The following is a 116480-nucleotide window of genomic DNA, read 5'->3' as shown; positions in this document are numbered from 1 at the left end:
CTTAGATTGTTTTGCATGACTTTTTTTCATATTTAGGTTTGTTCCTTCTAGAATTATTTCTCAAGCCATCACAAAGTTTATTAAGTATCAATTTATGAAGCCTTGTCTAACACGGTGAACAATACCTCTAGAAGAGATGAATCCTTTCTGGCAACGTGTTAAGGTAACATGTCATCAAACTTATTCTTTTTTCCTTATTGTGTATGTTAATAGTCAAATGTAATTTCATTCCAATGCTATTATACTTTAAATACCATGCATTGTGTTGTCAAGATGATTTGTACTTGACTGATTGTTACAAATGAAGGTTTAGTATAAACCTGAGTATGATGCTCAAATTCAAAAGAAAAAAAAAACATCACACCAAAGCATTTATGTCATAGGCTCTTTGAGATGTTTAAAGATGCTAGGATTGTAGGAGAATTCCCTTATGGGGTTGGAGAGGATGTAGGAAATAATTTGTTAGCACATTAGAATTCTTCTCTCTATTGTAGTAAATGTGCGAACCTAAAAAAACCAGAGCTTTTGAAAAAGGTGAAATCCTACACATGGGTGGTTCCATTACCATTCATGAGGATGTCATTTGTATTGTATAAACCTTAATACCTTTTGTTTTCATATTATGAACTTTTTTTTTTTAATTTATGTGTGTGTGTGTATATATATATAATCCCATATTTTGTTAAAGACACATGAGTAGGGACAATCTTATTTGTTGATGGGTATTTCAACAAACTCATCTTCGCAAGGGATTTGACCAGTTTGTTGATGAAAGATCTTGGAGGACAAATGTAAGCAAACACTTTACTATTATTTACCTTTAAACTTAAAATTGTATTATATTTAACTAATTTCTCATTCTTTTATTAATAGGAAGAATTTGAAACTAGACTTTCATAGGCTAGATTTGAGCAAGGGTCATGTCCTGATGCATTAGAAGAGCGTAACCATGATGATGCTGCACATGATGAGATCATTAGGGTTTAGTGCTGGTTTGAGGTCATTAGTGAGAAAAATAAAGGAAGACTATATAAGACAGGACAACTTGCTATAAAATACACTAGTGGAAGAGGTAGCCTCAAGCAATAACTATCTTCTTCTAGTTGCAATGCAGAGAAGTTACCTATCTCAGACAACAACTAGAAGCATGTGATCATGCTTATGAAAATTTAAGTCACCAACTTCAATCCTTTCAAAACCTAGTTATGAATACCTGCCTCTTGATGCCTAGACGCGTCTTCAAGAACATCAGTCCAGCCTAACCTCGTACGAACAACAACCTACCCTTGTCCAACCTACCCTAGTCCAAAGCCATAATCCTAGCAATAAGAATAAGACCCTCAACAAGAAGATAATAACTATGATGATTATGTAGATTATTAGGAATTTTTTTTTACGTACTTATTAAACGTTTTCTATTATGTGTGGATACATTATTTATCGAGATATTATTACTTCAATAACTTATTTTATACTTTGGTATAGTGATATAGTATTGTAAACAAATGATGTTTGAATTGGCATGTATTTTATGTCTCTGTTTATGTAGAAATATTAGCAAGTAGGTCTGGATGTAGAGAATATAGTTAATTGCACTTTTATTGCATGTTTGTTTGAGTGTGGAGAACATAACTCACTACTCTGGAAACATGCATCACATTTACCAATGGAAACATGTGTCTATAATGTTCAGTAAATTTATCAACAAAAAAGTTCTTCGATAATTATGGATAACATACTCCTCAATAAAACATATTTAGTGACCGAAATGAGATCGTCAGTAATTATTGAAGATTTTCAACTGCATTAATATCGACAAATTTTTGCCTATCAAAGTTTTGTTGAAAATGTAAAATCAAAAATTGAGTTGTGTATAGATTGTTTTGTGCTCGAATTTATTTTATTCTCTAATCTCACAATTTCATGTCGATATTATAACTTTTTGATTGAGAATACATTTATTTTGCTTAAAATCCAGAATACTTTTTGGTTGAGATCTTAGTTTGATAATAAGTTGAAAGTTAGATTTACTGATATTTTCATATAGTTCCTAATATTCTATCTCAATTAGGATATTCGATATAAATTACTTGATTGAGTTGACTAATTTGATCTTATATATTTACATGATGGTGTGCAATTTACACGCATCTAAATTTATAGATTCATATTTATATTATCTTATTTTCGTAACAAAGTATGTTCATTTTACTTTTTAATTTTAAGTCTTTTGAAAAACTCTACTTAATTTTGGTTCATATAATTTTTATCTTTAATTTGTGCTATTTCCTTATACTTCCATAATATTCTTTTCATTTTAAATTAGTTACTTTAAAAATTGTTAAAATAAAAAGACAAATGTTACGCACTTCACAAAAACAAATCAAATATTTTAAATTATATATAGAAACAAAAACATTATTATATTTCAATAATGAAAGCATATTTGTGTACTTATTGGATAAAAAAAATAGTGAAAACTGAAAGAACTTAGAGGCTCATGCACATCACCAATAAGTCATAACACACCATTGGTGGGTCCTTTGTCTTGTGTTGTAACTTGATGTCTTGTAATCACATCAACCATGTTTTTTTGTGCTTCCTAGTCACTTCACTTTCACACATTTATTTAGTCCTCTATCTCACTCACTTCACTTCTTCAATCACCTTTCTTCCATTCCTTATATTTCCTTAATATTCTCTAATTACTTTTTGCTACATTATTTAAATACTTCTATAGTCATATATTTTATTTCCAAGAATTATTTAATAAATAATTGTTCAAAATAAAAGAGAAACACATTGTTCAAAATAAAAGAGAAACACATGATCAATGAAAACATGTACGTACCTACATGTGCAATAATTGGTCCAGTTTGAGTATTATTTCTGCAAACTGATTTAGTCAAAGTTCCTGCAAATTCTATTATCAGAAGTGAAAATCTTTTTATCATTATTATTTAGGGTTTAATGAGTTGATGCCTTTTTCATCTTTTTGACCTTTGGATACAATTCAAGTTTTGGGAATAGGAGATATATGTAAGTTTTTCCTCAAAGTTGAATGTGACAAGTTTTATCATAAACTTCAAGTGATACTTTTTTGATTGGCCATCTTTTAATAATTTCAAATTATGCCTTCGATTAATTAACAAATAAAAAAAGAAGTTAAACAAAGTTTACATATTTTAATATGAAAGCTATTTATGTAATAAATAACTATAGTATTTTAGTTTGTACATCTCACAAAAGAAATATTTACTTTAATATAATTAAAAGTTATAATAAATTAACATTTTTAATTACATAGATTATAATAATAAAAATAATAACAATAATAATACTTAATTATGTTTTAAGTCTATATGATAGATTTGAGAACTTTTGATTAAGTTTTTACTAAATTTTTATGTCTTATTAAGTGTAAATTTAAAATTTCAATTGAATATCTAAGTTCATCTTTCAATTATCTGAGTGATGTAACCCTTAAGTGACTAATGTGATTATTATCTTGTCATTTTACCTTATTGAGTTGTCGCCATATGTAATTTTATTATTTTCTAGTAGTTTTATAGTTTTATAATTGTATAGAATTAAGGAATTAAGGAATTATAGAATTATAGAATTATAGAATTATAGAATTACAAAATTACAAAATTACAAAATTATAAAATAAAAATTTATAAAATTATATAATTAAATAATTTAAAGCCACAAAACTATACAATAATAAAATAATAAAATTACATGTGGTGACAACTCAATAAGGTGTGATATGACAAGATAATAACATGTTTGTCACATAACATGTACGTTAGTAAAATAACAAAAAATAATTAATATATTCAATTAAAAATTTTAAATCTATTAAGTACTCAATTGACCATAAATTTTTGAAAGATTTAAAACATAATTAAGCCTAATAATACATCCACAAAAACACAACCATATTCAAATATGTAAATTATATGTAAAATTTGTCATAAATAATTTTAAATTATAGTTTAAAAGGTTGGATCAAACGCTTACCACTAGGTCAAAAGCTATCACTATTAGTTAGAGCCTAAGTCTTTCTACTTAAGAGCATAACAACCTAAGTGTCAGAATTCGATTGTAACTCGACCCACGACCTTTGTCACAAGACAATTAATGTCACCTACAATATAAAATCAATTTTAACTATTCATATTTTATATAAAAAGTATTAGGCCAATTAAAAATTTAGATAAAATATGGTATAAACTAGGAAAAAAAGTGAACTAATTTAATAAGAATTATTGTAAATAAGATATACACGTACAATTATATATAAATCTCATCACACTATTAACTTAAAACACATAACAAATTAATTTAATTACTTTCAACAAATACCACAGGAGAAACAATATTTTTCGACGAATATTAATCGACAAATTATTTTTCGTCGGTAAATTCGTTGTTAAACAAATGTGTGTACTATTTTAAAAATATATGTCTATAATGTTGTTGGTAAAGCACTTGTGATATTACCGATGGATTATTCCGTCAGTAAGTCCTAAAATTGATTAATAGAAAAGGGTTTCGAATTAGATCGTCACATCTAAGTCAAAAGTTATCAGAGCGCAACTCTTTCTACTTAAGAGCATAACAACTCAAGTGTCAGAATTCGATTTTAACTCGACCCACGACCTTATTGAGATAAGTAATCAATTTCTTTTTCCTAAACAAAATTATGATTGATTGTAAAATAGTTGTTAATTCATTAAATAGTATTCTTAGTACCATTAAATAGTCGTGTATTTAATGTTTCTAAACCTTGTGTGATGCAACAAATGCATCACTCAATTAATTTTAATTTCTATCTCTTTGTTTTCTTTGTTTGTGACTTCTAATATATTGATTTTACTTCTTGGTTTATTGGTACTAAGAATACTATTTAATGAGTTAACAACTTTTTTACAATCAATCATAATTTTGTTTAGGAAAAAGAAATTGATTAGTTATCTCAATTATTTGAGTAATTAACTCTCTCTTTATTTTCATTGTCTGTGACTTCTCATATACTGATTTTACTTATTGGTTCTTGTTTTATTCTTGAACATTGGTTCACTAGTTCAATTTGACACATTAGTCAATACTCATTAGTTTATTCTCATCACTCCTATCTTCATGTGCCTCAATCTTTATTTCAAGTGGTAGAAGGAGTTAATTAACATTTCTTTCTTTTAAGTGTGTCATATCATGTATAAGGTTAAAAGCCAAAATTTAGTTGTTTCCATCTAAAGGAGTTTTTCAAAACTAAAGATAATGAATGTTTATTTAAGTTCAACCATATTTCAACAAATATTAAATGGATTGACCTTATTATTTGTTGGAAAAAATATTAAATGAAATTAATTAGGACAATTTAATAGATAATTTTGGATCACAAAAAATTAAAAAAAAGTTTAAATGAAATTATGATACATTTTAACATAAATTGTTTTATTAGTAGATAAAATTGCTCATTCTTATAAATTTGTTTTAGACATTCCAAATCCTTGAACTAACCCTGGTTCAGTTCTTATATTTAAGAAATGCATTCATTTTCATCCGTTAATGTTATGTTTGCTTGGGCAGATTTGAATAATCATCCAATTTGAAGCGATGCATTTTGAATGTAATTCGTGTTCGATTGTGGTAAAACACAATGGTTTGAGACGATGGATTTGCAAAATCAGATAGAAATCCCATCTCCTCGCTGGTGAACCGATATGGGTGAATAAAGCTGCATTTTATCGATTTACCCCCTTAGTCATCTCCTTTTTTACTTTCATTCACGTGCTTACCATTAAATAAGGCATTGAATATGAAATGAACCAACATAAAATTCTAAGACTCGGGAGACTTTTAATAATAATTTTAATTTTTAAAAATATAGTAATTAATAATATATAAAATTATTATTATTATTACTATTAATATATGTGTATGATAATTATTAATAATAATGTATATAATTATGTAGAATAATTACAATTTTGTTAAATTTTAATATTTTTAACTTATCCGATAATCATTTCATTTTATTTCTATCATTGAGGGCATTTTGGTATCTTCAAATTCTATCTATTAAAAAAAATTATAATCTATCACATCATTTAAATCACTTATCAACATTTATAAAATTCATCTCCAAATCCATTCATTTTACTCTCTAAATCTTCTTAATAAAAACACATATCCATCTACTTAAATCTATACAAATTCCTCTTCATACACTTCCTCTGTAAGGCCCCCATTTTATTTCTGTCCTAGAGTTAGTGGGTTGCCCTTGTAAGTGGGCCTAAGGTCGGCCCAACGTATAAAGTCCTTAGGTATGCCCTAATTCCACACTCACTCTCACTCTTGCAGAAACTCAGCAGCCGTCACCTTCCCCTTCCACACTAGAGCTCTGCTAGGGTTCCTCCCCAAGTCTCTCGAGCTAGCTCCGAATCAGTTTCCACTCCACGTAAGTACCCCCTCTGGATCATCGGAGTTCCTTTTTTGCTTCCCCTTGTATTTTCGCAGTGAGGGTTTAGTACTAATCTGCCCTTGTTCCGTATACCTTCCGTTTTCAGCTCCTTAGTGCGTTCTAGAGTTGTTGTGCTCCTTGGTTACGCGTCGAACGTCCTGTACGAACCCATTTCTAGGTACGGAAAGTTAAGGTTCCAGTTTTCGATGTTGTTTTCGTTGTTCTTGAGTTAGTTACTGATTTTATGAATGAATGCTTCGATTTGATGTATGAGGATGCCTTGTATGCTTGGTTGGTTCGAAAAACATGGTTGTTGCAGGTGAACTAGTGGCGAGACCTGTTAATCTCGCCCAAGCGAGCCAGTCTCGCCTAGGCGAGACAATCAGGGATTCGCCCAAACTCCTTTTACGCGAGAGGTCGCCCAGGCGACCCGCTCAAATTTTGAGCGAGCGAACATCTCGCCCAGGCGAGAGGGGTCTTGCCTAAGCGAGATCCCACGTTGTTCTTTTGATGATTTTATCGAGCCCTCGCCTAGGCGAAGGGGGCTCGCCTGAGCGAGCACGTCTCGCCTAAGTGAGACCCTTCAGCCTGAGCGAGGGGCTGGGCGAGGCAGTCCGTTGTTTGGGGTGTTTGTCTATTCTTGGATGACTGATATTGGTTTGAGTATGAATTGTATGATGGGAAATATGTGTATAATGGAGTATTAAGCATGCTTGGCAAGAAACATGAATTGTAGATGACGAGTCTGATATGAAAGTTGGCATGTGTATTACGTGAGTTGGTTATTATTAAAGTGACATGAAAACGAGATGAGTTGAGATCCTATGAGCATGAATGGTGCGTGACGAGTTGAAATGGGTGAGCCTGGAACACGAAAGGCTTTGGCTTTTAAGGTCGATACGATTAAGGTATATCTATGCATGGTAAACATTCTTGGGCTGTGTGATTTTGGTTTATCTGTGTCAGTGAATAATTCCTTGGGGTCTCTAGGTGAGACATTCAGGGTCGCGCTTCAGTGGTCGGGACGTAATTCCATGGCCCCTGTTAGTGGGTGTCCATGGTGGTGCCCCATCTGTATAACTAGGTAAGGATTCAAGGTAAGGTTGCATCCTGACACTCTGAGGAGCCAGTTAGTCTCACCTAGAGCGGACTGACTCCTGTGGTGAGAGTAGCAGGAGGCCTGAAATCCATTAAGGGCTAACCTTGTGGTGAGGGAAATTTGATTCATCATAACACTTGTATTACATAGCTCAGGATCGAGCAGCTCGGGGTTGAGCAGAGGTATCCACCACAAGTGCAAGCATCCGCTGAATCTGACCAAGTTATACGTATCCGGATGAGTCGAGTCGAGTCGTAGTGTATTGAATGAAGAGTCATAACATGTTTGGTTGTTATATGGATATGAGATGATGAAAATATATTTGACTGTATGATGAATATGTTGTTGGCTCTAGCTTACCCGTTTCGTTGCATGGTTGTGTTGTATGTGGCTGTTCTTCCTTGCGATGATCATCAACCTAGTTGATGGGAGTAGATGGGCGAGGTTCTCGTGGTCAACAAGGGAATGGCGATTCCGCTACTTAGCCATCTGGGCTGGATCTTATACTTCTTTCCTTCATGCTTTCTTTAGGGCTATGGCCCCTGTATTCGTGGTTATTAGATTGTAAACTTTTAGTTAGACAATTATCCTGCTTTTGTTGGCATCGTGGTGTGCCTAGTTCTGTAGGGGTGATGTTGAGAACTCTAGGACTGCGTTGTTATACTATCTTATGTGTGGCGTTTCCTTTAATTGCGTTTATAAATTAAATGGGACGTTACATCCTCAAATCTATATTATCAAGAGAACACAGTCTAAATATTTTTTGAAAAGACAAATAACAAATCAAATTCGATAGAGTCCACACATTTTTCTCGTCTCAATGTCTTAAAAGTTCAATTTTATTTGTTGATTTTATCACGCCAAAAAACAATTAAGACCATTAAACAAAAAATATTACGTCCATCCATACATTTCTTAAATACGAGAACTTATCATAATCAAAGCTTAGAAAAAAAAATAATCCAAATTAATATTATGGATTTATACATCATATATGATAACTAAAGATTTGACAATTGTACAATTGTCACATACCACATTGAATCAAAGTAAACGGCAACACCAATAAATTTGATCTGCACGTCAACATTATAAGAAAAACTCAGCCTCTATACTTCTAATTAAGTTCCACTGTTACATTTAAAAAAAAAAAAAAACTGTGTGGTGTACAGAAAACAATAACAACCCTAATGAAACACTAAACAGAAACTTGTATTATATTTAAAAGTGTGACACATGAGTAAGTATTGGAAAAGGGTGAAAGACAGCACACTGCAATGTGGAGAGGGAAAACAATCTCGTACTAGACAGAAAAACGAGGACACGAAGGAGGAGCAAGAGGAGCCCTGTACGAGGTGAAAGAAAGTGTAACTTTTTTAGAAGAAGCACAGTATAAGTCACACATTTCATGGTGTCATTTTCTTTGAAGAGAAACAGGAAATTAAGTGAAATGGTAGAGGTGACAACTGAGACAGAATAAGAGGGTCTACAAATGTAGCATTAAATAGATAGAAAGAAAGAAAGAAAGAGATTGAATTGAATTGAAATGAGACAGATAAGATAGGATGTTTGTCCCACGTGGTGCCGTAGGAAGATGGTGTGGCACGTGGCTTCTTTCAGTGGCGGTTGGAAGAAGCTCTTACTCATGTTGTCTGTCTGTCTGTCTGTCACCTACTGTCTTCTTCACTCTTCTCACCATTTTTGTGTTGTGTTGTGCACTGTGTTTGCTTCACGCAAGACCTCTTCTTCTCTCTCTTTCTCTCTTTCTTTCTTTCTCTACTACTATACTACTATGTTCCCTCGCTTCTTAACTTTCCTTGCTTGCGTGGCTTTAAAGTTTCAATCTTTCAACCAAATTCAGCCCCCCACATAACCTTAAACAAAATGCTTCTCATCAACCATAAGAGACCATAAACATTCATATAATATTTCAAAAGGAAGGAGTTGTGTGAAGAAGAAAGTGAAAGAGAAATTACCAATTATATGTATGTGTGTGTGTGAATGTAAAAAAAGTAAAAGTTGATCTTTTTTTCGATTAATTCTTTTTCAGAAAGCTTCACTGTATTCTTTCCATTTTTTTTTTATATTATCCTTTGATGAAATTGGAGTTCTATTATGTATTTTATAATGTAACTTTTTTATTATGAGTGGAACTTAAACTTTAATGTTAGTAAATATTTTCAAACACTTTTCTTTTATTTAAAGATTGTGTACAAGCTAAGTAGGATTATTTCGTGCCATGGAATTCTTTTTCTGAATGTTTAGTGTATCATTGGAAACAATCTCACTTCTTGTTGATTCGCAGATATTCAACTGTTCTAGTACTTTTTATTATTAACTAAACCATATTAATGACTTCAAATTTTGTAATTTTGTTAAATTTAAATAAACAAAAAATATTGCTTAAATATATTTGTAATCCTAATTGTTGAAGTTTTTTTTCTAAAATTTTGATATATTTTAATTTTTTAACTTTAAAAGTTAAATAGATACGGTCCTCTTAATTCAATAACATTAAAAAAAATTTCTCGTATATAATAGAGGATATTTCAGACTAAAATTGAATCAGAATCTATTAATAAGGATAAATCGTTCAAATACTGTCTAAAATAATTTTAATACATTAAAAAAAATATCAGAATTGAATTAGAATGAGTATATCTATTTATTTTTAAAATTTAAAAATCAAATTACATTAAAATTTCATAGTAAACTAATTTGAATTTGATGAAACCGAAAAATCATTAAAATAGTATTAGAGGAATGTTTTCCTCAACACTCTTCATGGAAGAGTAATATTATAGAATACTTAAAGAAATTGCGTCTTCCATTGATATATCTTTCTCCCGTTTCATTAATTAAAATATAATCTGTGATAGTTGACACTGAAATTTCATAGGATTACTGAAATCAAAGTTTTGGTAGAAGCCAAACTAAAACTGAAGCACCAAGCTTAGTCCATCTCAAGTGAGTGACCCACCACCAAAAGCATTCACTCATTATTCTCTCCACATCAAATCAAAATCAAGTTAGCAAGTAACATATACAAACCCCTCATCTGCATCCCACACCTCATTATATATATCTCTTTCTCGTGCCCCACAAAAGTTTTTGGTTCAACCCTGAGCAAGGAAAAGATTAGGCCAAAATCATAGATTTTTGAGAGAGTGAGAGAGAGAGAAAAAGAAGGAATGGATTATGGAGGAAAGATTGGTGGAAGTGAAAGAGGTGGGCCTTGTGGTGCCTGCAAGTTTCTGAGGAGAAAGTGTGTGAAGGGTTGCATATTTGCACCATACTTTGACTCAGACCAAGGAACTGCACATTTTGCTGCAGTGCACAAGGTGTTTGGTGCAAGCAATGCCTCTAAGTTACTCATGAGAATCCCAGCACACAAACGTCTTGATGCTGTTGTTACTCTTTGCTATGAGGCTTTGGCTAGGGCTAGAGACCCTGTTTATGGTTGTGTTGGTCACCTCTTTGCTCTTCAACAACAGGTTCATCTCTCTATTAATTAATTCCCTCATTTCCTTCTTCTTCTTCATCACAATATGTAAAAATCCAACAAGGCTTTTAAACTTTTATGTTTATGCATCTTTCTTTGCTGGTTTTGGTTTTCTGCATTTCTGAGTAAAACCAGATAATGCATTTTTGTCATGAGCTACTTCAAAACAAGATTACACATGTGAAGTACTTAAAAACACCAACACCAGAGTAATAATATTAATTCTCTTCATTATTGTTATTACTTTTCTTTTTGTTTCTGAACCATGAATCAGTGATGCAACCGAATGTGTTGGAATAAGTACTTATGCTTGTTCTTGAATGCTTATGTTTTAGATGAATCATTGACCACTACAATAGGCTTGATTATTGTAGTTTAATATTGCTAGTGATGATGCTAACATGCGCCTGGGTGTGAACCGGTCCCATGCTTGTACTTTGCAGTGTAGTCTCTTGACAAGCATCACTGTTGTGTATTCCTCGTAGGTCAAGATCTTACCATTTAGGATATTATTATAGTTTGTACATTGTACTGTTTGCTTGGACACGTTTGTTAGCTTTTGGACTATTTTTCCATGGAAGCCATACACTACTTAATTAGGACGCCCCCTATAAGTGTAGCTAGGTTTTGTGATTTCAAGGTCCCTATAGATATATCCATAATCAGTATATATATTATCACTAGCTACTACTAATCAATACTTAAATACCATCTTATTACTATGGTAGTGATAATAGTGAACAAAACCTACCCAAAAGGTCAACATTTAGCAGAAAAACTTGGGCACCTGAAATCCATGTTCAAAATTAGGTTTTCAATGAACAAAACTTTGTGAAATTCATGGAAATTTTTAATATTTTAGTATAGTATTTTATTTTTTGGTGGTGGTAGCCGCCAACTGGGTGTAGCTGACTATGGAGGCTTGTTTTTGTTGTTGCTTGCCGGAGCCACCAAGCAACAAAATTAGCAGCTCGAGAAATATTCTAATATTTTCAGTCTTGACTTTCAAACTTTGCTACAGATAATGTTCACAGTGTATTAAAACTAAGTGATTAAAAATAATGAAGGTGTTTCTTCTTCACGTGAATATATTGCAGTGTAGTTCCTTAATATTATCAGTTTGTGAGGAAATTTCAGTCTATTGCAGTATTGTTTAACTATGAATAGTATCTGATTTTGTACTTGAAATTTGGTGGTGTTAATACATTTTATAATGTAAATGATCACTGAATTGCAGGACACTGTCTCGTGTATAAAAGTTTTAAAAATTCACACGCTTGTATTCATTGTATATTATATTCAGCACGCTAATCAACTCAGTTATACCATATACCATAAACTGAACTATTAATTATAGTCCAAACAATGAGTTGTTGTATCTACAGTTTTTCTACAGTTTATTTTTTATGTTCCATTTGACAAATTGTGTTTTTGATTTGTATGGTTTATTTATTAAAATACTTATAAGATATAGCGCAGAAAGACTCTATCAGTTCCCAATGTTTTTGTTTGACAATTCTATGCCATACTAAGGTTATTGTTTATTATTGATGTTCTTAGTAGATAAAGTTGCATAGTCTTATGCGTGATACAATAGCAACAACCATTTTCCTTGTATTGGAGAATGCATCAAGTATTATCTAAATTCTAAGATGCAATAATTGACTAGTAGAATCTCTCTACATGTTCATCAATGATACCTGTGATTAACAACAGCAAAAGTAGAAAGATAACACTTGCACGTAGTACACTATATATATATACAATGTTTTTGTTCCAATTTCGTGGTCATTATTGGGCAGAAACACACCAATTGATTCCTCGACTTTAATTAGGTAGAATTCCATTTTCTCTGTGATTAGTTACCAAATAACAATTAAGTAATCCCCTTCTAGATTCTGCAGAGAGAAAGCAAAAGCAGTTCTGGATAAGATTGATCTTGTCCTTTGCTGCAATTAAACAAGCATTCAAGATAAAATATTGAAGCTTAAGTTTATCTTTTGACACTGAATGAGAATATTCTTCACATGCATGCATAATTTGGAGTATGATAAATTGTATTAAAATGCCGGCACATGATTGAGGTAAGTGGTCATAATCTTTATCTCTTTCACTCTGACATTCTCTTGTCTGTTCTATGATCTGGTAAAAGTACTTTTTATCAGTTAATGAGTTAGTGATATCTTTCTCAGTCAAATTGTTCTGTTAATAACTTAATGCAATTTGATGTCTTTTTTGTTTTATCTGTCAGTCATTATTAGGTGAAATTGAACTCAACCTTTTTTACCATTTCTTTCGAATGTTTCGGTAAAATTGAACTCACAATTCAAATCCTTCAAACCAACCTGTAACTGATGAACCTCTTTCACCATCTCTTCCAACAAGTAACTGATGTGTAGAGTAATTGTTTAACTACACAATGATTAACTAGGTGTTGATTTTTAAATTGTGCAGGTGATGAACTTGCAGGCTGAGTTAACCTATGTTCAAGCCCGTTTGGCAACAATGCAGCGCATGCCAATGGCAGTAGCTCCTCTTCCACAGCCTCAAAGTTCATCACCACAAACTCTTCCTTGCTCAGATCATTTGGCATCAAATGCTGACATGCAAAGTGTGCCTATTATGCAGTATGATCCTTTTCTTCCACATTCAGCATCGTTAGAGTTAAGCAGCATCCTTTTCAATCAATCAGATCAACAACTGGAGGATAGGGAACTCCAAACTTTGGCTCGAGAATTTGTCACCAAATACTTGCCCGGAGTAAGATTCCAGCAATCTAACTCTCCCTAAGCATAACCTTGCTTACCATTTTCTTGTCTTTTGCTTTTGCTAATCATGTCTAATCAAGTCATAACTCTACTTCCTGAGTTTGTTGATAACTGTAGTACTTGGAACACTACTTGAAGAATCATGTACCAACCAATGGCTATCTCTTTCTTTGGCTAAGAAATTTTCCAAGTTCTTTTGATGGAAATTAACATCATAAAACTTTTAACTGGTTATTCATAGATTCTGAAACATCTATATGTTAAAAAGTTCAAAGATAAGCTTTCATGGCAGTATGTTTCGTTTAGAATTCGAGAACAAGAGACATCCTTAAGTAACATCCATGTCTTGAACATGAGAACGTTCTATGATAGATATAGTCTCGTCGTTTGATTAGCAGAAATTTAAGATTTTTGAAATCAAGTGTAACAACACTGAATAAATAATGTTTTTTAATAGAGAATTGTGATAAGATTGCGTCAAAAATCATATATTGATGACCTTTATATTATTATTATTATTATTGCAATTATCATCATTGGATGATAATCATTACCTTACGAAGAAAGCATGGGCACCAAGTTCTACTACGTTCACAAGAATCAACAAAGCTGATTCTGTAAGAACATTTCCATCAACGACATGATTACAAATAGTAAAAATTAAAACTTGCACTGATAAGAATCCACCCTATTGGAAATTACTCAGGGTCTGTTGCACTGATAAGGAGAGACATCAACCACAGACCAAACAAATAACAATAAACAAAACAAGAATGAATAGTATATTCAAAGAACAACCCACGTGACAAGTGAACCTCAAATACTCCACTCCACCCATTCTGCTGAACTGTTCCATGAAATGATACTGAAGCAACAGTACTCAAAAGTTTCATGCAACTTTCTGATCATGTCCGCTGTTTATTAAACTCAATGCATCACAAACTTGGAAAGAATTAGTGCACTACGTCCAAGTAAACGAGAAGAGAAAAAGAAAATTCAGCTTGATGAAATCTCCAAATAACAATGCCAAAACATCACCATGATTTAACAGTTGAAACTCAGTTTTTTTTTTTTTTTCAGAATACGTCAATCACTACGAAAGAGATAACCTATGTCAAAATGACTAGAAGAATCCTTTCTATGTACCATGTGTATTATTTTTCAACAGAAGTGTATCATCTAAAATAGTGTATCAATCATTATTTGCATTCGAACCATTGTAACACATACACATGTTAACATAAGAATAACCAATGTCACATTTGATCCTCTGCACAAGACTAAGTGATGTGGATCACTAATAAGGATTATCATATCTCTTTTATCTTGAACTTTAGTTAATTGGGTTCTTTATATTTTCCCATCTGCATAAGACATGCACATAAGAATCCCTAATTTCAGATCTATTACTATTTTTTATTAGGACAATTGTGACCTGATTATATTAATTAGGATAATTACTACACATCATCCCACTAATCAAGGATCTCTTCATTTCTTTATTTTATCAATTGGGATAGTTGTTAAGTATGATCCTATTAATTATGAATATCTTTGTAAGCCTTTGAAAATGCAGATCTGATGGAAATATTATTAATGAGAAATTACTTTTAGAAAAACTTCTTAAAAGGGACTCTGTCAAAGATGAGCCTGCTTCTCACATCTTCACGCCTTTACAATTTTCAGTAATAAACATACACATAAGAACAAAAGACAAGAAAGCTCTGAACAGTGACAGAAAAACAACAGAATAGCCAAGGGTCAGAGATGAACGATTTCACAATCCCAATAAAACAAAGCAAAGAGAAAAAAACCAGTTTTGGTCCCAGGTCTAATGTTCCTACATTCATGTCAAAGTCACGGACCTTCATGACAAAGAAGGATGGGTGAATTTGCCAAATCAAAGCATGTCAGTATCTGCATGTTTCCCAGCTTTCAAAGGGTGGAACTGAAGCTTTTTACATCTTTTGAGATGTTCAAATATATTACATGGTTCACAGCACATGCATCAACCCATATACAGTCTCTTGCATAATTCTCAATAAAATAAATGAAAACAATATATTCTTACACACAACAACAAAGCATTATCCCATTGGGTATATATTTTTCTATACTGATCTAAAATTCCAAATCTTTTTTTTTTTGTCATTGTAAAATAACAAACTTATATTAACACCTCAAAACTATGAAGTCTATTGTTGCTAGACATTAGAAACGCAGCCATTATGATCCAGCAGTTGTTAGTTGTAGAATATTCCAGAGCACAAGTTAGTATAAAACTGATATCACATCAAAATTCTTTGATTATTGACTCAATGTGACGAAACCTCTGAGCATAACTATGTTACAAATAATGAAGATTGTGATTGAATTTCATAAATGTTAAAAAACATGTATAAAAACAATACATACTTCCATGCTATCTGAGATTCCAAATTCCGTTCTCTGTCTATGTAAAAATTGTATTAACACCTTGAAGCTATGAAAAGTCTGGTGTTGCTTGACTTTAGACAGCATATGGTGTTATGTTCTACAGTTCAAAGTTAAAGAATATTCCCAACCCCAACTAGGCACACTCTTGTCAGATCAGATTAGAGTAAAATTCTTTGATTCTCGTCTAAACCTAATGAAATATTAGAACATAATTACTATTATAAAGATTGAGAAAATTGAAAAATGAATGACGAAGCCACAAATGAAGAACATGATCAAATTTCACACAGATTACAAGTATGCAAGAGAGTGTACCATCATAGAGATTCAAGACTTCAAAATGGACCATGTCAAGCACAGTAATGAATGAAACACAATGAGAAACAAGAAATGGATTCTAGGTGTGCTATCATCCGAAAACAGCAAGCCTGCTAACCATATATGGAAGCATACCTAATTTCAGGGTACAATGATCTTCTTGGTCCTTACTCCTTACAGTGGTTCATGTCTGGTATATTTCTCCAGATCAGTAGCCTTCAGAGAGCCAATGGGAACTTATGAATGACAAATGTAAGATAATAATTAGGCACTTAAAATAGGTCACTAAACAGAAACGAAAAAATAAAGGACATATTCATCTAACCTATATGTATGCTACAAAACATCCATGAGCAGCATGCAGTTACAACTTACAGGAAATTTAATATGCACAAATACCAATTAATACAGAACAATAATCTAAGATATTGATCACAGGAATTGTAAATACAGTACAAAGAACCCTGATAGCCTTAAACTGTTTCCACAAGACTTGCAATTTATAGCCAGAAGTGACAAGGAAAGATCCTATTTTAAGAGTATATATAAAGAGAAAAGTTCTGGTCAAAGTCTCTAGGAGGATCCTAACTGGAGCATTCAGACTTTGACCAGAACAAGAACTGCTTAAAAAAATATATTAGTGCCAGCCCAAGAACTCATTAGTTGATATAAAACATGTTCATCCATATCTTCATGAAGATTCAATTGCATTGGACTTCCAACAAGGTACACAAAACAATGATAACATTTAAATGCAGAATAGGTTCAACAATGCAATCAAATTTTAGTACACATCTCTGAGATTCTTCACTGAACTTATATAACAATGTTGCGAATCTAATTACATTTAGAAATAGATCTTCAGGCAGGATGGTGCAATGTATAACAATACCAAAATCTCTGAAACATTTATTCAACAAGTAGACCAACTCCTACACATTAACAGTTGAAAATTGGGTCACCCACCATTAAGCATAGATTATGGTTAATGTCTTGAATGCCTCCAGACAAGGACAAAGCAAAGATCTGTTCGAAAAAATATCAGTTGAATAAAAATTATATTTGTGGTAAAGTTCCATCTAACTAGATTATGGTACTCCTTTCACCCAACTAGAGAATATGATATCTGCCTCTTATATTGTTTAATTTATTAGCCAATCCTGTATTAAAGCTACATATATTCTGGCCTTTGTCACAAAAACAACCATGGTATATGATATGGATGGGGGCTACAAGAATCGATAAACATCATAGTTTTGAAGTTATAGAGAGGGGAAAAACTGGGTACCTGAAAGCATTTGTTATGGCACCAAAAACCTTCATTCTTCAATCCAAAAAGCTTCACTCTTCAATTCAATACTAAGGAGATTGTCACGGCATGTGCCAAGAAGAAATAAACAACTAGGCTGAGCTACAGATGATGTATTGGGTTGTCTCACCCCTATGGCATAAAGTCAATAGTCTTCAAATTGAACCAGAAGCTAAATGAACTTTTGCATATAAGAAATGAGAAAATATATAAAGCAAATGGCCAGAGAGTACAAAGCATACAAGTCATAGAGAAAATTTGACGCACACACAATAGTCCAATATGAAAATAAATCACCAGTAGTTCCTCATAGTACATACAAATATCTCTCTAAATACTAAAGCAGATCACTCAAAACACTGATGTGCATTATAAGGACCAAGATTAAACAAGGAAAAGCCGAAGTCCATGAGCAAGGTTAACAGATATAGTCATACTCATAACGAAGTTATGTGCAAGAAGCATACTGGTTACACTTTACAGAACCACAAGCAATAATAATAAATAATAAATACACCTAAAAGGCATGATGTGAGCGGCTCCAATCTTCTGTATACATAAATGTACAATCCCTCTTCTTCTATTTGTTGGAAGGGGTAAATAGCCATTAGCCAGGACAACAGAATGTGATCTCTAAGTTAGAGTAGATTAACTTGAATGTTCATGACACTATAAAATCTCTCCATGACGGAATCCACTATCTCCACAATCAGCACCAGTATCCAAAGCACAAGGAGAATCATACCATTTAGAATTGTCCTGGTAGAAACTATCAACCTGAATACAGCCAAGACCTACTACATCCGACACTATCCCCTCATCATGTCTGATCATTCTGATGGGCTTGGATAGTTTACTATCCTCCTCACAATCAAGAATGCTCTTCTCATCAAAGTCACTGCACTTCAACCACTTCTCAGGCTTACAACTGTCACTCATCAGATCCTTCTCACTCCTGCACTCTGTCCTCATCTGATCCCCCCATGAAACAACCTCCCCCAGTGTCCGACCAAAACTGTCCTCATCATCCTCAATCAGCTCCGTGTCCTTGCCATCACCATAAATCCTCTCATGATGGTTACTCCAGTTAGCAAGATCATTATCCCCAACCAACACATCATCAACCTTATCTGTGATCAACTCGGCTGGCTTCAACCCCACCTCCCCTATGCTCCTAACCTTATTCAAAACCTCGTACAATTCCCTGGAAACCGACCCCAACATGTCCCTCGGCATCTTTGCAACCTTCCCCTCCAACATCCCCACCTCATTCCTCAACTCCTGCACCTGTTGCAGCACCGAAAACTGCAAATCCCCACCATCCTCCTTCCCCAACAACCCAAACCCCCCCTCCCCATCCATTTCCTCACTCACCCCATACACATTCTCCTGATCCATCAAATACCCACCACCCTTATGCCCAACAACCCTATGCATAATCCTGGCATTCCCATCCAAAGGCCCAGGCTCATGTCCAGAATGCACAGCATAAAGCTTAAAAACCGCCACCCCCTCTTCCTGATACACAAAACTCTTATCCTTCTCATTGTAATTGGCAATAGGAACAATAGCCCTAATCCTAAACCCACATCCACACCTCTTGGAAGCGTAAGGCTCCCTCTTCAAAACCTTAGATTTCTTAGCAGCAGGTTCACCAGCCCGATGGCAAGCATAGTCCTTTACCTCAGCCATGAAAGGCTTATACCTAATATACTTCTGTCTTATGCAAAGCACGACCTTATGCTTAGCCGCAAGCTGCTGGAGCCGTGAGGGCACTTCCCTAGCGGGAACGTCGAAGCTCTCGGTGTACTCGAAGCGACGGCGCTTACCGCGAGAGGCGGAGGGCTCGGCAGAGCCCTCCGCCGCGCAGCAGGCGGGGCAGGCGGCGACGCAGACGCGGATGAAGCTCTCGGGGATGCCGTAGAACTTGGCCCCGACGGTCCAGTGGTGCTTGATGCGTTCGAGGGTGTCCTTGAGGTTGAGGTGGTTGAGGTCGGTGTCGGCGTGGTGGGACATGACGATTTGCTGCCATTGGTCGACGTGGGGGACGAACTGGTGAGGGTTGTTTTTGAAGCAGAGGAAGTGGGAGTTGGTGGAGGGGTCGTGGTGGGTGGTGAGCTTGTCCTGGATGCGTTTCCAGGCCGTGAGGTAGGCCGTGTCCTCGTTCCGGTCCTTCCAGACGGTGCGCCAGGAGGCGAGGACGTTGCGCGGGGTGGCGGCGCGGATGTCGGAGGGGGAGGGGAGGCGGCGGAGGAGGAGAGAGCGGAGCATGAGGGCGTGGGAGGATGGGGTGAAGGTGTAGAACTGAGAGGAGATGTGAGGGTCGGGGGAGATGAAGAGGGGTTTGGAGGGCGGAGAAGGGGAGGAGTGGGAGGAGGAGGGCGAGGAGGGGAAGAGGAGTGAGAACGACGACGACGAAGGGTCCGTGAGTGGCGGCGGCGGTGGAGACAGATCCGAAGGATGTGGGAGGAAGAGGTCGTCTTCTTCCTCTCGCTTGTTGGAATTCATGGAACGAAACTCTGAATCCAAAGAACCAAGACGAAGAGAATGGGGAAAGTGAACAGTGACTTTATCTTTCTCTCTCTTCTCTCTGCTTCTCTTGCTGAGGTTTTGTGCTGTGTTGTGTTGAGTTGTGTTTGATGTGTCTGACATGTGTGTCTGTTTGGTTTGGGTTTGGGTTTGGATTTGGGTCTGGGTTTGATGAAGGCTCGTTTTTTGTTTTTTTCTTCTTGGTGTTTTCTCCTTTTAACCTTTACCTCACTGTACCAAAGGAATAAAAAATAATAATAAAAAAAAGGAGGAGGTTTAATTCTTAATTTATTCCTAATTTTATTCGAATTTAAAAATAAAACTCTTCCGTTTTTTAAATTTAGTTTTTTAGATTTTTAAAAACATCAAATTTAGTCTTTTAACTTCTTAAAGACAGTCAATTTGATTATTTTGGCTGGTATAGCTATTTTTCTTTTCCATCCACCAGGATCTTAGGTTTATTCTTTTTAAATAACTATTCATGGTCCCAAATTTGATATTTTTAAAAAATTAAAGAATTAAATTGAAAAAACTAATGAAAGAAGTGAAGAAGGAAATTTTCTTTATAAATTGTACATGTGAAAACTTGAAAATGAAAGTGAAAATTGGATGTTAAAACAACATCCTAACAAGGAAGAGATTTTGTGTTCATGGTTTTTACTCTGATAATGGTAACTTTTACACTGTGATAAATGTTTGTATGATGGATATTTTATGTAATTTGTTACTTGTAATTTAACTGGATCATGTAATTATAAATTGAAGAGATTAAATTCAAGCTAAAAAAAGTAAGATAAAGAATAAAAATGTATTTTAACTTTGGTGATATTTTTTTGTACAAGTTTTATCTAGGGAATTCATATCATTTGCATGAACCTAATACTTTTTGGCATGATGATGATGAGAGTATATATAACAACATACAACTTTTATGAGTAAGGATGAGTTGGAAAAAGTTGTTAATTTCATGAAGTTGTATAAAGCTTCAAGGTCTTTTAGTTTTTAGGTAATTTTCTCTAAATAACTATGACATTTTTTTATTGTAATTATATTGATCATGCATTATTTGAACTTAGCTTTTCTTTATTGTATATAATTTGAGGATCATGTGTCCAATATCTACTTAAATGATTGAGATTCTTCGTCACATTATGACTTTGTTATTTGCATCCACAAAACTTTATTAAGAAATAATGTTGAATGTAGCAGAAGCTAGACTCTAACTAAATGTTGAAGTATCTGAAAATGGGTCATATTTTTTTTATCTTCTATTTTGTGAATGATGTCTCCATCTTCATAGAGGCTAAATGTTTTTTTTTGTTTTTGTTTAGGCTTTTAGTCAACATCTTCAATATTTCTCTATGACTTTTTGTTTAAAGAGAAAGTTTTGAAAATCTAAAGCCTTTTTCTTAGTGATATTGCTAGACGTAAAATAGATATGCATTTTGTTCATGCTTTAAATTGATTTATACTTGAATCGCTTTAAAAATTATCATCATGCTTTATTTTATATTTTTTTTATCGTATTTTTCCTTAGTGGTTTAAAATAAATTAAAAAAATATTATGTTTTACTTTAAGTTTTTGTCACGTCATCATGCTTCTTTTTATGATTTAAAATCAAGTTTGAGTTGCATGCCATAGATGTTAATATTTTTTTCAATTATTGAATTTTGTTGGAGTATTTTTATACAAAGAAAATGTATGTAGAATGAATTCTTTGGCTAGAAAAATAAAAATAGTAAAAGCAAACAATTTTTTTTCATTGTCACACTCGAAACACCTATGTCTCAAATCAAGTTTAACCATTAAAAATATATATTTTATTACATTAGCAATTTCATATTTTTGTGTGAGCAAAAGTGTATAAGTATAATGACTATAATTATCTTTGAAGGTCAGGAAGAAAATTTTGTGGTCATAGGCTTACTGTTTTGGATGTAGGGGTCAAACATCTACTTTCGACACTCAAATTACCTTTGAGTCTTTTTATCCAGGGTTCCTTAATCATGGCCCAATTGCTTTTTAAACTTGATTAATGACTTATTTTACTTTAATTAACTTTCTTCAACTTACTAGTTCAGTTTTGGTTTGGCCGCCCGACCGGCAGGCCGTGCGACTTGTGTAACATCCCTAAGGAATATTACTGATTTTAAATAATTAAAACTCGAAATAAAACCAAAACCGCATTTAATATAGACTATTTCCCAAAACACGGAAAATTTAAAACTTTAATATGTATAGTCATAAAATCAGGAGTCCATAATTCATAAAACTAAAAATAAAAGTCGATAGCTCCCATCAGGGTTACATAATATTCACAAAGCTATATATATATATATATATATATATATATATATATATATATATATATATATAAAATATCCCCTGCTAGCCCTCATTTTGAGTCTAAGCATCTCCTGGCCCACCTGTCACATCATATGTTCCCGAATAACAAGTTATCCGATCATCGCCACACACACACAGAAAGGGTGAGCTATGCACAATATATATAAACCAAACATGAATATAAATATGTTTCCCAACCCAAAATAACATAATTAAAATTCTCATACTTTCCAAATCACCTAACCATGACCTCATAGTCCTTCATGAGTCATATGCATGAAGTAAGTCTTGGGACTTCCTGTGCTCCCATGAAACTAACTCATTCGTGGTCCAACCCTATGAGCCTATCTCGCTCATAGTCCTACCCTACAAACTCCTCGCCTGTAGTAAAAGCATCCAAGCCTCATAACTTGGACCCTGGCACGCACGCAATCACCATACTATGGACTCCTCGCCCAACAGTAGCCGCCGGGAACATCACAGTTCCTTGCCCATCGTGCGCCCGACACATGCAATCACCATACTAAGGACTCCTCGCCCATTAGTAGCTGACGGAAACTCAACCAGTTCCATGCCCATCATGTGTCCAACCACCAAGCACATCCCAGACCCCTATTGGACTTAGTCCTTCAAGCCCAAACACCACACCACATGCATACACATCCTATGCCTAGGATAAAACAACCAAAACACACTCACTGGCACATAACAACATAGTAACTCGCATAAACTCGATTAAGCCAAGGACGTTCGCCCAAGCTAAGCCTTCCGCCTCGCTTAGGCTAGCTCAACTCACCTAAGCGAGCTTAAAACAGTGACCACACCACGTTATCTCGCTTAAGCGAGAGCCTTTCGCCTAGGCGAGATCATCTCTCGCCCAAACACCCATTTCAAACTCGTCTGGGCTAAAATGCAAACAAAGCATCACACATGACCACGACATCTCGCTTAGGCGAGGCCGTCTCGCCTGAGCGAGACCCTGGTTCGCTCAAAACCCACAAAACCCTCGCCTAGACGAGAAGTCGCGCTCAACACGTGCAACTTCGTCACTATCTCGCTTAGGTGAACCTCACTCGCCTGAGCGAGTGTCTATGTCGCTCAAACCCAATTATGTTCGCCTGAGCGAGAACCTCGAGTAGGGTGAGAATATGAGTCCCTACATGTCTCGCCTAGGCGAGTCCCGCCCGCCCGAGCGAGAATTGCAGGTTCTGAAACTGTTTTACGCCATAAGCACTGCACCAGAGAACCCAAATACGCTACCAAAACACACCAATTCAGTTTCACCACCTTACACTCATAGAACAGCAAAGTACAAACACCATAAAGACTCTCACTCCCACTTTTCATACCATAAGAGTATACACAACACGAAATAGCCATCATAAGCATCAATTCACATGAAATTTCCAATAAAATAGTATCCAATTACCCCACCCCGAATTCACCCCACAATCAACTCGAATTCTCTGTCAATAGATCATTAATCTCATACAATCAGACCAAAGACTTAACAACAAGGGTTCAGCTCCTCTAACCTGAAACTTCGAATGAAATTGGGAAGAAAATTTGATTTCCTTGGTTTGCAATGACGTGCCACAGACTCCCTCTCAGTTCAGCCCTTTACACACCCAAAACCTCACCTCTCAGCCTCAATTTCGCGCTTCTCTCTATAGCAGTTCAACAGAAATGCCAAAACCCTTCCCTTTACCTAAATTTTGGCTTTTATAGGTGCCTTTAAGATGGGTTTTAAAAATAAAACGGGATTGGCTTTTGTGTGGGCTTAATGGCTATTCAAGTCCCTTAGTGGGTGATTTTTCAGCACCTAATGGTTACCTTCTGCTAGGTTTTCTTTACCCCTTCACATTCATACCACAACTAATAGTTAGCAAAAATAAAGCTTATTCTATGCACATCAAGGTTTGAACCTGTGACCTTCCACTTACAAGAACAAAGCATAACCACCATGCCAAATCACATTTGGTGATACCCTCCAATCTAAAACAGTTTACATTATCAATTCCCTACTCATACACATAATTTAAATTAATAATAAGACAACAATACATAATTGGCATACATAAGACTCGAACCCAAGTCCTCTCACACAATCAAAGTACTCTCAACCACATGAACTAGCATTTTTCCACGTCTCACCAACCAACAATTAGTGCCATAAAGGCTCTTTCTACTCGCATTTATTAATTAATTAATTATTTAATTAATGAATTTTCCCGGGTCTTACAACTTGTCGACTGACCTCATAAATGAGGGTCTCCACAGAAGCGGAGACAAAGTTCAACTGGAACTGAACACGGGGGGCGTTCAGTCCGGCAGACCGACGAGTAGTCGATTTAGCGAGAGCTGAGACTTCATTCGGAGGATGCGGGGGCATTTGGTTGCGAGCTCCCTTTAAAGTACTCCAGAGAGATTGACATATCAACGTCCAAAGAAAAGGTTCGCATGTAGCGGGCAGCCTACGGTCGCTTGTCCTTGGTCCGCCTGACCGATGGTCCGATGTCCATACAGTACACAAGCCCCCCAAGCCTTGAGCGATGTCAGAGAAAAAGCGAAAAACGTTAAGTAGGGTGTCCGACCGAGGAACAATGAAACGATGGGACTCTTTAACGGTTATGATGCTTCGTAGATCGTGTCTGTCAGAGGGGAGGTGAAACATCTCGTTGCTTGAGTTGTTGATCGTCTTGTGATTGCGTGGATCTGGTGCTGCCACGTGGCGCTTACATTTTCTATAAATAGCCATGTGTGGTCGAACCTTACAGCCCCACAGCAAAATCTGTCAGATGTTGGCCCTTTATGGACCCGCGCGGTTCGTATTTCAAGCCAAACTCAAATAACTCCACCGATCAGGCTATCATTCTTCCGGCCAAGTCATGTTTCCTAAGGATTTTGGTGATAGGATGATCGGTGCGGACCATTACTTGGTGGCTTTGAAAATATTGTCACAATCGTCGGGCGACAGTGAGCAACGCCAACACTATCTTCTCCACCAATTGGTACCTTGTTTATGAGTCCTACAGAACTCAGCTGATGAAATACACTGGTCGTTGTTCCAGATTTTCCTGTACCAAAGTCGCGCTGATAGTTTCCTTCGAGACCGATAGGTATAGTTACAGGGGGAGCTCGTCGACCGGTCGACACATGATAGGTGGGCTGGCGATTATGGCCTTGACTTCTTGAAAGGCATTCTCGCACTGATCGTCCCATTTATCAGTAGTCTGCTTTTTCATCATCTTGAGGATTGGTTTGATCCTCTTTATCAATCGCAGCAAAAAGCGGACTAAAGATGTCAGTCGACTGACCAGCCACTGCACCTCTTTGAGATTCTTTGGGCTTCTCATCTCCACGATGGTCGTACACTTATCGAAGTTTGCTTCTATCCCTCGGGTGGTCAACATAAACCCGAGGAATTTACCCATCGATACGTCGAACACGCACTTCTCCGTATTCAACCGCATATTGTACTTCCGCACCTAATGGAAGATCTCCTTGAGGTCACGGGCATGTTCGTCTGCCGTCTGCAATTTTATCACCATGTCATCAACGTAGACCTACATGCTTCGGCCGATCTGGTCTCAGAAGATATGGTCCATAAGGCGCTGATAGGTGGCTCATGCGTTCTTCAGACCGAAAGGCATTACTTTGTAGCAGTAGTTGGCCTGATTGATGATGAATGTCGTCTTAGATATGTCGGGGTCGTACATCGAGATTTGGATGTACCCGGAGTAGGCATCCAAAAAACTTAGAAAATTGTGCCCAGAGGCTCCATCGACGAGTCGATCGATGCTCGGCAGCGGATAGGCATCCTTTGGGCAGGCCTTGTTGAGATCAGTGAAGTTCGTGCGCATTCTCCATTTTCCACTTGACTTCTTTACCATCACCACATTAGTCAGCCAGGTGGTGTACTTGATCTCCCGAACGAATCCGGCTTCTAGCAGCTTCTTAACTTCTTCCTCGACTACTTGCTTCAGTTCTTCACACATCTTCCACTTCTTTTGTGCGATCGATCGGGCTTCCTTGAAGGTGGCCAGCTTGTGAGACATGACATTAGGATGGATGCCAGGCATGTCGGCGGACGTCCAGGCGAAGAGGTCCTTGTTCTGGTCGATGACTTTGGCTAAGAGTGCCTCCTCCTTTAGAGTTAGCTGTCTTCCCAACTTGATGACTTGTGTTGGCTGTCGACCAATCGGTAGCTCCTTGGTCTCACCTTCGAGCTACATCTGATCCTCTGTGTTGGTTCGAGGATCAAGGTCGATTATTGCGACCTCCGATCGATGTTGTTTCCTCGGACGACGGTAGGGAACCACCTTCAGCCCGGTCGCATAACACTGCCTAGCGATCTGCTGGTCAGCATGCATGGTGCAAATCGTTCCCTTGTCAAATGAGAATTTCATCGCTAGGTGGAAGGTGGAGACGATCGCTTCAAAGGCGTTCAGGCAGGGCCTTCCTAGCAAAACATTGTAAGAGGTGTTAGCTTCGACCAAAATGTATCAAACTCTTACCTCCCGACCGTCTCGCCTTAAGCCGATCCTGATGCGAAGGTCTAGATAACCTCGGGTGTCCACCTGTTCACTTGAGAAACTGACGATCTGCTCGTTGTAGGGGACGATAAGATCCTCAGACAAATTCATTCTTTGGAACGTCTTTCAGTATAGAATGTTGACGGAGCTTCCTTAGTCGATCAGGACTTTGTCAATCCCATACTCCGCCACCTCGATGGAGATTACCATCGGATCGTCATGATTTGGGTCGGGCACTTTGAAGTCGTCGTCGGTGAAGGTGATAGGCGACATGGATCGCACTTTCTTCTCTACCAGGTGCACCGACTTGAGCTCCCAAACGTGCCTTTTTCGGGTGGAGGATCTTGATCCTCCATCGACAAATCCTTTGGAAATGGTGTTGATGTAGCCTCCTAAAGGCTTGTCCCTACTCTTGCTTCGGCTTCGGCTTTTGTGGTGTCTTCTGGACGATTCCTCTCTTTTCCTCTTTGACTCCCTCCTCGGTCAGTCGTTTCACTTGAACTGGGAGCGAGCACGAACCGGACTCCTTTTTCTTTCTAGGCTATGAGCAGGGTGATCCTGCTTGATGTACTTCTTCAACTGCCCTTGTCGAATGAGTTCCTCGATTTTGTCCCTAAGGGTGTGGCTGATCATTCATTGATGGTCAACTTGCTTGGCCTTGGGGTGTTCCTCTCCACCGCTGCATCCTCCTTCTCCCTCTTCTTTACCTGGAAGTCTTGCATATCTTCCATCTGTATGAATTGTGTTGCACGTTCCCTCAATTCTTCCATCGTCTTCGGCCTTTTGCGGCTTATCTTATCCGCAAAGACACCCGATTGTAGGCCGTATGAGAAATGGTGTCGGGCGATCTCATCACTGAGATCCTTGATCTTGAATGAAATTCGGTTGTACCGATCTAAGTAGCTTCTTAAGGATTCGCCATCCACCTGGCGAATGTTGACTAAGGCATCCACTGTGAGAATGGTCGGTCGGAGAGGTGCGAACTGCGTGCTAAATCTGGCCTTCAGCGTGGCGAAGCAATCTATGGTGTTGGCTAGCAGCTCGAAAAACCACTCGAGCGCTTCCCCCGTTAGGAAGACGAGAAAACACAACACCAGATCTGGTCGCTCACAGCATGGAACATCATCTGGTGCGTGAAAAATCACATATGATTATCAGGGTTCGTCGTGCCATCATACTTGTCAAAAGTTGGCACCTTCCACCGGCTGGGTAGTGGGGTCTCTAAAATAAACTGGGTGAAGAGGAAACTTCTCTACATGCACCACCAGGCGGGACGGGTGCCCGGCCCTGCTAGCTCCCGAGCTTTCAACCACCGTGTGAAGGGAAAGCCCCTTAGACGTCAGGTTTCTCTCAACCCGCTGTGGTTGTGATTGTTCCCCTTCCGTCGAGTAAGGTCGACTTGCCAGCTGGTTTGCTTCCGCTCTGGGTTGTGCTCTGCTGGTCTGACCAGGGTTCGGCATGGTCGGCATTGAGGGGATGGGATCATCTTTTTGCCTAAGAACGGTGTTTTCTTCCTGCAGGACATGTATATGTGCTTTGTAGTTCCTCTACATATCGTTCATCCTTTGTTGTAGAGCTCTGGTCATCTCTCTAGTGTCAACCTGATCGTCAGCCATTCCTCCTCCGTATGCGTTGCTTGTCCGGTTTCTTGTGGTCACCATAAGGGTATAAGGTCTATAGATGACTGCTCGACCCCACGGTGGGCGCCAAAATGTTTCGGGTGTAGGGGCCAACCACCTACTTTGAACACTCAAATTACCCTTGTGTCTTTTTATCCAATGTTCTCCTTAGTTAGCCTGTTCGACTCTTTCTCTTGTTCAATGTCTTTTTCTCCTTCCGCTCGTTTGATCGGACGATTGGGGTACCTGTCTAAAAGGCTCTAATGCTTAAGTTAGTTCAAATCCGACCGGTGGTAGCAATAAATGCTGTAATAAATGCGAGTTAAAAGTTCTTACCAATTTACCTTAGGCCTCTATTTATAGTTTTTGGTGTGGGGTTGTGATTAGGGTTCCTTAATCATGGCCCAATTGCTTTTTAAACTTGATTACTAACTTACTTTACTTTAATTAACTTTCAGCTTACTGGTTCAGTTTCGGTTTGGCTGCCTGGCGGGTCGTGCGACCTGTCGGCTGGCCTCATAGATGAGGGTCTCCACAGGAACGGAGATAAAGTTCAACTGAAACTGAACACGGGGTCGTTCAGTCCGGCTGACCGACAAGTAGCCAATTTAGCATGTTCAGAGTTGAGACTTTATTTGAAGAATGCGGGGGCATTTGGTCGCGAGCTCCCTTTAAACTACTCCAAAGGGATTGACACATCAACGTCCCAAGAAAAGGTCCGCCTGTAGCGGGCAGCCTACAACCGCTTGTCCTTGGTCCGCCTGACCGATGGTTCAATGGCCATACAATACACTTACCATAAGACTCTTAAGTGTCACAATGTAATATATCAAATCATGATTAGGACGATTGGAGGATAATTTTCTAAACTTACTTAGAGGACAATGACAATTGAAAGTAGAAAAATTATGTAGAATATTAAAAGAAGTGTCATTGCACAAAATAGCCTAAAGACTTTATTAAAGACATGTCCTAATGTAAACTATCAAACACAAGCATTCTTATAAGAATCGATGTTCTGAAAAACAATATTTATACTGATTTTGCATGAAATAGAATTACAATTACTTTGTAAAAAAACTTGAAAGACCCCATGTGTACAATCATTCAACAAGTTTACTATCTACAATTTTCTTGAAGTGAATCATCTCTTGGATAAAAAAATCTTGTGTTTAAGAAATGTTATTGACAATCACTATGGGTTAGTAAAGCACCAACAGACAACAAAATGAAATTAAATTGAGGTACATAAAAACATTATAAAGCATCAATGCAAGAGAGAGTTAAACAACACCAATAGCTATTATAGGAATAATAAATTGATTAGGTAACACAAAGGTTTTACTAGTGATATATCCATAAGATTGAAAACATGATATGGAACTAACAACTTCAGTATTGACAAATAAATTAGTGATTCATCTTCCTTCAAACAAAGGATCGGTAAAGTAGACCTAATTATACTACTAGAGTAGTTGATCATCAAACGTTAGAGTTTTCATCCATGACATTCATGATAGAACAAAAAATTATTGAAATAAATATAAAAAAACACTTTTAATACCATATTAAGAAAGAGAAAAATAAAATAATGTATTAAATCAAAATGTATTTCATTTGCATAAAAAAAATTATGAATAATAGGAATCATCCTAATAAGTCAAACAAAAAAGGAAAATAAAAAAAAATTATAATATATATATATATAATACTATAATATCTAATCATGTTTTATTATAATAAAAGGTATACATTATACTTGTTAAAAATGTGTATTTATATGACAATCACTTTAAAACTTATATTGAAAGTCATTTATAATTAATAGAAAAATAAAAAAGTGTATAGGAAATAAGAATAAGTGAAAGGCGTCAAGGAGGTGTTAGGGTTTGTTGATTTTTCTCTTCAATTTGCTACCTTTCGCTCTCCGCATTTTAGAATTCCTCCATTCTTCTATTTCTAAAACTCAATATCCTCTCACAAGTGGAGATGCATGGTGCTGATTTGAAGAAACTTTGGTGTCGCTTCTGATGACGTATAATTGTTCATGAAGGTGGTTGGAATCCTGTGTGGTAGGATTTAATCGTGTGGGGTTGGTTGTGGTGGTTCTTGGTAGGTTGCTCCCTAGTGTAGGTATGACCTCGTACTTAGGTTCTCACATTCCTTGGGGTTTTTAAAGGATTAGGGACCTTTGCCCTCATCTAAATCATCTCTAAATATGTGGGCACAAAAGGTACTTTTGCATAAGTTTTTAATAATGTGCATGATATTCCTTTATTACAATTACCTTCTCATTATATAAAAGGATACATGGTTTTTATGTAGATATCTAAGGAATTTTTTCTTGCTGGTCTGGAGGATTGTAAGAATCATTTGTATATAAGTGTTCTATTGACAAAAGGGAATAATCCCCTCACACACTTGCAACTTTGTAAGAACTTGTTGTGACTTGGAAGCATTTGGGTCAATAGAAGAGGATTCCTCTTGGTAAAGGGTTTTATGAATTCGTTTTCTCTTCACTAAAGGATATAAAAAGGGTTTTGGCTTGTTGTGGCTCCATCTTATGTCTCCTATTTCACTCGATCGAACTTTCATTGAGGTATGCACCGTATGATATAAGGCTTGATAGATTTTTTTTGTTGTAATTCTCCTTACCTTGAGAATTGGTCTTCTTGTCGTGTTAATGTTTTGCATCAAAATTGTTCGAATCATCATCCCTTGCTCCTTTCTCTTTCTCGTTCAATTGGGATTTCCAAGCCATCCTCTTTTCAATTTGTGGAGATGTGGATGTCTCATCTAAATTCTCTCTCCTTAATTTATAGCTCTTAGAGTGCTCCTACTTCTGGTTATCCTATGTCGATTTTGCAAAGGAAATTTTAACGACATAAAGTTGTTTTAAAAGACTAGAATAAAAATGTTTTTGGAAATACACATAAGCTATTGGTGGAATCAAGGCCTCCTTTCTTATATTCAACAATGTCTCCCTTTGATTTGGATGCTTTGCTAATTCATTTGGCATAAATTAAAGATGATTTAAATTTTTCTCTAGATTGTGAAGCTATTTATTGGAAGGAAAAAAGGCTAAGATGAAATGGTTTAAAGATGGGGAAAAGAATGTTGCATTTTCTCATGTTGTGATTCGCAAGAAGCATAATGCATGGGGTATTTTTAATTTGCATCATGATGATTAAGTTATTTCTGATTTAACAATGATTGAGGATTTTTTTTTTTGTCTATTTATACCAATTTATATGTTGTTATAGTTGATCATGATGTTTCTTTCACCGATATGTAGAATTTTATTGCTTCTTATTGCTTCTCTAGTGATTGATAATAAAAATATGTTTTTGATTAAATGCCATGATCTATATGGGGTAAAGCATGCAGTTTTTTCTCTTAATGGTGATAGTGCTTTTGGTCCATATGGCTTTGGCAAATTTCTTTTATCACTTTTTGGGTATTGTTGGTGTTGATGTCCAACAATTCTTTTGATAAGGTTGGATCCTCCTTGGTGTGAATTTGAACATTGTTTCTCTTATTCTTAGTTGGCGATGCAGAACATATAATTGATTTTCGTCCTATAACAATAATTAATTATCATTTCAAAATATTTACAAAAAATTTAGGTTATAGGCTTGACGTGATTGCTAGTAGGATTGTTTAACTTAATCAAATTGGTTTCATTAAAGGGAAAAGTGTTAAATATTGTATTTATATTACTTCTGAAATTATAACTTTTCTTTTTGAAAATATCAAGGGCGATAATGTAGTCATCAAGATTCATATAACCAAATTTTTGATACCATTAATATGCATTTCTTAATTCAAGTCTTGTGATTGCTTTGGATTTCATGAAATTTTTTTTACGTGGACTATTCATATATTGCAATTTGCTCATGTTTCTATCCGAGTTAATAGTGGTTTTGTTTGCTATTTCACTTGTGGTTGAGGGTTAAGATAAGGATATTCACTCTCATTTTCCTTTTTGTTTTGACGATGAGATTTTGGCTAGGGGCATTTCATATCTTATTTCTAAGAAATTTATGCTTCCCATAATTAGTTATAGGAGACGTAATTTGTTTTTCATATTTTGCCCAGACTAAAGTCTTAATCTTCGCATTTTCAAGTTGAAAATGGTAAAAAATGAAAACAAAGAATATAAAACAAAATTTATAATATTAAAAAGAAAGAGTTTGTTTTAATATAAATATGTAATTTAAACTTTTGAAATGAACTATTAGGTACATTGTTTTAATTTATTTAGTTACTAATATAATTATTTAAAACCTTATTCCAATAATTTCTATGTCCATATGATTAATGGTGGCTTTTTTATTAAATAATATCATTTTAATTGTTACATACTAAAAATATGAAAAATATTCAACAATAAAAATACTTATATTATAATTTAATATAAAAATGATAAAAGTTTTTTTTGTCCATAATTTTTTGTAAGAAAAAAATATTACATGACGATTTTTTACATGACACTATAAACAATTTGGGTTATCGATAAATTTATAATATTTTTTAAATAATAATATTTTATAAATAAAAGTAAAATATTTCTTTAATTTAATTTTATTAAATTACCTAGTGATTTGATATTATAAAATGATAGAATTAAAATTAAAAAAATAGTGTAGAAAAAAGTGAATACTTTAAATATAAGTTATTTGCATTTAGTGTGTTTTAGTATCTGTCTTTAATATTTGTTATTAGACTTGTTTAATCTAATAACAATATAAAATATGAGATATATTCCTTGATTTATCTAATGACAATATAAATACACTAGTACTATATTTTAAGATAATTAGTTTGTTAGATTTTCCTTTCCGAATCTTATTAAAGTCATACTAACAATTTAAAATTGAAAATAGTAAAACATAAATTCAATAAATATAAAACAAATTTATAATATTAAAAAATGTGTATTTTATTATAAATATAAATTTTAAACCTTTGAAATAAATAATTAATACAACCTTTTAATTTATTTTGTTATAAATATAATTATTTAAAACTTTATATATATATATATATATATATATATATATATATATATATAATACATGTTCATTTTGTATTAAATAATATTATTTTAATTATTACATAATAAAAATATGAGGTATATTCAACAATAAAATTATTTATATAATAATTTGATATAGAAATTATAAGTATAATTTTCTATTGACAATTGTTTTACGATAAAACTATTACACGACAATTCTTTTATATGATAGTGTAAATAATTTTTATCATTAATAAATATATATTATTTTTTTAAATAATATTATTTTAAGACATTAAAGTAAAATTTATTTTTCTAAGTTTAATTTATTAAATGAGCAAGTAATCATAAATCATAAAAGGATAAAATAAAAAATAATATAAAAATATTAATACTTTAAATACAAGTTATTTTTAATAATTTAATAAATGATCAAGTAATTAAAATTTATAAGAAAATAAAATTAAGAATGGAAAATAGTATAAAAAAATAAATTAACAATTTGAATATAAGGTATTATTTAATATATATATATATATATATATATATATATATATATATATATATAGTAAGCATTTGTTTAAGTCCACACTCATTTAAGTTTGCAAGCCGCCTAAATTAGAATTTAAAAAATGAAAATTCTTGGATCAATAATTTTATGATTTTATTTTTAAAAAAATCACGTTAAGTTTATTTGACAACTATTTTTAATTTACTCACATGCGGTTGATGATTGACCATTGTGTAAGATGCAAAGAAGGGTGAAGAATACACCCTTAGCTTGATTTATCTGATCTGATAATAAATAAGGAAAATTTTTCAACTCACTCATATGAATAAAATAAAATAACAAGTTCATCTTGTAACATATCTCTTATCTCTCATATTTTCACAATCCCTAGAAATTCCAACACATATAATATTTGATATTGTAATTATATGACCTATAATATTTCATATTGTAATATGATTCATAAAACTTCATAAGTTTGCATCCCAATAAAGTCCGCATCAAACTCCCAATATCAAAATGCGGACTTAAGCGAATATTTAATATATATATATATATATATATATATATATTAAAAATATATTGGAAAAAAACTTTTAATTATGGTTTAAGTTTATCTAAGGACACACAATAAAAGATATTTCCATTTTTAGTGCAAATTAGTTTAAAATAAAACACAAGGATAAAAGAGTGAAATAATTTTATGCATATCTGACAGCAAAATAAATATAAATAGAAAAGCAACATAACAATGTTAAATGACTAAAAATTTAATTTTTTGGACATTTGCCAACAAAATATGTGAGAGCTTAGAAAATTGTATTTTTGGAGGTACAATGATTTAAAATAGTGAGTCTCTATTCTTAAAAGATCCTTATTACTTAAAAACACTCTATCTTTCTAGAAACTCTTCTCTAAGAGATCTCTCCCTTCCCTCTAGGCTTGTTCACAATATGTTCGTCCTTTTGAAGATCGGAGACCGTAGGATTGTTCTTTGTGGCAAGTTCATCAAGAAGAGCAACCAATCAATTTCTTCTTTGGGGTAACTTAGTTTTCAACCCCTTTCCTCGTCTTCTTTGTTTCATATGGTTTGCATGCGGGCTTTTCCTGCTCGCATGCGTTCTTGTGTTGCTTTTCTTGAATGTCTATAGATCAATGTCTTTGTTGGCATGGTCAAATCATTTTTTATGTTGTCTCTAGGTGTAGAAAGGGGGTACCTTACGAGTTATGAGGCATTTTGGCTATTTAAATTCTTTGAGTCATTTTGCCAAGGTAAGGGAAACTAATCTTTTTTGTAGTGTTTTTTCCTATTTGATGAATGCATGTTTAATATTGACTTCATGTTGGGAATGAACTTTAGTTATTTTCTATGAAATTGATTTGTGGTGAGCATGGATGATTTGACTTGTATGGTTTGAATGTTTGATTCATGAAAAATTGTTGGTTTGGACTTGGTTTTTGCCTAATTGGAAGAGTTTATAATATGAGCAATTGAGCAAATTGGCATGAGTTTCCATGTTTAAAATTGTTTTGAACCAATGCATTGAGAAAGGAGTACCAATTTGATCAATTAAATAGGTCCAAGTTCCCTCAAAATCACAAAATACAATTGTTGATATCTGATACAACCCTGAGCGATAGCAATGGCATTGAGCACCAACTTCATTGTAGAGGTCTGGGAGCGATTTTAGCTCCAGACTACTGAATGTCGTATTTTACAAACGCTTTGGCGCTAAGTAGCAGTAGAGCACCATTGAGCGCCATCTTCATACTACAAGTCTAGAGCATTTTAGCTCCGGGACGTTGAGCGTCAGAAAGAGCCATTAAGCACTATAAAGTGTTGTTGAGTGAAACCTTTTTATAAGAAGAATCACATTAAGTGCTAGAATTGTCATTGACCACCACTCTTTGCAAGAGGTTTGGTGTTAAGCGCCAATTTGTATGTTGATTATGTTTTCTTCCTTGGTTGTTTGAGATAGATTTATAATGGACCTTATGTATGTTTATGATTGTGATTTTGTTTAATTGAGGTGAAAATGTTGTTGTGAGCATGTATAATGATAATGGTGTTTAAGAAATTTCAAGGAGAAATTCTTTTTGGTGGTAATAGTGTATGCATTTATGTATATCCTGATACTCTAATAATCATTCACACTCTAACATAGTAGAATAAGTTATGTGGTCACAGTTGTAGGAGGTCCTAGTCAATGGCCATGTTTGATCCTAGGTGAGAAGGGGATTAACTTTGAGAGTGGTAGAGTGATAACCCCTTTGTTTATGGCTCTACAAAGCATAGAGACTACTACAAGTGTACGCCTTTAGTGAATTCCAATGTTAAGGACATGTATCCGGATAATTGAATTTATTATCAATTGTTTGTGTGCATATATTTGATTTATTGTATTTTATCCATGCTTAGCTTATATTTGATATGATTTAATTGTCTTAGGATAATTCTTTTTACACTAGCTTACTTTGTTGTTTCTTTTTGTGTTTTGTTTGCCTCTTTTGCGATGATCACTTCATGGTGTGAGCAGATGAGGAGATAGGTGAGGACACTCTCCTTGTAGAGAGTGTTGATGTTGTAAAGTAGCTTTCCTTGGCTAATGGCTTTTGTATAGGAGTGGTTTCTTTTGAAAAACTCTTTGATATCTTTAGTCTGGTCTGTATATATTATATTAGTATAGATATTGTCTTGAATAATTGTTTGTTAGCTATCTCGCATGCATTATAATCTTATAATGTTCTATTTAATTGTTTTATACTATTAGATGAGATGTTACCAAATAAACATAGATAAAGTAAATATTCTAGTATCTTCTTTTACTATATTATAATAGCTTTTTATTATCAATAAATATATATTATTTTTTAAATAATATTATTTTCAAAAATAAAGTACAATAATTTTTCCTAAATTTTATTTTATTTTATTAAATGATCAAGTAATTAGAGATAATAAAAGGATAAAATTAAAAATGAAAAAAATAGTATAGAAAAAACAATTAATACTTTAAATATAAGTTATTTTTATCTAATTTATTTTGTTATAGTCATGTTACACTCATCTAATCAAAATACTAATAATTATATTTATAAACTCATCTAATGACAATAAAAATAGATTAGTAAGTAATATATTTTAAGAGAATTTCTTTGTTAACTTTTACTTTTATATTCCGTCTCATTAAAGTAACAAGCGATGAAAATAGTAAAAAATTAAAGATATAAAATAAATTTTATAATATTAAGAGATATGATTTTTTTCGTAATAAATATATATTTTAGAGCTTTAAAACGAGACATTAAGTATAATGTTTTAATTTATTTTGTTATAAATATAATTATTTAAATTTTTATACAAAGTTCTATGTGTGTATGATTCATACTATTTTTTTATTAAATAATATCAATTAATTTTTACATAATAAAGATATGAACAACAATAAGATTATTTATATGATAATTCAATATAAAAATGATAAATATTTTTTTATTGACAATTTTTGTTAAGATAAAATTATTACATGAATATTTTTTATGTGATAATGTAAATAATTTCTATCATTTAATAAATATATATTATTTTTTAAAATAATAGTATTTTAAGGCGTAAAATTAAAATGTATTTTAAAATTTTATTTTATTAAATGATCAAATAATTAGAAATCATAAAAAAATAAAATTGAAAATAAGAAAAAATGTATAAAAAAAATTAATAGTTAAGTATAAGTTATTCTTTAATAATTTATTAAATGAACAAGTAATTAAAAATTACATAAGAATAAAATTAAGAATGAAAAAATATTGGAGAAAAAAAGAATTAACATTTTAAATAGAAGTCATTCTTTAATAATAAATATACTAAAAATACATTAGAAAAAAAACTTTTAATGATGCTTAAAATATAGGTTAGAATATATATTTCGTTCCAATCTTCTTTGAGTTTTGTCAATTTAGTCCTAGTATTTTTTTTTTGTCCAATTAAGTTCTAATTTTTGATAATTTTGTTTATTTTGGTCATTTTTTGCAATTGTCATTTAAACAATTAACAATAATGAACGGTAACCGTCATGTTTCACTTAGTGATTTTTTTAGTTTTTTTTTTTAACTTTTTAATTATTTTTTACTTTTGAAAGAATTTGCATGTGTAAATCAAAGAATTTGTCACTAGGGATGTCAAAAAAATTAGTATTCGCGATCCGCAGATAAACCCCGCAACAGGTAGAAAATAAATATTAAAAATGGATACTCGTTACCCGCAGGTACAAGTATTTTTGATACCCGCATGTTAATGGGCGGGTACGGGTATCATAGTATTCGTACCCGCTAAACTTTAATTCACAACAATACCCTCATATAATATATATATATATATATATATATATATATATATATATATATATATATTAGTAAAAAAACATTCTGACCTAATTTTTTTTAAGTTGTACATCTTGTCTTGTCTTCTATCTTCATTCTTCCAGCTTCAATTATTGGTACGTTGTCCTCTTCAAGGTACACCCCTTTGACATTCTTCTCTTTTCTTTCTTTGAAATTGGGCATATACATCAAATCTTATATAGAAAATGACGTTTATGGTATGCTTGTTGTCAAATGATGGAATCAAAATAAGAATACTTGGCACGTGATAGTTGAGGTTTATTATTTGTTTATTTTTCAGGAATCAATAAGAGAAAGTGGGATTTTTTTTATCAAAGCACTAATTAAAGAATTTTTATTGTGTTGAACGTCATTTTATATTTACTTTTTAATTATTTGGACTTATATGAACTTGAGTTTATTTAATCTTTATTTAAAATTTATGACAGTGATGTATTTTATTTGAATTTCAAATTAAATATTTATTTTTTAAAATAATTTTGTAAATACTCGCGGGTACCTGTGGATACCCGCGAATATGAAAAAAATAGACAGGTACCTACATAATGGATACCCAATGGATATGGGTACGGGTACAGGGTAGATATTTATCCAGCAGGTAGGGTACGGGAGAGCTATTACCCGTATCCTACCCGCCCCGTTGACATCCCTACCTGTCATGTGTCTCTTGTTGAATTTAGTCCCAATTTTTTTTAAATGGAGCAATTTTGTCCTTCATTTTTTATTTTATTTTCGTTGTAATTTTAAATTGATCGTAAGTCTAAACCAAAATATTTAATAAAAATGTGAATTTTAATAAAAACATCATTATAACATTTATATAAAATTTAAATTTGGTCTCAATTTGGTAAGGGACAAAATTGCTCAATTTTAAAAACAATTGAGACTAAATTGTACAAAATTAATGAATGTAGCGACCAAATTCAATATAAAATATGGACTATGACACGTGACACACGTTGTTGAACTAACACATGGACATTTTTTTTTTCAATTTTTTTTAAATAAAATAAAAAAACATAAAAATTGTGCAGTGATACGTGACTGTCCCTAATCATTACCGTTAATTATTTAAAAGAAGTTAACAAACAATGACCAAATTGAACAAAATTTAACAAAAATTGGGACCTGATTGAAAAAAAAATATTAAGATTAGATTGACAAAACTGAACAAAATAGGGACCAAATATATATTTTAACCTAAAATATATTTAAGGACACACATTAAAACATATTTTTTTATTTTTAGCGCATAACTTGAAAATAAAACAAATGGTTAAAAGAGAAAAATAATTTCTATACACATGTGACAATAAAAATAATTATTATGTCAAACTGACTAAAAATCTAATTTTTGATAAATTTATAAAATAAAATAAACATAGATAATAAAATAAATTTATTAGTATTTTTTTATTATATTATAATAGATAATATGTCTGAGTTTAATTATGATTCTTTGACATTAAATTTTAATGAGATATCGAGTTTTCTTTTTACATTGTTCATCTTTCTGGAAAGAAAAAAAAAACATATCTCTATTATAATTTTATTTTGAGCATATCTTATAGTTACATTTTTTTTTATTTGATATAAACATGGACAAGTATTAATCTTTGACATCATTTACCTCTATATGCTTAAGAAAGAAAGTCTTCTCCATTTGTGTAACAACATCAACATATGAACCTAAATCTATGATTATATTGTTTTTAAATCCAAAAATCATAAGCATTTTAAAACATAAGAATCACAATGGAAACCCTACAAGAAGTGATGTGGTACAAAGTGAAAGAAAGACAATTTTGACTTCTCTTTTTGACAAAGAGTTGTCCCTTGATTTAGTAAATTGAAACTTCTCATAGTTTTATGTTGTCCACCTCATTTATTGTGTGGTGTCCCATTTCAAAAATAAAATGGATAACAAATATTTTTATTTTTATTATGCCCCTTATATTTTAACAAATCATACCATGTTTAGAGACACACAAAAACAAAGAAAGAAAAAATAATTAATGAACAAAATAACATAATGTAAAAAAAAATAAAAAATGTCCTTTATCTAGCTCCCTATGAAGCATATATGATCCTATTTTATATAATATCTTTAATGTAGGCCCATTACTGTGCTAAAATGTTCTGTTTCTAGACAGACCAGAATGCAGATGCACTTATGCACCAAAAACATATATCATATAAAGAGTAACTTGGGCTCACAACAATACCTTTTTCTGTCAAGATACTTCTTATGATGAAACTTCTTGCACATTAATGTTTCTATTTTTTTTTTTTACATAGTTAAAAGATGTTATTCTTGTTTTAATAAAAACATGGTTTAACATAAAAGTGTTTTTCATTAATGTTTAACCATATTATTAGTTTCTAACTGCTTTGTTAGTTACTAATCTCAGTTGATGAACTGAACTTCATTAAACATTTTTAAAGGAGTATCTTCCTATTATTATATTTTTTTTAATTAACAATAATCAAATGTAAAGAACCAAATAAAAAATAATTTCGATTAACATCAATCCTATTAAATTTAAATTAAAGAGACACTATTACGTGATGTGGAGTTAACATTAACATCATTTTTTTGAGTTGCATTACTAAAAAAAACTCTTATTAGTGACTAATTTTAGAGATAAAAAATAATTAGTCATTATAGTGATCAATTTTAAAGATAAAAAATAATTAGTCATTATAATGACCAATTTATATATCAATATATAGATTAAAAATTATTGATAATTAAAATATTTTTTAAATTAGTCTTTAAATTGGTCATTATAGTGAATTGATCTCTAAATTAGTTACTAATATTATCTACCAAAGTTTTAACTACCAATAAAATTAGTTTCTAAATTTGTTCTAGTAGTGATTAATTTAGATACAAATTTAGAGATCATTTCTTTTTGTAGCTAAAACCTAGCTAGCTAATATTACTAATCAGAGACCAATTTATAAATTATTTAAATTATCAATAATTTTAATTTATAAATCGATATATAAATTAGTCCCTAATGATTAATTATTTTTTTTATTAAAATTAGTTTCTAATAATAAGAGATTTAACTATGAAGCTCCGTATGGAGAATTAATCTCTTAATGGACAAAAAGAAAAACTCAAATCTAAAAAAAGGTTTAAAGTCTTCTTTTTTATTCAAATTTAAGTATTATAAATTTGTTGATTTTGATAATATTAGTTATCTTAAACACAAACTAAAACTAACTTTTTTTTTAATTATACTAAATTAAACTAAAACGAATTATTAGCTTAAAATTAATTATACTAAAATGAATTTCACCAAATCTAAACTATAAAAAGAACACTAAATTAACCTATTTCCTATTTGTTCCACAGTAACAGGAACACCTTCCTAGAACACATGAACCAAAGACTATGACAGTTCTTGCTGTGGAGCACTGCTTCACAACAATAATACATTATGAAAGATGAAAGTGAAGTGAAGAAGATGACAGAAATGAAAATAGTGAAACTGAAATTTTGGTTTATTTTTTTAGAAACCCTAGTTGGTAATTTATTGAGTGCATTTTGCATTGGTTGGCACTTGTTCAACTAAAATCATACACATTGCTATGTGGAAATGGATGTGACATATGATATTAATAATTTGGGTGTGATGAAAATAGCACACATGAATGCATGAATGAGATTCTTGTCTTTGTTCATATATATATATATATATATATATATATATATATATATATATATATATATATATATATATATATATTTATTTGTTTAGTTTATTAATTATTGATAGCTATAATCTGAACTAAGCTTTCCCCTCTTAAGTTTTATAAATTTTATTTCATGTTGCTATCTTTAATTTCCAACCATTTTGATTGTGACAGCTTGGTTCATCTTGGTAGTATTGTTGTGGTTGAATTTACCTTTGTATAAATGATTCTATCAAACCAACACCAACCACATTTGACTTAAAATAAAATAAAATTATTTTCTCCTTTTGTTTTGTCAAATACATTGTATTGTTTAAGGATTTTGTTTATAAACTCAGATACTTGAGAAAAATTTAGTTTCTGTAAAAGAAGTGTATTTTGATTTCGTTTTTTAAAAATTTAAAAGCAATTATTATTTTATTTCTAATAAAATAGCACGTTTTGGTTTTGATACATGTATTCTTTTTTTCTTTTTTTCACTTTAACATATGAAATCAATACATTTGGTTCCAAAAGTTTGTTTACAATAAATACATTATATTTAGTTTGAAGATTTAGAACTGTTTTTTAAGAATATCAAATACTATCTTTATATAATTTATAAGTTAGTGCTATCTAGGATAGATATCTAACATTTCGCTAATTATATAAATTTTTAATTAATATAAATGAATGAAGAAATAAAAATATAAATTTAACTTATTTTTCTAAAAACTAAGATCAAAATTTAATAATTTTTTCATGAATTAAGCACATATTTAAATCTTATTTCTAAAATATTGAAAGGGTTTTATAGGATTGGATGAGCGACATCTGGAACCAATGACATTAATTGTCGTGTTGTTTCGTTGTCGTGAAAGCATTGGTTTTCATATAGCAGAAAATGTTTTTATATTCTATAATTTAATATTTAATATTTTATAATTCATACTTTTATTTTCTATAATTTTTAATTTTATAATGTCATAATTGTAAAATTTTATTTTTTAATTTTTTTAATTTTTAGTTTTATAAATTTATTTATAGAATATAAAAATATTAATTATAAAATTAGATAATTAAAAAATTATGAAATTAAAATTATAAAATTATATTTTATATTTAATTATTTAATTATATTTTAATTATTTCATTTTATATATTTGTTACCTTTTAATTTTATAATTTTCATTTTTTTTAAATATTTTTTATTAAATATAGTAAACTTTTCAAGAAAATTCTCGTAATATAAATATAAGGACATCAACTTAACCGAAAGATTTTAAAATTTGGAAGACCACAAAAATAATTGAATAAGAACTCAATTTAAAAATTTCAAATTTATCATAAAATATAATTAAGTTGTATTATTATTAATAATATTATTATTATTTTATTATTATTATCATTATTATTTTACAATAAATATTTAATTTACAGAACATGATTAATAGTGAAACTTGTTTCTTACTGCTCTAGAAATGTGCAATATGTGCCTCTCTTATACACACGGGTTAACATCTTAAACTCAATCTACAAATTAGAGTAATGGAAGAAATTAAGAAAATAAAAACCAAATGGGTATGTTTTTTTTAGTTAATTAAAATGCATCAATTTTAAAAAATTATTTAATAAGTTGAGTTTGAAAGTATGATTTTAAGATAAGTTGTATTTGGATACATAGTTTAGGTTTTATTTTTAGTTAGGCTTAATTACCATTTTAGTCCTCTAATTTGTTGGTTTGGTTCATTTTGGTCCTTTTATTATTTTTTTATTCAATTTGATTATCTAATTCTTTAAAAAAAAAGTTCAATTTGGTCTCTGCCGTTAGGTTGACGTTAACACAGTCTACGTACATGTCACATGTCATTTTATGGTTATGACACGTGTCAATTTGAGATTTTTTATTTAAAAAAACAAAAATTGCCACGTGGCAGGTCACGATTGTGCCACGTGTCAAGCTAACATTGGTTGTTTTCAATTTAGTACCTCTATTTGAACTTTTGATTCAATTTAGTCTCCCAATTTTTTAAAATGATTCAATTTTGTCCTCTCCAATTTGAGACCAAATTAATAATTAAGCTTAATTACAATTTATATATTAATGTTAAAATAATTTTTTATTATTTATACATCAAATTACTCTATAAATACTCATCAAATCACTCCATAAATACTCATGTTATTTTATTTCTTACATTTTTCCCTTGTAATTTTTTACACTTAAAATTTGTACAAATGTAAAAAAAATAATTTGAATAGTTAGATGGTGTAATTTGATCTATAAATATAATAAAAATTATTTTAACATGTATATATAAGTTGTAATTAAAATTAATTACTATTTTGGTCTCAAATTAGGAAGGACAAAATTGAATCATTTTAAAAATTTGGGGACTAAATTGAATCAAAATTGTATATAAAGGGACTAAATTGAAAACAACCAATGTTAGTTTGACACGTGGCGCAATCGTGACCTGCCACATGACACTTTTTTTAATTAAAATAATTAAAATTTTAAAAATTTAATAAGTTGACATGTGGCACAACCATGACGTGACACGTGGCAGTTTAATTTTAAAAAATAATAAAAAAATTTTAAAAAAATTGAAATTTTCACAAAATGACACATGACATGTACTGAGACGGTGTTAACATTAAAGTTATGCTTATCGTAAAGTATTGTGTTTAAAATAAAGGTAATAAAGTATTATAATAATAAAATACTAAAGTACACATGGAAACTTTATAAATGAATTTCATTACTTTTAAACATTCTATTTCTCTAACAACTTTTTCTATATAGCCTTCTTCCTTCTCTATACAAAGTCTAATTGTGTCGTATATGTTTGAAGATCGGAGACCGCTCGTGTGATCCTCGCGAAAAGATTTTCAAGGCTGATCGATCAATTTCTCTATTTGAGTAAGTTTATTTTCATGTCTTCTTTTTGTTAATTTATGTTCTTCCTTGCATATGTTTCTCTTTGAGGTTGATGTATCATTGTAGTCTCCTTTTTGCTTCTCTATTGATCAATGATCATGAGAATATGATTTGATCGTTTATGTGATATTTCTATGTGTAGATAGAGTACCTTATGGCTTGAGAGAGCTTTTAGCATTTTAGAGTTGGTTGAGCTAGCCTTAAACTTGTGTTTAATTAAGTGTTCATGAATTCTGCATTTTCTAGGGTTGATAAAGTTTGAATTTGTATGATTTTGGTTTAAGTGGAAGTGTAATTCTTGTGGTATGTTGTGGATTAATTTGGTGTAATTCAGAAACATAGTATTTGAGTTATTGATCAAATTGGTACCAACTCTATGATTCAAAAACGGTTTTAAACCAATGCCTAAAGGAAAAGTACATGTAAGACTCATGAAAATTAATTTATTAAATAATTAATTAATTAATTAATACGGTTTGTGGGAGCCTTTATGGCATTTAATATTGATTGTTATGTTGTGTGTTATTTAATTATTATTATTATTTTTAATAATTATGCTTGTGTTGAGTGGTAATATAATTATAGAATTATAAGAGTCATTATGAAATATGATTTGGTTAAATGGTTTTGTAATTGAGTTGGCATTGGTAAGGTTATGGGTTCAAACCTTGGTAGAATTAATTTAACTTTCCTTTTGCCAAAATTTTCTTTGGCATGAATGTGAAAGGGCATAGAAACCCTAGCTGACTCAAGAGCAACCAAGAGGGCTGGAAAATCACAAATAATGAATGACAATTAAGCCTTGTTAATGACTATTTTCGTTTTTGGAGTCATTAAGCAAAATTAAGGCTTGTTAATTAGTCAATTAAAGGGAAAAGACAAGGTTGAAGGATACCATTGTACTGCACTTTGGGGAGAGAGAATTTAGAGTGGAATTGTGTGGTGGACTAACGCATAGGAGCTGAATTGTGAGAGAAAGCCAAAGGGAGGCCATTGGTGATCAAGGGAACAATCATATTTTCAATTGTTAAGCAAAGGAATCTATGTTAGGGGAGCTGAACCACGTTCTATTTAAATTTTTACGCATATTTGTATGTATTATAACCCGTACATGTATGATCCCCTTTCGCTTACATTGAAATTCGAGTTTTTGGAAATTTTCCAGACACCGCCTAACGAACGATGAACTGCCGCCAGGCGACTCATTCGTTTTTGTGTGGTTTTCTGGGTTCCTACGAGGAACCGTCTGACGGCAAGCAATGGGCCGCCATGCGACACATCCCTATTACACCCAATTTCTTGGTATTATCATGAACTGCGTGGCGATGATGAATAACCGCCAAGCGACGCGAGAGTAATGGCTCGATTGTTGTGGTTTTGAGGGTTCTAGGAGAATGGCAAACGGAAATAGAGAAGGTTTCAATTGTGCATTGGTCATTGGACTCTATAAATTGGGAAATTATACTTCTATTAGAGTCAATTCGAGGAAATTGCTATGATCACTCTATTAGGGTTCGAAAATTTGGGAATAGTGATACCATGAGAATAATGGGTGGTTCAATTGCATTGGAAATTGTTGATCAATGTGATTAGGTTATGAAATATTTTGAATGTGAATGAATTCGTGTGGAAATTGATAAAGATTGCAAGGAAGGGAGAATTGTGAAAGGTTGGGTTCACGGGTGTTGGGGAAAAATATGGAAATTCTCAGATTGTATGCACCGCCTGGCGGTAGAGAAGAGGATTCTACGTGGCTGTGGGGTGCAGTTTGGGGTTTGGAAGGGTCATTGAGGTTAATTGCGATGTATGTGAAAGTAGAAAGGAATTAGGTGGTTATGGCGTTAAGTGGATGGAGTGGTGTATGACATGAAGGCAAATGTGTTACTCCATGAATGTTGAATAAAATTGGATGTCGTGACACTGGATTTCAGATTGACCAAACCATTGTAAGATTTGACAAGCAGGTAGATTGTGATTAAGAAGGTGATATAAACTGAAGTGTCTTAGCTAGAAGTGTGGAGTAAATATGAGTAACTTATAATGGTTATAATTGTTGAAGATTTTAGAGGACAAGTACCATGTGGAAATATTAATAGAGTATAAGTCTATAGAGTAACAATAGCAAAATATGAGTTTGGGCAGCTTGAACTTAAGTAAGACTAAGAAATGTAAGTCTTGAATTTATGAACCTAAAGTGGCATAGGTACTGGGGTGACGAGATAAAATTTAGAATTGATGTAGTTCACTTAGGGAAGTTCAATGTGAGCTTGATCACCAGTTTAAGTGTGCGATCTGACCTGGGTGACTAGAAAACAAGTATTTTGCAACTATTGGTATATCGCTTGGCAGGGAGCTATACTCCGCCAAGCGATACCGTCAAAACAAAGAGGATTGGGAACTCGTGGCGCCTGGCGGCAGGGACGGTTCCGCCAGGCGATAGATGCAAAGTCAGATTGTGCAGAGGCGCTTGGTGCCTAGCGGTACACATCCCCCGCCAAGCGATGGTGCTGCAACAGCTTGGTGTTGTGTTGCTTTGATGTGCATGATCTACAAGGCTTCTAGGATATCTCAAAGGTCGGCTTGTTGATGTTCCTTGAGTTGTGGCTTGGGATAGGGGTTAAGCACGTGGTATTCCTTGAGTCGTGGCTCAGAATAACATCCCTTGAGTTATGCTCGGGATGGCGGATGAACACAAGGAACTCTTGAGTTGTGGCTCAGGTTGGCGAGTGTTGCCGAGTGAGTGTGCTGGTTGTGGCCAATACGGATGGGTCCAGATAGATTGCCCTCCTCAGTAATTAGCTGACGAGTTTGGTAGTCTTGGGACGTTACGAATTATGTTCGTATTGGGAACTCCACCTGTAACATCCCAAGGGAATATTACTTAAAAATAAATAATAAAAGAAAATAATTATATTAATAGTCGTCTCGATAAAAATCCCAACGCGGGAAAATTTAATTTCATGAAAGCACGCGCCAAAACTTATAACATAATTAGTCGATTGTTACAAGTTTTCATTATTCGTGTTCATAATAAAAACGTAAAGTAATACATGTAAGAGAAAATCCTAGCTCTAATCCCATGCTAGCCCTCACTCCGCCATCTGAACATCCTCAGCACCACCTGTATCAACATCTGCTCCCGTGTAACGAATTACACGATCATCGCCACACACAAAAAGAAAGGGTGAGCTGAGAAAATAAAATAACAAGCATATAAAACACAAGATAAATCGTTTACCCATCTTATTCATTATATATAATTCTTGGCCAAGACCTTAACCCCAAGACTTATCAGTCTTCAAATCATACAATTGGCTAGCCTTGGACTCAGGAACATGATGCTCACACGAACTTGCCCGCTCGTGGTCCTGCCTCTACGAACCTCCCCGCTCGTAGTCCTGCTCTACGGACCTACCCGCCTGTAGTCCAACACATGTGATCCGCCAGCCCCCGTACCTCCCCGCACGTGGCATCTCTCAACGTGGCCACGAAACATACGAACCTACCTCGCTCGTATCCCCACGTGAGAGTAACTAGATATGAACCTCCCCGTTCATATCATCACATGTCAAACACCATCCATGAACCTACCCGCTCATGGCACAGCATCTCCCGATCCAAGCAAAGCATCATTATCAATTAAAACAACACACCAGAAAGCAAAGAACAACAGCATTTCCGCCTGGCTCGGCCCACACGCCGCCAGGCGAAACTGTTCCAGACCGCCTGGCGGTACCAGCTCACCGCCAGGCGTCAGAGCACTTCCAGCGCCACTGTTTGACCGCCACCGCCTGGCGGAACACGCCGTGTCACCAAGCGCCACTCATGGCATAACCCTCTCCTACTAAGGCTACCGCCTGGCGGTATTCAGTGGACCGCCAGGCGTCATACCAGTAGCTCCCTGCTACTGGTTTTGGCACCCAAAGTGGTTAATTATGCAATTCTAGAATGCTTTAGAAGATACTGTACACTTGTTCTATCAGAGTTATTGATTTCCAGCACTATCCCCTCCCAAGTATAGCTCATGTACCTAAAACAGAGACATTTAGGCACTCTCTCTCGTTACTCTCTCACGGTCAACCACTACTGCAGTAACAACACACTCCATTCTCTATCACAAGCACTCAGTTCAGAAACATTATCAACCCTCTTCTCATCATACTTATCTCACGCTGTACTGCCACGCGTCTTGTTCCACTTAACATTACATAATCACATGACTTACATCTAAGCTCACAAGTCTCCAAAACACATAAAACCCACAACACACCATCAAGGATATTTAACAACAATTATACAGAATTCTAAGCTTTCAAATCTTGATCCATTGACTAATGTTATCCGATTTCTTCCTTTAAATAACTCAACTCTCAACAACCCATCGCATGAACATACTATCAACCACTCTCCACTCCCATGCTCTCTTACCTAAGTATATTAATCCTTATTGTGTCCTCCTGTAATTACCTATATCCCTCTCAGCCTCTCCTCTCACGACCACTCGAAAACAACACGCATTACGCCACTGCCCCCGTCATCGCCTGGCGGCAAGCTAGACGCCGCCAGGCGGCATACCAGAACCTAGGAAAATATCCAGGTTGCTGCACCTGCAACGAGCCAAGTTGGCCAGAATCCGACTTATACTACCCAGACAATGTCACACCATAAATCATACTTAATTTACTGACCCAGTTTCCATTGACGTACTGTCCTCAAATTCGTACTCACCATGAACCCTAAACCTCAACTCGGGTTCTACCATTCCAATAGCCTCACTCCATTCATATTAACATATAAAGGTATTCTATACACCATTAGACCCCAATTCTAATCAGTCCATACATTCAATACATAAAATCATAATCAGAAGTCTCAATGACACTGCACAGAACACAAGTTAACAGCAAGCACAAACACTGACGCGCCGTCTGGCGGATATTCATCCTTGCCATGCGGTTCAAGCAACCAGAACCCAAAATTACACACAGACAGATGAACCGCCTGGCGGCCCATGCATGCCCGCCAGGCGGTTTCTAAGCAGAACCCAGAAATCACGAAAAACAGCGCATACCAGTCAGATAATCCATGCAATTACGATCGTACAAGGCACAACAGAGTGTATACTATTAATAGCACGCAAAAACAACTCCCCTTACCTGGATTCCTTGCTAAATTCGGGTTAGTGTGCTTATCCCTTCACCAAAGCCTCCATAGCCTTTGCTTTCCACTCCAACCTTTGCAATTTCAGCCTCACTACCTTACAACCTTTGCTTATGATTACCACGAACCCTCATTTCACATACACATACCCAACCAAGGTCAAACCATTCAACCAATCCTTATTTCATGATAAGTCCTACAATTCTAAGAGTTTATCATGACACCACGCATTCAATATATAATTACATAAACATGCATCACATAGGACTCGAACCCAAGTCCTCACACACAATAAAGTACTCTCAACCACTTGAGCTAGTACTTTTCCACGTCATAGTCCCTCACATTTATTGCTTTAAATTTTCTCATTACCCGTCCTAATTAAATAATTAACTAAATAACTATTTAATTTTCCCGGGTCTTACACCACCTGGCGTTACGATGTGTGATCTGTAGCATGGTTTCCCGCACGTGCTCTATCGATTGTGGCCGATAGGTATGACAGCAAGACACCTTGGGATACTCACTAGAAGATGTAGAACACGGTTAACATGGTTGTGGCCATGTGGTATGAAATCAAAGGATGGAAATTCCTTTGGTGCGAGTGTGTTATATATGAATGCATTGTATATATATGTTTTATTCTATTAGCTCACCCTATTTGCTTGTGTTTGACGATGATTGTGTACGCGGTACACGGGAGCAGATGATGTTGCAGGTGAATCTGGTGAGACTTCGAGCCGGAGCAGGGCTAGATTAGGATTCAAAATTTTATTCAGAGTTTTATTATGTTTTGGAACAGTTGTAATAATTTATATTATTAAACTTGAATTTTATTATGGATTTTAAGTTGAGTTATAATAGAGATTATGAGAATATTTATTACTATAATAAAAGTTTTAAATTTCCCGCTTTTGTGGGAAATGAGGTTTTAATAAAGGAAGTTGATGTAATAATTCTTTAGTTTACTATTTAAATGCTTAATATCCGGTCGGGATGTTATAGTACCAAGTTGAGCTAAAAACAGGTTTAGATTGCCCAAACACCTCAAATTACTTATGCTGATATTTATGCTAAAGAAAAACAAATATTTACATTAAAATATATTTTAAATGTATGTTTACTTCAATTTTTTAAATTCTAATGAAATCTTTTTTACATTAATAAAAATTATAATACATCACTTGATCGAAATCACACAAAGAACAAATATCAAACTTAATAATAATTGACATTTATCATAGATATTTTATCTTTTGAATTTCATTATATGTTGGATGGTGATAAAAAAGATTCACAACATTTACATTGAATTATTATATTATAGTAAATAACATGTATTTATACAATTATAGTGATAAAATTACACGTATAATAATGGGTTAGAAAATAAAAATATATTATATAAAAAATATCAAAACAAACATTCTACATGATTGTCAACACCCAATTTTGTTGGATGAATAAATTTATTTTCAAAAAGAATAAAAATATGGTTTTTTGTCAATAAAAGACAATAGGTAATATAGTAATTTTGGTAATATCTTACTTTCTTAATATGTAGATTAGTCAATATACAATTATTTGTTTTTTTCCTTTTATAATTAGTCAGTATCAAATTATTTTTCCAATACCGGATATTTTTTTTTTCAATAAACAAGTTTAACCGTTATTTAGAATAGAAAAATGTATGGCCTATTAGCTTAGTTGGTTAGAGCGTTGTGCTAATAACCTGAAGGTCACAGGTTCGAGACCTGTATAGGCCATTTGGTTTTATCGTTAAAGCGTCATGCTACCATTGTCTTTTATGTTTTCTTTTTTTTCCTTTTATAATTATTCAATATTTAATCTATGATACACGGATACGATACTAAAGTAAAAAAATATAAATTATTGTCACCATAAAAGTACCATTACAAGAAAACTCTTAAATAATGACAAATTTTAGTAACCAAAAATATGTTAGAAACTTTGGTAGTCAAAATCTTGGTAACTAATGTTAGTGACCAATTTAGAAATCAATTCATAATAGAAACTATTTAATTATCAATTTATAGACCAATTATAATTTTTTGGAATTATTTTAGTTGTCAATAATTTTTAGTTTTTAAATTGGTACCTAAATTGGACACTATATAGTGACTAATTATTTTTTGTCACTAAAATTGGTCATTATTCAAAGATTTTCTTATAGTGTACTACGACTTTATAAATTAGATACTTCATTGATAAATATCCTAAAGTATCAGACATGTATATGTATCGGACTCAGATACGTGACTCAAGTTAAAGTATTGGTGCATCATAGTTTTTAGTTAATGGTAAATAAAAAAGGGTGAAATAAAATTTTCTTCCAAGATTCTCAAACTTTAATTTTAGCAAACAAAAGATGAAATAAAAAGTAGAAAAAGAAGGAAGAGTTCAATTTGGTTTTTATTTATCGCATTCCTCCTCATGAGCCCAACAACCCAACCAACGTACTTTCTACCTTTGTTTGTTTCTGATATAGAAAATAGTGAGATGATTCTAATAATTAGAAACAATATCTCTTCTAATGATTAGAATCAATATTATTGATGAAGATTGACATTGTGCTCTGCAATTTTTTTATTCTCGTGATGTGCTATTATCATGACTAATTCTTTCCTTATATTTGTTCATTATAATTAAGACCATGAGTTTGGAATCGAACAAAAAAAGATATATTCTGTACACTTCCTCTTTCTCTCCCATTACCACCTATATAGAGAAATCTCCTTTATACCTTTGTTGGGAAAATGAGATGGTGATATTGATATAGAAAAGAACATATATTATAAAATTTGGAAGCTATGTTACTGTTAGTTTCTATTTCTTTTGATTTATTTTTTTCATTTTACATTATATTTTTTAATCATAAACAAATATTTCCCACATTTCTTTTAGTGTCTATCCAGTCGCTCGCGTCGCGTAACACTCATTTTCAATTTTTTTTCCTAATATATATATATATATATATATATATATATATATATATATAAAGAACCAAAAATAAAAAATAATTAAAAATACTAAAAAACATAAAAATGTTTTCAAAATTATAAAAAAATAAAAAATTAAATCAACAATTTCTAGAAGGTTGTTAAAGAACTACGTAACCTAATTCTCCATTGTGAATGAAGATATGTAGGAGTAACGATTAATCCTCGTCAGACCCAAAAAACTAAACAATTATTTTTGTCTCTTTTGTACATTCTTTTATAATTTTTTTTTGGGAAAATAAAATATTTTGAAAACCATATAACTTTTGCACATTTAATTAGAGGTATCGTCTTAGGACGAGCTTTGTAGGGTGCTAACCCTACGTATAACCGACTTCCGGACCCAAAATCTAGTTTTCGCATACATTGTTTTATCTTTTCTGTTTTTTCGAAGTTCTCCAAAATAAATTATATGGTGGCGACTCCACATTCTTTGTATTGTTCAAATTTTATTTTTGATTCGTTGTCTCGTCACGATTTCGGTTGCGACAATGATAAAAATAAACAACAAATAAAAATATTAAAAAAATTATCAAATAGAAATAATTTGATAAACTGTTAAATGAAATTGCACAAAGGAATACAAATGGATAGTTGTTAAGGATATGGTAAGATGAAAAAATATAGTATAGTTAAGGGTATGATAAGATGAAAAAGAATTTAGAGATCAATAAAATTTTTCAAATATCAACCTAGTTGAACGTGTGAGAGACAATAGAAATTATTTTAGCAAAACAAAAGAGTTTTTCAAATAAAACAAAAAATAATAATAATAATAATAATAATAATAATAGAATAAAGATGATAAGTTTTTTATATTATCTAATAGATGAAAGACTTATGTTATTCAACACTTAATTTACACGGTTAAACATTCTTATGTTAAAAGAAAATATACAATAAAAAAATATTTAAATAGAGTAGATACATTCACATGTGAGAAATAAAAGATATTAATTGACATACATAATTTGAATCAAAAGGTATGATCAGAGAAAAAATTTCTAGGAGATGTAAATGAATTTCATAAGTCAAACCAATAGCAAAAATGAAAAAAAGAAAGTGTGTAGTATATATATATAATATAATATATATATATATATATATATATATATATATATATATATATATATATATATAATGTTACTTAGTAGACTATAAATATTTTAAAAATATAAATATGAATAGGACGAGAATGAGTATTATGAGAGGTATATGGACGTGACTGATATGTAATTTGTATCCTCGTCCCCATATATAATTAAAAAAAATTGGTCATTCTCCATACTCATACATACTCCATTAATGTAGGAATTTTTCGTACAAAAAAAAGTTTTGACAATGACGAATTTATTTATCATTCAACTAATATAAAATATATGAAATATGAAAAACTCTACAATAGTTAAAATCTACATGTAGTAGACGTTGAAATCTATTTCCTATATAAATAATAGATTTAATTAATTAGTCGGATGGTACCCACTTTCATTTAGATGTGTCAGTTTGATACTTACCTTTAAAAATGTGTCAATTGTGTCCCAACTTTAAAAAAAATGCTTCAATTAAGTATCTTTTAGAACAAAATTTAGTGGTAAAAGTCGTGAATAATAAAACATGAGTTAACAATTATAAAAATATAATGTTATAACATCATTTTCAATAAAAAATATCAGTATAACATTTTCAATAATACTTATATTTTTTAATTAGAATCTAATTGAAATATTTTTTTATAAGTTGATATGTAATTAACATCTTTTTAAAAACGAATATTAAACTGACACGTCCAAACAAAAATCAATGTCATTCATACAAAAGTCGATTCATCAGACTGATTAAAGCTAAATAATAAATACATGGATAAGTTAACCAATACAAAATGTTAGAAAATAACCTAAAAAAAGTTGATATTGATTTATAGCATGTTATAGTGGCGGTGGGTGTAGAGTTTGTGTCTGTCCTTGTGTTTCTCTGTATCAAAGACCACTTGAACTTCACAAAGGTCTTAATCAACATATGCATCTTCAACCTTTGATTGTTTCCGAGACTTAAATATTTTTATTTCTTAATTTCGTTTATTTAAATTTTTTCCCTGTAATCTTCTAAAATATTTTAGTCCAATATTATATATCAAGAAAAACCTAACATCTTTTCAATGAATAGTAGTGTGGAATTATTTAATATTTTTGAGAAAAACAAAGAACCATATGTACAATTAATTTTTCATAGGAATTAAAATTTAATAAAATTATGAGGATAACAATGAGTTTAAGTCCTTTATTTTTAACTTTTAAAAATGCATATCATGTGTTTTACTTTGTATTAATATTCTGATCCTTTTAGTATAAAATTACATTCAATACACGAGGGATGGTAAATTCTGTCTTGCTCATTTGGGACCAACTTCACATATCAACATTAATTGTTAAAGTACTCACAAAATATTAAGTTTTGTATTGTAATTTGAGTATTTGTTTTTATATTTATGATTTAAAAGAATTTTATTTTGTTAAGTAGTGCACTTTTCATATTAATATATATATATATATATATATATATATATATATATATATATATATAAAATGTATTATTAACTATATTTTCTTTTATTTTTAGTTAATGAAGTTTTAAATGTCGACATATAAGGATTATTATACTTGATTTAAAAGATTTTTTTATAATATCATTGATTAGATTAAACTGAAATAATTTTGCATATATGTTTAGTGGTCTTAGAAAAATGATTTTTTTTTTCCAATACCAATATACATAATCTTGAATTCAAATTTTGAAAATGCATCTTGTTAACTACTCAACGTGTTTGGGTGCTAATAATTCATAGCCATATCTAATTCAACTGTCTTCTCTAAAAAATTGATTTTAATTATTATATTTATTTTCAATTAAATCTTATCGAGTAAAATAAAATATTAAATATTTTCAAAAAGACTTTAATAATACGAAAAATTAATATTACTTAATAATAATATTACTTGTATTTATTATATATTTTATTTGAATATGAAAACATCTTAAATGTGCTATTGCATTAAATTAAATATCTAAACAAAATTGCTTCTTATGAAATGAAGATGCATGTAGTTCCTTCTAGTATATGTATACACACACAACACAAAAAGTAGCTAATTATGATTTGAGTATTTATTAGCATAAGTGAATTCACACGAAGTCACAAAATAATAACTTTAAATACAGTTTTTTTAATCTGTTTACAGGTATATTTAAGTATCAGTCGATGCAACAAAAAAAGATTAAGATTAAGTTTAGTTTGAATGAGAATGTCTTTCATATGTAAAAAGACAATTATATTTTGATAATTTTTTTAGAGTTAAATATGTTATTGTCCCTTAAATTTCAGTGAAATTTGAAATTAGTCTATTTCGAAATTTTGAACCAATTTAGTTCTTCAACTTTTGAAATACGTGGATTTAGTTATTTTAATCAAATTTTGTTAAGTTTATTTGATGTTTCGTACGCATTTCAAAATTGTATTTGAGTTGTTCATACTATTTGATACATTTTTGTTTTAATGTTAAGTCAAATATTATTATAAAACACGCTTAAAATGTCAACTAAATTTAAAAAAAATTGATTAAAATGATTAAATCCATGTATTTCAAAAGATGAATGACTAAATTGGTCAAAATTTTTTAAAATAGACTAATTCAGAAATTGACTGAAAGTCAAATGACCAAAAATATATTTAACTCATCTTTTATAGTGATATCTTCTAAATAATTTTAAAATATAAAAAAAAAAACTTTATATGAAATTGTTAAAATTTAATTATTAAAAAATGATTTTCTTAGAACATAAAAACGGAAGATAGAAGAATAGAGGTATATAATTGATGTTTTAGATTAAAATGAGTAAATTGAAAAATGTATGTATGGATTTGAATGAGTTGAAGACAAAGTAGCATGATGTTGGGTTTGACCGTGTAATATGTTAGACAAAGCATGTGGCATGCACTGTTTGATAAGAGAGAGAATATGAAAAGTGAAGCAACCTAGGACGTGTGTCAAGGCTTAGAGCTCAATACAAAATCCAATTTCCTCACATGGCTGTCCTACACGTGGAAAAAGTAGGGACACAAACATTGGACTTTGGTTCTTCACTCCTATTGGAATGTACCTTCACTTCCATAAACATTTTTTCCTCTTTTATAAATTAAATTGGATTTAGAATGAGCTTTTATCAGTATTTAAAAAAATTAATTAGATTAAAATTCTCCCAAATAATCAAGTCTTTTCACCATAAATAATTAAAATTTTGTTAATGTTTTCTTTGTCTTCTTTAACTCAAGAATGAAAGATGGTGTCCTATCATAATAGAAATTGATTATTCATTTTCACTTAGGTTAAAACTAGGTTCACATATTTTGAAGTATATCAAAAGATAATATTGAGATATATGATCGAACATAGTTGATTCGGTACTTGGTGTCAAAAGTAATCTAAGTGTAAGTTTTACATTGAATAAAAATAATAAAGTTAAATATAATATAAAAAAATATTTATGAAATATATCTATAATATATATATATATATATATATATATATATATATATATATATATATTTTAGGGATGAGAATGTGAACTTGTTCTGGCGGACCAGCATGTAAGACAACAAAACAAGTGTGAGACGGAGTCAAGATATAATCCGTTAGCCCGCAAAAGCTCAACCTGTATATAACTTGCAGTTTGCGCGAGTTGACCTGCGACTCACATAAAGAAAAAAAAATTTGCACTTCTTTATATTGGTTACTTTCCTTATGATCTTTTGTAATGGAAAAAACAAGTGTTATGTATTTTTTAACGTGTTAAAATTTGAAAAAGAATTCACTGTGCATGTCAAAGTACGAATATGAATATGATGAAAATGTTAAGTTATAAATTTATCATTCAATCTCCTAAAGTCTTTGTTTCATTTTGTGAACTTGTTAGAGTTTTCCAATTTGTTGAACATTGAAAACTTTATCACAAGAAATAAAAAAAAAATGGATTGTCCTGTGGATATGTAGATAATTTATGCAGGACAAATCAGACTTTTCAACCCACATTTTCAATGCTGAGCGGACTAGTCCAACCCACATTTCGTGAGCTAAGTGTGGGACGAACTTAAATGTAACAGCCGATCCACGTTGTCACTCCTAATATTTTCTTTCTTTAATAAATTTCTCTTTGAATTTTTTTTATTTATCAATATCTAAAGTTTGTCCACAAGTATTATGATCAAATTGTCTATTATGGGATCAGGTGGCCTAATGAACTATCTAGTTATATAATAAAACAAAAATGGACTAAAATCTTGATTTAATTAATATTTTGACTAAAATCTTGATTGTTATATTATTATATTAAAATCTTGACTAAAATCGCCTGATACATATACATATATATATATATATATATATATATATATATATATATATATATATATATATATATATATATATTTTTTTTAATTAAGTTTTATTAATTTTTATTTTATCTTATCAAGTATTCAAAATTTTATAATTTTTTTTAATTGATATCCTGTTCTATGATTTTATTCAGATGTGTATTCAACAATCAAAATAATCTGTTATTTTACATTAACTTAAATATTCACGTAACCTTCTGATTCTTAACACATAAAGATAAATAAATAAAAATATAATAATATAATAATTATATCACTTAATAAATAGAAAATTAAACTATAAAATTCGATTAAAAATGAAAAAAGGAAATTAAATATTTAATTAAAAATCAGTAAAAAACTAATTAAAATTATCTAAGTCTATTAAAAACTTAAACCTCAATTAAAGTTATTGATCTTTTACAAACATTGAGATTGAGATTTTGTTTATTAATTTCCAGCAAAAAAAAAAAATTCAGCAAACAGTTTGAATTGAACTTGAAGTTTTGGTTTTTGAACCAATTTTTTCTTTTTTGCGAGATTCAATCAATTATAATGATTTGAAAGGAAGCAAAGGCATGGATTCTTTATTAAGAAAATCTAATGTTAATGATTGTGTTTGAAATTTCACTGGAAGAAAAGATTAGACAGAGATGCTACACTCGATTAAAAAGACATCAACACACACACACAAAAAAAGTTATTAATTATGCCAAATTCTTAAGATATCAAAAATCGTTTTTATCACGGCAAATGATTCACTATTTTATATTCAAATGAAATTGATGTACAGCTAATACCACTAACACTTACAATTCAAATTGAATTCTTAATATTATAATTAAGACATGTTAATTTTAGGAACTAACTAGACTTCGAATTTTTTTAGTTTAAAAAATAATAAATCGTGTTTCTTTTTGACAAAAATTAGTCATTGGGAAAATTGATAAATATTTCGTACAAATAAAATAATGTTAAATGAATACTATATTAATAGATAATACATGTGGTCCTTGTTAAACACGAACACAATTTTTATAATTTAAAGAATTAAATTTAAAATGCTATTAGGGTTTTCTTTGTTCTAAATAATGGAGTGAGTACAAGTGTTATTAAAGATATTTAACTTCAATGTTTGGTCCAAAATAAAAGAAATGTACTTTGGGGTGAATGATTTTTCCCTCAACTTCCAATTTAAAATTTGAATTATTTTTAAGTCTTAAGATTTGTTTGTACCCATATTAAGATTCCTTATTTGAATATTAAAATAATGATGAATGGTGTACGTGATATTATGTTTATTTTGTTTTTAATTTTTTTTCTTGTATGTGCATATGCAATTATATAAGAAAGAGTAAACAAAAATTATTGTTAAAAAGTTATTTTTGTGTAAACATTTTGCATTAGGATAAATTATACACACACAAACTTTGAGGTTTCTTGAAGAAAACACTTAACCTATTAAAAATTAAACTGCACTTTATTCCATTTGTGTGTTTTACTTCCACTGAAAGAAATCCTATATAATTTACTGATCAAAAAGTAATTTTGTCTTTTCTAAACTTGATTAAATTGTTGAGCTTTATTGTAACTTTGTGATATGGATATTTCAATTGTTTAGCTATATTTTGTACTTCATTTCTTAAAATCTTATACCAACATAATTGGATAACTTTTAGTATTTTAATATGTTGATAATGACTTGTTATTTCTGTATATGAATGAAATTAAAAAACATTTTTTCATTTAAGATTTTGTACTGAAAATATTAAAACAACAGTTTTTTTATTTTCATTATCAGAAAAAAAATGAAAATTAATACAATATACATGATATAACTTAAAAAAAAAATTGTTTCAAGTTCATGCAACCTTTCTCAAAAAGAAAAAGACATATGTACAGTGGACTTGATCACCCTCCATGACTGAACGACCCAAGAAAAAGTGATTGAAGATCGTCCGCAACGGTTGATACAGGCGATCTTATACCACATTGGTTTTGTCAACAACTAACTAAAAATCACATTAAGATTCATCTTCATGTAGCCCTTGACAACATCAGCCATGACTTGCTATTCTCATATGACCGTTAGGGCACAAAGTCACAACTGATCACGGAGCGCACGCACGACCTCGTTAGTCGGGCGGCGAAGCGAAAGAATCAAACATTTGTAGTTAAAGTAAAACAAGTTAGTAATCAAGTTTAAAAAGCAATTGAGCCTCAATTAAGAAAATCCTAATCACATGCCCACATAAAAAACTATAAATAGTACCCCAAGGTAAGTTAGTAAAGACTTTTACTTCGCATTTATGACAACATTAATTGTTAATTCCGAACGAACTTGAACTGACTTTGACTTAAGCATCAGAGTCTAATTTACATGTATCCGAATTGTCTGAAAAACCGAACAGAAAGAAATAGAAGAACCGAGTAGTGACGAGAAAAAGAAAAAAGACAAGTGTGTTCGGATAGTCACTCAATCCCTATACCCGAAACACATATAAATACAACTCTCTAACATCATCTTTCAAACATATTATTTATTAGTATCTTAAAATTTATTATAAATTACAACTTTTAAACAATCTTATTTTTTATTTACTGATTTTTTTAATTAATTTAACATTTTTAATAAACTTTAACAAACAATAAAATATGTCTTAGAGAAAATGCACCCCTAACTCATGATAAATTTGGTTTGGTGTGTACAAAGAATTCACATTCTTTAATTTAAAAAAAGAAAGAGAATTTCATATTCTTCTCTGCCCCTCTCCCAGTCAATGAAAAATTGATTATAAAAAAGGGTTGTTAGGATAATAATATTTTGTAAATAAATATAGGTAAAGTGTTGTTTTTTGATAAAGCTTAAGGGACCAGCACGTAATTTCCACCCACCATGATAAGCATTTAACATTGTTTGAAAATTGATCCCACCTAAAACTAAACACCCATCCATAATTGCTCTGTTTTTCGCACTACTTTTTTTTTCCTTTCCTATCTTATTTAAAAAAAATTAGGTTATGGAAATATAATAAGAATTATATTAGAACTTTCATGATAGAATTTTAGTTTAATTAAATTTTAAGTTTCAATAAATTTAAAATCTTTTAATTGAATTTCGTTAATTTTTTAATTTATTTTTTATTATTTTTTTATGTTAAGAAATATGAGATTTTGTGATCAATATTAAAATGATACTGTAATTATTTAAATATTTATTATGAACACTCACAAGAGTTTTATTATATTTTCGATCTTCTAGTAGAAATAATTTCTTAATATCAAGGTATCTGGGAACTATTGCAAATGTCACCACAATTTCAGAGGAAGTGTGTATGCAAAAGACACTCTTCCACTCAAGTGGACGTTACGTGATTATAAAAATTGTAATAAATATATAATTAATTAATTACCTTGTGAGCAATGTTATTGACATTATGTTTATGGACTTTTACCTTATTGAGTTTCGACTACTAGATGATTATTTTTGTTAATCTCTTTCGGATTCTACTAATCAGTTTTACATATTAATCTTTGTAATTACATATGGTCCATGTTGATTTTAGCTGACTATGTTTACTCAGTCTCGACTACATATTCAATTTGTTCGTCTAACATGTCTTCACTAATGAGTGTGAAATGAACTGTCTCTTAATCGCTATAAATGATGATATAAAAATCATTCGAAAATATGATAAAACTTGTTATCTAGTATGTTTTCAATACAAACAATAAATGTTACTCGTTATTTTATACTAAGTACAATATATTTTTATATTAATAACAAAATTTTACATTTTTTAATACATCCATATAATTAAATAAGATAACAATCCAAAATAACAACGTTATTTAAACAAATCAAATACTGTAGACTTAATTGAAAAATTAATACAAAATTAAAGTACTTACAAGAGAACTTAATTAAAAATATTTAAATTTATATCAAATCTTTATTTTCTAATTATTAATAGAAAAGTATCACACGCACTTAACTAATACACAAAACTTTATCTCATTTTATTCGAATTAAACGAGCATTCTATTTGATTTGTTTTGAATAGTTGGATTGTAACTAATCCTTGAATCTAGATACAATTTGAAAAGGGTTTTTGATTGATAATAATAATAATAATAATAATAATAATAATAATAATAATAATAATAATAATAAGATCTAAGTTAGATTAGATTAGATTAGATGAAACGTAACTTTATTAAATTTGTTGATGGAAGGCATGACTTTGTGGGCAAGATATGGTTTTCTTAATTTCTTTTTTTATCCAAAAAATAATAATAAATAATAATTTTTTGTTTCCGTCACTAACTCACGGGTAAGGAAAGTGTTTCCTAACTGAGGCAGGTGGCTACCTGCTACAATGACCAATCCCCACTCTCACGTGACTCTCTCACGTGACACTCTCTGCTTTCAGATTCTACCATGTAATCAACAACATCTTCTTTTTCTTTATTACACATTACACATTCCATGCATAAACATTATGTCATCAATGCCAATACATCACACACCATACCCTTTTTATACAACACCAACAAATATCTACCTTTTTTTTCTATTAAATTCAATTCACTTTTTTTAATCATATATATATATATATATATATATATAACAAAATTACTCAATTATCCTTGCTTGGTATAATGATTTTTGCCATAAAATACTTTTTTTTTCTTAAACAAGACTTGATTCTAGCAATTTCAACGATCTAAATAAAAATTATTTTTTAAAAAATATTTTTGTAGTGAAACAGAAGGCTATATAATAAAACCTAATTCAACGTTATGGGGTCTAAGTACGTTTAATTATTATGTTTTTAAATAGTTTAGTATCTTTTTAATGTTATTATTCTCCATCTTTTTAGATAACTATTGTGATCATGGTTTATTTCTATACATAGAATTATGACTTTTTTTTTTTCTTTTGATGGGTAATTATAAATGCTAATTCAACATTCAACATGGAATGCATGCAAATAACTTTAGTCCTTATATAATTATTATCATCAATTAAATTTGTTTATGTTTTGTTTGATGGACAAAAAATGGCTATCCCAATTTTTCTTTAGTTTAAAATTAACTCCATTGAATTTTTTTTCTTAAATCCTAAATTCTTGAACATTAAATTCACTACTTATATAGAAAAAATAATTACTTTCCTTTCTCCACAATCTCCTCACCAAAACTCACATGAACACCAAACCCTCCAACCACTATGATCTTAGATGAAAAATATTCACAAACACATTGATTTTTTCTACACCTATTTATAGTACATTTATATTTTTTTATTTCTCTTTTATTATTATATACATAACCTATAAATTTACTATTTTTATTATTTTTCTAAGTGTACACTAGATGTTAATACATCTTTATAGTATCCATGAATCATTACTCCTGTTAGATTTTGATTTTGTTAAGGATTTTGAATATTTTAAAGATGTTTGAGATTAAAATTTAAGAGGAGTGTTATAATCTGATGATAATATTTCAGGTTTGACGAAAAAAAAATCGTGAAAAATAATATATGAATAATTAAATTGTTTTAATAAAATAGATGTATGACTAATTACTCATCACAGCACTTGCTGATTTACGGGGAGATTGAATTCTATCCTTAATTATAAACACAACTTGTGTATTATTTTAGAAATATTATTATGGTTCAAATAAAACAAAAAGCAAAAGGGGACATTAAATCGTCTTAAAATTAATTTAATGTTTTTCTTGTTAACTTTTTCTTACTCTGCAAATAATTAAGATGATTGTGAGGTTGATATTTTCAAAGAAGTAATTGGCATTATATATTTTGAAAGTCTGGAATCTTTATTTCTCTGCCTCTTTCTAATCTACAAGCCTTCTTGTTTAAACAATAAATATATTGTTGTTTAATAAAATAATATTATAATAATTGGTGGGTATTTATGAACAAAAATCAACAACTTTTTGTTGGTCACACTTCAATTTTGTCAATGGAAGCAACCCTAATTAACTCCAAACTAAAGACATTCAATGAATTTAACAGATTTTTTTAATAAAAAAGGATAAAAATAAGAAAATGGAAGAAAAAAGAGTTCCACTTCAGTGGCATTAAGGGTAATTAGAAGGAAGATTAAGGGCATAATAAGTGACACAATATTTCATTTTGAGAAAAAAGACAAAAAGGAGGTCAGCGGAAACATAAAGGTTTGGCCGTCCAACACTGTCTTTGCAGCTTTAAATAGGAAAATTAATTAATTTGAGAATAAAAAAAGAAAAAGAGAACACTTTATTTTCTATAAATTTGATTGCTTTACAACAAATTTACCATAATAACCATGGATTCAAATGGGTACACACATTTTGATTTTGATTTTGATTTTCAGAATTTTTAATTGCCCCTCACGGACGCCAAATTCTTCTTAACCAAATTGTATTTATCGGGTTTAGGAATTTATTCAAATCAAATAAAATCTTTAATATATTTTATTTGTTTAATTGAAACACACTTTATTATTACACTTTTTTTTTCTTCCTGAATGATGATAATAATAATAATTATTATCGGTATTGTTATTTAGCTTTTAATTGCTGTAACAGTAGTATTTATTTTGAGCTTTCCATTTTTCTTTCTTTTTCAACTCTCAATTCAAGCAGCTTTGGAAAAACCAACCAGCCAACGAGTATTTTTCACCTTCTGAAATTTGTAAGTGGCTTCAATTTTCCAGAGCAAACAGTGTATTTTTTTCTTCTTTTTTTGTGTATTTTTTTTTCTTCTTTTTGTGTTTTCACTCTCTGGGGTGAGTCCAGTTGAGTTGATGAGTTTCTTGTTGAGCTGAAAAAGAAATCTGAATACAAGTTTTCAGCTTTGGAAGAAGCTTGCTCAAGTGTGGAATCACTGTGACAGGTCATGATCTTTGCATTCTGAAGAATATCCACACCCTGATGTTGATATGCTTTCCATAAGAGAATATATAAGGAGCTTTGTTTCGTAATGTTATTTTGTATTTTTGGTATTTATTACTATTTTTCTCCTTTCTTCCAGCTTTCTGTCTTTTAAAGATTGGAAACAAAAAAATGCTGGGTATGAAGCAGATTTATGGCAAAGGGTGTTGTTTGTTTTTCTGTTTCTGAAAAGCCTATGATGTTTTTCTGTGGCTTCTGCTTTATTTTTGCACTCCAGCTTGAGAAATATTTGAACAAATGGATGATTTTTTTTATCTTTACCAGGTTTTTCCTAGTTATTTTAGCCAAGTGGGGAATTCTTTTGAAAAACTATAAAATTGTACTATTTTACTGGTTTTTGTTATTTTGCTTTTAGTGGCTAATATTTTCTTTTTCTTTTTTCATCTCTTGCCAAGAGGTAAATTTCCTGTTCCTGTGTTTGAAACCAAGTACCCGTTTTCAGACATGAACAAATACCAAAAATCTTAACTCTGCATTTCTTATTATGATTCCTCTACTAAGAACACGAAGTGTTGATTTTTTTTTTTTTTAATTTTTTTTTCTCATTGCATATAGCTAAAAATCTCAACAGATCTTGCTGATTAAGTGAAAAATCTTATTGTAAAACTGAAGTTTGCATCTTTTCATTACCTTCTTAGTTGTCAGTGAGATCCTTAGATGGGTTTTCACAGTGTCTTTGTAACATGCTCTAGAAGGTTTGCTTGAAGGCATTGATGTTTCTGGGAAAAGCTATGATTTTTTTTAATGGATTATGCTCTAATATTCCGTTTACTTACTAATTGTTCTTCATTCTATTCTGGGTTTGTAGGTGTTGGTTTGGTGATACAGGGTTGGGGAGTGAAGAATCAAAATTTGCATGGAAAGCAGAGAAGGTATTAGTTCTGGGGTTACAGTGATAGGGGCAGAAGCTCCATCAGCTTATCATGTTGCACCAAGGAGTGAAGCACCAAATCAGGTTCATGTCCCTGATGGTGGTGGTGGCGGCGGCGGCGGTGGCGGCGGCATTGGTGGTGCTCCAGGTATTGGAATCTCACCGGTGAGTGTGGGGTTGGATGGAACAGCAAAGAAGAAACGAGGTAGACCAAGGAAATATGGACCTGATGGGTCTGTCACTATGGCATTGTCACCAATGCCAATCTCGTCTTCTGCACCATCTTCTAATGATTTTTCATCTGGCAAGAGGGGGAAAATGCGGGGAATGGAGTATAAACAGTCGAAAAAACTTGGTTTGGATTATCTAGGTAAATCATGCATCCTTGTCTCTTTGATGAGTTCAATGTTGATTGTTCTTGTTGGTAATGAATATGGTTTTTCAAGTGACTTTCTTTTTGTTGTACCTTGTAGTGAAGTTTCAAGTGTGTTTGTGTTTCTGATGATGAATTACTTGTTTGTGGTTCTTTGAAACTACTTTCCACAAATGTTTCATTCAGTTCTAAATTTTTCAACAGCCTTTGAAGCCATCTTTTGTTCCAAAACATGATTTTTTTTTTTTTTCAGATATTAGTGATTGGTTTCTAAGCTTCAACTCAGATCAGTGATATCTATTTTTGGTGCTTCTGTAGGTGACTTGAATGCATGCTCTGATGGTACAAATTTTATGCCACACATCATCACTGTCAATGCTGGTGAGGTATGCTTCACTGGGACAGGGCAAAGGAAAAGTTTCATTGAATTGAGTTTTTCCCCTTTTTTAGTTTTTGTGTTCATGCTTTATTATGGTGTTTTGGAAAGAAGGGTACTACTCAGATTCAATGATTATAGTAAAGTTCATAATATGATGATGATTATAGTTGATTGATGTTATCTTGCATTACTCATTGGTTGTTGTAGGACATTACAATGAAGGTGATATCCTTCTCTCAACAAGGGCCAAGAGCTATTTGTATTTTATCTGCTAATGGTGTAATTTCTAATGTTACACTTCGACAACCTGATTCTTCTGGGGGCACTTTAACTTATGAGGTGTGACATTAATTTATGTCATTCATTGTTTTATTGTATTTCTTTTTTTGGAGCTTTCTGATATTTTAATGCAATTTTGCACAAGAATCCTCCTTCTGTCTAAGCCTGCATGAACTCATTTGAATGATAGTTGAACAAAAAACTTTGATTACCAAGTGGATGCATTCGTTTTTTTAGTTATCCTAAAACTTTTTTGGTTGTTGCAATTTGTTGAATAATGACATTTAATGTACTTAGGAAACAACATGTTCATGTATTTCATTTTCATGTTGTTTGCTTTGGGTGTAATTGGAGAGGAAGGAGATGGAGAAAAGGGAGAAATGATAGAAATACCAATTTTCTCTTTTTGCTTGATAGGAGAAGAGAAATAGGTTATCTTTTTCATGTTTAGTTTCTTAAATAGTTCAATAACTTTTTATGGCAAAATTGCTAAAGCAAAATAAATAATTTTTATTAAGAAAAAAAATGGTGTTAAAACTTTAATCTTTTTTTGGTAAATGGTCTGAATGGACAAGCTTCTTTAGAAGAGAAAAATAAGAAACAATGTAATGAGTTTTTCTGTCAACTAAAATTAGCTTATACACAAATTGACTTATAAAATCTTGGAGAAGTTATATTTATGTTAAATTTTGTGTAAATTTGCCTCTGCATCAGCTAATTTTAACTAATGAATAAGCTTATTTAACATTTTTCTTATTTCTCTTTCTAAGAAGTACTTATGGAGAATATTATCCGAACATATCCTAAATTTAGTTGTTCTAAAACATTTTGCATTGAAGTTATTTATTTCTTTTGTTTTGACTCTCCTAATCTGAACTAGGATAGAAAAGTTTCTTCAGTTCTGTTCTTTTACTCTTTAGTTCCAATGCTGCATTATTTTTCTTTTACTTCAATCATTCTTATTCCTGTTCTCTTATTTTCTTCCTTTCTCTTCTCTACTTAACCAAATACATCATAACTGTTCATTGGTATTGGTATTAGTATTGAGAAAGTTGAAAGTTGCATCACTTGTCATAATCTTGAGGAATAGTCTCTACTAAATCTATCCATAGTTGGAAGTTCCATTTTCTGTAAATATGGAACTGTTTTGATCTCAAATATATTACAACTGTTACAGTTTTTCTGAAAGCATTTTCTCTTGCAGGGTCGTTTTGAGATACTTTCCTTGTCTGGTTCATTCATGCCTACTGACAACCAAGGTACAAGAAGCAGGTCTGGTGGAATGTCTGTCTCTCTGGCTAGCCCCGACGGCCGTGTTGTCGGCGGTGGAGTCGCCGGTCTCCTTGTAGCTGCCAGCCCTGTGCAGGCAAGTGATCTTCCTCCATATAAATCAAAAACCATTTTTGTAATATCAATGTCCAAAACAAAGTTTGCTAATACTCATAATCAGCGACATACTTACGTGTACACGAGAGTGTGCACATGCACCCTCTGGTTTTGTTAAAATTATTACTAAGTATCTGAACAAATTTGAAACTGTTTGCCACTGTTCTATGATAAACTTGTGTGTAGTTCTTGTCTTTACTGACTTAGGGTTTTAGATCTGTCACTCATACTCACTCTTTGATGATGACTTATGCATGTGTTCTTTATGTTTAGGTGGTGGTGGGAAGCTTTTTACCAAGCAGCCAGCAAGAGCAGAAACTAAAGAAGCCTAAGTCTACTGATTATGCAGCAGCAGCAGCAGCTGTTTCTCCGGTTATTGCCGTGTCTCCTACACCACCGGTGGCGGCGGCACCGCCGCCGCCTCCACCGACCAATGCTGAAAAAGAGGATGTGAATGTGAATATTAATGTAATGAGTGGAGCACATGTGCTGCAAAATTCTGGGAGTCTTAACCCTAACCTGAGTCCTCCAAATGCCTTTAGAAGAGAGAGCTGGGTGAACATGCACTCTATGGCAGACTCAAGAAAGTCAGCTACTGATATTAACATATCTTTGCCTGATTGTTAAGGTGAAGAAGATCAACCTGAATCACTCTTGCTGACAAAGTTCATGACTCAGCTGTTTTATTTAATGTCTCATCTGAAGATTGTTTCAAACATGTCTGATGTTGTCTATTACCGTAGGATGTAGTTTCAGTGTTGTAAGTTGCAGCTAGGTAGAGTATCTGATATATTATTTATCGGCTCATTAGGTAGATGCTGCACTCTGCAGTGTTATGAGTAGGCTAATTCGGATGTAATGAAAACTTGTTTGCATATTTATTTATGACTGAATTTGTTCAACCATTTCTTCTTTTCCTTATGATTGGTGTGTTGAGATTTCTTAGTTCTTTCTTTAGTTTAAGGATGTGTTTTGATGATATTTAAAAAAGTTGTAATGTCGTATGTCTGTGTGCACTCTTAATTGCATGCACTATCACATGATTTAGTGAAGCTTAAGCTTCACTTTATTTAAAATCATTACAGAGCAAATAATCTTCATCACTAGTTCTATGTCGAAAGTCCAAACCAATTTCCTTCAATCTGGTTATTTAATTTTCTGCATAATTGAATCAACATTTTCTTGAACACCGAAATTAAGTTTAAAAAAAGTAACATTCATTACACAAAATAGCGTCAATATTCTAAGGTACATACTTGAACACAAAATTCATTTCACAGTTTACAAATATAGTACTGTTGCCAAAAAGTCAACAACTCCATAAATTCACTTATGTTGAAAAGTTATTAGCTCCATCATCATTTCAATTATAATAATTGATCTCCCAAGACAATTTTTAATACAAGTAGTTGAAAAACTATTTGAAACTTGAAATGCATGATAAAGGTGAAAAGGTAGTTGATGACTAAAGGTTGGAAATGGTTAAGACACTTACTAAATTAAAATTATTTGATAACATTATTAGTTGAAGTAGCTAATAAACGTGAGACAACAAAAACGAATGCGTCTATGCTACATTTGATATAACATTTTGTTTTTATTTCATGGATAGTGGAATTTTTTGAGAATATGTCATTTTAGATTTTATTTAATTTTAAGCTCTTATAATTCTACTCAAAGATTATTATTATTTTTTTCAGTTTTTCATATCGTACATTCTATCATGAGTTTATATCATCCTAAAATATTTCAATTACTTATAAAATAAAGTTAAAATAACATAATTTTATGTTAATTTGTGAGTGCCGTACTTTCATGATTTTAATTACTAAATTTTTGGATTTTGCAAATTGCATCAAACTGTTCAAATAACAATTGTAATTAGATACCATCTATTTTGGGATTTGCGTAGTAATTTAGTAATATGAAAAATGTAGAATACGAAGATTGAAGTAATGAATGTAAAGAGAACTGCAAAGGTTTAAAGAAAGAAATCTAATTGGAAAGAATTTTGTTGAAGCTAAATGAAAAGATATTTGTTGAAGCTAATTGGAAAGAATTCTGTTGAACACTTTGTACACATTGTTACCATAAAAATGAAAGATCCTACCCATATATATATATATATATATATATATATATATATATATATATATATATATATATATATATATATATTAAAGTCATATTGGATATAACTATGTATTATGATATTTCAATTATATATCGATGTATTAAAGCACACTAATTATTTGTTATTACATAAAAAAATATTATTAAAAAGAAAAATAAAAACAAAAAAATATTGAGATCAAACCAAATTCATGTACAAAAATACATAAGATTTTATTTTTTAATCTAAAGAGGTCAACTTATTTGTATAATTATTTCTCTCCTTAAACATATGAGAATACTTAAATTTTATTCTTTTATATATCTTCAAGCGAATTCTCCATTTCTCTCTAAAAGACTATGGAATAATTTGAGAATCAGAAAAAACTTTGCACAAAATATAAAATCACTTTTCAACCAAACACGTCTAAAGCCAACCTCCTAAGAATACTCAATAACTAGAATGGCTCACATGATTTCAGCATAAAAAGAATTTTGCACCCAAAAAAAACATAGAAATTATCGATATATTCACTTATACTACCTCTAAAAAAGTTAGCACAAGCTACAAGACCAAGACTTCCTCAAGCTGCGCCATCAATATTCACCTTAATCTAACCAACATCTGGGGAATTACCAAAGAACTTATATATGAGAAGAAATTCTCCCTGTCTAGTGGTTATATTAAAAGATATTAGAATAAAAAATTCATGCATATATTTTTTCATATGTTTCTGTGGTGATAGGTTCAACCAGTCGGCCTAATGCCGAATCAGATACGTTATGAGGAGAAATAGTAGATCAACTTAGATACCACACAAGTAGTAAAGGATATTAAAGAGGAGATTAAAGACATTGATCAGATAACATATCATAGGGAGTAAAGGAGTGCATTAACAAGGCATTAAGGAAGTATTAAGGGGACCAAGAAGCTAAGGAGACTAAGGGAAGGTAGGATAAATAAGGGCACATGGCAAGGAAAAAGAGGAGTACACTTTGAATGCTCTGGTTGATTGGATTGATCGAACACCGGTCCTTTTGGCCAGAACCATTTGCAAATAATATCTTACAAGAACCAATACCGTAACACTATGCGTTTCCAAAGATGAAGATGTTCACAAGACATCAGGACCCTTGGAGCACGTAAAAATGTTTCTCAGGTTGAGTTGGTGAAAAACATTTATGTGGCAAAACTAGTTTTTCCGACTTGAACTAAGGTGCATATGGGATCAGACGAGGAAGTCCAATTCCATTTCAATAAAACACGTGGACATGATATGGATAATTGTTACACATTAAAGAATCAAATTGAAAGGTACATAAAGAAGGGATTTTGGAGATGTTTCAGAAGCGTGATCATCAACAAGGAGTAAAATAACCTAGTGTCACACGTGAATGATACAATGGTCAAGTCAGAAAAGAAAAATGATCAAATAAAAGACTTTAAAAAGTTCTTCAACATAATAAACAAGAATTTACGTTTTTATTTTAATTAAAAATGTCGTCGTAAATATACTTTTTTTTTTCTCACTGATGATGAAGTTTTTAATAAAGCATGAATAAAAATAAGAAATGTCACAAGTTTACATTGGAACTTTCCTTTGTCAAAGTGCTGAATTTCTTTTTTCTTTGGAGTTATGCAAGTCTTGCATGTAATCATCGTGCTAGATTTGTCATCTTTATTAGTTTTATAGTTTACTTTTCCCTTAAAAAACAGAATTGGGCCCTTTGATTGCAGTAAAATCCGAGATATATATATATATATATATATATATATATATATATATATATATATATATATATATATATATATATATATATATATATTGTTTTTCAAGGTTGCAGTCGTTAAACTGGTGGGGGACACAGTTTGATGAAATTTCTGTGAAAGACAAAGATTCCATAACTTGAAGAACAGCTTCTGAAAAGTTTAGAGATGCATTCTTGAATATACTACTTCATGTCACACTCTTGTTTCTTTAAAAGTAACTTAAGTTCCGTAGAGAAAACAATTCTGCATTCTCCGTTGAAGTTCCTTCAATTTGGACTCAAATTTACATCTTGTTGAATATAGTGTTCACCATGAAATGTTAAAAGATTAGTTTTAGATTAAGAAATGAAAAAAAACAAGCATAAAATATGATGAAAATTGGCGTCGCCCGGACTTGAACCGGAGACCTTCAGCGTGTTAGACTGACGTGATAACCAACTACACCACGACACCATATGCCTTAAAATTTCTGTTAACAATTTGTGGATAAAACAATGAATAATTTATTCCTGAAAATACATTGTACCTGCAAGTTGGCTTTTAAAAGCAAAAAATCGATAAAAAAAAGTCCCTAAAATTAGAAAAATGTGAGCCACACGTAATATGATATGTGCCTGTGAGAATGATGTATGTTGGATATTAAATGAGATGGTGTTTATAAATTATGAATGTATTAAGGAAGATTAATTACTTTATTCAACACATAAAATCACCTTTCTCTTTTCATGTCCTGATACAACAAAACATGTACGGAGGAAAACCCATGAAGCTTTACGATGATTCTTGTGACATATTCGATTAAGACCTTTACCTCGCTGCAAATACTATTATCGAATGATAAATTTTGAGATTTCAGTGAAGTTTCTTCATTACAACAACTTTTTCACTCGACAATTGGGCTCAATAGTAGTAGTTGATGTTAAAGCCCTCAATTGCTTCATTAATGTCTTCATGCACCTCCATTTAGCCATTTCATAGAATTGTGATGTGTTTCATTTACATTTATTTTTTTCTTCTCACTGTAAATTAAATCATAGTTTCCATACGTACTTAATTCGAGACAACTATTTTAGAATATTTAAGAGTTAAGATTCTCACACAATAAAAAATAATAGAATTATAAAGGATATTATGAGAATACGTTTTTTTAATTTGTACGTTGTACAATTTTATTTGTTAATCTATCTTTTTGTTTTTCTTTTTTCTCTCACACATTCTTAATGACTTACCGTAAAAGAACTTTATGACCAGATATATAATTTTAATTCTTTTTATAACCTAATGTTCATTAAATTGATCTTTATTTTATTTTATTATAACTTTTCATAATAACTAATAAATCGTTATATTTTATTAAATCACAATGAGAATCATTATCATATTTCAAATAAGTCACGTAATAAAATAAATTCATCGAATAATTTTAACACTATCTTTTTCCCCTCCACCAGCTTACCTCCTTTCTTCTTCCTACACCTTCATCGATGTCCCCATCTTTTTTCTCTACCTCCATCAGCGTTCCCTCACCTTGACTTGCCTCCCTTCTTCTCATTCCACCTCTACTGGTACCCACTTCTTCCCCCATTTTCAATGTCGCCTCCTTCTTCCTCCATCTTTGAAACCCCTTCCTTCACCAGCACCACCTAGTCATCACCTTCTTCTTCCTCCATTCTTCACCATCTTTTTCCTCCAAAAAAAAGTATCCCGAAATAGAAACAATATGGTCTCTTTTGTGAAATCAACACTAACAACTTTAGGAGGTGACCACGTGTCTCTCGTAAATATTAGAAAAAAACATTTAAGATTTATATTCTTATAATATTTTAAATAATTGTATTTTATTTAACAATTAAATATAATAATTTTATTCAATTTATAATTAAATTTAATAATTTATAATTGAATTTCAAAAATAATTAATAAAAATGTCAATTTTAGAAAAAATATTAGTATAATTTTTATAAAAGATATTAAATTTGGTGTCAATTTGAAAGAAACAAAACTGATTCATTTTAACCAAAATTGGAATGAAAATGAACAAAAATAATGAATATAGACACTAAACTGAACAAAAATAATGAATATAAAGATTAAAATGAACAAAAAAAAAATAACACAACCACAAACTGACACGTGACATTGACATTGACACGTGACACAATTATGACTTGACATTGTAGACAATTTTTTTAAAATTAAAAAAAAATAAATTTTTTTTAAAAAAATTAGAAAAAAAAAGAGCTAACATGTGACATGTACCGTTAAAAGACATTAATTATTTAAAATCATTAGTAAAAAAAATCAAATTAACCAAAATTTGATGAAAATGAGGACCAAACACAAAACAAAAAAGAAGACTAAATTAAATAAAAATAACGAAAATAAGGATAAAATATTTAAGCCAAATACTGGTTAAAGTGTTTATTAAAATATTTTGTGAAGAAAAAAGAAAACTTCACTAAAACATTCATATTTTTGTGAAGAATGCTTCCACTCATATCATTCCATTTAAATCCACAAAGTGTTCATTGAGATTTGAAATATTTGTGTAATCATTCCACCAACCACTCTTGATCAAAGCCTGTCTTTCCTGGTTGGAAGGATGAGTATTTTTTGTTGAAGAAACTACATCAGGTGCATAAAAGAAGAAGGATAATGTAAACATGTGAATAAAAGGGAAAATACAGATTGTAAATCCTTGAAAAAGCTATAGTTTAGATTCAGTAAGAAATGAAAATACCAAACGTATAACTAAATTTGGCGTCGCCCGGACTTGAACCGGAGACCTTCAGTGTGTTAGACTGACGTGATAACCAACTACACCACGATACCACATGCCTTAAATTTTGACTCAGTTTTTCTTCCCATAAATAATGTATAGTTAGTTCCAAAAATGATAATATACTAACAAGTTAGTTCTGTCCTGCTTTTTTCATGTTTATATTCTTGTTGGTTCTCACAGGTATGAGTAACGTGAAAGAGGAAAAAAACAGAAAATTAATCTAAATACATGAAGATTTAGTATGAGAGTTGTTATTACAACTCCATAAATCTCTTTAAGTGTACAAGAAATTTAGACAATTATTTGTGTGTCAGGATAAATCACATTAAATTTGTTATATATTTTAATTTTTTTAGGTGTTTAAAAGCACATATGTCCACTTGCCTTCTTGTTCTTCAGATCAAGATGTGTCCTATACCAGTTGTGTCGATACGACTTCTTTCTATATGACTTGGATGTACTCGGTGGGACAGTCTACAAATATACTCTACGCTAAGTTAGTGTTATCTATAACAATATATAAAGGGGATTCCCCTTTTTGTGTCCACTTTTTAAAATACCGATTTTACCCTTTAAATATAACAATTTTTTAAATTTTTTAAAATTGACCGTTACTTTTACAAAAATTTTATAAAATCAGATGTCTCTACTTCTTCTTTATTTATTAATGGTTATTCTTTTATCTGTTCTGATATATTTCACTTTATTTTTAATAAATATAATTCTAATATATGTATATATATTAACTTAATAACATTATCATATTATCACCTACTAATATAATATCACGTATATTTAAAAAATATATACACAGGCGCGATAGCGCCTGTGTTACGCTAGTGTTATAAATGAGAGTATAATAATAAATGAATTTGCTGACATAAGTGACTATATATAGTACTTAGATGAGCTTTGATTAATGGACTTAGAGTCTTTACCTTGTTTTAAGATTTTATAATTTGTTTAATTATCTTTAATCCTCATTTATTTAATTGTGATCTATCCTGCTGCCTATTTGAACATTCAAGTATTCTATCCCATGTTGTGATACTTTGTCGAAGTGTCTTCGACCCTCTGATTTATTCGGATATGTAGTCCGCCCGAGGTGTCCTTCTCCTTATCCTAGTACAATTTTTATTTAATTTTTTTATTTTATTTATAGACACATTTCACTAAAAGAAATTACTTCCATTATGTGATCTCTAATGATCTTCCGAAGTTAAATTCAAATTTCAGAATCTTATGTCATTAATATGGATAAGATTTAGCGTTGCAAACTTTGGCTTAGGTGGTAAATATTTTTCGCAATTTCCACTAAATTAACAAAAGTAGTTGATAGAAGACTATCTCCTTTTTAACTTTAAGTGATACGAATTTGAGGACAAATTCTCTTCAAGTAGATGACTATCCCTAGATTCTGTATATGAAGAACTTGAAGATGAACCTTTACAATTCAAAGGACTTATGACAAGGGTAAAAAACAAGAGATTGGAAGATGAAATCTATTCAAAGGCTCTTGATGCTACAAGCAACTGGAAATTCAAAGGATATGAAGATTATGGCTTGGAGCACATTTGAAGGATAATTTTTAGAAAAATTAATTAATGTTTTTGGACTTTGGGTTTTTCTTTTAGAAATTAGTTATGTTTCTATGTTTTTGGGCTTTCTTTTATAAATTAGTCTATGTTTTTTATGTTTTTGGGCTCATACCTTTTTGTGGAGTTCTCATGTTTTCTTAAACTTATGGGCCTATATATAAAGGTACAAAAAACTTATATAGAAACTTTTGAGTCATATTATATGCATTTGCATTATTTGAGAGAGAATTCTCTTAGTTCTTGGATTAGAACTCTGATTCTTATCAAAAATTAACATCTTTGTGGCGAATCTTCACTTGATTTGTTAATCTGCTAGATTGTGACATCCTCCATCTCTGTCTTATTCCGTGTTCTTCTCTGATTTATTTTCATTGTGATTTTGGAAGATTCAAATTCAGAAACGATTATACTCTTTTCTGGATAAGATTGTATCAATAATGTTGATTGTAAAACCCTAGAAAATGGTATTTTTAGAGTGGAAGTGGTTTAAAAATAGTAAACTCGATTATTTTAATATTTAAAATGATTACAGTATAAATAAAATTGTTATAAAAGAATTTCATTATTTTAAAACACTACTTCTCTAGAAACCACTTTTCTAGAGTTCTCTGAATTCGCTCTAGGAGTTCTATCTCTCTGGTCATCTGATTGAAGAACTGAGACAGTAGGATTGATCCTCTTGACAAACTCTTCAAGTTAGACCAATCAATTTTTCTGTTCGCGTAAGTTAAGTTTTCGCTCTCTTTTTGGTTTTTTTTTTTGTTGCATGTGAGTCCTCTTCCACTTTCATGTGTCGTTTTAATAATTAGTATGAGTCTTTGTTGATCAATGATTTTTTTACGTGTAGATAAAACATCATGATCGTTCATGTGATGTGTCTATGTGTAGATAAAACATCCTTTGGAGTTAGAGACGTTTGACGTTTATAAAGTTATTTAAGCAAGATAATAGGTAAGGGAAACTAATTACACTGTTTTAAGTTATATACATGTTTAAAATTATTTGTTACATTGTTGTACTGTGATTTGCTAGCATGAATTGAGTTGTATGATGAAATTCTTAAATATTGTAGGATTGTACTGAGAATTTGAGGTTGTATCTAAGTTGTGGTATGACATGACATATGTGAAATTATGGTATATGGTTGAATTCTGTTTGTCTAGATTTGTTGGTGGTTGTGTTGCAAATAAGATCAATTGATATGGATGTTTGTGATAGACTTGAGTTTGATCTATGCTTGCTTGGCATCAGTGAAGGTCTAGGGAAAGTTTATAAATTCCCTTGGGACTACAACATTATGTAGAAGTCTGATTCTGCAGAACTATGTAGACCTGCTGGGTGAGCATTACTCGCTGGGTGAGTTTCAAGTTAGGGGTTCATTGACTTTTAATTCGCTACCCGAGGAAATACTTGCTAGGCAAATTTGTTTGAAAAAATTTCCTTGGAGCTCTAGTGATAAACTCATAACTCACTAGGCGAGCAGTCTATAACTGGGCGAGAATTTACTTTTAGTCCCGCGAGAAGATGTGCAAATGATGATTGATCTATTTTAGAAGCTTTGTAACTTTTATGAATGATTGCTTTAGAAATGATTAGTATATGAGATGTAATATGAGATTATTTATGAGATTAAATTGAGATTGGTTTATGCTAATCTGAGGAGGATTAGCAATGGTTGTAGTAGTGTATGCATTGGTGTAGGGATTGTCTTGACAATTATCTTGATACTCTAATAACCATTCAAATTATCAAGTAGAGAGGAATGAAGTATGTGGTGAGAGGCACCTCTGGAGGATGAGGAGAATCTATTAGGTTGGTGGAAGGTCTCAGTGGGACGCTATTGTAAGTGGTTAGTCTTGTTTAGAACTAGAAATGTTTGGTTTGTATAATTAATATATTTATAGTCCTATCAATTATAATATTGTATTAATATATTTTATACATTGGTTCATCTGTTTTGAACATTAAGGTGAAACTTCCTATTTTATTAGTTTTATGCTGCAAAAATTGGGATGTTATATTGATCATCGGTAAAAGGACATGCTTATAGTAAGAGAACAAGTTGAAACTTTTTTAATTTTTAGGAACAAATTAAAACACAAAATTTAGAGAAGAAAACATAATTTATTTAGAATCTAACATTGGACAGATATGCAACCTTGTTTATAAGATTGAAGTCCATAGAATGCAAACATTAGTCCTTGAATTGAGTTATTCAGAAAACACATTTGGAGTAAGGATGAGTATTGTTTGAAGAAACTACATGAGCTGCATAAAAGAAGAAAGAGCATCTAAACAACATGTGAATAAAAGGGACAGTTTTCATTATTAAGATTAAGATCTATAAAGTTATATCATGCGGGGTTTTATATGAATTATTAAAATTTAAAACATCATGCATATTTATATTTATTATTTTTTGTAAGAATTTAGTAAATGTTCTGAGCCTTTCAATCCATATTAAATTTAAATGATTGGCTGCGGTAAGACTGACGTGATAACCAACTACACCACAACTATGAAAATTTTCAGTCAATATTTCTTCACATACAAAATAATAATTAATTCAAAAAATTGTAGTGTACTAACAAAAGTTGGTTTCTAAAAGTAAAAACTTAATAAAAAAGTCCCTAAAACTAAAAAATGTCAGCCACACCTAATAACATATGTGATTCTGCTGTATGTTCGATTTAAAATATGATGGTGTGTATAAATCTATATCTTAAATCTTGTGAATGTATTGAAACACGAACACCTCTTTTAGTTAAGGATTAAAGAATATTACCATTCTTCATTATCTCAACAAATTAAGTTAATGTTTAACCTTAAGTATTTTTAGATAACATTGTAAAAATTAATTATTACATTTGATATATTGTTTTTAAGGTTTGAAACTTTGATGTTATCTTAAAAATTTGTTTAAATTGGTTTAGGAAGGAAGATGTTTATAACTTCTATTAAGTGTGAGAATTTTATGCATATCCAAAGTTTGTCACCGAAGGACTCAACAGTAAGAGTTGACATAAAACCCTCGATTTTATTTCATAGACAGAGTTCATGTTCCTAAATGTAGATAAATTATAAAATTATAAAACAATTTAACATATTTTGAGTCCCCTAACCGAAATATAGTACTACAACAAAAATTACTTTAAACAACAACACAAAATTGTGAGTTAAATCACAAAAGTTGTAGGTTAAAGTTTAGACAACAATTTTTTAGACCTAGTCTAGGTGAGCGTTGCTGTAGATAATAAGTCACGGTTTTCAGTACGGTAACAATTTTAAAATCGTTGTTTAAAATCTTTATAAAATCTTTATAAAAGGCAATAATTTTAACATACATGTTTTTCAAAACTTCACATTTTAACACTGTGAATTCTTGGCGTTTTCCGTCTAAAATCAAAAGGAGGGAAGAAATTCAAATTTTTGCGTTTTTGGAACTAAGTTTTGCATTTTCAATAAAAAAGGACATAGGGAATATCTACTATATATCTAAGAAAAGGTTAGTATAATGAAGTTACTAAACTGGCCATTCCAATTCGTTGACACGTGTCCCAAATGGAGGGTTTTTTCGTCTTTTCGATGTTTAAGCTTTCCCGCTTCTTCCCTCCTTAATGGCTGACAATTTTTTGAATGATTCCACATTTAATATTTTATTAAAATATTGATATTGATTGAATGTTGATTGACGTGTTGGCTGCAGTTACTATTCTTCTTCTTCTTCTCCAAGAAAAAAAAAACTATTTTCAATCTTCTTCTACAAAAGTTGACAGATCTAGAAAAAAACCCTCCAACCTCAAGGTTGTCTCCTTCTTTTTCTTTTTTGTCTCCTGTTTGTGTCGCCATATCGAGATGAAGGTAAGTTATAATAACTCAACTTTGTTTTCGAATTCTCCTTCTCGGTCTTCATAAAAGGTATTTTTACTTCTTCTCAAAACTTATCCTTCTTCATCTTAACAATGGATCAAACGTTAGACATTGTTAATTTCTATTTACTTTTGTTTTAACCGAACTTTGTTTCTATTTCGTCTCTGTAGGTCTCCTTCATCAAATGGTATTCTTTTGCTTTTTATTTGGTGAAATATATCTAAACATCCTTGCCGCCGTTCTTAGATTTTGAGTCGACTTTCTTTTGGGTCTGCAGAAAGCATTAAAGGATATATTTGTTGGATTTTTTTTATTCATTTCCAATCGGGTTAGTTGGGTATATTTTTATGTTTTTGTTCGATACTTAGGGGTTTGCTAATTTTTTTTTTCGTAAAAAGCTTTGGTTTGTTGCTGAAATCGTTTCTTGCTTTTGTAGACTAGAGGATTTCAGACCCAAATGGCTAAATGGATCGAAGTTTGTTGCTGCATCATAACAAAATCAAGTTATTGCAATTTCATCTTTTATGTCCTTCTTCACATGTTATTGTTTGCAATTAGGCTCATTGTTTGTTTGAAATTTTTAGAATGGATGGGTACAATGACAGAAGGCAATTTTATAGAACCAGAACAAAACCTTTCGGCCTCAAGGTTAGTTCTCCTTCTTGGATTTTTTTTTCTTACTTTTTGAAAGACATTTTCAGATTTGCTCTTACTTTTTCTTCACGAAAGCTTTAATTTTTTTTGAGGATTTTTGTGTTGAAGATGGTGTACCGTGGATTAGTACATTTTAGTAGTTGTTGAAAGTCAATAGCTTGAGTTTTCTTTCTTCTTCTTCATGGTCTTCTTCTATTCTGTTTCGTATACCTATCATTGTGGATTGAAGAAAAGGTTAAACCTTTTGATTTTAGAAGACATATTTACTATTTTTCGTTTTTAATCTCAGTGTTGTGTGTTTAGTTGCTTCTTTGATGTTTATGGTTGTGGATTGAAGAATCAAACATGCTTAACAGAATTAGATTTGTAATGTCTATGCAGGTGTTGGTTGATTTCAAGGAAAATCCCAAGGCTGCACAGGAATATACGAAGAATCCTATGATGATGAATAAGATCCAAAAGGTGGTCAATGTTGGAATTGTCCAGATGAGGTAAATTTGTAGAAGAAAGACAATATTTGTTTGAAATTAAAAAATTAGGAAATTTTGATTTTTTTTTTTGCCGTGTTTTGTTTTAGTGTACTTCTTACTCCTTTTTTATATTTTATTTTGACATGATTTTATTTTAATTCAATCGGGGTGTGTTGTTTAAACTTTATCTTTTGGTTTTAACGAGTTCGTCATAATTTTGGTTATTGTAGTTGCTTGGGTGTACGACAAGTATAGGGCATATGTGAAGCTTGGAGAAGAATCTGAATACATTAAGATGACCTTCCGAGGGGACTACAGAAAGGAACACATTAGTATTATGTGGAAAATTAGTATGGGTACCCTATATCTGAATTTTATGTGTTGAGAATTTCTATCCATCTTCAAGGGAAAAAAAATAAACTACTCAACAACCATAAATATGTTTTAGTAGATTTGCATCTTTTCCTTATTTATATTTTGTAATTAGGATCATTAGTATTTATTCTAGCCATCTTTGCCTATTAAAACACATATTTCTGACCAATCAGGCATAACAAATATTACTTTCTTCTAAATTACATAATATGAGAGCTTTGGTTTTGATGTTGAATCAAAAACTATTTGATTCAAGCTATTAGCATGGATGGTGTTGATCTTGCATGCTCCGTTTTTAACTCAATTGCAGGAGGAGTGTGTTTCTTTAGTTAATTCAATTGCAAACCCAAATGTTGCATTTGATGTAACAGAAAAAGGCAACAAGTCACTTGAGTTGAAGATTCAAAATCAGGTGCTCTAAAAAATGTCTCTGACGAGCATGAATTGTTGTGGTGGTATGTCTTGCATTTTCAACATTATTTTTTTATGACAGTTATTTCCAATTTATCTTCTTCATATTTCTATCTTATAATTTCAAATTCTATTGACTATTCTTTTTGCTTCTCAAACTTAAATCTATACAATAATGATAGGATAGGCAACTCAAGAATCTGTAATGGGTATAAAGATGAAAGTAATAGTATTCTTCATTAACAATGGCAATTACAACGTCCACTGGTGATAGAAGGTTAACTATGACTTTTATGTTAATGTTGATAATAGAAGTGAAAAATATTTTGTGATCTTTGAGACAAAATTGTTGTTATTGTTGTTAATGTAATAACACAATGTTAGGCTGCCTGTTAACAAAGATAATGATACATTGGTACTGGCGTATGATACAAAGGACCAAATTCATAATGTAGTTCTAACTAAACAGGTTAGACATATAGATGTTTGTGAAGTTCTGCATGAACTTCGTTGATAGTGTATAAAGTTTAATCAGATGAATTTTCTTAAGCTGGATTTAGATAAATATTATTTACTTCCAAGCTTTTCTAACTTAAATCATTGGTTGATTTTGTGTTTATGGTATTTAATCTAAATATTTATGTAATTGTTCTGTTTTCTACCATTGTAGGGAGCATACCAACATGACTGTTAGAGTAAACTATAGAGGTATGATTCCCTGTCATCACAAATGCAATTATCTAAGTCCTTATTTTCTTGACTCTTGCATCTTTGTTTAAGAGTTCATTCGATATTCGATTTCATTGTTTGATTTCCAAATTGCTGGGATATAATCTCATTAAAGATTCTAAATTTTGTTTTAGATGAATAGAGGAACAATTATTATAGATGCTATCACCTACATTGAGATGCTGCAAGACAAAGTCTAGAGTCTTATCACTGATTCTGTTTTGTTGTTTTGCAATTAACTTTGGTTCACTGTATCTCATAAACTTGGGATATTTCAATTATCCTTCTTTGAATTGTAATGTATTAGCTATAATTATCTCTGTGTATATCATTTTAACACTGAATTCTGAATTGTACTAAGAAAATACGTATCTTTAGCATTAAAATGAATGTTCTATTTTTTTGTTAGAAATTTTATAACATTAAAAACGTTGTATGTAAATATTGTGGTGCTGATAATTGACTTTTTCAATGTTTGCAAGATATAACTTATGCTAAAACTTTGGAATGATAATTAATGGCAAGATTTGTTAAGATCCTATGAGATCTTATTTTATTGTAATAATGATTACAATATTAGTGGCAGAACACATGATTAGTTTATGTCAATTAAGATTCATAAACCATTCTTCCATTTCAATTATTTTAGAACCAAAATTTGTATTTCTTTCATATATTTGTTAATTTCTAACACCAATTATGTACAAGCATTTGATTAACTTTTTAACAACTTAACAAGTAATTATAAAATAAACAATCTATCTGTTTAGCGAAATACCTAAATAACTTATAATATAATATATTTATAATCTAAAAGATACACCATCATAAGTTCATATTATAATCATCATTTTAAATTGATACATTTAGTTACTAAATTTAAATTTACGTTTATATTATTAAATTATATTTATGTTAGTGTAATTTTACTATCTATATTTCAAAAAATAAAATGGTTATTCTTAAAATGATATAGATAAATATATAAAATAATGTTCCTTTAAATATTATTCTTATGAGGAGACTTATAAAGAAAATATCTTTATTGATAAAAATTCAATTTAGTAATGATTTGGGCTCATAGATATACAGATTGGAATTTGATTTATACGATCAATAATTATATGATTTATTTAAAAAAATCATTAATTGAACAGTTAATTTCATTAATTATTTTTACTTTTTTCTAACTCAATAAATTATTTTTTATCCTTTAATTTTTTAAATCTTTTAAATTTATACATTTACAGTTAACAATTATATTATTAATTTTAAAATCAATGTTTGGAACACGTTGTGATGAAAATCAATGTCAGCTACGAATAAAATTGAGTGTGCGGTTCTCTTTCATTTTTTCTCCTATGCTAATATTTATGTGGACGTGTGTTAATGTTGTTGTTGGATGGTGATGGTAAGTCATATATTTTGTGGAATTTGACTTGCTTTATTTCAATTACTTTATATTCAAATTGTTTGTAGTCATATTTAGTTACCTAATCTAGACGACTTACGGTTCAAAATTTTGATTTAGCTTGATAGCTATTAATCTCATACACTAAATAATTAAACCATTTAAATATAATTATTCCAAAAAATTGCCAATTTAAATATAATAACAATATTATTTATTTTTGAAATATAAAAAAAATAAAAAAAAACAGCAACCATCCGCGCGTATTATTAATATTATCATTATAATTATTAATTATTAAGTATTTATATTATTATTATTATTATTATTATTATTATATATCTATAAGTGTTTCTATTTAAAAATTTTAACATCAATTTTATATTGTATTTATTTTAGGGTTAAATATGTTTTTGGTCCCTCAAGTTTCAGCGAAATTTGGAATTAGTCCCTCATCAAAACTTTTGACCAATTTAGTCTTTCATTTTTCAAAATGCGTGAATTTAGTCCTTTTAACCAAATTTTGTTAAGTTTATCTATAGTTTCGAGCGCATTTCATGATAGTATTTAAATTAACATTGAAGCAAAAATGTGTCAAACAAAAATGTGTCAAACAGTATAAATAATTTAAATACTATCATGAAATGCGCTTGAAATGTCAAATAAACTTAACAAAATTTGGTTAAAAGGACTAAATTCACGCATTTTGGAAGATGAAGGACTAAATTGGTCAAAAGTTTTGATGAGGGACTAAACCCAAATTTCGCTCAAACTTGAGGGACCAAAAACATATTTAACCCTTTATTTTATACAGAACCATATTGCACAGTATGTCTAGGGTTTTTATTTTAATGTAATATAATGTGTTTTTATTTAAAAATGTTAACGTCAATTTAATGTTGTATTCATTTTATACGGTACCATAGTACATAATATATCTATATTTTACTTTAGAAATGATTCGTGCATATACATTTTATTTTAATATAATATACATGTGTTTATATCTACATGTTTTTCTATTTACAAATTTTAACATCAATTTCATGTTGTATTTATTTTATACGAGACCATATTACACAATATACACGCATTTTACTTTAATAATGACATGTAGATACGTATTTTATTTTAATATAATATACATATGTTTATATCTACGTGTATTTTTATTTAAAAATTTTAACATCAATCTCATGTTGTATATATTTGTACGGGATCTTATTACACCATATGCATTCGTTTTACTTTATAACGACCATTTGCATTTCATTTTAGTATAGCATACAAGTATTTATATCTACATGTGTCTCTATTTAAAAATTGTAACATCAATCTCATGTTGTATTTAATTTATACGGGACCATATTATACAAAATGTCTACATTTTACTGTGCATACACATCTCATTTAAATATAATATATATGTAAATATATCTACATGTTTATTTATATAAAAAATTTAAAAATTTAACATCAATTTCATGTTATATTTATTTTGTAGAGACCATATTACACAATATACTTACATTCTACTTAAACCACGACCACGTGTACTTGTACTTTTCATTTTAATATAATATATAACTTAAACTTATAATTATAAATTTTAATCATGTAACAATATTATTTTACTATACATTATTTATCAATTAGTATCAATTTCATAATTTAAAACAAACAAATCCATATCTAACTATTATTTTTTAATCTAATTATTATTAATAATAATATTAGTATAATCTACTATTATTAATATATCAAAAATTACATTAATTATATAATAGTAAAATATAATATTATAATTAAAATTTTTATTAATTAAAAAATGCAGTATAATATGCACCAATATTAATAACATATTTATATATTTATTATTTAATACTGTTATTACAACTATTTCTTTTAATTAATTTAACTAAAATAAATTTATTATAATTATCAAATAATCTTATAATAAAATAATAAGTTAATTATCGTACATAATTAAATTAATAAAAATAAACAATTAAATTAATATTTTATTTAGATATATATATATATATATATATATAATAACAAAAAAATCTATTTTAAAAATTACAAAAAAATCAAAAACCACGACATGTACATACGTATTTCATTTTAATCTAATATACATGTGGTTATATCTACATGTGTTTCTATTTAAAATTTTTAATACCAATTTCATGTTGTATTTATTTTATACGGAACCATATTATACAATATGTTTACATTTTACTTTAACCATATGCGTCGATACACATTTTATTTTAATGTAGTATTTATATCTACATGTGGTTTTATTTAAAAAATTTAACATCAATTTCATGTTGTATTATTTTATACGGGACAATATTACACAATATGTCTACATTTTACTCTAACAACGATGGATACACATATCATTTTAATATAATATACATATGTGTTTATATCTACATGTATTTCTATTTAATAATTTTGACATCTATTTCATGTTATATATATATATATATATATATATATATATATATAATAACAAAAAAAATCTATTTTAAAAATTACAAAAAAATCAAAAACCATGTACATACGTATTTCATTTTAATCTAATATACATGTGGTTATATCTACATGTGTTTCTATTTAAAAATTTTAATACCAATTTCATGTTGTATTTATTTTATACGGGATCATATTATACAATATGCTTACATTTTTCTTTAACCATATGCGTCGATACACATTTTATTTTAATGTAGTATACATGTATTTATATGTACATGTGGTTTTATTTAAAAAATTTAACATCAATTTCATGTTGTATTATTTTATACGGGACAATATTACACAATATGTCTACATTTTACTCTAACAACGACGTCCCTAGATACACATATCATTTTAATATAATATACATATGTGTTTATATCTACATGTATTTCTATTTAATAATTTTGACATCAATTTCATGTTATATATATATATATATATATATATATATATATATATATATATATATATATATATATATATATATATATATATATATATATATATATATATATATTATACGGGGCTGTATTACACCATATGCCTACATTTTACTTTAATAAAGACTCATACATACACATTTCAATTTGATATAACATTGAAGTGTTTATATGTACATGTGTTTCTACACATAAATTTTAACATCAATTTTATGTTGTATTTAATTTATAGGGACCATATTACATAATATGTCTATATTTGACTTTAATAATGACCCATATGCATTTTATTTTAGTATAATATACATGTTTTTATTTATATCTACATGTGTTTATATTTAAAATTTTGAACATCAATTTCATGGTGTATATTTTATACGGGACCATATAACACCATATGTCTACATTTTACTTTAATAACGATTCGTGCATATACATTTCATTTCAATATAACATACAAGTATTTATATATACATATGGTTCTGTTCAAAATATTTAAATCAATTCAATATTGTATTTAATTTATACGGAATCATATTACATAATATATCTATATATATGCAATTTAGTCTAATTTAATGATAATATTATTTATTATTATTATTATTATTAATACCATTATTATAAATTTTATAATTAATTAAATTGATAACGTATTTAAATAATAAAATTAATCATTATATGCAATTAAACCAATAATAATAATCATTTAAATAATTGATTTATATAATAATAATAATAAAATTTCTGTTTTAAAAATTACAAAACATAAAAAATAAAAGACACGACCCGTGCGTATGCACGGGTCTCCTACTAGTTTCTAATATAAAAACTTTAATTTTTATTGTATTTTAGACTACATTTTTTTTTGGATTAGCCTACACTTTTTACAAGAAACATTTATATCAATGTTGTTTAAGATAGTTTTTTAAGTCACGTCTAAATAAATGTTACCTTTATTATGTTTAGACAACATTTTTATACCCATGATCTTGTTTAGTATTGTCTAAAGTAATTTTTTGTCGTAATATAGTAAAAATTAGTGGACATGATGTCTATTCTAAACTCAAATCATTAGTACACAAGATTTTGAGATTAGTTAAAAATAATTAACGTAAACTTTGCATATTATAATATATTACAAAGACAACATAAATTGTAACAACGAAGTTTAGCATGAACATAAATAAATAAAGTTGGTATCGCATATTCTTATAGTTAGTGGCACTAATAAATAAATATATATATATATATATATATATATATATATATATATATATATATATAACTTTAAAATATGTTATTTTAGGTTTCTGACATTTGACTAAAGATTTGATGTCATAGCAAGAGACGTTAAATTGACGTCTTTTGTCAATTGCATTTATAACAGACGTTGATTGATGTTTGTTGTAGACAAGGATGTCAACAAGATGAGTATGGTATATGTACTGTCTTATTCGTACCTTATCTGTTGGATAAATATTCGTCCCTTACCCGTATTCATATCTGTGTGGGTATCCGTTATGCAAGTACCCACATATTTTTTTATTATCCACGAGTACTTGCGAATATTTACAAAAAAGAAATTTAATATTTAACAATATATTTTAACGATAAATTCAAATAAAAATACAATGTATAATATTCATAAATTTCAAACAAAGTGCAAATAACCCATTTAATAGTGTTGAATGACAATTAATAAAGAAATGAAGATTTTTTAAAACCAATTGATAAAAAATAACCCATTCAAAATCAATGTGTTAATGTTTTAATCATGTCTTTTATTTTTTTTAATTAAAATTAGAGTATAGTTGGTACGAGTATCCATAGGTACAGATATTATGATACCTGTACCCGCCCCGTTAACATACAAGTATAAAAAATACCATACCCATTACCCACAGATATCTATTTACAATATTCATTTTCTACCTGTTGCGAGTTTTATTCTCAGATTCCCGCATGTATGAATTTTTTTGACATCCCTAGTTGCAGAAACAACAGACATCAATTAACGTATCAATTTGTGGGTTTTTTTAGTTTAAATTTTTCGCAAATATTTTCCTCCAATGAAACAATGAAAAATCAATATACGATATAAAAATACATCACAAAAATTTCTAGAATTTTAGTAGAATGTGTATCTAAAATAAAAGTGTAAAATATATAAAAATGGTGAAAAATACTAAGAAAATAAAAAAGCATACCTTAAACGATGAATTTTTAAAAATTTCATAACCAATATTCCCTTTACAGCTTTCATCACCACATTTTCAATAACTTTCATTTTTGGAACATCTACATCTAAGGTTCTTAGCAAAGCTTATGACCATTTGAAGTTTTTCACCACCAAATCTTCACAACTATGAATCCGTGACCGATATTTCAGAGCCCAACGTGTTGACAAAAGAAGAAGATTGATTAAAAATATTTTGATGATGATAAATATATTGAAGAAAATACTTGAAGATAATACATTTTAAATTTAAAGTTCTTATTGTAATAGACTTAACTTTCTCTAGTTAGTTGTAAGATTGTTAGAAAATAGCCAACTCACAACTCCTCTGAGAAAAACTAAATTTTCACAAAAATCAGTGTGGTAATCGATTACCAACTTACGATAATCGATTACCAACTTAAAACTTTTATTTTTCAAAAATGCACTTAAGATAATCAATTACCACGAATGATAATCGATTATCACAGGCAGTTATAACTTAGCTCTTGCAAAACGACTCAAAATAATCGATTATCATTGGCAATTACAAAATTATTTGTTCAAAAATGTACATGAGATAATCGATTGCCATTTTGGGTAATTGATTACCACTGCAAAACTTTATTTTCGAAAACCACTAGATTAATCAATTATCTTAAGTGGTAATCGATTATCCTTGACAATTTCAGCTCAACTCTTCATTTCTAACTTAGCTTTAGAAAACCTCTTTAAATAGAACTCAATTTCCAACTTCAAAAGTACCTTTTTAAGATTCAGAGTTCTTGTGTTGTGACTACAAAGTGGTGCTCTGTGAGATTCTTAAAAATAGCTTTGAAAAGCCTAGTGTGAGTGAATGATAATTTTTTTAAGTGAGTTCTTAGAAGATTGAGTGTTGTGGTGTTCCTAGAAAAGCTGGTCATCCTCTGTGTTGTTAAGAATCCAAGTGTGAGTTTAAGTCCCACATTGACCAGAAATGAGAAAGTAGAGCACTATATAAGAATCAAGACCCATAAACCCATTGCCTTAAGGTTTTGGGTTGAGAGTGGTGTCAGTGTCTTATGTGGTTAGGCTCAGATCTCATTGGTGTTGTTCTCCCCAGTGAAACCCTCTCCTTATAAACCTAACAAGTGGTATCAGAGCAATGGTTAATATCGACTCAGACGAGTGCAGTATGGTCCTAGTATCGAAAGTCTTCCTGGCAAAGGTCCCAGGTAAGGGTTTTAGATAAGCGTGTCCCGTTAAGAAGAACGACGGTACAAAAAAGGGCAGCCGCTGTCTAAGTCCCACATTGACCAGAAATGAGAAAGTAGAGCACTATATAAGAATCAAAACCCATTGCCTTAAGGTTTTGGGTTGAGAGTGGTGTCAGTGTCTTTTGTGGTTAGGCTCATATCTCATTGGTGTTGTTCTCCCCAATGAAACCCCCTCTGTAAAACCTGACATGTGTGACTCAGGGAAAGTTTTTGTTCATTCCTTGTGTGATTCAAGGAAGGTGTTTTCATCCCTTGTGGATTTCAAGGGAGGTGTCTTGATCTCTTGTGTGATTCAAGAGAGGTGTTTTCTAATTCTTTACTCTTTTATAATATGTTTGTACTCTGATTATTATAGTGATTGAGTTAATCTCTTTGTTTAAGAGATTAACAACTGGACGCATGGTCTTTTGATCCGAACCAGTATAAATATCAGTGCTTATCTTCTTCCCTAAACTCTTTAGTTTTCTGCATTTGCATTTAAAGTAACTGTGACTATAAGTTAATTAGTAAAATTTTTAGAAAATTTTTTAAATCTGTTAAGTTTTATAAAAATCCAATTCATCCCCCTTCTTCATTTTTTACCACTGTTTAGTCATTTCGCTACGCGATACCAACACAACGTTTCATTAGAGTTTAATAAAACCTAATAGAAATTACCACAAAAAAAATTATTGAGTCAAAAAATCATTTTCTAGCTATTTTTAGTTACTTTTACAAAATTTTGGTTAACCTAAAAATACAAAACATAACCTTTAGGGCACACAACAATGATTAGCATTAACCTTAATTGAAATGCAATAGGAGAGAATGAAAGTTTGAGCCCAAACGAGCACCATCCCAGCAAGATTGAGTGAAATGGGTTGAAGAACTTGCTCCTATGGGTTTTGCGTTGTCACTGCACTTTGGTGGAAGGTTTTGTACAAACGAAAAAGAGAAATGTGAGATCATTGATGTTGTTTCTGAAATTTTAAATGTCAAATCCCTCACAATAGATGTTAGTTTCTAATTTGATTTCGGTCCTATGGCCAATAGACGTTAAAAAATGTTGGACCTAGGGTAGTCAACATTTTTTAATATTTGTTGGTCACAGGATCGACGTCAAATTCGAAATTGACATCTATTGTAAGGGATCCGACGTTAATTTGAAAAAATATTTACAAAAATATAATTGCGCATTCTTAGCGTTAAATTTTGGATCATGCGACGTGACGTGGAAGTAATAATATTATAAGCATTTTTTGTACTAGTGTGACTAATATTATTGACTTGTATGAAATGTTTAAAATTCATAGAAAAAATAATGGATATAAAAATGGTGATACCGGTGACAATGTTCTTCACATATTTAATCTTTATTTTAGTTGAAATTAATTGAGACTTAAATAAAAGGTTTGTTATACGATGAATGTAATTGTTTAACATATTTCTTATTGCAAATTTTTGTCAAGAGAAATAGAGCATAATATATTAAATTTTTATGAAAAAATAAAATATTTCATATTAATATATATATATATATATATATATATATATATATATATATATATATATATATAAAGAATCGTAACTTTTTTATATTAAAGTTATAAATTTATTAATCTTGGCTTTATATTTGAGATGTAATATAATGATTAATGTAGTATTTATTATTTTAATGAATCTTATAATTTAAACATTCATTTTTCTTTACTTGATTAATAGGTACACAATGCATTAAGTGTTAGATTATGAATAGTAAAGATTAATCATAAAAAATAAACCCTAAATTAATAGAATAATTCTCAATACTAAAATACAAGTTCTCAATACTAAAATACTGGACAGGAGAGCGTACTTAGTTATTGAGAGAGTAGGTGAAATATTAGCACTTGTAGAGCACATGAAATCAGTGAAGGATCCTTCTTTCTATAACTGTGTTGAGAGCATACTTGTTCTTTTTTTGGTACGGTTATTCTAAAATATATCGTGTATCTGAGTATAGTTTTACGTCATAATAAAAATTGATTAATGAGTATCAATTTTATATCCTTTTTATCAGAGACTAGGGACCTCTCAACAAGTTACTGAATATTTAAATTCATCACAGACTATTCATTAAAAACTCAATATGTATTATCCATAAATTAATAACAATTGTGCAATATAATTGAGATTTACAAATAATATAATTTAGTGATTAATGTTAATTCATGATAATAATAAAATGAAGAATAAAATTTTATATAATAAAATTATATAAAATACAACCTTAGGGTTTAAACCCTGAACCTTAAGTCTCTCGTTAAGTTGTATTGAAATTTTAATATGTGGATTTCGTTTTGTTCTTTGTGAACATATATGATTGTGGTAGATTTAATTTGATCATTTTCATGTTATCTACTTGGAGATCAAAGTGATATGTTGCTAAAATTTTATGAAAATGAAAAATGAGACTTATCGAATGACTTTTCTAATGAGATAAGATGTCATCCTTCATAAAATAGTGAGATGTGCATGCATGCTATAGAGTTCTTGTATTCAATAAATTGGAAAATGGACCACAATTGGATAAACGTAAGTTGTGTCGCTAAAAAGTATGAAAATGGAGTTAAATTTTGGAATTTGTTCAACCAAATTGACCAAATATAAATAGAAAATTATGCGATATGAAATTATCGTAATGTTTGCATAAAGATTATAAATATTTGTACAAGTATTCACTTTGAGGGATATCATAATGCAATATGAAAGATGTGATGATACTAGTTAAGAAAATGAAAAGAAAGATCCTTTTGTAAAGGTTTAATCATATATTCTAACTAGAGTTGTCAAAACGGGTAATACAGCTTGATCCGGCTTCACTCACCAAAGATTGATGATTTAGTGAGCTAACTCAACCCGACTCATTTTTTAGCGAGCTAAAAAATTCGAACCCAGCCCGACCCACCATGGATTGACGGGTTAAACGGGTTGGCTCATGGGTTCACTTAATTAAAAAATATTATTTTTTTATTTTTTTTCAGTCAAAACTAAATTGCAATTCTAATTAAAATCTAAATAAACTTTAATACAGTCCAAATACAAACCAAAATAAAAAAAATACAAATTATTAATGTGTTGGATATAAAAAGAACTTAACATGACCCAAATGTAAAGTTCAACTTAATAAAAAAAATAAAAAACATTTGTGTAACCCTTTTATCTGCGAGTTGGTGAGCCAACCCGGCTCACCACGGGTTCAACCTGAATGAGCCGGGTTCTAAATGAGCTGGGTCAAAAATCAATCCGTATTGAAATTTGTAAAAAAATTTCAACCCAACCCGGCCTAAACCCGTGGTGAGCCAGGTTGGCTCGTGGGTTCCAACCCATTTTGACAGCTCTAATTCTAATGATTCCTAAATGAAAGTGATTGATGGGTATCAGCATCACACTTTCAAGTTACATGTAAATGGGTATTGTTCCGGTACATCCAATATGTCTCACATTTCTTAGGAGTCGAAGTCAAGTGCAGTTTAAATATTCCTTCCACCTCCTGAGGCGTCTTTTAAGGACAAAACTGTGACGAAGCTCCACCTTCCAAAGCGAACAATACCTCGGGAAACACGGTGGTTGTTTCTAATGATACTGTCATACGAACTTAAGTCGAATTGGAACATTAGCGTCCATCGTGGGGACTGGCAACTCCCTTTGTCCTCGATTGGGGACTTGTTTTGGTACACCCAATAAGCTTCACATTACTTAGGAATCGAGGTCAAATGCAGTTTAAACACTCTTTCATCCTTTCACCCTCCAAAGTATTATTTCAAGATAAAGTCGTGAATGCGACGCCCTTTAAGAACAAGATGGTGAACCAGTATTTAAACTCAATGTTATTTTTCCTATGATGAGAAAGATAACTGAAACATGAAAAATAAGATAATTTATGGTGAACGAAAAATATTCTTACTCATAATCATTCATCTTACACATTGAAACGAGTTTTAAAGATTGTCACGTGAATAAAATTATCAACTTTATCTTTGGAAATACTCAGAAAAAGTCATTTAATAAAGTCATATGATTTTCATGATGTTATAACTACACCAACACTCAAACATTAGCATTATTTGTTCCAAAAAAAAAAAAAGCTTCAAGTAACTAAATTTTCATAGTTCTCAAGTAATAGACTTGTTTCAGTACATTCATGATTTATATACACAATCTCATTTAACATCAAACATACATAACTCTCACAATTACATATCGGCTGAAGTGTAGCTGACATTTTTCTAATTTTAGGGACTTTTTTTATCGAGTTTTTGCTTTTAAAAGCCAACTTAATAGTACAATATACTTTCGGGAATAAATTATTCACTGTTTTATGGGAGAATATATTAAGTGAAAATCTCAGGCATGTGGTGTCGTGGTGTAGTTGGTTATCACGTCAGTCTAACACACTGAAGGTCTCCGGTTCAAGTCCGGGCGACGCCATGAATTTTGTTTTTCTTCATTTGAGTGTTATTCTAAAAGTAATGTTTTAACATTTGATGTTCAAGTTTTGTTTTAAGACACTGCGTGATCTAACTCTGCAGTTCTCAGTCTTAAAACTGAAAAGTGTGACTTGAAGGATTTAGGTTCTGAATTTTGAGTTTTATTGACATGTTGTTTACATGGTCTGTGTTCTTTTATGCAGCTGATATAGTTTCTTCAACAAACAAACTATACTCATCCTTTCTCAAAAATCTCTCTTTTCAACAACCTCTTATACTACTTTTGAAGATTTTGATACTTTTTCTTCTTTGCTTTTGATCAAATTGGTGGTTCAGTACCAGTAGAACTAGGGAATTTTACCCAATTAAGGATGTAGAATTAAGAAATTTGACACTTTAAAACATCATGCATATTTATATTTATTATTTTTTTGTAAGAATTTAGCAAATTTTCTAACTGTATTAAATCTAAATTATTGGTTGCACTTGAAGTTTCTGTAACTATGTGAGGAAAAAGAAAAGTAGGACATGAAATAGAAAATTTAGTTTAGTAGAACATGAAATCTTCAAAGTTTAGTTCAGAGTAAGAAATGAAGAAAAAGAAACATAAAGAGTGAAAATTCAAAAGTTGGCGTCGCCCAGACTTGAACCGGAGACCTTTAGTGTGTTAGACTGACGTGATAACCAACTACACCACGACAGCTCATGCTTTAAATTTTCTGTTAACAATTTCTGAATAAAAATGAATAATTTATTCCTGAAAATACATTGTACTATTAAGTTGGCTTTTAAAAGCAAAAACTCGATAAAAAAAAGGCCCTAAAATTAGAAAAAGGAAAGCCACACGTAATATTATGTGTTTGTGAGAATGATGTATGTTTGATATTAAATGGATGGTGTTTATATATTATGAATGTATTAAGGAAGATAATTACTTTATTCCAGACATAAAATATAAGTGAACACATGGGTTGGCTTAATACATATTAGTCTGGCAAGAACAAATAATATTCATATTTCTCTATATAAGATGCCTCCACTAGTTAATATATGTCATTCTAAAATGTATTTCACAGAAATAATTAGAGAAATATATTAAGAAAGATCAAAATTAACAAAGGAAAGTCCCATAATAAATAATTACAATTGTCATCTGCCCGAGGAAATCATATAAGTTATGCTTTTAATTTCTTTCTTATTTAGTTTCAAAGCTAACTAATGATCGTGCTATGTTTTTTTTTTCTCATTGATACAATGTATTCTTCACGTTACTTACTATCCAACTTTTGGATATGCCTTATCAGACTCACCATGTTTAATTTAATGTAATTGTGTAGAGTGTACGATGTAAAGATATAGTTTGAATAAAATAAAAATTATTTTACGAATATTAACATTACTAGTAAAACTATCAATTTAATAATGGAATTGACATTATTAGTTAGAAAATCTTGTTAACTTAAAATATTTAAAAGTAGCTTGAGGATAAATAAAAAATTATTGAAAGTATTTATGTTAATATTAATCAGTTTATTCCTTGACATTATATAATGCGCCGAATAATTGTTTAGTTTATGAAGGTTTATGGCATACTGGGAACTAAAATGAATTATAAATATATATATAAGTAGCGGTAATTTTATCTTACAAAATAATTTTTAAGGTTGAGTTACATTTAAAATCTCATTCTTAAAATAGTCATCAGAACCATTCAAAATGTATTTTAGTGAGATTTGTTGTTGTTAAGCCTTTATGTTACCAGGATGAGATTCCCATTCACTAGTGCACATTTGGGCTTTTAAATCACCCTATATGTTTCAGTTAGAGTGGAACCGAAACATATTAAGATGCAGTCGCAATTTTACAATTTTAGCGAACTTTTATGCTTTAGTTGTCCTAATAACTGAAACATAAAGGTCTTTTTGTTTTGGTTCCGCAATAACTGAAGCTTAAGGTCTCCAAAATTTGTCAATTATTTTGGATTTTTTAATTTGAATGTAGAGGTTTGGGCTTCGGTTCTTCTGAAATCGAAGCAGAAAAGCTAATATGCTTCTTTTTACAATCCAGTGCCTAGAAGTTCCTCAAATTTACAAATTTTTCACTCTTTTTTTAATTATTTAATACGCGAAATGACTTCGGTTTCCCCACAACCAAGACATAATGGGGGTATATGCTTCGGGTCTTTAATAATCGAGGCCGAAAAGCTGGTCAAAATTTCAAAATTGCCACTAGACACACCCTTTTAGGCCTAAGATTTTATTATAACTGAGGTAGTTAAGCCTTTGACCCCTTGGTTTTCGAAATAACTGATGTCTAAATGTGTTTCTAGGGTTCAAAATCGCAAAAATATTTATAGAGAAGGCCATTATTCTCGTTGCTTCATCTTCTTCCTTTGTCTTGTCCTTTGTTTTGTCCTTTATGAACACTGCCTTATTAAATTTTGGTTTCACTCACAGCATAATTGATAATTTCTTCTTCGTACAAACAATGATGCTTACAATTTAGTCTATGTCAATGATATCGTAATCACGGGTAATAGTCTCTACATGATAAGTCGTGTCAAACAATATCTTCATAACCAGTTTCACATCAAGGACCTTGGGGAATTAATTTTTTTTTTGGGATTGAAGTTGCAAGATCTCAACGTGGTTTGGTTCTAAATCAACATACGTAATGTCTTGAAATTCTTTCTGAGTATGGTCTCACTGGATGTAAAGCCTGTCTTTCTTCGTTGGAAGGATGATTATTTTTTGTTGAAGAAACTACATCAAGTGCATAAAAGAAGATAGATAATGTAAACAACATATGAAATAAAAGTGAAAATACAGATTATATATCCTTTAAAATATTTATTGTTGTTGAAAAAGCTAAATCCTTCTTCAAGACATATATATAACATTTTTCATTTTTAAGACTAAGAACTATAGAGTTACATCATGCATTGTGTTATATGTGAAGAAAAAGAAAAGTAGAACATGAAATCTTGAGAGTTTAGTTTAGATTAAATAAGAAATGAAAAACACAAACTCAGAACTAAATTTGGTGTCACCCGGACTTAAATTGGAGACCTTCAGTGATAAGGAATCTTCAAGTGAGACAAATTTGAGGACAAATTCTCTTTAAGAATGAGGGTATGATAGAGGAATATCTCCTAAATTTCAAGTAGTATGAATTTGAGGACAAATTCTCTTCAAGAAGGAAGGAATGATAGAGGACTATCCATAGATTCCATACAAGAAGAACTTACAGATGAACATTTACAATTCAAAGGACATATGATAAGGGCAAGGAGCAAGAGATTGGGAGATCAAGCAACCAGAAATTCAAAGGATATGAAGACGATGACTTGGAACACATTTGAAGGATAGTTTTTAGAAAAAATAGTTTATGATTTTGGACTTTGGGTTTTCTGTTAGAAATTAGTTATGTTTATATGTTTTTGGGCTTTGAGCTTTCTTTTATAAATTAGTTTATATTTTTATGTTTTTGGGCTCGGGTCTTCTTGTGGGATTTCCAAGTTTTCTTAAACTTATGTGCCTATATATAGAGGTACCAAAAACTAATGTAGACATTTTTTTATTCATATTATATGCATTTGCATTATTTGAGAGAGGATTTTCTTGGTTCTTGGATTAGAACTCTGATTCTTATCAAAGATTAACATCTTTGTGGCGAATCTTTACTTGACTTACCAATCTGCTAGATTATGGCATCCTCCATCTCTATCTTATTTCGCGTTCTTCTTTGGTTTATTCATGTCCTGCCTCTTGAGGATTCAAATTCAGAAACGATTATACTCTTTCCTAGATAGGTTGTATCATTTAGTGTGCTAGACTGACTTGATAACCAACTACACCATGACACCATATGCTTTAAATTGGTTTAGAAAGGAAAATGATTATAAGTTCTAATAAGTGTTTACTTTTAGAAACCAACTTTTATTTTGGAATAAGTTATTTATTCCTTAATGCCAGTAAATATTAAGTTAAAACATTGAACATCTAGTGTCGTGGTGTAGTTGGTTATCACGTCAGTCTAACACACTGAAGGTCTCCGGTTCAAGTCCGGGCGACGCCAACTTATCTTTTAAGTGAAGTGGTTTCTTCAACAAACAATACATCCTTAATATACAACTACTAAATTTGTAATCATCGTTGTGGTTTTTAGTATAAATTTAAATTGTCAATAGTTCATAGAAATAAAATGTTAGAATGTATTAAACAAATTTTGAAATGTTTTTTTATTGAAATAAATGATTTTGGATTTACTAAGTGGTTAAAAATAACAAAATTGTGTATTACAAACCAATACCTCAAGCCCATTGTTTGGTCTCATGTGAAAACAATAGAAACAAGTGGATCAAACCAATTTCACTCAAAAATTTGGTCACTACTGGAAAATGGTCCAAGAGTTATAGAAAATGCACACACGCTGCAGAAACCTGTCATAGTAAGTCAGACTTACTGTGATAGGTGTTCGATTAGCAATCATAATAAGTATAACTTACCACCGCACAAGTTGATGATGCTGGGACAATTAATGAACTTACTATAACAATTTTTTGTAAAATCTATAATAGTAAGTCCAACTTACTATGACAGGTAATGCAAAATACGTCATAATAAGTCCAAATTACTGTGATAGGTAGTGCAAACTACATCATAATAAGACAATTTTCTTTTTTGTTATGATTTTCTCTATTTTACCATTTTCCTTTCCATTCAATTCACCTGCAAATAACTTTCATATCACCAGACCAAACAATTCCAAACTAAACCAATTCCATACAAGTTGGAATAATATTAATAAAAAAATAAGTTCTAAATTAGTTACCTATAATTCAAGAATTGTGTATTTACTTATGCAAGTAACACTAAAAGAAAATGTTTTATTAGTAACCAATTTTAGTGACCAAAAGTTGTTAGTTACTATAATTACTAATTTGATACAAGTTTACAAAGTAAAAAAATCATTGGTTACTAAAATAGTTACTATTATGAATAAAAAATTATAATTGGTAACTAAATTGGTTTTTAAAATTAGCTACCATAGTTTTGGCTACCAAAGAAAACTGGTCAGTAAAAATTAGCTACCTAAGTTTTGGCTACCAAAATAACTTAGTTACTAAATTGCTCTCTAATTAATTAGTAACAAATTTAGTGACCAATTATAATTTTTTATTTATATTAGTGACTATTTTAGTAACCAATAAATTTTAATTTTGTAAATTGAAATCTAAATTGGTCACTATAGTAACTAACAACTTTTAGTCACTAAAATTGGTTACTAATAAGACATTTTCTTGTAGTGTAAGGTGCTAAATACACCTATTTGCCAGCTTTTCCAAATATCTCTGTTAAGTATTTTTGCACCACTTGCAATCTATTTCCTACACTCTGAATGATAATAAGGTCAAGAAATCCATAAATATTAGCATTCTTCTTTTTGATGCATAGGTGATGCAAATACCTTCAATATCAACAAATAAAGTTAGAATAAATTATTGAATACAATATTAAACTATGTTTATGGTTAATGAAGGCTTACTTACAAATTCCAAACTTGTAGAACTGTTGCGGATATGAGATCATTACCAATCATAATTTCACAAATATCCTTATGACATACAAAAAAGGGGTGGCACTAGTCTTGCCTGTCAATTCATGAGGCATATCTAACTGGATAGTTTTATTCCCCATTGTCACTACCGCTACACCGAGTTGTTGGAGAGGAGACAATTGTGGTTGTGGAGGTGTAACAATGTTTGCATTCTTAGAACCCTCCTAAATTTAAATAAAATTAGTAGAATAATATATCCGTCCAATTTCAACAAATACTTACATAAATAAATAAAATATGAAAACCAACACTTACTAAAATTGGTTTAGCCAATCTGACTGGCCAAATGATAAAATTCCCTAGAGCTTGTCCACTGTTTCAACCTCCTCAGTGGGTACAGGAACGCGAGCAGAAGAATCTTTAACATTTACAACCACCACTCGCATCATATAATCTTTAATAGTATGGTGGTGGATGGTCTTTCCCAAATTATATATTTTACTTAAGACAAAAAATAGATGATAATAAACAAAATATAAAGCAAATATAAAGAAAAATTATATGATAGGAATGAGATTACCTAAGGCCACCAAATGTCGAGGGGCGTCATCAACATATAGTTCACAATCAGTAGGAACATCAACATCATCCTCTGATTCTTCAGGAAGAGGACAACTTCCCTTTGTGCTAGCAATAATCGGGGAAGCCACTGTATGTGGAGCTTTATCGTAATTATTACTTTCAATAATATAAAATTAATGTAATAATATTATTGATCTTTACAACTTTAGCGCTCATTACCACATGTCTAACTTAATGTTATATATTTGGTAAAATAAAAAAAATTTTAAAAGCTAAAGAAAGAAAAGAAAAGAAGTGATCCTATTCTTCTCGCTCTACAATGCACCAATTTTTTAGTTTGCCAAAGTTGCAGATTTTCCTGGAATCAAAGCTAAACACATATAATATATGCTATATACCCAATAACCACATACATTATGCAAAAATAAACAAAAAGAAGTGATGCTAAGAATATAATGTTAAGCAAAAAGAATACAAGTTTTGTTTAAGACTTGTAGTAATTTTGTACACTAAACTCCTAGCTCCTTGAATCCAATTGAATATTGCCATATTCAAAGTTGAATATGAATTGAATTACTTGTCATTCACAACCACTACACCTATCTACACAAGATTCACAAGTTGTGTGAATGCATGTAAAATCTAAAGTGCCTTATTTTAGTAAAGCAGAGCTTTATTAGTCTAAAAAGCACATGTGAAATTGTGTTGTTTGGCCTAGAAATAACTCTAGTGTAGCAAGAGTGATCATTGACTCATAGTCTCTAATAATTTATGTGTTGTGTGTTTTTTGCTTCCTAGGAAACATCGCAACGTGTGTGGTTTGAAATATATTATGAGGAAGGAAGGGCTTAGTCAAATTAGTTATCCCCTATAGTACAAAGCTTTCTGGAGACAAAGCAAAATAGCACAAACTTTTGTCTTAGACATGTGTCTACTTTTGACTATTTGATTTAAATATAGAGGTCATTTTCAACAATGTTATTTTCTTCGGTTTATTTGAATATACTTTCAACATTTCATGTCTTCTAGTTACAAATAGCAGTATGACATGAGCTAGAAACCAAGCATTTTTATGTATTACTTTTATTTAAATCCATAGCAAGACACACAAGATATGGATTCTTAATTCTTACAGTCTAGCAACGAGATTTAGGGCAAGGCATATCTCACTCACTCCAAAGCAAAACCATAGCCCAACACACATGTGCAAACTAAGTGAAGAAAAGAGGGAAAAATTGTCCAAAGGGAGGCAAAATCACCAATGCAGTAACCAGGAACAGTGTGCAAACGGTGAGTGAACGATGCATGAACGGTGGGCGAACGGCGCGGACGGTGCGTAAATGGCGTGCGGACGATGCGCGAATGGCACGCGGACGATGTGGATGGTGTGCGAATGACACACGGATGATGCACGAAGGGTGCACGAACGGCACGCGAACAACACACAAACGATCACGAACGGTGCGACGATTGGTGCAACGAATGGCGCGATGAATGGAGCAGTGGCGACAATGCAAAACAAGAAGGCAACATGACTGTTTAAGAAAGAAAGGATACTTCTGGAGAAAGAATGGAGACAAGAAGGAGAAAAGAGGGAAGGATAAAAATTAGGGATTTAAAGATATTATGACATGTTTCTCAAAACTGTCATAATATATTTTTAACATAATTTCAATTTTGCCACCGCGGCTATCTACTATGATAGGTCCTCTGCACCTGTCATAATAAATTTTCCCTTTTCATTTATTATGACAGATCCCTTTTTACCAATCATAATAACTGTTACTTTTATTACAAAAATGTCATCGGTCAACTTATTATGACAGGTGGCTTATATTTGTCATAATAAGTCATCATAGATTCCCCTTTTTTCACTAGAGGGTGCACCCACGATAAGAGCAAAGTAAGAACATTCTTCTACCTGGCATGACAGATTTAATGTAAAGGCATAAGGTTGAGTAGATTTTTTTCTTCTCTTCCAATGACAATCTTCCAAATGTAATTACTAGGATTAAAAACTTATTTCTTTTACAAATTATCTTTGCCTTTTTTGTGCAAAGTTTTTCCATTAAATACAACTACATTTTTCACATCTTTCTCACAATTTCCTACAATTAGAGAAATAAAGACATAAGGAAAGCTTTCTCTTCTTCTTTTTTCCTACTCTTTTTTTTCTCTTATATTCTTTTTTATTCCTTTCCTAGTCATTTAAATTCTTAGTCATATAGTTTCATTTAGTTAGAACTAGAGTTAGGATTTATTTCTATAAGACCCGGGAAATTTAAATAATTAAATTAATAATTATTTAATAAATGCGGTAGTGGAAGCATTTATGGCATTTAATGCTAATTTTTGTGATGTGAAAAAGTACTAGCTCAAATGGTTGAGAGTACTTTATTGTGTGAGAGGACTTAGGTTCGAGTCTTATGTATGCCTTTGTGTGTCATTTTAATTTATGCATTATTTCGTTAATATAATTAAATGCTGGACGTGATAATATAATCCTAAAATTTTAAGAATTATCATAAATGTGAATTGGTTGAATTGGTTGTGCATTTGACTTGGTAATTGATGGGTTGTGGGTTCAAACCTAACTTAATGAGACCAAGTTAATCTCAACAGTGAGACAATCTGATAGGGGAACATTAATTTTTGTTTTATCCCCGCGGCGGAAATAATTATATGAATTGTATTACCTTGTAATTTTGACTGTTTTAAAAATTTTGGGAAGTTAGAAATACAACTGTTATGCTGCCAACTTTTTTTGAATAAATTTTAGTTTTAGAATTGTATGAAAAGTTAATGTGGAATAAGGACTACAAAATAAATTATAGTGAATGAAATTGCAGATGAGAAAATAATGTCATTTTTAAGGACATATGAATAGTTATAAAGACACACTAAGTATAGAGTCCAAAGAAAGATCATGTAGACCTAGGGGAATAGAGGATGATGATATGGTTACCTTGGATTGATGTACATAGTTAGTCGAATAAAAATAAATCACAAGCGTCACACTTTATATAGACCATGAAGGTGGTGTATCGAACGCGTTGTATCTGTGGTAACGCACGATCTACTGGAAGTATCCATATTGATGTAAGACCATTAGGGCTTGGAAGGTATAATGAAAATATTGTTTAATAAATTTGATCCATTTGTTTAATGTAAAAGAAAATAGAAGATGACAAATCATTTCATATATTAATTAGACGAGTCTAGGAATAAATATTAGATGACTTTGTCCTTACATTGATTCGACGAGTCTAGCCATACACATTAGACGACTTTGTATATAACTAATTAAACGAATATATATAATAATACATATTAGATAACTTTGTTCATACACTAATTATAAGCATATGGCAAAACACATTAGATAAGTTTTGATATGAGGAACACATCAAGTTTTTTGGTAAACTAATTAAACGAGTTTTCCAAACAACATTAGGCGAGTCACTCCATTTATTGATTAGACAAATCAGACCATACATTGACTATACGAGTCTAGAAGTACACATTAGACGACTTTGTCCACACATTGAGTACATGAGTATAACAATACAAGTTACACAAGTATGTTTATACACTAAATATACGAGTCTAAACACGCACATTAGACAAAAAAATTCATATATTGATTAGACGAGTATAAAAATAGACATTAGATGAACCTATTCATACATAATTTAGACGAGTCTATTTATACAAATAGATGACTTTGTTAATTCACTGATTAAATGAATTTTACGATACATATTAGACAAGTTTGTCCTCACACTAAATATACGAGTTTAGCAATACGCATTGAAGAGTCTGTTCATACACTGATTAGAGATATAAGAAAACAAATTAAATTAGTTAGTTCATAGAGTCTAGGTTTTCTACTGAGATTTTTTGTGTTGTCCCTGTTGAGCATTAAAAATACACAGTATTGATACTTTAAAAATCTTTGTAATATATTTTAAAATTTTAAAATCAGTGGCTAGTAGTGTATTTTGAAGACACAACAGAGGAACTACACAGAAAAAACCAACAAAGAATCCAAATTTTTTCATACATTGGTTAGACGAGTCTAGAAATACACAAAAGACCATTTTACTAATATACTAATTAGATGAGTCTAACAACACCCATTAGACGAGTATATTTGTACACCAATTATACGACGAGTCATACAATATATAGTAGACGAGTTTGTTCATACACCAATTAGGTAAGTATACCAAAAAATATTAAATGAGTTATTCCATACACATTGATTAGACGAGTCTACTAGGGATGGCAACGGGGCGGGAATGAGTTTCACTATCCCATACTCATCCCCGTAGAAATAATTCATCCCCATCCCCATACCCAAATCCAACGAGTATCGAACTTTTGTCCCATCGCCATCCCCATCGAGTAACGTATATAATTTCGTACCCATACCCGTACCCATTTTCTTATACTTCAATATTAATTTTAAGGTTAAATTACTCTTTTGGTCCATCTATTTGTCATGAAATTTCAGTTTGGTTTTAACATAATTACATAAAGGTTATGATAAGATGAAAAATATATTGGAGATGCGAATGAATTTCATAACAAACCAAATAATTAGAAGAAATAAAAAATAGAAAGTATGTAATTAGAAGAAATAACCCTATAATATATATATATATATATATATATATATATATATATATACATACATACATATATATATATATATGTATGTATGTATGTATGTATGTGTGTATGTATGTATGTATAGGGTTACTTAATAAATTGTGAATATTTTAATAATTTAAATGGAGAGGAAGATGTGGCGGGGACAAGTATTATGGCGGAGATATGTACATTCCCATACCCATCCCCATATCCAATTGAAAAAGTCGGGGATTCCCCATACCCATACTCATACCTAGTCCATGCGAGGATTCTACGTCAAAACGGGGATGAGTTCAGGCAATACGCATAGGGGCTGGTTTATTTGTCATCTCTAGAGTCTACTCATATACATTAGGCAACTTTGTCTATGCACTTATTAAACGAGTTTGTCTATATATTGATTAAATGAGCCTAACAATATATATTAGGCAAATGTGTCCATACATAGATTATACGAGTTTATTAATATACATTAGATCAATTTGATCATTCATTAATTGCATGGTCTAAGAATGTACACATTTGATCACTTTGTCCCTAAATAGTTAATTTATACTTTTATCCATTTGTTTTTATTTTAAGAAAATATTTTATTTTTAACTTTATTATTTAAAATAATATATTTCCTCTTTTACCCAATTTTTTTCTTTTAGAAAAATATAGTTAAATTTTACTTTTATTTTTTAAAATAATATTATTTCAAAAAATAATATATTTACTCTTTTATCCATTTATTTTTTCATTTAATACTTCAAAGTTATAATAATAATAAATATATTTAGAAATATACGTGAAAATGAGCAATCAAATTGAGATAATTAAATATAAACAACAAAAATTCATAGCTATTTTTAATATTGCAAAGTTTTATTAAACAAAATAGTAATTACTCATATATTGATTAAACGAGTTTATTCACTGGTTACATAAGTCTACCAATATATATATATATATATATATATATATATATATATATATATATATATATATATATATATTACACTAGTTTATTCATACACATTAGACAATTATATTCATGCTCTAATGCTCTAATTATAGAAGTATTGCAATACACATAAGATGAGTCTATCCATACATTGATTAAAATGAGTCTAACAATACACATTGGGTAAATGTGTCCATATATTGACTAGACAAGTCTAATAACACATATTAACCAAGTTTGTTGATACACAAATAAGATGAGTTTATCAATACACATTAGACGAGTCTTTTCATGCACTAAATTGTGGTTTTAGTCGGTCTACTTTACATATTTATGCATACTCTATATTTTTTGCACATACTTTATCATTTATATTTTTATAAAGTTTATTATTTACATATTTTACACACATATTAACTTTCTAAATGTATAAATATTTTTTGTGATAACTTTATTCTGTACTTAATTATAAATTTAAAAATAGTTTATTATTTATTTTCTTGATCTTTAAATTCTTCTTAATATAAGATATATTTACTATCATTAAAAAAAACAAAAATAAATTTCAATCGTAAGCACGAATTTAAAATTAGTTTATTTTGAAAGTATAAACAAACTTATCTTATATAGATCCATATGTGAATTAACATTTTAATCACGTAAATAAATATTATGTATGTTTAACAATAGATTTGAGTGATATATTTTTATTTAATCTGATATTAATTAAATAATTACAAATTATTTTTTTTACATAAATAAACATTATATTAGACCATCAAAGTACATATTGAAACACAGGTGTTACATAGGTGTGTCAGACATGTTTTTTAATTGTAGGGACATTCTTTTCAAGTTTTTACTTTTAGAAACCAACTTGTTACTACGATACAATTTTTAGAATTGGTTATTCATTATTTTTTATCTAAAAAATATTAAGTCAAAGTTAGGGACTTGGTGTCGTGGTGTAGTTGGTTATCACGTCAGTCTAACACACTGAAGGTCTCCGGTTCAAGTCCGGGCGACGCCAAATTTAGTTTTATGTTTGTTTTTCTTGATTTCAGTCTTACTGTAAACTGAACCTACTTTTCTTTTTCATAGTTACAGAAACTTCATGTACATGGAATAATTTAAATTTAATAGGGATAGAGAGGGACTTAATACAGTCAGAACATTTGCTAAATTCTTACAATAAATAATAAATATGCATGATGTTTTAAAGTGATAATCTAATTACTCACTTTAATTTTAATAATTCATATAAGACACTGCATGATATAACTTTATAATCTGTATTTTCCCCTTCATTCACATGTTGCTTTAGATGATCTTTCTTCTTATGTTACTCCAAATGTGTCTTCTCAATAACTCCACTCAACAACTAATCTTTGCTTTGCATTCCATGGACTTCAATCTTATATACACGGTTGCATATCTGTTCAATGTTTAATTCTCCCATTTATCTGAATTTGGAAGGAACTGTGCAACTGATACAATGGTCAAATTTGAAAGTTCTTCACAGTGCATTTGGAAAGATAAGCCTTTCTGGGAAAATAAGTAAATGTATATATAAATTTGTTCAAAGTTAAAAATTCTTCATGCAGAAGTTAATTTGTAGAAACAATTTTAATTCATGCAGAAGTTAATTTTGGTCTATAGAAAAAGACACCCCTTTCTATTTCTATCTCTTATGTTTTTCTGGACCAGTCTTCTACTATATCTCCAAAATATATAGATGGACACTTATATCGTTGTTTTAAAATACATTAAAAAGATTTTTAAAATACTAACATTAGTGTATTTTGAAAGTACAACAAATGAAAACAACAAAAAATCAATAATAAATCTGGACTCTATGGCTTGGACTTGTGCATCTTGTTCATTCATAAAGTTTTCATAATGTGGTCCTCTTTCTTTTCAACCACCTCTTGTATTGATGGCCTGAACTTTGGTTTGGAACACAAACATCTTAATGCTATTGTTGCAGCAAGCGTTATATATTCAACATCTTTTGTTTACTAATACATCATTATGAATGTAGCACAAGGCATATTCCACATCATTATTCAATATATAAAAATTCGCTAGTTCTTTTCTATCCATGTATTGACAGATAAGAAACTTGAACCGATTGTGGAAGCAAAAGTCAGGAACCTTTACGATGTTTCTATTATGGAATTTTGTTAACATCTTCACCTCGTTGCGAAAACTTTTACTGGAAGATGGAATTTTAGATTCAATTCAGTAAGTTTTCTTCAATGCAACAATTTTTCCGGTAGGTAATCGGACTCTATAAATGCTACCATATACAACAATCTCAAATGTAGTATTGACATAGATACAACTGGTATATAGAAAGTCGATATTGTATGTCAGTTATGGCGACAACCAACATATAAAATCACATACGTCGGAATGAGAAATCCTTGAATTGTTATCATACGTATAGGTCTAACACCTCCACCCCCTTGTTAGTTCACACTTTCGTTACAAAAGCAATTTTTGGACTAGTGAATGCATACATTCTAATAAACCCGTGAACAAAAAGAATGATTAATCCAGTAATTTGATCACTACTCTCGTTGATTTATGTTACGAATTTTTTTTATTTTCCTTAATAATTTATTTCTTTCAATTTACTTTGGTGTTCTTTTCATTTCATTACAATTTGTGTAAATTACGCTTCATCCATTATTATTGTATTCCCATCTCTATTGTTATTAGAAAATCGAAAGAAACAAAAATATAAATTGTGTTAGTGCGAAATGCGTGAAATTCTCATTGAAATCCAAGTAAAAAGTGATTGACTTCATCAAGTCTTTGGGTGAGACTAGTTCACGAAATTAGCGAGTTTTGCATCAAATTAATTTTCTTCGTAGACGCTTAAACATAAAACACCCTAGTTAGTTTGAAAAGTAGGTGTTTGCTAGCCTTGTAAAAAAGAACTCACATTGAATCAATTTAGTTCTTAATAATAATAAGACATTTACCAAAACTAAATCATTGATATATAAATTTGCATTATGATTTTTGTTTCGAGTGTAGGGACCTAATGTCTACTTAAAACAATTTGTCTGGTCTTCAAATCCTCACTCCAATAGTTCGTTTAGCGATCAATAGTTTACTTAGCATTGCTAAAGAGACTCTGATTCTTAAGTTAGCAATGATTTGATCTGTAATAGCAGTTAATGCTATAATAAATACGAGAGAAAAGTTCCAACAACTTTACCTTTAATCTTTATTTATAGTTTTCTTTGTGGGCCTTTGATTAGGGTTGATTTAATCAAGGCCCAATTACTTTAAAAACCTTATTACTGAAATGTTTATCTTTCAACCAGCAGTTGACTTGTTTATCTTAGACTCGTTCAGTGTTATCGACATATGTCATTGTATGACACATTAAAACATCTGACATATTTATGGCAAGCATCGCGACGTGGTTTATTGGTGCTCATTGACACATAATTGTATATTATCAATAATTGGGGCTTTGGTGGCTAACATAATATTCCCTCGGTGCCTACATGACTGGTCATTCGTTGGCACATAATTGCATATTATCAATAGTTGGCGCTTTGGCAGACGACGTGTTATCCGCTTAGTGTCGTGTGTGACTGGTCGCTCATTGACACATTACCTCATGATCTCCGAAGTGATCGCAACGTCCGGAAGAAGTTACTTGTTTGCCGCATCGACCTTTACTTGAACAAGATTTGTTCTACATGCTCACATTCGTGCAAGCCGATCGACGAGCCATGCTGACCTATTTGCAGGATTTTGTTTGGTTATGTAAATTATTTTGGATGTCGATCGATGTTTGGTTCGCCGATTGGTCCATACGATACAATTTTTATTCATTATCAAAGAACATGTTTTTTAGGATGGTATAGAGTGATTTAGGCTTTGTGTTTTATATTTTAAGTTGTATATTTAACACGATATTATCTTACCATTTATTTTGATTTAATTGTATTCATTTCGAATGCAATTTGTAAGTATATTAATATCGATGAGTGGCGTGAATATATTCCACACAATTTTATAGGGTATTTTAGCCGAGGAAGAAAACCTCAAGGCAGACTTTGTGCAAGTACTTTTATAGGGAACAAAATTAGAACAAAATATTTGTATGTATGACCAGGATGAATCAATATCTAATTTAAATATATATATATATATATATATATATATATATATATATATATATATATATATATATATATATATATATTTGGGTCTCTCACATTATTTTTCCCAACTTAGACACGAACACTAGTGTAAAATGTCTATTTTTCTTTGTCTAATGTTCCTGTAGAAGGGAACAAATAAGATCAGTTAGGCACAAGTATCACCTTACCCATATCCGCTATCTCCTCGGTTGGCTTCTTCCCATTTAGCATATATCAGCTTGGACCCGGGAGGGGTTACCTGTAGAAGGGACTCCGAAGCTTAAGTCAGCCAAAGCTCTCAAAAGTTCAAATAAGGTGATTAATGGAGTAATGAATGCGTACCTTTAATTCGTGGGATCCATGTGTATTTATAGACTATTAATTATGTTTGCCTATTCCATGGGTTGGGCCTTGGTTTGGGCTATAGGTGGGCCTAGGCTTTGGCCCAGGCCCTTAGTCTCGATTGTTGTGGGCTTTGATTTCGTTAAGTATACCAGGGTGGTCGGCATAGGCCGATTACCTCTTTGGCGGCTCATGCCGCCATTGCTAATACGTGATCCTAGGCTGGTCTTAGTGTCTTAGGTTACCGGTTTAGGCCGGTTAGGATTAGGTCAGCCTAGGCCGGTTACCTGAATAACTTCGCATGTAGATATGGTGGACGTTTATTATTATTACTTGGTTGAATTGGCTAGTATGGAATGAAGTTGTTCTTGTTTCTGGTGGATGAGGTTGCCATGCTTTTGGCATGGTTTGCATTTTTTGACGAAGTCTTGGCAATTCGCTTCTATAGTTGGCCAGAAGTAATCGGGCCGAAGGATTTTGGTAGCCATGGTGCGTGCGCTGAAATGATAGCCGCAAATGCCTTCATGTAATTCCTTAATGATGTACCGGGCTTGTTCTGCAGTGACACATTTGAGAAGTGGTTGGCCATATCCGCGTTTGTAAAGATCATCGCCTATCATGTATATCTGGCGGGTTTAGCTATCCAAGTTTTGTCAGTATTTGGTGGGGGGTTACCGGTTTGGAGATATCGCATATAAGGAGTGGTCCAATTGTCGGCTTGGGGATGGGTTAGGTTGTCGGCTTGGGAGTGGGTTAGGCTATGGCAAGTATTTGTGATGGAAGGGGTGGATAGTGTCTGTTGCAATAGGGATTTGGTGTCGGCTCTGATGTTGTTGGTCCTAGGAATGTGTTCGATGCGAACTTGGTCGAAGGCAGATTGGATGACTGCACGGACTAGATGGTAATATTGTAAAAGGGTGGGGTCCTTGATCTGGAACTCGTCATTCAGATGGCCCACAGTAAGCTTGGAATCAGTTTTGCAAGTTAAGGATTTGACGCCAACCTCGTGGGCCAGGGATAGGCCGGCGAGGATGGCTTCGTATTCGACTTGGTTGTTGGATGTTTTGAAGGCGAATTGGAGGGATTTCTCAATGAGGATATCGTTGGGGCCTTCCAACACGATGCCAGCACATACACCTTTCGGATTTGAAGAACCATCTACGTGAAGTGTCCACTGGTCCTCTGTGGGTGTCTGTTGGAGGTCGTTGACGAAGTCTAGGAGGCATTGAGCTTTTATGGGGCCATGAGGTTCATAACGAATGTTAAATTCGGACAACTCAACGGCCCAGGACGACATCTGTCCTGCCAGGTCTGATTTTTGCAATATCTTCTGATTTGGGTAATCGGTTTTGACGATGATGTTGTGATTTTAGAAGTATGGGCGTAGGCGGCGGGCTGTGTGTACCAAGGATAGAGCTAGCTTTTCCACCATTTGATATCTAGTTTCAGGATCTTGCAGCGTTTTGTTGACGAAGTAAACAGGATGTTGAGTGCTGCCTACATCCTGAACCAGCGCGACGCTGACGGTGTGATCTGTAGTTGTGATATAAACCACCAAGGGTTGATGAGTATCCGATTTGTGGAGGATAGGTGGTGAGGTAAGGGTCGTTTTCAGCTTTTGGAAAATTTGTTCACAGTCGTCAATCCACGTGAACCTGGCAAATTTTTTGAGTAGTTGTATGATGGGTTGGGTTTGTTCAGCTAATTTGGGCAGGAAGCGAGAAATGGTTGTAAGGCGGCCTATGAGGCGTTGGACTTCTTTGATGTTGGTGGGACTACGCATTTCGATGATCGCTTTGCACTTTTCAGGGTTGGTCTCTATGCCGCGCTGGGTTAGCATGAATCCGAGGAATTTACCGCGGTCGACGCCAAATACGCACTTGTCAGGGTTGAGGCGAAGGTTGTATTGGCGTAATGCAGAGAAGACTGCTGAGAGGTCCTACGCGTGTTGGTGATGGCTTGGAGATTTGACAACCATGTCATCGACGTATACTTCGACACATTTGCCTATCAAATGACTAAAAACTTTGTCCATCAATCGTTGGTAGGTCGCTCCGGCGTTTTTGAGGCCAAAAGGCATAACTTTGTAAAAATAATTGGCGTCGTCTGTGATGAAAGCGATTTTGTTCATGTCGGATGCGGCCATGAGGATTTGATTGTAACCGAAATATGCGTCAAGAAAACTGAGGACTTTGTTTCCCGTCGTGCCGTCAACAAGTCGGTCAATGTTGGGTAAGGGGTAGGCATCTCGAGGACAAGTTTTGTTTAGGTCTGTGTAATCGATACACATCCGTCACTTGCCGTTGGCTTTCTTCACCAGGACTATGTTAGAAAGCCAAGTGGTGTAATGAACTTCTTCAATGAGTCATGCTCTTCGCCGAGTTTGCGTTTTTTCTGGGAGATATAGCGGGCTTCTTTGTAGATGGATAACTTGTGGGATGCTACCAGAGGTCCACTCCATGTAAGTCAGCAGTTGACCAAGCAAAAAGGTCTGCATTGCCGACTAGATCGGGTGTGATGATGGCACGCTCGTCAGAGTCTAATCTGGTGCCAAGGTTGATGGAGTGGCCATTCGGAAGCTCTAGGGGGGTGGTCTCTTCAACAGGTTCGAGACGAACCTCTCGGCCCGCTCTCGGGTCTAGATCGTCACCCGACAGAGCGATTCCAGAACCGGGTGGCCGCTCGATGTGATTGGTTTGCTGGATAGGGAGTTATGGGCGTAGGCTGGCCATGTAGCATTCGTGTGCCAGGCGTTGGTCGTAATGGATGGTGAGGATGTCGCCAGAAGGGGAGGGAAATTTCATGGCCAGATGAGGGGTGGAGACGACGGCGCCAAGGGTGTTGAGCGAGGGGCGGCCAAGAAGGACATTATAAGATGTGGGTGCGTCAACAATGAGGAAGCGGATGGGAACAGTTTTGGTTTGAGCTCCATCACGGAAGACGGTGTGAAGGTCAATGTAGCCGCGGGTGAAAACTTGTTCTCCAGAAAAGCAATAAATTGGTTCATCATATGGGACCATGGCGGTATCTGGGAGTTGAAGTTTCTGATATGTTGCCCAGTAGAGGATGTCAACGGAGCTGCCCTGGTCGATGAGGACTTTTTTGACTGCGTAGTTTTCGATTTCAACAGTGATGACCATAGGGTTATCTTGTTGGTGATCGAGGTCATGGAAGTCGTCGTCCGTTAAGGTGATGGGAGGCATGCGGCGTCTGTGATGGGAATGGGTAATGTGGTTAATGGAACGAATATGGCGGAGGTGTTTCTTTCTGGTAGAAGAGGTGGATCCTCCACTAGCGAAACCACCGGAGATGGTGTTGATAGTGCCGCTTACGGGACGATCGACAGGGGTAACATCGGTGCGAGCCAGTTGGGGGTCTTGGTTGGTGGGCTGGTTAGGGCGTCTATCGTGGCGAGAGTCATGTGGTCGGAGCGAGGAGGATGGCGGGATCGAGAGGGATGATCCTCTATGCGAATGAAGCGGCGAAAGTGGCCAGCACGCACCAGTTCTTCAATTTTATCTTAGAGTGCTTTGCAGTCCTCTATAGTGTGGCCATGGGTTCGGTGATAGCGGCAATATTTGGTCATCTCAGCATGGGGGGAGTGGTCGTTTTGCGTGGTGGTGGGATGAGGTCGGCTTGTAAGGCCTCATCAAGGAGGCGAGATCTGGGGACATTGAGGGGAGCATATCTACTAAAGCGGGGTTGTTGGGGCTCTCATGGTCTTGGATCAGGGCAGGAGGGTTGTGGGGTCGGGTTAGCAGCGGTGGGTGCATAGTCATTGCAGAATTTGGTGTGG

At 31.3% G+C, this 116480-nt stretch overlaps 3 protein-coding genes and 6 non-coding genes across 11 annotated transcripts; 6 read left to right on the top strand and 3 right to left on the bottom strand.

Moving 5' to 3' along the window:
* Positions 1 to 10485: 10485 nt before the first annotated feature.
* LBD19 (LOB domain-containing protein 19) lies at positions 10486 to 14923 on the top strand. The gene is made up of 2 exons (XM_028051248.2): positions 10486 to 11065; positions 13528 to 14923. Exons 1-2 carry the CDS (start codon positions 10763 to 10765, stop codon positions 13861 to 13863), a joined length of 639 nt encoding a protein of 212 aa, XP_027907049.1. The 5' UTR covers positions 10486 to 10762; the 3' UTR covers positions 13864 to 14923.
* Positions 14924 to 18313: 3390 nt separating this feature from the next.
* Positions 18314 to 20566, bottom strand: LOC114166478 (uncharacterized). The gene has a single exon (XM_028051215.2). The coding sequence runs from the start codon at positions 20554 to 20556 to the stop codon at positions 18574 to 18576; it is 1983 nt and encodes a 660-aa protein (XP_027907016.2). The 5' UTR covers positions 20557 to 20566; the 3' UTR covers positions 18314 to 18573.
* Positions 20567 to 52343: 31777 nt separating this feature from the next.
* Positions 52344 to 52417, top strand: TRNAI-AAU (transfer RNA isoleucine (anticodon AAU)). The gene has a single exon. It is a non-coding gene; the product is annotated as a tRNA-Ile (tRNA).
* Positions 52418 to 65609: 13192 nt separating this feature from the next.
* On the top strand, positions 65610 to 70274 carry LOC114167232 (AT-hook motif nuclear-localized protein 7-like). 3 transcript variants are annotated; one of them, XM_028052252.2, is made up of 7 exons: positions 65633 to 65805; positions 65959 to 66006; positions 66874 to 67306; positions 67628 to 67695; positions 67896 to 68027; positions 69172 to 69333; positions 69627 to 70274. In XM_028052252.2, exons 3-7 carry the CDS (start codon positions 66922 to 66924, stop codon positions 69978 to 69980), a joined length of 1101 nt encoding a protein of 366 aa, XP_027908053.2. In that variant the 5' UTR covers positions 65633 to 65805; positions 65959 to 66006; positions 66874 to 66921; the 3' UTR covers positions 69981 to 70274. The 3 variants fall into 3 exon arrangements, with proteins under 3 accessions (XP_027908051.2, XP_027908053.2, XP_027908054.2); XM_028052253.2 differs by having other exon boundaries at positions 65788 to 65805; positions 65966 to 66006; XM_028052250.2 differs by lacking the exon at positions 65959 to 66006 and having other exon boundaries at positions 65610 to 65805.
* A 3341-nt stretch (positions 70275 to 73615) lies between these two features.
* Positions 73616 to 73689, bottom strand: TRNAV-AAC (transfer RNA valine (anticodon AAC)). Its single transcript has one exon. It is a non-coding gene; the product is annotated as a tRNA-Val (tRNA).
* A 2305-nt stretch (positions 73690 to 75994) lies between these two features.
* On the bottom strand, positions 75995 to 76068 carry TRNAV-AAC (transfer RNA valine (anticodon AAC)). The gene has a single exon. It is a non-coding gene; the product is annotated as a tRNA-Val (tRNA).
* A 20289-nt stretch (positions 76069 to 96357) lies between these two features.
* TRNAV-AAC (transfer RNA valine (anticodon AAC)) lies at positions 96358 to 96431 on the top strand. Its single transcript has one exon. It is a non-coding gene; the product is annotated as a tRNA-Val (tRNA).
* A 4002-nt stretch (positions 96432 to 100433) lies between these two features.
* On the top strand, positions 100434 to 100507 carry TRNAV-AAC (transfer RNA valine (anticodon AAC)). The gene has a single exon. It is a non-coding gene; the product is annotated as a tRNA-Val (tRNA).
* An 8622-nt stretch (positions 100508 to 109129) lies between these two features.
* TRNAV-AAC (transfer RNA valine (anticodon AAC)) lies at positions 109130 to 109203 on the top strand. Its single transcript has one exon. It is a non-coding gene; the product is annotated as a tRNA-Val (tRNA).
* Positions 109204 to 116480: the final 7277 nt, after the last annotated feature.

The sequence above is a fragment of the Vigna unguiculata genome, chromosome 10 (genome assembly GCF_037176805.1).
Source record: "Vigna unguiculata cultivar grain cowpea cultivar isolate G323 ecotype 2 chromosome 10, ASM3717680v1, whole genome shotgun sequence".
In the NCBI taxonomy this organism is placed as follows: domain Eukaryota; kingdom Viridiplantae; phylum Streptophyta; class Magnoliopsida; order Fabales; family Fabaceae; genus Vigna; species Vigna unguiculata.
The sequence above is the reverse complement of the archived record's forward strand: the minus strand, read 5'-3'. Positions and strand labels throughout refer to the sequence as shown.

Coding starts and splice junctions, on each gene's coding strand:
- LOC114167232 (XM_028052250.2), top strand. CDS start 66,922: ATGGAAAGCAGAGAAGGTATTAGTTCTGGGGTTACAGTGATAGGGGCA. Junction 67,307..67,627: donor ACTTGGTTTGGATTATCTAG/GTAAATCATGCA, acceptor GTGCTTCTGTAG/GTGACTTGAATGCATGCTCT. Junction 68,028..69,171: donor GGGGCACTTTAACTTATGAG/GTGTGACATTAA, acceptor TTTCTCTTGCAG/GGTCGTTTTGAGATACTTTC.
- LBD19 (XM_028051248.2), top strand. CDS start 10,763: ATGGATTATGGAGGAAAGATTGGTGGAAGTGAAAGAGGTGGGCCTTGT. Junction 11,066..13,527: donor TCTTTGCTCTTCAACAACAG/GTTCATCTCTCT, acceptor TAAATTGTGCAG/GTGATGAACTTGCAGGCTGA.
- LOC114166478 (XM_028051215.2), bottom strand. CDS start 20,556: ATGTCAGACACATCAAACACAACTCAACACAACACAGCACAAAACCTC.